This window comes from Megascapheus bottae, unplaced genomic scaffold (assembly GCF_031878675.1).
Source record: "Megascapheus bottae isolate mThoBot1 unplaced genomic scaffold, mThoBot2.hap1 H_1, whole genome shotgun sequence".
NCBI classification, from domain to species: Eukaryota; Metazoa; Chordata; class Mammalia; order Rodentia; family Geomyidae; genus Megascapheus; species Megascapheus bottae.
Window position 1 is genome coordinate 1,647,200 of NW_028327858.1, and position 143,680 is coordinate 1,790,879.

The 143,680-nt window shown below is 42.8% G+C and overlaps 3 protein-coding genes across 8 annotated transcripts; 2 read left to right on the forward strand and 1 right to left on the reverse strand.

Annotated features, from left to right (window-relative positions):
• The first annotated feature begins 18,880 nt into the window (after window positions 1–18,880).
• On the forward strand, window positions 18,881–70,425 carry LOC150038980 (serine/threonine-protein phosphatase 2A 56 kDa regulatory subunit alpha isoform). Of its 2 annotated transcripts, none has more exons than XM_090328100.1 (13): window positions 18,881–19,147; window positions 44,359–44,555; window positions 46,808–46,909; window positions 49,851–49,943; window positions 54,807–54,937; window positions 56,239–56,298; window positions 57,503–57,611; window positions 58,697–58,750; window positions 65,143–65,193; window positions 65,663–65,782; window positions 65,864–65,991; window positions 66,887–66,988; window positions 69,241–70,425. In XM_090328100.1, the coding sequence occupies exons 1-13, from the start codon at window positions 18,949–18,951 to the stop codon at window positions 69,371–69,373; spliced, it is 1,479 nt and encodes a 492-aa protein (XP_090184226.1). In that variant the 5' UTR covers window positions 18,881–18,948; the 3' UTR covers window positions 69,374–70,425. The 2 variants fall into 2 exon arrangements, with proteins under 2 accessions (XP_090184226.1, XP_090184227.1); XM_090328101.1 differs by lacking the exon at window positions 18,881–19,147 and adding an exon at window positions 31,646–31,737.
• Window positions 70,426–72,361: 1,936 nt separating this feature from the next.
• LOC150038981 (proton-activated chloride channel) lies at window positions 72,362–94,121 on the reverse strand. 4 transcript variants are annotated; one of them, XM_090328103.1, is made up of 8 exons: window positions 93,976–94,106; window positions 90,874–90,961; window positions 81,860–82,069; window positions 80,520–80,671; window positions 79,658–79,800; window positions 78,510–78,654; window positions 75,319–75,426; window positions 72,362–73,542 (listed from the first exon to the last, which is right to left on the reverse strand). In XM_090328103.1, the coding sequence occupies exons 1-8, from the start codon at window positions 94,009–94,011 to the stop codon at window positions 73,381–73,383; spliced, it is 1,044 nt and encodes a 347-aa protein (XP_090184229.1). In that variant the 5' UTR covers window positions 94,012–94,106; the 3' UTR covers window positions 72,362–73,380. The 4 variants fall into 4 exon arrangements, with proteins under 4 accessions (XP_090184229.1, XP_090184231.1, XP_090184230.1 ...); XM_090328105.1 differs by having other exon boundaries at window positions 72,635–73,542; window positions 94,021–94,121; XM_090328104.1 differs by lacking the exon at window positions 81,860–82,069 and having other exon boundaries at window positions 72,635–73,542.
• A 4,246-nt stretch (window positions 94,122–98,367) lies between these two features.
• Window positions 98,368–103,620, forward strand: LOC150038982 (neudesin). Of its 2 annotated transcripts, none has more exons than XM_090328173.1 (4): window positions 98,368–98,687; window positions 100,275–100,335; window positions 101,321–101,424; window positions 103,319–103,620. In XM_090328173.1, exons 1-4 carry the CDS (start codon window positions 98,511–98,513, stop codon window positions 103,475–103,477), a joined length of 501 nt encoding a protein of 166 aa, XP_090184299.1. In that variant the 5' UTR covers window positions 98,368–98,510; the 3' UTR covers window positions 103,478–103,620. The 2 variants fall into 2 exon arrangements, with proteins under 2 accessions (XP_090184299.1, XP_090184298.1); XM_090328172.1 differs by having other exon boundaries at window positions 98,388–98,687; window positions 103,315–103,620.
• The last annotated feature ends 40,060 nt before the right edge of the window (window positions 103,621–143,680 follow it).

Sequence of the window (143,680 nt, forward strand, 5' to 3'; positions counted from 1 at the left end):
TGGGGAAAAAAATGAAGTATGGAGATAATCCACCCCCCACATTCCCACACCCCCACCCTTTGGTAATACTGAGGATTAATCCAGGGCTTTGTGCTGCTAAGCAGGTACTCTACCACTTTGTTGTTTTGTTTTTGTTTTTTAAATTAAGGGCCTGAGTACTGTCCCCGAGCTTTTTTTGCTCAAGGCTAGCAGTCTACCTGTTGAGCCACAATTCTGTTTCTGGCATTTTGGTGTTTAATCAGAAATAAGAGTCTCTCTTCCTGCCAGGGCTGGCTTCAAATCATGATTCTCAGGTTTCAGCCTTCTAAGCAGCTAGGATTCCACCAGCATCCAGCTACATTGATTATTTTTAAGATAGAGTCTCACTTTATTTCCTAGGCCAACCTGTACAGTGATCTTTCTTTTGTGCTTTGCTATATCATAGGCATGCAACCAATGTACCAGGCCATTGGTTGGGAGATGGAATCTTCTAAACTGTTTTTTGTCCAGGCTGGCTTCAAACCAAGACCCCTAATGTCTGCCTTCCACAGAGTGTGTGCCTGGTGAAAAATGTTGTCAAATGTATACAACCAAGAAGTGCCACAGACTACCCGATTTTATGCTGAGTGATTTGCAAGCTGAAACCCCTGCCAAAGGATTCAGAATGTAATCCACATACATAATTTTAAACGTTTTAGTAGCCACATTAAAAAGTAAAAAGAGGGCCAGGAGTTTGGCCTAGTGGTAGGGTGCTTGCTTAGCATGCATGAAAACCTGGGTTCAATTCCTTGGTACCATATACATAGAAAAGTCAGAAGTGGTGCTGTGGCTCAAGTGACAGAGCTTTAGCCTTGAAGAAAAAGCCCAAGGACAGTGCTCAGGCCATGAGTTCAAGCCCCAGGACTGGAAAAAAAAAGTAAAAAGAATTGCCAAACTTCAATTTAAGGCCACATTCTGGAAAGGCCACAATACCTTTGAAATATTTTCATTCAATATGTAATCAACATAAAAAATGTTAATTATTTTACCTTTTGTGTGACATCTTCTAAATTCAGCATTTATTTTTAAATTTACAGCATATTTCAATTTCATATAATTTATAGTTGGGAGAAGATTGACATGCCAAATTTATTCTAAACATAATAAAAGTTTTCCAGTAACTGAGTTGAGTACCAAAAATAATTCTCTTCTTTTACATTTGCATTTATATTGTCAAATTTGGAATTTATTTAACTTTGGAGCAAAATTTTATCAGTTTCAAAATTCTAAGTAATTCACTACTTTTTATGCTATTCTGCATTAATGTTGAACTCAAGGTAGGTCGTGCAAAAACTGAATAGCAGGTACAAATACTTCAATATTAATAATGTGTCCATGGTAATTTTTAGTCTTTATAGCACATTTACATAACATTCTTGATTCATTGATAATCTCGTATTGTTGCCAAATTGTGTCATAATTTTCCCTCCATTTCCACATAAAATCTTATGGTTGTTAAGCCAGGTTATACAGACAAGTCTTTCCTTCCTTGGATGCTCAAATATAGCTCATTCATATGCAGTGTTGTATGCATGAGAAAACACAAATCCCATTTCTATCTTTGATTATTGAATATCTAGCAAGTATTCTTTTTATTTTTTTATGTTTTTTCCAGTCCTGGGCTTGAGCTCAGGGCCTAAGCACTGTCCTTGGACTTTCTCAAGGATAGAGCTCTACCACTTGAGCCTCAGCACCACTTCTGGCTTTTTTTCTGTGTATGTGGTACCGAGGAATTGAACCCAGATCTCTGTGCATGCTAGTCAAGCACTCTACCACTAAGCCAAACTCCCGGCCGTACTATACATCATTAAGTATAATCACCATGATCTCCAGAACTTATTCTGGAAAAATTATAAATGAAAATCTGTGCCTTTAATTAACGTCTCTGCATTCTCGCTCTTTTTTATGAGTTTAATTTTTATTAGATTCTTTGTGTGTCTAGCTTCACAGAGTGTAATGTCCTCCAAACTTATCCAGGTTGAAGAAAATGGGAGGATTTCCTTGTTTTTAAATCTGAATCAAATTTCTCTATGCATCACATTTTCTTTATCCATTCATCTACTACCATGTATCTAGAATGTTTTCATATCTTGGCAACAATGCTGCAATGAGTGGAGTCCAGATAGCTCTTCAAGACAGTGATTTCATTTCCTTTGGCTACATACCCAGAGTGGGATTGCTGGACCATATGGTAGTTCTACTTTAATTTTTTTTTTTCTGAGGAACTTCCAAACCATTTTCCCTAATGGCTATACCAAGCTTTCACTATTTGTAAAATATCTTTCAATTTTTTTCTTACTCTTTTCCAACAAAATTTCCATAACTAAAATAGTAATTTCTTGGACTATCTCTTCATTTAAAAATGTTTCTCACTTCTTGGCATAAAAATCCAAGTTATCTCATAGTCAACATGATAAGCTTAGATTCTGCTAAGAATGATTTTAAAATATTTGTTAGACACCTAATTTCAGACAACTAATGTTGATTTTCTCTTAACTCTTGAGAGGAAAGTTCTTGCCAAACCCACTATATTTTTGCTGAAAATGTGTCCTACTGTTATCCAGTTTGTCTTTAATTTAAAAAATTTTAAAAACAGTTCTTTTTTATTTTTCTCTGCTGCAGCAAATTGCAGTTGCCATTTGTCTTAGTCTGTTTTCTGCTACTGTAATAGAATGTCATAGACTATATAATTTATAAATTAAAGATATTTCTTCACGCTTGTGGAAGCTGGGAAATCTAAGAGCAAGAGACCAGTACCCACAGCACCATTTGCTTCACGGTGTAAACTTGTCCTCTTTCAGTCTTTTCTCTACTCTTCCAGGCCTAGTACTCTTCTACATTTCTATCGATTCTCTGCCTGTAGTAGCAGATCTTCATTTTGTCTTCTTGGTCATGGGGCTTGAACTCAGGGTCCAGGCACTGCCCCTGAGCTCTTTTGCTCAAGGATAGCATTCTACTGCTTTGAGCCACAACATCACTTCTGGTTTTCAAGTGGTTAATTGAAGTTAGAGTCTCATAAGGGGCCCAGTGGCTCACGTCTGTAACCCTGGTGACTCAGGAGGCTGAGATCTGAGATGTGCGGTTCAAAGCCAGCCTGGACACTAATGTCTGTAAGACTATTATCTCCAATTACCCACCAGAAAGCTAGAAGTGGGGCTGTGGCTCAAAAGCTCAGGGACTGCACCCAGGCGCAGAGTTCAAGTCCCACAACTGAACAAAAAGAAGGAGAAGGAGGAGGAGGAGGAGGAGGAGGAGGAGGAGGAGGAGGAGGAGGAGGAGAAGAGGAGGAGGAGGAGGAGAAGAAGAGGAGGAGGAGGAGGAAGGAGGAGAAGGAGGAGGAGGAGGAGGAGGAGGAAGAAGGAGGAGAAGAAGGAGAAGGAGAAGGAGAAGAAGAAGAAAAAGAGGAGCTTGGGAGTTTGGCCTAGTGATAGAGTACTTTCCTAGCATGCATGGAGCCTTGGGTTCGATTCCTCTGATAGAAAAAGTCGGAAGTGGTGCTGTTGCTCAAGTGGTAGAGTTCTAGCCTTAAGAAAACCCAAGGAGGGGCCGGGAGTTTGGCCTAGTGGTTAAAGTGCTTGCCTAGCATGCACGAAGACCCGGGTTCGATTCCTCAGTACCGCATACATAGAAAAAAGCTGGAAGTGGTGCTGTGGCTCAAGTGGTAGAGCTCTAGCCTTGAGAAAGTCCAAGGACAGTGCTCAGGCCCTGAGCTCAAGCCCAGGACTGACAAAAAAAAAAAAAAGCCCAAGGATAGTGCCCAAGTATTTCAAATAAAGTATTTTAATTTTATCACTAACTTTGACTTACATAGGTATCACTGTGACTTGCACATTAAGCATCCACAGAAGCACAATGTAGTTTACATTGGTGTGTAAAAACAAGTCAAGCAATTCATTAATGCCAACTAGATCAGGAACATGTCTGCATACTATAAATTATGCATACACTCAGCATATGAGTTGTAATACAACAAAAACATCTTTTCTACACTATATTCAATGGAAATGTTATTTACAGTGTTTTGAGTGTCCAATTAAATAAATTAAGTTTGTTTAAAATGAAATCAAATTTCAGCCCTTCAGTTATACCAGTAACAAGTCCACATACTCAATAACCACATTTGGTTAATGGTTAGTGTATTGGACCAAATTGCTGTAGAATGTCCATGTCAGAACTATCATTCAAATCCTGTCTAATTCTAAGTCCAGAATGCCTTCTCAAGGTCTCATTGGTCCTCAAACTAGGAGATGTTTTCATGGCCTACCACATTCAAGGTCTATGATCTGAGATGAAGACTGCCAATTCCCGTGTTTAATAACCAGGGTTCCAGATAAGTAGGAAGCTGGGAGGACAGACAAAGGAAGCAAATGAACCATAAAACACTTTTAACTGTCATGGTCTAGAGGTACATAGAGATCCAGGCTCAATAAAAAGAAAGATAGAGTAGGGAATAACATGAGGCCCTCTAAACAGGAAGCTTTGAGAAGCTGGGAACTAAATTCATACCTGTTTCATACTAAAAAGGCATGGTCTGCCTCCATGAAAATCTTACATGGAGCTTCTAGGAGACCAAGTTTCCAAAAGACTTCTAGCAAAGGAGTGATATGATTTTACTTAAGGCCACTGTCAGCAGTAAACTTCGGGACAGACTGTATAGGACAAAGAATGTGATTTCTAGTTTGGTTCTGAGATGTCTGTTATCCAAAATGATGTGAGACAAGTTGTGGGGAGCAGAAAAGGGGTAAAACAGGCAATGCTATTCCATCTTTTAGTTCCATGAGCTTCTTTCCTTACTCTGTAATTTGTCTGCATTTTGCCCCAATGCCCACCTCTTCTCCTTTGTTCTCTTCCTGTTTGTGCCTCTGAGGCTGTTTTCTACTTTCCGCATCACAAGTTGTACAGTTCCCTCCCACCTACAGAACTTTCCCTCTCCTTCCTGAACAAGCACCTTTAGGTACCAGTTCATTCATAAAATTATTCATTACTAAAACAACAAAAAGCCATTCAGAATGCACTTTCTCTGCCCCCTTCCCCCATGGCTTTGTACATGCTAAGCAAGCAATCTACCACTAGGCCATGCTCCAGGCTCCTCTTTTTTTTTTTTTTTTAATTATTATTATTTTTTTTTGCCAGTCCTGGGCCTTGAACTCAGTGTCTGAGCACTGTTGTTGGGCTTTCTCAAGGGTAGAGCTCTACCACTTGAACCACAGCACCATTTCCAGCTTTTTTCTATGTATGTGGTACCTAGGAATTGAACCCAGGTCTTCGTGTATGCTAGGCAAACACTCTACCACTAGGCTAAACTCCCAGCTCCCAGGTCCCTCTTTTTTTTCTTTCTTTTTTTCCTTTCTCTCTTTCTTCTCTTCTTTCTAAATCTTTATTGTAAAGGTGATGAACAGGAAGGTTACGGTTACATAAATAAGGGAATGAGTATATTTCCTTTTAAACAGTTGCCCCCAGTTTGATCTTTTTCAAGGACTGCTTTCAAGATTTTTTCACTGGGCACCAGTGGCTCAGGCCTGTAATGCCAGCTGCCTAGGAGTTAGAGACGTGAGGATCACAGTTTGAAGCCAGCCTGGGCAAAAAGTCCATGAGACTTTTGTGTATGTGTATGTGTGTGTGTGCTGGCCCAGGGACTTGAACTCTGGGCCTGAGTGCTATCCCCAAGCTTTTGTGCTCAAGGCTAGCTCTCTATCGTTTGAGCCACAACTCCACTTCCAGAGTTTTTGTTTTCTTTTCTTTTGTTTTGTTTATTTTTTAATGGTTCATTGGAGGTCAGAGTCTCAGCACAGGCTGACTTTGAACAGAGATCTTCAGATCTCAGCCTCCTAAGTAGTTAGGATTATAGGCATGAGCCACTGGCTACCTGTTCCATGAGACTCTTATTTCCAAGAAACCACCAAAAACTTAGAAACAGACTTTGGCTCAAGTGGTAGAGCATCAGCCTTGAGGGAGAATGGTCAAGGACAGCATCCATGCCCAGACCTTTTAGATTTAGTTATGAATGCCACAAGTGTACAATAAGGTCTCTGCATTCTGCCTGATTGGAACATGATTTTCCAGCCTTAGGGAGCTTGGGATCTTGCTTAGCTTACATCTTCCTAGAAGTTGGTTTTTTTTTTTCTTGTCTTGGTCTGATGAATTTTCCCCTTATGTAGCTTAGTATTCAGCCTGAAGATACAGCAGGCTCAAGATTTCTGGGGCTCTCTTTCTGCATACCTCCTTCTTCTCTTGTACTCTGCTCCACAATTCTAGCTATTTCAGCCTCCTCAGCCTCTGATATTTTCCTTTTCATGTCAGCAAGACTGTCATGCCAACTTAGATTCCCTGCCTTATAGTCTGGAAAGTTCCTCCAGGCAGAGAGCCAGGAATATTGTAGAGATCGCTACATGTATTCCTCTTCTTTCCGAGATCACGATCCTGTGTTGTGTTGTTGTCCAATGAAAACAATTGTTTTGTACATTTTGCCCAATTTTCTAGTTGTTTACTGGTGAGAGGGCAAATCCAGTGCCAGCTAATGTTCATGTCTGGAAGTGGAAGTTTCTTCATGGGCCTTGCTTTTTGTACTACTAAATTTGTTCTTCCTAAAGTTAATAAAAATATTTTTTCTGGACAAAGCCAACTGTCTTCTCTAACTTTTTCCCCCCTGCTACTATTCACAGCCTATTTTCTTCTCTACATTTCTTTTCCCCCAGGAATTGAAGGGATTGTACTTCCTTATTTTTGTTTAGCAACCCATCTGTTCTGGGGGTATTTCTCTGCAAATGCTACTTCAGTGTCACTTTTTCCTGTGGTGGGTTTCTTCCAGTAAATTGCTTGAGGCTCCTTCTCTTCTGCTATCCTGTTTATTTAGGGGGAGGTAGGAGGAGAGTCCTGTTCTGGCACATGAAATTGGCTGTCTGCTACTTGGATCAAATGCAGGTGGCAAAGGATTCTTTCCATATCAGATTTCCCTTTTTTATAAGAGCCTATATATTAAGCTAGGCACTCATGGCTCATGCCTTAATCTTAGCTACTCAGGCTGAGGTCTGAGGGTCCTACTTTGTAGCCAACCTGGGCAGGAAAGTCCACAAGACTTTCATCTCCAATTAACTATAAAAAGCCAGATGTGGAGCTATGGTTCCAGTGATAGAGAACTAGCCTGAGTACAAAAAGCTTAACCATACATAGGGCTTGTTTCAGCTCAAGCTCATCATTTCTAAAATATTCCACTTTCTTCACTTTAAAGTTTAAAATATATCTGTGTATGTTTGCTAGCATATTATTCCTCTACATATAATTAAAAGGAAATAAGTTCAACTACAGAGGACCAACATAATATATATCCAACCAAGGAACATTCAGTTAAATATATAAAACAAAAACAAAACAAAACAAATAAGGCATTGCAGATTCCACTGAAGCTTTCCATGTGTCTTTTTCCATTTGTATTCGCCTTCTTAATCTATAGGAATACATAGCTTTTTGAATTCAGTGTTTTTAATTTCTATTAACTATGTCTACACATGTTTGTGTTTGTTTTCATATACACTGATGTTTTCCACAAACCCCTCAATGATAATAACATATGCTCTTAATTCCATTTATCCTTCCATTCAGGATAATAGTTTTTCTGAACTTCTGTGTCTGGACACAGAAAACAAAACAGAGACGTTCACCAGAACTCTATCTACCAGGGGTCAAGGGTTCTCCTAGGGCCGTAGTTTCCTGAGGGAAGCAGGGGCCAGGGTAACTACTTGTCTGAATAGTCAGCCTTGGTCCTCTCAGAGGAAAGGCAATTCTGGCTACAGTAATGGTCTGGCATATGTTTCTGTTTACTGAGCTACAGAATGCTGGGGAGAACAAAATGGCTACAGGGAAGAACTAACTGTACAACTACCTCTGATGTTGCTAGCCACAACTACCATCACCAAATCTGTCTCACATGTCCATCATGAGTCAGGCACTGTGGTTAAGTATTTTTCTAACACATTAGCTCGGATTCCCAAAACAATCTTCAAAGTAAGCATTCCTGCCTCTGTTAAACAGATGAAGAAGCTAAGACTACAAAGACCTTAGCCACTTCTTCCTCCTGAGCACTTTCATCTAAAGAGTCCATAGACACGTTATTCCCAGCAAACCTTCTCTTTGCTTATCGTCTCTCCCCTCTTGATTGCTCCCAGTTGCAGCATTACACTTCAGAGTCAGCTCTGGTCAATCACCAGCTTGTTCCAAAGTCTTCACAATCTCCCCACTGTCTGAAAAATTAAAGTTTACAGGCCTCACCCTGGTATTCAAAGTCTTTTATTATAAGCACCTAACCTATGCTCCTGGTTTTAACTGCTATGATTCTCCCTTTGCCCAGCCAAATTAACCTAGTTGGTGTTCTTCAAATAGCTACACACATTCCCATCTCAGTTCTGGCTTATGATGGCTGGTGACTATTTCTCCTTTTTCTCCCACATTTCTACCTGCTGAAATTCTATGCTCTCTTCAAAGTTAATAAAAATGTCTAGCTTGGCCAGGAGTTTGGCCTAGTGGTAGAGTGCTTGCCTAGCATGCACGGAGACCCAGGTTCGATTCCTCAGTATCACATACATAGAAAAAAGCTGGAAGGGGTGCTGAGGCTCAAGTTGTAGAGCTCTAACCTTGAAAAAGTCCAAGGACAGTGCTCAGGCCCCATGACTAGCAAAAATATTCTAGATCTTTCCTGCCCTTCATTCTTCATTCCCCGAACCAAAATTACTTTCCTCATTTAACCTAATTGCATTTTTCTACACCCTTGTCTTCTTGAGTTATTAGGTGATTCTGTGCTCTTAACCTTTTCCCCCATGAAACCATAAACTCCAAGAGATTGTAAGGGGTCTCCTCATCTTTGTTTCACCAGCTCCTCCTAACACCAGAAGGAAACAATGCTATATTAAATCACTGAATCCAATGTAGAACGTCTGTCTTAAGACTGGTGCTTTCTGGGTGCTGGTGGCTCATACATGTAATCCTAGCTATTCAGGAGGTTGAGATCTGAGGATCAAGGTTCAAATACAGCCAGGAAAGGACAGTTTCATGAGACTCTTATTTCTGATTAGCCACCAAAACCCAAAAGGGGAATTACGGCTCCAGTGGTATCTTTGAGTGCTAGTCTGGAGGGAAAAAGTGAAGAGATAGCACCTAGGCCCTGAGTTCAAGCCCCCAATACCAACACACACACATATATTAGCCAAATAATTCATGTTGAAATATGATGTCCAGCATGTGCAAGGAATGGAAATGCAGTGGGTTTTTTTTGCCAGTACTGGGGCATGAATGCAGGGCTTGAGCACTGTCCTTGGGCTTTCTCAAGGCTAGAGTTCTACCACTTGAGCCACAGCACCGCTTCTGGTTTTTTCTATGTATGTGGTACCAAGGGATTGAAACCCAGCCAAACTTCCAGCCCTGCAAATGCATTTTATACAAGGTTGAGGTCACTCTCCACTCTAAATTCAATTTTCTTGATCAGGGAACCAGGAAAAGGCAATCAATATACTTGAGGGTGTTGAAGTGGGATTTAAGTTGATGGAGGGTGAGAGGCAGTCTTTACAAATTAAGAAACTGGAAACTTACATAAACCCTACCTGAAACAGTGAGCAAGTCCTCAGTCGATTAGTAGATTTTTGATTTTGCTATAATGGCATCATTAAATATTTTTGTAGTTTTAATTAATTAACTAATTTACTAGTAGGGGGGCTTGAAATCAGGATCTTGTGTTCTTACTCATCTTTTCCCAGCTTTTTGCTGGTTAATGGGAGATAAGAGTCCAATAGATTTTCCTGCCTTAGCTGACTTTGAACTATCCTCGTATCTTGGCTTCCTGAGGAACTAGATTTCAGGCACGAGCCAGCAGTGCTTGGCTTGTGATAGTTTTAGTGGCGAGATGGTTAGGAATTAAGAAGATAAGGTACATGAGTGAGTGAATGAATGGAGTAGCAGTATAAATGAGATGTGAGTGTGCTAGGGTGTGTGTGTATCCATAGTGGCCTCTCAGTGGTCACTGACCCACAACCACAGCTCACACGGTGGCCATTCTGCAGTGTGAGGTCTTTCCTGTACAGTGCAGCTGATCACATGGCACCACAGAACCTGGAGGCCCATGTTGGGCTACATGATTTCTGCACATTCATTTATGCCGTTTTCCTTAACGAGGAAAAGAAGCATGTGTTGTTTGTAAAATTTCCTTCTTTGCTCTGGCCTACTCCAGACCGTTAGCCCAATCTAGTCTTCTTCTTTCTCCAAATTAATATACAATATGTCATCACCTCTTTTTAAAAATAACTATCCAGCTCTGTAGCTTACATGACGTAAACAACAAAAAACAAAAACAAAACCCTCTATTCAGCACATCCAGCCCCGACTTTATCTCTGTTTCCCTTCTTCCTTCCCCATTCCCTAACATAAAATCAAACTGGCTCAACTTCCACCCTTCTTGTTTAAGTTTCTCAACTCACTTGATCATCCAACTCAAAACCTTGGCTTCATTTGTAACTCTTCTCCTTGATTTGCCATCTCCCCAACCTTGCAGTGCTGAGGAGCAAATCTAGGGCATTATATGTGCCAGTAAGTGCTCTATTAGTGAATTACATTTCCAGCCCTCCCACATCCAACCTTAACTTTCATTAGAATTCTTGGCTGTGTAGTTGCTCACATCTGTAATCCCAGCTACTCAGGAGGCAGAGATCAGGAGATGGCAGTTAGAGGCTAGGTCCGGTTAAAATGTTGATGACACCCTATCTCAATTAATAAAGGTAGTCATGGTGGTGTGCCTGTGCTCCCAGCTACTCAGGAGGAATAGAGGAGGAATAGGTAGGAGGATGGCAGTCTGAAGCCAGCGTGATCCATCTGAAAAATAAGAAAGGTTTAAAAAAAAAGCAGAGGTGGGCTGGGAACATGGTTTATATGAGAGAGCACCTGCCTGGCAAGGCATGCCCAAGTGTTGGGGTTGGAGACATGGCTGAATTGGTAGAGCACTAGCCAAAGAGTAAATGTGTCAGGTACCCAGTTCAAGTTTCTGTCTCAAACAAAAAGAAAGAAAAAAGAAAGGAAGGAAGGAAGGAAGCAAGCAAGCAAGCGAGGAAGGAAGGAAAGGAGGAAGAAAGAAAGGAAGGAAGAAAGGAAGGAAGGGAAGAAATGAATAGGAAAATGGTACTCTAAAACATATCAACAAACAATTCTCCAGTTTCTCTATAACATCTCTTGACTTCTATTCCCAAGACCAATTTTAGCTTAATCCATTCATCTTTTAAAAAGGGAAAAAAGCTACAGCTAAAAGATTTTATTTTTATTCTATTATTGTAATGTATAGAGGAGTTACAGTTATATTTGCCAGAAGTAGATGCATTACTTCTCACACATTGATACCACTTCTCATGTTCCCATTTCCCTCCCCCACCCCAAGATTTTATTTTTCAAATCTTCTACCTTAAAATGCTAAATTCCCCTGAGTAGCTTTGAATGTACTTCTTGAAATAGCTCCATGGTTGGGCATACACAGCTAAGCACCACTCATTCAACACCTTGCCACTTGGGTACCTGGAATAATAACCAACCAATCCCTTTGGCTTCTTCTTCACTCACCCAAAGTTCTTTTATCCTTTTGTCTCTGCTTTAAAACGAGGTTTTGCTGTGTAGCCCATGCTGGTGTCTCATTCTTCTACCTCCTCTTTCCCAGAGCTGGAATTAAGGATATATACCCTCATACCTTGGTTTCCCCTTCTTAAAAATTTTTTGGGGGTAGTACTGAGGTTTGAACACAGGGCCCAATAGACATGTCTACTACTTGAGCCATGCTCCCCAGCCTTTTTTTTTTTTAGTTACGTTTTGGATAGTCTCTTCTGTTTTTGCTCAGGGCCAGCGTTTGACTATGATTCTCGTATCTATACTTCCCATGTAGCTGAGATTATAGACATGTACTACTGGGCTCAGCCTTCGCTCAATATTCTTAAAATATTACTTTCAACCTGACATCTTCCATTCAAATATTCCTTAGTAGCTAACCACGAACCTCATGATTAGGTCTAGATTGTTGACAGATTCTAATCTGATGCCACCTTGTTCTCTGCTACTTCCACAAATTTGTTCCCCCTTTCCTACCAGTGGTTTTCCCAATGACTTTCCCTCTCATTTCCCACACTCTGCCCAGGATAAAAACTGGCTGCACCACAATGTTTACCTATGGGCTTTGCTCTTAATAAGATTCGTACACAGAAATGAAAGTTTCCGGGAAGATATTTTTTTAATGCTAAAAAAGAGAGACTTTCTGATTTGGATCAGTTGTTCCACGAGAAAAACCTTCTTGGTTTACCTGAAGTTGGATTTCAATGTGACTACCCTGTACTGATCAGCCTTTATGATTCTTTCCAATGTTCATATTCTATTGCTGTGCTGCATACATTTATAAACATATTACTTGAGTAAATGAATTAATAAAATTAGTGATCAATGAGGGAATATGAATAAGCCTCTATTTGCTCTGGAAAGACACAACTCAGAGCAGCAGTTTCAAATTTCTTCAGTTAAGTACCTACCAGTCATAGAATAAATGAATTCATAAATATGAATTCATAAATATAAAGTTTAATGATGGAAAATATATCTCTGGACACATATAAACTGATCTAATTGGTATATAAGAAGTGATACATGCCAGGTGCCTGTGGCTCACACCTGTAATTCTAGCTACTCAAGAGACTGCAATCTAAGAATGGAAGGTTCAAAGCCAGCTTGGGGGAAAGTCCAAGAGACTCTTATCTCTAATTAACCACAAAAAGCTGAAAATAGAGTTGTGGTTCAAATGGTAGAACACTCGCTGTGAGTACAAGAACTTAGGAACAGCACCCAGGCAGGCCCAGAGTTCAAGCCTCAGGACTGGTGAGAGAAAGGAAAGAAAAAAAGAGAAAGAAAGAGAGAGAAGAGGGGGAGGAGGAAGACAAAGAAAGGAGGGAGGGAGGGAGTGAAGGAAGGAAGGAAGGAAGGAAGGAAGGGAGGGAGGGAGGGAGGGAGGGAGGGAAAAGAAATTATGCAATTGGTTGCCACCAAGGGAGTCTGTTAGAACTAGATGTTGGGAAACAGGAATAGTAGTATAATTTTCCTTTTTACCTTTACTCATTTAAAACTTTAAGTAATACAAATGCATTTAAACAAAAAGAAATGAGACACTAAAATGAACATATCTTAGGACAAGTCAGATACTTGATTTAAATTCTAATATAGTGAAACAGTAAGAAGGAAAGATTTCAGCGAGATCTTATTTTTTAATATGAACTTGGAAAAATGCTGCAGATAAAACAAACACATTAGCTTGGTGTTCTATTGGAGCATAATTAGGGGATGACAGCTCTTAAGGAAGGAGAGTGTTGTCAAAATTTTATTCTGGAAACTTTTAGAGAATTGCAAAGTGATTTGGGAGCATTCTCTCTGATGCACCCTTTGAAACTATTAAAAGAGTCTAGGGCTGTGGCTCAGTCACAGAGTACTTGCCTAGCACAATTTGATCTCCTGCACTGTAAAACATTAAAGCAAAACATTAAAAAATCAACATTATTTCATCAGTCATTTTCCCCAGCAAATTAGGCATCATGAGCAAAAAAAAAAAAAAAAAAGAAAAGAAAAGAAAAACAAAACAAAACAAAAAAACAAGATGAGCAAGAAAACACATATGACTTTATGGACTTATGGGAGTCAAGTCACGTGAGTTCAAACCAAATGCTTTGCTAGTGCTGAAATTTTTGCCTCTGAACTATTTACCAAAGAGTTTTATCATGGGAAGGAGCAGGAGTTCTATGACATTGGAGTAGACGCTGGTCCCATTTCTGGGACACACACAGATTAGTTTTTATATGGAGTTTTCTGTAGATGGCTCTGTTCACTGCTTAGGATCCAGATAAACTAGTCAAAGTGGAGAATGAAAAGTAAATGTTTGATGAATACACATGTTATATAATTATCATTTTTCCCCCATGTGTGTGCTTCTACACATGTGTGCTGATAGTGAAACATGAACTCAGGGCCTGGATGCTGTCTTTTAGCTTTTTGTTCAGGCTGGTGCTCAATCAATTGAGCCATATCTCCCAGGAAAGTCTTGTGGATTTTCCTGCCTAGGCTGGCTTCGAACTGAGATCCTCAGATTTCAGCCTCCTGAGAGGCTAGGATTATAGACATGAGCCACTGGCCCTGGGTATCTATGTGGTTTTCATTTTCTTAAATTTTTCTATCTGGCATCATATTTAAAAACCCATACCAAATCTGTGAAGAATATTAAGGCTCTGACAGGGTGCATTATATCACAGGACCTACTACTAGTAAGTTATTTAAAGTTAGGCTTTTTGGTTTTTTGATTTGTTCTCCCCCTTAGATTCCAAGTATTTCGTGACTTTAAGTTTTGTCTCACTCTTTAAAACAAAACAATAAAAACCAGGGGCCGGGGAGTTTGGCCTAGTGGTAGAGTGCTTGCCTAGCATGCACGAAGACCTGGGTTCGATTCCTCGGTACCACATACATTGAAAAAAGCTGGAAGTGGTGCTGAGGCTCAAGTGGTAGAGTGCTAAGCCTTGAGAAAGTCCAAAGACAGTGCTCAGGCCCTGAGCCCAAGCCCAGGACTGGCAAAAAAAAAACCCACAAAAAACAAACAAAAAAACCCTCTTTTTAAAAGCTCTTTTGTTCAAACTTCTTCCACAGGAGACTATTTCAAGCAAAGCCCAGTTTTGCTGGTTCCAAGTCCGACAACAACTTATTTCCAACATCTACTTCCTATTGATTATATCTGGTATCTACCAGCTATCATGTTGCAGTATCAATTTGATTTTTATTATATTGGTTTACTGTTAATTATTTCTTATTTTTTTCTTTTTTTATTGTAATTAGTAAAAGGGTTACATGATATTTGCCAGATAGAAGGTGCATTAATTCACATACATTGATACCCTTTCACATGTCTTGGTACCCATTTCCCTCCCCACCCCCACACCCTATTTCTTATTTTTATAAATACTACTACTGCTGGCTTAGAGACACTATCTTTTGTTTTATGGACAGATCAGGGATAGAATCTTGGGCCCTGTGCATGTTCAGGAAGTGCTACCAGTAAACTACATCCCCAGCACTCCCCAACTACCCATTTTTTCTTTTTTTTCATATATTATTATTGTAATTAATAGAAGGGTTACATTATATTCACCAGATAGAAGGTGCATTACTTCACAAACATCACAAACATTGATACCCTTTCTCATGTCTTGGTCCCCATTTCCCTTCCCCCACCCCCGCCCCTCATCTTGTTTTCCTCCTTTCCCTATCCTATTTCAAATAACCAAATACACATATACACAATGTATCAGATAACCAGGAGAAATACTGTAACAATATGAAATAACCAAGGGACAGCAAAAAAGATGAGAGATCCTATTTTTAAATAATATTCAGGCTAGAGAATTGTATGTAAGCTTTCATAAGCAAAGTAATATGAGGAGCTGATTAAAGAGACTTGTAGATGATTTTTACCATAGGTTCTGATATTGCATGTCTCCACCCCCAATGAATTCCTATACAATGGATCCAATAGCCCTATTTTCAGAAACTGACATTGAAACCTAAATATTAAATTGTCCTATAATGAGTATCTACTCTGTGCAGAGGAGGGAGATTCAGAGGTTTAAAATAATCAAGTTCCTACTCTCTTAGTGTTTACAAACTTCTGGAGCAGAAAAGGCACAGTACCATCTCAGATAGATAGTACATGATGACAGGTCCTGTGAGTGATGTAGATAATGAATACAATAAGAATACAAAGAAGGGAAGCACCACTTATGGCCACATTATCCCCTCCAAGGTTCATATAAAACAGTTGAAGAGCACCAGAGGCTCAATCGTATTAATAGTAGCTAGTCAGGAAGCTGAGATCTGAGGATCATAGTTCAAAGTCAACCTGAGCAGACAAAATCTGAGAGATTACTTATCTCCATTTAACTAGCAGAAAGCCAGAACTGGAGGTGTGACTCAAGAAGTAGAATGCCAGCCTTGAGCAAAAGCTAAGCAAGAGTGCAAGAACCTGAGTTCAAGCTCTAGTATCAGCACAAAATGGAGGAAGATCTTGAGTTTTCAAGAGAAGATAGACTTCCATAGCTGGGGGAAGGAAGAAGTGAATTACTCCAAAACGGAACTCCAAAGATTAAATGCCAAGGAAACATAATTATTTTGGGGATTAGGATGTGCAATAGCAGTACTATGCCAAAGCTGGAAAAGAAACAAAAAGAATACACATGGTAAGATTTATATCTGGAAGACAGAGAGCCTTGAACTTGGAATCTTCTAGATGGTTCTTTGGACAGAAGACTTAAGAGTGATATTTAAAAAAATCCATCTTGGGGGCTGGGAGTTTGGCTTAGTGGTAGAGTGCTTGCCTAGCTTGCACGAAGACCCAGGTTTGATTCCTCTGTACCACATACATAGAAAAAAGCTGGAAGTGGTGCTGAAGTTCAAGTGGTAGAGCTCTAGCCTTGAGAAAGTCCAAGAACAGTGCTCAGGCCCTGAGCTCAAGCCCAGGACAGCCAAAAAAAAAAAAAAATCCATCTGATAGTGATTTTGAAAGAGCCATGAATTATGTTTGGTTATTGGTTGTGCCAATTGTATGGAAGGTTTGGGTTTGAACGTTTGTGAAGGTGGATTCAACTCTACTTGGAGCTCGGAATCAGGGAATGAGAAAAGGAAAGGTGTCCTACATGATATGCAGCTGAGGTTTCAATTCCTTGATTGGGAAGATTGTGTACCATTTTATCACGGGGTGAATCTGAATATGGAAATGCATTTGAGTATAAGTCTGGAATTCAGCTTTATATCCAAGTGTCTTTCATCGTCTACTCATACATATCAGGTCACTTTGCTTAAACATTTTGGCAGTTATTTTCATTCTGTTGAAAAGAGGTTGGGAGTTTGCAGAGTACTGTAGATCTGGGTCACCACTGGGGGAAAAAGAGACAGATTATTTGAGTATCATTATATGAAAAAGCTCTGAAGAAAAATGAAACTAAGATTAACAGTCCTTGTTCTTTTATGGTTAATAGGAGGTAACATTTTCATGGACTCTTTTGCCCCGGTTAACCTTGAACCGCAGTGTTCAGATCTCAGCCCCCTGAGTAGTGAGGATTAGAGCCACCAGTGTCTGTCTTGTTCTTTAAAATGTTTTCCCAAGGATCTGTGGGATCTCCAAGAAAGAGATCCTAAGAGAAAATGGCAAGACCCTAAGTCCCCAAGCACTTACAGTAGTGCTGAAGACGCTGACTGCGCTTGAGGTTGAAAATTACTGGGCTAAAATGGGGAAAAGAAAACTCTTTCAGGATTCGCAGAACCCTTTGAAGTAGATGCTAGATTACCTAAATCCTACGCAAGAGCAGCGCTGCAGCTTGCGAACTACTGCGCCAAAACCACCCTAGCTACAAATTCATTCCCCAACCACCAATTATGTGGTTTAGAGCCGGCTCGGTTCTAAGACCCGCCCAGAAGGCCAGCACGCTGCACTGATTGGACGAGCTCACTTCCTCGCCCACTCGGGAACTCCTTGGACTGTCAAGCCTGTCAATCACACAGCTCCTGGGCCCACTCGACCTTTGCTCCTCCTCTTTCCAGTGACGCAAGACTTTGACGTTCTTTCGCGCTCCGGCCCCCAAGGTCCCCGCCCGTCGCTTCATTTCCTCACTGGCAGAACAGGAAAAAGGAAAGGACGCTCTGTTTGGATGGCTGACCTAACCCCCTCTACTTTTCCACTCTTCTCACAGGCTGTCAGGAGGGCATTTATACCCTGAAGCTGCGCGCAGGCGTGCAAAAGGGGCTCTCCAGTGGAGGGGCGCTCTCCCTCCTGCCCGAAAGATTTCATGACACTCCTGTGACGCAGATGGCACTCCCCCCCCTCCGGCTCGCCAGCTTCACTTGTGATTGGCCGTGACCGAGGTCCGTCATAGAGCCACGCCCTCTCCTCGGCCTCGCCCCCCCTCCAGCCCCAGATACTTGATTGACTGCCTAGGAGGCCCCGCCTCACTCCATTTCTGCCGCTTCGCCCTACGATTGGCTCGGAGAACTGGCATGCTTTCCCGTCCCTCCGGAGTCTCGAGAGGCTGGCGGGACCCCGCGGAAGTTGTCAGTCAAACTCCTCCCCCCACCCCCCGCGAGGCCCTTCCCCCGGGCCGCGCGCCTTTGCGCGCGCGCACACGCACACACATTTCACCCCCCCTCCCCGCCCGGACCAACCACCTTCCCTAGTAGTAGCGGTCGCTCGCCGGGGGTTCTCCGTGGGCGGCCGGCGGGCGCCTGGGGGAGGAGGTTCGGCCCGCGCCGCGCGGCCCGGGGCGAGTGCGTGCGCGCCCAAGGTCGGGGCGGTGGTCCCGCGATGAGGAGGAGCCCGCGCTGACAGGGCAGAGAGAGGGGGCATCGCGGCGGGGGCTCCGTGGGACCCGCGATGGCAGCGCCCGGGAAGAAGGCTTCAGACTGGGCAGGCGGCGCTGGCAGCAGTCGCTGAGGTGCGGACCGGGCCGGCGGCTGACGGGAGCTGAGGGGACTGGACGCCCCCTGCGCGCTCGCCACCTCCGTTCGTCCCCAACTTCGGGCTCCCTTCCACCCGCGCTCCGCGCCCGGAGTCAACAACTTCTTCACCCCCTCCGCCCCCGCCCTTCCCTCCGCCAGCCCCGGGAGTGCGCCGCGCGGCGGGGACCGGGCGGCTCCGGTGTGGAGATGCGGCCGTGAGGCGTTGACGGGCGGCGAGGAGAAGCTCGGTGGCTCCGGGAAGCGGGAGGACGGCGCGGCCGGGGGCGCGGGCTGTGGTGGCCGCCGCTCCTCCGCCTCCTCCTCCCGCCGTCACCGCCGCCGTCTCCGCCGCCGCTGTCCGAGCCGCCGTGCAAGCCGCCGCCGGAGCTGCCGAGCGCCAGCGCCGCGGAGATGTCGTCGTCGTCGTTGCCGCCGCCGCCGGCGGTGGGGGCCGCCAGCGCCGCCGCCGCCATCTCGGCTTCGGAGAAAGTGGACGGCTTCACCCGGAAATCGGTGCGCAAGGCGCAGAGACAGAAGCGCTCGCAGGGCTCCTCGCAGTTCCGCAGCCAGGGCAGCCAGGCGGAGCTGCACCCCTTGCCCCAGCTCAAAGGTAGGTTCCCCGCCGGGGCGCGTCCGGGGCTCGGGGCTGCTGCTCAGCTGGGGATGCCGCGGGGTGTGAAGCGCGCCCCCCCTCCGTGTCCCGATCTCCCTCCCACCCCTCCGTTCAAACCCCTCGGCTGCACGGAGGCTCGCTCCTTCCTTCTCCCCCGCTCACCTGAGCTCTTCGCGTGCCCGTGGCCTCCACCCCTTGCCCACCTGCGCGCTGGCCGGGGGACCTGCGCTTCCGTGGACACTCTCGCGTCCCCGTCCACTTCTTCCACCCTCCTCCCCCGCTTCACCGAGTCTCTGGGACTGGTTTTGGCCACTCCTTGCTCTCGCCCTTTACTTTCCCCGTGATCAAGCTGGTCTTCACCCACTCTTCCCTCCGCTTCCGTCGATCGCTCCTAAGTGAGCGGATCGGGAATCCTCCCGCCAACAGCGGGCAAAAGTTAGCTGACCTTTAGGGGCCGCCTGGAAATAGAACCGGTTGTGGTACCTTATTTACTCCTGGGTCTTAACGATCGTCTTCGAAATTCTCTCTCAGAAGGAGGCACACTGTCCATGTGGAGAGGTATAAAGGAATAGATAGGTAGTGGTTGCGTCGCAGTGAAAAGGGGACTTCGTTCCCAGGGCAGCGATTACCAGGGACTTTGTAAGGTTTGTACAGTAATTCAGATTGGTATCCGTGCCTAATGCCTAGCAGGAGTGCTTGGCACTCCTTTTGGCGTTTTCTTACTTTTCCCACTAGGTCTAGAGGCTTTTTAGTAAGTTGGTTCTTGCCTGTTTGAGAATTGGTGGCTTTTCAGCTTAACAATTTTCAGTCTTTGCCTTTTGTGACATAGAAGTCGCTACGGAACAAGACGATTATGTTCCTAGACATTAAAATTTCTAGCCACAGAAGAAGCCTGATAGAAATCTACATCATCTGTTTTACAAGGCCAGGAAATGAAAGGTTCATATTAAACTAGATAAATGTTCAGCAGATTTTCCATTTCATTTGAAAAGGATCCAGCATCCCCTCCAAGGCTAATCTGGTTCTGATTTGCCTTTGGGCCTACAAATTCAGCCTTATTTTGGCAGGGACTCTAAAGAAAACCCCGGATCAAATCACACTTGACCTACAATAGCTTTGAAACCCTATTCAGACCCTACACTGCCCTGCCTCTTGGAGTGCTTCTAAATCAAGGGCATCTCAGAGCCAGAATCAAATTGGTTTTTAAGAAGAGGTTTGAAGATACGTTTAGTCTCTGCTAGTGCCCTTATTATTTGATTGTTTCTTAGCATGCTACAGTTTTAACATTTCCCCAGCCTAGTGCATGGCAATACCATTGCTAAGACTTCATATAATTCTAGAGTGATGTAATAGCAAATAAAGCATATTATCTTAGCTATTAGGATATCGAATTGCTATTAATAGATTTAAGTTTTTGCCCTTATTAGAGACATAATTACTTTTATTGCTTTTGATTTTTTAAATTGTCAAATTAATTTTGCCATTTGAAAGTGTGGTAGTAGCACTTTTTCCATATGTAATTTGCTTTTAGTAATATATCTGCTTTCTTATATTCATTTCACTTTTATTTAATAAAATATTTGAATATCAAACGTTATTAATCTCAAGCAGGTGATGCAACTTTAATACATTATAAAAGCCTGACCACCCCCCTCCCCATGCATCTAAGTATATGGTGCTTGGTTCAACCACTTGACAATGTATTTGGTCCTTAGTCAAGAAAAAATAAAATTAAAACTTTAGATTGATTTCTAGGTATTTTCATCAAAGCATAGAATACCACATGAGGAATTATTCAAGCCTTTTCTTGGATTACCTACTAATGGGTACTTTTACTCCATGTGCCAAAGTACTTGACAAGTGACCTTTAGAAATTCACTTGCTTTGTTTGGTAGTTGGCAGTGGTTTTTTTGGTTATTGTGATTTTTTTTTGTCTGTTTTTGGTGGTTACAGGCCTTGTATTTGCTAAGCAGATACTCTTAACATTTAGCCTTAACCTCCAGCCCTGGTTTTTCCTTTATTTTATACTAGGTTTCTCTTTTCTGTCTTGGCATAGGAGAACCACCTATGTTAGGTTTCCCAATAACAATAACAGGCACCAAGTGCAGCTTTTTGTAGAGGAAAATGGCCAGCATTGACCTTGAACCTCCACCCCCACAATCTGAGCCTCCCTCCCAAAGTACCCAAAGTTGACAGGCAGGAGCCACAGCCACTACTGGGCTTGGCACTGTTCTTGATACCACAGTGTTGTGTGTTTTTTCTGTCAGTAGTAGTTTTTTCCATTTGTGGCTTTAACAGAAAACAGTGGAAAGCCTTTAAATATGTGTACAGAAGAATTTTTCTTCCTGCTCAGCAGTATAATCATACTGTACAGTGATTCAGATATCCATGGGCATCTAAGAGCTTTCAAGTGTTTATACCAGCATGCTTAAGTTACATTTTGTCTACTTGGGTTGTAATTGAAAAGGTGCCAAATACTTTTCCTTAAAGTATACTATAAGTAAAGATTAACAAAACAGTCTAACTTTTTCATCTATGGGAAGTTTCTTTTTGCAAAATTGTTTAGTTACAAAAGTTTGACGGTGAAAATGTTCAAAATAAATTGTTATGGAAAATATTTAACAAACCTCTTAAAAAGTTTTTTTGTTGTTGTTGTTGAGAGAAATACTGTTATGTAAATTCCAAAGCTTCCAAACTGACTTATTGTGAAGTGTAATATTTGTCAATACTATCCTTTGTTATAATTATGTAAACCCCACTGAGAGCTAGATGCTAGAAAATAAAATGGGGGAATATTTAGCAGTTTTCATTGGAATTTACATTAACATAGAATTAATTTTACACCTTAAACTTTTCATTTGGTACTTATTAATTTGGAAATTTAACTTAAGAAAATCTCTGCCTATTTATAATAGAAGTGTTTTGTTTTTTTTTAACTCCGTTCAATGTGTTTTTTTAAATTTGGGGAAGAATTGGTTTGTTAAAGTAGCCTGCTGTCTTACACTTACATAGTGTTTGAGGATTTTGAAATTATTTTACTTTTTCCTTATGTTTAATTATCAAACAGTATTGCTCATAACCAGTGGAACTTTTACTCCTTTGTTACCTGTTTTTTGACTGTTGCTGGCTCAGTGTAGTTATACAAATATATTTTATTGGGTCATCCTAACTCATTTTATTGATGAGAAATTTGAGGCATAAACAGATTTAGTTTCAGTCTTGTGACAGTTTATCAGGATGGTGTTGCAACTGATATTAGGACTCAGTTCAGAAGATTTCAGTATTTTTGTTTTATGTAAATGTGAAAGCAGTGTGGTAGAAAAAAATGGGTTACTAAGGTTATTCTTGGGTCAAAGGTAAATTGAAGGCTTTTGGAGTCATTTTCCTTATCTGTGAAATGGGGATAATACCTTCTATCCCCTGGATTGAGAGGATTAGGTGAAATAATTTAAGTGCCTAAAAATAGGCAAAGAATGTTAGTTTCCATTCTCTTTGATATTTGAAAAAAATCTAGATTAAAATATTTTAAATGAAGGATTATTAATAGGATTATGTAAGTAGTAAATTTTCCTAATGCATTTAAAGCATGATTTTATTTATAACCAATTCTCATATGTGATTTAAGTGAAGTGAGGTAAAGCTGTAGCATTCTTTTTTGTGAGTATATCAAATGAAAATAGGGTAAAGATTTGAAGATACTAAAAGCTGTAGTAAGAGTATTTTTCTTTCTTTTTAAAAGTCAAAGAATAATCAGAATTGTCAAATAATCAGAATTGTATAAATACACATTTGTTATAGGGTACAGCCAAGAGGCAGCAGAGAACAATATGAAACTGGTTTTGAGATTGGGATAAAGTGAAGAACTTTCCAAGTATCATTGAGATACTTTGTTGCTCTACTCTTGAAAACTGGGTCTCAGTGAAAGTAGTGAGCCCTGAACAGTGTTGCTAACTGAAGTTATTTGCTTGGCTAAAGCAGTTTTCCTGAGGTATGTGGTCTTCCAAGTTAATTATGGAACAAGAGCACTGACATGATGTGAAGTTTCACAACTATCTTCACTTGTTGTAGGGGGACAGTACTATACTTTAACAACTCAAGATTATAGAAGAGTTGAAATTAATCTGAATGCATGAAATGTTTTTGTTGTTGTTGTTGTTGTTGTTGTTTTGCCAGTCCTGGGCTTGAGTTTAGGGCCTGAGCACTGTCCTTGGACTTTCTTCAAGGCTAGTGTTCTACCTTGAGCCACTGCATCACTTCTGGCTTTTTCTATATATGTGGTACCGAGGAATCGAACCTGGGTCTTCGTGCATGCTAGGCAGGCACTATACCACTAGGCCAAACTCCCAGCCAAATACATGAAATGTTTTTAAAGGGATATGACATTTTAGTCATTTCAGGATTATTTTCTTTTAGGACTGTTATATCCCTTCTTGGAGACCTATTTTTTTCCTACTTTTTTTATATATAAGAGAAATAGCTAAATATAGTATTTAGTGTACTCCTCACATGAAGGAAAAGCTTTCCTATGTAAGTTTAACAATCTTATAATTCCTGTTCGGGATCCCTGTCTTCTCTCACATTTTATTGCCTTTTTTTTTTTTTTGATTCTTGGATTATTTTTTGAGGTATCTACCTGAATGAAGTAACAGGTCAGGAAGAATGTATATGACAAGCTGGTCCAACTATTGGGGTAGAGTACCATCCTCTTAAGTAGTAGATTTAAGTTGCTTTCTTGCATCAGTGATGACTCACAATTGCTTTGAACTAGTTGTTTAACCCCTTTGAACTTCAGTTTAATCATTTTCACCTGCCAGAACATTTTTCTCGATTAAAAAAAAATCACAAAAATGAGTAAGTCTTTGTAGTTATTGCTCCCTTGAATTTCAAAGACATGTTTATCTACAAAATTGAAAAATAGTAAGTGTGCATTTTATTCTTTCAGTCTAGCTTTTACAATGATAAGGAGCTGGGGATAGACACTAATGTGTATTTTTATCTCTTTAGCACTCTAGCTCTCAGCCCTTACTATGTACTTGTCAAGCTTTAAAAAAATATTGATACCTGGGTCCCAGTCCCAGGACGTTCTAAATTAATTGGTGTAAGGTAGAATCCCTTGTTTTTAAAAGCTACCCTTGGGTGAAGCTATTGTGAAGTCAGGGTTGAGAATCACTGGTTTAGCATCATCTGTCTATTGATTTATTTCATTAATTGAGACTGTGTCCTTTTCTCTCCGATACTCATGGCTCATTACCCAGCCCATTAACATTTCCTGCCCTCACTTCACCTGATATTTACATTTCACTCACTTTGCTGCTCCCTATAGCTAATCAGCTGCTTTCCTTTAGGGCAGAATACATTAGATTCTGGACTTTTAGGTGTGATGATTCCATGCAGTAGATTTTGATGAATTATCAGAATTGAAGCCTAGCTATTACCCTTATGCCCAAGTAGCCAGTTTTCTATAGTAAAATTTTAGAGCTGAAACTGAGCAGGCCAGGCAGGTAAAATTGAGATGTATGGTAGAGGTTTGTCTGGTTTGAATCCTGTTATTCTGAATCATTCTGAATAACAGGTGATGACTCCACTTCAAAATGTAAAATTGATTTCTTTTGGACATTTTATTCTGCTTCTTGAAGATCTAGACTTAATATTACTACTGAATGTTTTGAATAAAAGGTATTAAACAAATGAACTTAACTGTGTATGGTCCTGCCTTATAATTATTTTGTATCAAGAAGTATTTTTCTCTAGAATGTTTTCATGTCTGTCATTTTACTGTGTATGTGTGTGTGTGTGTGTGTGTGTGCACGTGCACGTGCATGCGTGCACGTGCACGCATGTATGAGTGCACATGCTGGTACTGGGACTTGAACTCAGGGCCTGGGCACTGTCCCTTAGCTTTATTTGTTCAGGGATAATGCTCTACTATTTGTGTCACAGCTCCACTTCCAGCTTCTGATGGTTAATTGGAGATAAAAGTTTTATGGTGGTGTAAAAATCAATGTTAATAAAATATTTAATTAAAACAAAAGTTTTATGGACTTTCCTGCCTGGGCTAGCTTTGAACAGAGACTCTCAGATCTCAGCCTCCTGAGTAGCTAAGCTTACAGGAGCCACCTGTACCTTCATTTTGAGCACAGAGTTTTTCTGGAGGGAGAGAGAGGGAGACAGAGGTCGGGGGGAGAGTGTTTTGATAGTATTGGGGTTTGAACTCGGGGCCTTGTCCTTTTTTTTGGCCAGTCCTTAACTTGAGCTCAGGGCCTGAGCACTGTCCTTGGATTTTCTCAAGGCTAGAGTTCTACCACTTGAGCCTCAGCATCACTTCCAGCTTTTTTTCTATGTATGTGTTATCAAGGAATTGAACCCAGGTCTTCGTGCATGCTAGGCAAGCACTCTACCACTAGGCCCAACTCCCAGGGTAGCCTTGTCCTTTTTAGGAAGATGTTCTACCACTTGTCATTCTTCTAGCTCTTTTTTTTTTTTAAAATAGGGTCTTGCAGCTAGGGCACTCACAGCTCAAACCTATAATCCTAGTTACTTGGGAGGGTGAGAAGGAGAGGATCATCCAGAGCAGAAAAAGGTTGGCAGATCCTTTCTTAGCTCATAACTGGTGCAATGGCACATGCCAGGCTAGCCAGAGAAGAAAATCTTCAAGACTGTCCCCATAGAAGGGAAGCTGGACACAGGTGGTAGAGCCTGATTCCAGTAACCATGGCAAGCCTAAAGGAGGTGTACATCTAGGCAGGAACAAGATTCTGTAATAAAATTAACCAGAGTGTGTGGGGGGAGTAGTCTTTCAGGTGTGGCTCAGCAATTCCATACCAGCCTAGCAAACTGAAGCCCTAAGTTCAAACCCTAGAACTACCAAAAATAAAAATAAAGCCTTGCATTTTTGCTGTCTTAGACCACAGTGTAACCTACTGTGCTTCCTAAATAAATTAGATGACAGATCCATATTCGCATATTGAGCTTTTGATTGAGACAGAAGTTCTCATTAATTTTTTTGTTCAGGGTGGCCTTAAACAAATCTCCTAGTTTCTACTTCCTGAGTAGCTAGGATTGTATGACTATTATACCTGGCCCACAGCTCTTTATTGAAGGTAGGACAGTGATGTGCCAGGACCACTGTTATTCCGTGTTCCTATTTTTGTCTTTTGCCTTTCCGCTCACCACTTTGAGCAATATATGTATTTGTTTGGGATGAATGTTCAATTGTTATATAAGATGTTCTCTCTCCAGAAATGAGATGGTAAATTTTTTTCATGTGAAAGCAGGTGTCATGATTTGTTTTCTCAACTTCATTATCATACCAAATAGACTGTTCTGTGCATAATAACTGTGGTCCTGTAAACAAAAATCCCTGTTGTGATGAAGAAATTAGGTATTGTTGTTTTCTAGTCTCCCGTTTCCCCCTTCCTATTCATTGCATTTTTTTCCATTAGTGTTTGATGGTCTCCACAAAAAAAAAAAAAAAGTGATTCTTGATTCTCTTCTGTTATATTTTCTTTTTCTTTTAATCATGTTTGAAGTGGATTCAATTTCTGGGGTCTTAATACTTGGATAAGTGTAAATATAGATTTAAAACAAAGGAGTTTGCTATTGTATTTTGCCAATAACTATAATGAGTGGTATGAAACACTGATTTGTTGGTAGGAAAATGACTTGTGTGGAAAAGAAACCAGGTTTGTCTCTAGACATTGACTTGTGCATACTTAAAATCAAATAAATTGAAATAATTAGCTAATACTACTTCTTAAAATTTGAGGTACAGTCTATTTTTAAGGATATCCTTGAAGGAGATGAAAGGAACAGATTTAAAACATATAATTACTTTTGGTGCATTATTATGTAATAAGGAACCTAATTGCTGAAAGACTTACATGTCAGGCTGGGTTTATGCAAGGCAGACTACTTGTTCTAGCAGGATAATTGACTAATAAGCAGTTTTAAGACTGTTTTCTTATTTCTATCTTTCTGAACTCATTCTTAAAGGGATTTGTTTTTGTGGGCTTTTTGAGTGAATAAAGAATTTTAGATTTTGTAATTTTGATTCAGAGAAAAAAGAAGCTACTTTGTTTGCTACAGTAGGTTCCACATGGTGAAGTTCAGAGAACCTATTTCTGATTTGGGTGCTGAAGGCCAGAGATTTCTGGGGAACATACTCCTCCTACTGGAATGGCAGTGCAAGTTACACTTACCAGGTCATCCAGTTGAGCCTTCCAGCGCTAACTGGGACCTTAGGAGTCAGTCTCTTCAGACTCTGTGGGAACTGATCTATTCTTATTCTAAGAAAATCAGCGTTATAGTCATTTAATCAAGCAACCTGTAAAGTAGGGAGGAAAATGAGAGGTTTTAGCCTTCAGATACTCGCTCAGTTGAAAAACATAGACAGTGACTAAGCAGGTTATTGCCTGAATCAATAATTTTTAATGCTTGGGCAAGAATATAAAATCTCTAGGGAAGGGAAGGGGGGGAAACAAGATGATTGGGAGGGAGTGGGAGGAAGGAAACGGGGACCAAAACATGAGAAAGGATATCAATGTGTGAGAAGTAATGCACCTACTACCTGATGAATGTAACTGTAACCCCTCTATACATTACCCTGACAATAAAAGGGAAAAAAAAGAATATAAAATCTTAAATATAGCTTCAAAAATCATATATTTTATATTTTATATATTTTGTTAGTTTTGCTTTTGTTTCACACTAGTAAAGAATTCTAGACTTGCAGTTATTATCAGAAGTCAAAGATTATTTGAACTCATTGTTAGCTCTGTACCTCTAAACTGGTAAACGTGAACAGGATGAAATAAGTAAGCTATATATATATATTGTATAAAACCTCTGAGTTTGATAAACCAAACCAACTGGGTTTTTAAAACTTTTCTAAAGATAAATATCTGTTAATGTTATAGGAAGATATAACTCCTGGAGAAATATATAACTTTTTTTAAAAAAGCAAAACACAACTGCCATTTTCCTGTTAATTGACCAAAGGAAAAAGTTTGTCTGCTGTGAAGTTAGGTACTTGCTTTGTTCCAAAAATTTAGTGTTCCCCTCCCCAGGGGGTCATGCCTATAATCAGGAGTCTGAGATGTGACGAGTCTGTTCAAAACTAGCGGGGACAGGAGACTCAGTCCATGAAACTCTTATCTCCAGTTAATCATAAAATAAAGCTGGAAATGGCCTCCTGGCTTAATTGCTAAAGTGCTAGCCTTGAGTGAAAAGGACCTCAGGGATGGCACCCAGGCCCAGAGCAAGCCCCAGGAGTACCCCCTCTCCCCCACCCAAAAAAATAGGGCTAAAATCAAATGCTTAACTAAGTGCTAAAAATTAGATGCCTAAACTTAGGTGAACCATTGAAGAGATTAAAACGTTACTCATTAAAGTGAATAAAACAGTGAGTACTTCTTCTTTTGTAACTAAATGTATTAAATATTTATAGTTAGTGGGGAATATAAACTTCTGCACAGGCAGTTTCACTTAGTATGATGAGTATGTGGTATTCGGTTAGTGTGTGAAAGACAACCTAATTTTAGTATGAAAGGGAGAAATGAAGGTAAGAAAGCTTACTGGCAGAAACATTTCAAAAGATTGATAGACTAGTATTCAGATAGGTAAACTGAGGCGTAAAAGGCCAAGATAGATGGAGTCCAAAGTCCACATAAAGGGTGGTATGTACAGACCCATAGTGAGCACAGTATGCTTGGGGAATGTGCTGGCAAAGCAACGATGTGTGTGTGTACATACACGTACACAGATACATAGTTTAAGTATTTTGAAATCTAATACTCATTTCTTCTTACATAGCAGTTAGAAAGTTCTTTTATTTTAATATTTGTTGAATGAAATAATGATTTAACTCAAAATAGAATTTTATACTATGTACTAGTTAACAAATTTATAATGATTTATAACTGATCCATGATTGCTTATAACACCATAGTATTTCATAGACGAAGAAACTAAAACCAACGTAAGTTATTTATTTATTTTGCTAATCCTAGTGCTTGAACTCAGGGCTGACCACTATCCTTGGATTTCTCAAGGATAGACCTCTCACTTAAGCCTCAGCACCACTTCCAGCTTTTTCTATATATGTGGTACTGGGAACCCAGGTCTTTGTTCAGCACTCTACCACTAAGCCAAACTCCCCGCCCCTCTAAAACTTTTTAAAGCAGAAAATCTTTGTTCCTTAAATTCTTCTGCTACTACAAAGCTTCACGATCTTAGTCATCTTCCTTTAGTATTATCTTGCCTCTCTTTTTTTTTTTTTTTAAATTTTTTTTTTTTTTTTTTTTTTTTTTGCCAGTCCTGGGCTTGAGCTCAGGGCCTGAGCACTGTCCTTGGACTTCCTCAAGGCTAGAGCTCTACCACTTGAGCCTCAGCACCACTTCCAGCTTTTTTCTATGTATGTGGTACCGAGGAATCGAACCCGGGTCTTCGTGCATGCGAGGCAAGCACTCTACCACTAGGCCAAACTCCCGGCCCCTATCTTGCCTCTCTTAAAAGTACCTAAAAGTTTTTCTCAAGAAAATTTGAGAACACTTGCCTTAATGTCTTTTTTTTTTTTTTTGGGTAACAGTCTTTATTTGATCAATTTTTCCTAGTTTGAGAGAGGGAAATAAATTGGGGCAAGATATCTGAGACTTGTATACAAAAGTCAATTGGGCTAATTAGTCTATCACTTTATAGTACTGATTTTTATTCATCTTAAAAACTCCAGACAAGTTGAAATTAGACAATTCTATCATCACCGTAAGTAGCTTTTCAGATGTATTTGTGTTTCCAGTTAATGAACTAGATTTAACTTAGAATCCAAAATGGAACTAAAGTGGCAGATATAACAATGAAATACATCTCTGGTACATTTATTTCCCATAGGCGTATTTCCTTTGTAAGAAATTTTGTCATCCATGTAGGAAAGATAAAAATAACGCATCATTCTCCTAACTACCAGATAAATAAGAATTGCTTTTGATGTATCAATTTATTTTGATATTACTTAGTTGATCCTACACATTTGAGAACTGTGATTTTTCTTTTTTTAAGGTCTAAGTTGATGGTACTTGGACTCAGTTCCCAATGCTTTCACTCATTAGTTAGTGCTCTACCAAGTAAGCCACACCTCCAAACAACTTCCCACACTTCTTTTTGATCAGTTGTGGTGCTTGAACTCGGTCTGGCGTCTGTCCCTGAGCTCTTTTGCTCAAGGCTTGTGCTTTCCTACTTGAGCCACAGCTGTACTTCCAGTTTTTGAATGGTTAATTGGAGATGAAGGTCTCACAGGGACTTTTCTGCCCAGATTGGCTTCAAACCTTGATCCTAGGACTGCAGTTGTGAAGCATGGACACCCCCCCACCCTTTTTTTTAAGAGCTAGAGATGAGCTTTCCCCAGGGTTACGAATGTTTTGAGGTTGGAGGCATGAATCAGGTGATCGTGTGCAAGCCAATGACCGAAAAGATTGGATACTGAGTTCACATCCCGGTCTCGGACAAGAAAGAAAATAAAAAATGGAATGACTATTTAGAGTACAATAGTTGCGTGAGTCATAAGTAGGTCTTAAGTGTTCATAATTTTCTAAAATAAACTTATTTAAAGAACGTGTAGTGAGAAATGTCATATTCTTAAATACCCTGTTCTTTTATAATGACTTTAATTTTATAAAAACTTATGACTGTTAAAAATAGCTCAAAAGATTGTACAAAGGTAGAAAATGAATCTCCCTGTCTACAGGAAAATTCTCAAACTTTTAAGCATCCTCTCATTGGAGAAATCATGCAGTACACTGTATGTTAGCCTGTAATCTATTGCTTCCACATGACAGAATATCATAAATGGCACTTGAAAATATAGAATTTCTCCTGAGTATAATTTTTATTTCTGGAAATACTGAATTGACTAATTTGAAACCTTAGTTATACATTCCTTATATTAAAATAATGGGTTTTTTCTTTTTTTCTTTTTGCCATGTTGAGGATTGAATCACGAGAAAATATTTTTCTAAGAGTATTTAATTTTATGGTGGTTATTCATAAATCTTTTAGAAAATCCAATTAAAATAATTTACTATCTTTTCAAAATTGATACAATAGTTTTCATTAAATTCAGAATTTTTTGATTCCTTATGCCTCACTGCTCCGAAGCCTAACTATAATGGAGAGAATCAAGTTATCCTTGCAGCATAGGGCCTGCTGTAGGATTGAACGCCTTGTTAAGGAAGGTAATACTTTTATTCTCTAGATTAGATGGTGCTTCTTAAAAGTTATAGCAGGAATCAGTGTGAAGAAAATTTCACAACGATAAAACTGAAAATAATCATTGTTATGTTTACTTTTTCCTGAAAAGTCCCAAATGAGAATAAAGTTGTTTCTAAACTCTTGTTTTCTTAATGAATAGTAGTTTTTACATTTAAATGGAACTAAGGAAATGATACAAGTCTTCCATTTATTCTCTTAGGCAGGAGACTGGTTTCAGCATTTGGCCTACTAAGTTCCACATCCCAGGAATCTCTATAACATGCCCTATCCGCTCATCTTCATTCCTTGTTCTTGCTGTTTAATCAAAAAGTTTGTTCATACAAAAGGTAACATACAATTAATTTTTAAAATAAAAATTAACTCTTTGGATATATTTATATTTGGACAGTAAAGCATGGAAGTATTTATGCCTTGAAAGCTTTAGATAGTAATCTTGGGTTTTTCTTTGTACTAGGGCATTAACTGAGGATTTTGAACTCATAGCTAGTGTTGTACTACTTGAGCCATTTCTTCAGCTAGACTTTTTTCTGGTTAATTGAAGATAGGGTCTCACAAACTTTTCTGCTAGGAATGGAATTAAACTATGACCCTCTAGAGCTCAGCCTCCTAGATAGCTAAGATTACAGGTATGAGCCACTGGCCCCTGGCTCTGGGTAAGATATATATTAAAATATCAAACTGATAGTATGCATTGTGTTGGACTTTCCAAAAATGTGATCTCTACAATTTTTTTCTCACCATTTTATTCATAATGAGACCACAGAACCGTAATATGTCATATTTAGTCAAAATGCTGTGAGTCACTTGCTAATAAATATTTCCATTGTTACTTTACAACAGCCCTGTCTCTAAAGTTTCAAATAAAGGCTGATTTTAGAGTCTTAGTTATTAATGTTCTAGGGGCATTGCCAAAAAAAGCTACATGTCCTATATTCTGTGCCAGTTTCTTAAATTAGAATCTTGGATTGTATCCTTAGCGTGTCACTGTAGTGGTAGTGGTATTGCTAGGTTGCTATGATACAGTGCTTGTTCTATAATTTGTAGCATGAATCTTTCCTACATGAGATCTTACTTTAAGTTTCAAATGTGAGCAGAAGTAATTGGATATATGATCTATAAGACTATTGCTGTTACAAATGATTACACTTGCTTCTTTAGATATTTGTCTTTAAATGTAGAGAAGTAACAAAGACTTGATTGTTCCTCAGAAATTTATCACATTGATCTTATTGAAGATGACAAGAAGAAAAAAGTTTGTAATAGTATATTAATATTTAATCGTATTTCTACTTACTGAATGACATTATGGGCTGTATACTTGTGTATACATATATACATACACATGCATACATATACATATACATATACACATATATACATATACATGTATATGTAAACATGAGTGTGTATATATATTTATATTCATTTTAATTTATTTTTTGGTGCTGGTCCTGGGGCTTGAACTCAAGAACTGGGTATTACCCCTGAGCTTTTTTCCTCAAGCCTAGTGCTCTACCATTTGAGCCACACAGCTCCATTTCAGATTTTCTTGTGGTTAATTGGAGATAAAAGTTTCACAGACTTTCTTGCTCAGGCTGATTTTGAACCACACAGATCTCAGTGTTCTGAGTAGTTAGGATTATAGGCTTAAGCCACCACCAACAGCCAGCTATAGGCTATATTTTATGGTAAGACACATTTAAGATAGTACCAACAAAGCCATATAGGAAAAAATTCCAAAATATGTTACTATACTAAATTTTAAAAATCAGTGAACTTTTCTTACGAACAACCATATATAATGTTACTTTCTTCATTTTATGTGTTGGTTTTGAAGTTCTCTTTTACAGTTGTTTCAATGACTTTATCAGTCTAGTTTAGTATAAATGAAGTGCAACTCTAAAGATAAAACAAGAGGACTGTAAGTTTATCTTGAGGGCTATAAGTTTGTCTTCTGATCACATTTGTGATGGTCTGAAGTTTATGTGACTGTTGATCAGTATCATTACCATAATTGATCTTTAAACTTCTACTGTCCTTCAGTAATACCTTAGTTATTTGATTTGAAGAAGGTTTAGAAACTAGAGACCAGGACTGGACTACATTTTATAAATAGTCTTATTAAGATATAGGTTTTTTTTTTTTATCCCTCTTCTCTCATTTCTCCCAGTACTTATACTATTTTTCTTTATGCTTTTTATTTTCCATTCTTTGTTATTGTTGTTGTTTTGCCAGTTGGGTTTGAACTCAGGGCCTGGGCACTGTCCTCGGACACTTTTTGCTCAAGGCTAATGCTCTGCCACTTGAGCTACATTGCCACTTCCAGCTTTTTCTGTGTATGTGGTACCGAGGAATTGAGCCCAGGGCTTTGTGCATGCAAGGCAAGCACTGTACCATGAGGCTATGCCCCCAGCCCTTATTTTCCATTCTTTAGATTGTATAATCTCTGTTGATGTATCCTCAAATTTCTTAATGCTTTCTAATGCCATTCACATCTCCTGATGAAGTCCCTTTAGTGAGTTTTAAAAAAATTATAGTTTTCAACTCTTTCTATTGTAAATCCTGGTGTTTTCTATGGGGAGGAGGCATTCTAGAGTTTGAATTTGGGAGCTCATGCTTGCTAGGCAGGCACCCCACCCCTATCCCTATTGTCCTGGTTATTTATTTTTGTGCTGGTACTGAGGCTTGAACTCAAGACTTCTCCCTCTCACTTGGCTTTTTCACTCAAGTTTGGCATTTTCCACTTAAGCCACACCTCTTACTTTCAGCTTTTTGCTGGCTAATTGGAGATAAGAATCTTGGATTATTCTGCTCTGACTGGCTTCAAACATTGGTCCTCAGACCTCAGCCTTCTGAGTAGCTAAGCTAGCATTACCAGGGTGAGCTACCAGTGCCCTGCTTTCTCTAGTTATTTTTGTCATAGGGTCTGTTTTTGCGTAGGCCAAATCCTGATCCTTGATTTTGATGTTGAATCTTGAATCTTGACCCTTCTACTTATGTTTCCTCCATAGCTAGGATAGCACAAGCTGCTGTGGGGCTTTTTTATGAACTTTTTACCTGAGTTGGTGTTGAAGTATGATCCTTCTGGTCTGTTTCTTATGTAGCTCGGATTGCCAGTATAGGTCACCACCCCAGCAGTGTCCTTTATTTAATGTGACATTGTCACCATACCTTTCTTCACTTCTTCAATCATGGTTTCTTCTAGTTCTTTAAATGCAATGCATACTGATCTGTCCTTCCTCCCTTTCTCTTTCCCTCCCTCCCTCCCTTCCTTCTTTTCCCTTCTCTCACGTCTGTTCTTCCCTCCTTTCCTGTTTCCCTCTTCCCTTCCCTCCCTCTCATCTTATCTCCTCTCCTTCTTTCTGTTCTTCATTTCTTTTTTATTTTCTGTGGTCCTGGGAATTAAACCAAGGGTCCCATATGTACTAGGCAAGTACTCTTCCACTTGAACTATGCACCCCACCTCCCAGCCCAGCTCTTTTTTTTTTTTTTATTTTGTTTCTTAAATAGGGTCTTACTACCTTGCCTAGGCTGACCTTGAACTCATGTTCATCCTCTGTTGATTCTCCTACCTTTGTTTCCTGACTAGATAGAATTACAGGTGTGTGCCACCTTGCTGGATTGAAGTTACATTCTGTTAAATCCATATCTGGTTTCTCTTTGAAGTTGTTTCTTCCGTTTGTGTTTGGTTTTTCTTTTTCCCCTAGTGTATAGGCTATATGTTAAAGAAGGGAAGGAGGGGAAAGAGAAAGTAAGAGAAGAAAGGGTATTGAATTTCACTCTTTGGGGGGCTTATTATTGTTGTTTGTTTTTGTTGTTATTTACATGAAGTTCCCCCCCCACCACTGATGCTCTTCAGAGAGACACAACTATCTCCAGTCACCCTGGTGACAGTGTATATAATCATTTGTCTTTTCCTGACCATCCCAGCTATTAAGTTCCACTGTTTTCCAGAAGACTCTTGTTTCCAACAGTACTTTGGAGCACAGATTGTTCCTCCACTGGCTAATAATCCAGTTAAATTGAGGCTTTGAAGGTAGTTTTCAGGGTTATTATTTGATCCTTGTTCTGTCACTAGTAGAGCTCCTCCAATCTGTTCCTGTTACTCGATCTCCCCTGAAAACAAGTTGATTTTGGTTTAGTCTGGTATTCATGGAGCATAGAAATGCTCCCATTCTGTTTCACCATAAACTTAAGGACCCTTGCAGTCCTTAAGAGTACACTTGGACTAGAATGCTTTTGTACTGTGCAGATGAATATTTTCTCTGGGAAAAGATGTGGACTAACTTTAATGTAAGGGTAAGGGGCAGTAACCTGAAGTCTTTTTGGTTTGCCAGGGTGACCAAGGTCCCAGCATTTCAGGGTACTTTCCAGAGTGGTATCTCTGCCTATGGGTAGATAGGTTGAGTTGACCCATTATTTCTCTACTGCCCTTGGGCAGAGCTTTGTCTCATTAGCAGGTGGCTGTAGATAGTAAGAAATGCCAGTGTCCTGTTTCTTACTGTTACTGAGTTTAAGGTGGAAGGATTGCTGTGTTCTTAGTCCAACGCTTTTGAGTGGCGTCCCTTCCTGACTTTAGCCAAGGCAGAAGGATCTATCTTGGTTCAAATACCATTGGTACTGAATTTTCAGACATTCCTGATTAGATGTTCCCATAATCTTTAGGATTATTTCTAGAGACTTTAAATGGTTTTTATTTATATTTGTAGACTGTGGATGTACAACTCAGTGGTAGACCACTTGCATGATGCCATGGATTTGATCCTCAGCACTGCAAACTATATGTTAAGGGCGAGAGTGTAGACTAGTGGTAGAGTGCTTGGCTAGCATGCATGAAGCCTTGGTTCCACATTCACAGGAAAAGCCAGAAGTGCTCATGTGGTTCAAGTGGTAGAGTGCTAGCCTTGAGAACGCTCAAGGACAGTGTCCAGGCCTTGAGTTCAAGCCCCAGGACTGGCAAAAAAGAAAAAAGTATCACCTTAATATAGGCAAATAGAAAGTTTCATTCTGCGTGTATACTTCTTTTATCTTTAGTACTTAGGAAATCCAGCTGTTTTAGTAGTTTAGTAAGACTACTTGTTTGTTTTGTTTTGTTTTTCTGTTTTGGGGCTTGAACTCAGGGCCTAGGCACTGTCCCTGCGCTTTTTTCCTCAAGCCTAGCACTCCACCACTTTGAGCCACAGCACCACTTACACATTTTTGGTTAATTAGAGAAGAATCTCACGGACTTTCCCACCTGAGCTGGCTTTGAACCACAGTGCTCAGATCTGAAGCTGATGAGTAACTAGGATTACATGCATGAGCCACCAGTGCCCACCTGGGTTGCTTGTTCTTTTGGAATGTCTCCCTCCTGTGCTTTGTCTGTCTGAAACGTGCTGCTATATAGAGAGCTAGTGTGATTGTTTCTGTTTCTCTTCTGCATCATAATCTGGATTTCCAGCATCAAAAATAGCTGTTTTATGTATTGTATTCACTTTTTAGTCGTTTACAGTGGGAGGTTCATTGTGCTGGAAAAAGTCTTGTGTATATTTTTGTCATCTTTAGCCAGTTTCTATTCAATAATGTATGATATTTGATGGACAAACTCATATATACAGTTTATGCCCATTTACTTTGTCTTATTAGTGTCCTTTGAACTTTTTTTTTTTTTTTTTTTTTTGCCAGTCCTGGGCTTGAGCTCAGGGCCTGAGCACTGTCCTTGGACTTTCTCAAGGCTAGAGCTCTACCACTTGAGCCTCAGCACCACTTCTGGCTTTTTTTTCTCTGTATGTGGTACTGAGGAATTGAATCCGGGTCTTCGTGCATGCTAGGCAAGCACGCTACCACTAGGCCAAACTCCAGGCCCCCCTTTTTTTTTTAACCAGTCCTGGGCTTGAGCCCAGGGCCTGAGCACTGTCCTTGGACTTTCTCAAGGCTAGAGCTCTACCACTTGAGTCTCAGCACCTCTTCTGGCTTTTTTCCTATATATGTGATACCGAGGAATTGAACCCCAGTCTTCGTGCATGCTAGGCAAGCACTCTACTACTAGGCCAAACTCCCGGCCCTATTGATCATTTTTGTATTTTTACCTTTTTTCCCCCTGTAGATTGATTTTTATTATTTTTAGATGTTCTTTTAGGCATTCTAGTTACCAACTCTTTGTTGATTTTAAAACTAAATGTTTTATAGGTTTATTGTTCACATTTACCTTTTTATTTCTCTTGCAATTAATTTTTACATGTGACAGAAGGATATAATTCTATAGCCAGAGTATTGAATTTAAAAATTCCTTACTTACTTTTTCAAATACCAGCTCTGCATTTAGTATATAACTCTCATATATTAATGTTGTACAAGTGCACGTCAGCATGCTTCTGCATGCCTTATTCCCCTTACCCCCACTGGTCTTTTTCTATTCCTGTACCATTCCATGTAGTTTTAATTACTTAACATGTAAAATGACTTTTTCCTTCTACATCTTAAAAAATATCTACACTGTTCTTGGCTTTTTATTTTCCAGTTGAATTTTTTTTTTATTATTTGTCTATTTTTGTGGACCGTGAAGCTTGAACTCTGGGCCTGGGCACTGTCCCTGAGCTCTTTATTTATCTCAAGGGTAGCTTTCTACCACTTGAGCCATAACACCACGTTCAGCTTTTTCTGTGTATGTGGTATCGGGGAATCGAACTCAGGGCCTCATGCATGCTAGGCGAGCACTTTACCACTCAGCCACACATCTGGCCCTCCAGTTGAATTTTAAAGAATAACTGTTCTGATTTCATCAAAACATTGTATTAAGATTTTTTTTTTGCCAGTCCAGGGACTTGAACTCAGGGCTTGAGTACTACTGTTCTTGAGCTTTCTCAAGGCCAGCACTTTACCGCTTGAACCACATCAACATGTCTGGCTTTTTTCTAGGTATGTGGAATCGAACCCGGATCTTAGTGCATGCTAGGCAAGCACTCTACCACTAGGCCAAACTCCCAGCCCATGTACTAAAGAATTTGATCCAAATTGCATTCCTCACATAGACTCATTGTTTCTCATATTGGTTCTTATTATCCATAAATATGAAAAATTTTTGTTTTTATGCCTTTATTTCAGTAAAGATTTACAGTTTTCTTCATGACCTCTTGGATTGCTTATCCTTGAAATTTAGTCATAATATTTATGAGGAATATTAGGCTACATGCAGAGGTCACATGCGGAAGTTTGGTAGTCAACTACTGAACACACAAAGTGATTTAGGTAGGATTCATGGGAGGAACCAGTAGCTAGGCTTAGACATTATGTAGCAAAGATATACTGTTTGCTCTTTTTTTTTTTGCCAGTCCTAGAGCTTGAACTCAGGGCCTGAACACTGTCTTTGGCCTTTTCCTCAAGAACAGATACATTGTTCTTGCTGTGTCCTGAATCCACTAAACCCAAACGTTTATTCTTTCATGCCACTGAATCTTTAGAGTAATTTACTAAGCCACAGAAAGCATATATACCAGCACCAATCTGCTTATGATTAGGCTTCTAAGAAGAGCTACCTATAGAAACCACTTAATCAGGATATACTGCTTTATTTTAGTTTATACACTAGTTTAGTTTATATACTAGTTTATACTTGTTAGTTTATGTCTGATGACTATCTACCTTTGGACCTTTTGTAGGTGATTTTTTTTTATCTGAAAAGCTTTTAATCTTTTCAAATGGACATCTAAATTTCCACAGTGATGTACTAAATTATTAGAGTCATTTTTTCCTGTTTATTTGGTTTTCTTGTTACAGGCATTCTTTGAATATTTGTTGGTCCTTTTCATTAACATGTATGAATGAACAAAAGAAACGTTTTAGAAATTGGATGGGACTATTGACTATTTGGTTTTACTTAGAATAATTGTGTTTGGAACTAGTTAAAAATTGCAATGCATGAATCTTTCTCTGGGACTGTTCAATTTCTTTAAACCCCGCCCCCCCCCTTTTTTTTGGCATGAAGCATGAATGCATGACTCCCTCCTGGAATGGGCTGGTAGACTATGAGGCATAGGAGACTATTTAATTCCACTGTTTTAGCATGCCTTAATCATGTCCTTTGTTCACTAAATCATTCTTTTTTTTTTTTTTTTTTTATCAGTTGTGGGACTTGAACTCTGGGCCTGGGCACTTGACCCTGAGCTCTTCAGCTCAAGGCTACTGCCCTACCCCTTGAGCCACAGCCCCACTTCTGGCTTTCTGGTGATTAATTGGGGATAAGAGTCTCACGGACTTTAGTACCTGGGCTGGCTTTGAACTTCGATCCTCAGAGCTCAGCCTCCTTAGTAGTTAGGATTACAGGTATAAGCCACTGTGCTCAGCTAGATAGTTCTTAATCTTGAACTAATTGGAGTTCTGAGACCTTTGTAATTTCCTTTTTGTTTATTCTACTTTGTGACTTCTAAGGTTTGTCTTTTCCAGAAAATTGACTTTTCCAGAAAATGGTTAGAAATGTCTTACCTAAGGGCCTGGTTTTTTTTGTTTGTTTGTTTGTTTTTTGTTTTGCCAGTCCTGGGCTTCAGCTCAGGGCATGAGCACTGTCCTTGGGCTTTCTCAAAGTCAGAGCTCTACCACTTGAGCCACAGCACCACTTCTGGCTTTTTTCTATGTATGTGGGACTGAGGAATTGAACCTGGGTCTTTGTGCATGCTAGGCAAGCACTCTACCACTTGGCAGAACTCCCGGCCCCATAAGGGCCTGTTTTTATCTTTCTTTTTTCTTGTCTACTGTCATTCTAGAGGGATTGAGAAGAAATAAAATGGCCATTATTAATTAATATGCACTGTGAATCCCTTAAGTGGGATGAATTTAGAATACTGCATTTAGAATGCAGCCTGGGCTGGGCCTCAATGGAGAATGCCTATAATCCAGATCTGAGGATCAAAATTTGAAGCCAGCCCAGGCAGAATAGTTCCTGTGAGACTCTTAAATCTCCAATTAACCACTCAAAAACCAGAAGTGGAACTATGGCTCAAAGTGTTAGAGTGCTAGCCCTGAGCAAAAGAGCTTAGGGACAATGCGTAGGCCCCAAACCAGGTAGGTGTGGGGAGGAGAAAGCAGTCTGGCCTAGAATGCCACTTTTTTGGGGGGTGGGGAGGGGGGAGTTGATGGCTTGAGACGTGAACTCAGTGCCTGAGTGCTATTCCTGAGCTTTTTTGCTCAAGGCTCATATACTCTACTATTTGTGCCACAGCTCCACTTCTGGCTTTTTTTGGTGGTTACCTGGATATAAGAGTCTTGTGGACTTTTTTACGCAGTCCCACTCTGGTTTTGAACCACAGTCCTTGTATCTGAGTCTCTTGAGTAGCTATCATTATAGGTATGAACTTGTGGTGACTAGTTAGAATGCAGCTTGTAAAGAACTTTTACTGGGGCCAAGAGTTTGGCCTAGTGGTAGAGTGCTTGCCTAGCATGCACGAAGACCTGGGTTCAATTCCTCAGTACCACATACATAGAAAAGTCAGAAATGGTGCTGAGGCTCAAGTGGTAGAGCTCTAACCTTGAGAAAGTCCAAGGACAGTGCTCAGGCCCTGAGCTCAAGCCTATGACTGGCAAAAAAAAAAAAAAAAAAAAAAAAGAACTTTTACTATATAGGGAGTATTGCTGTTCTCCTTATATTCTAGGTTGTTGGAATCCAAGCTTCTTTATACATGTTTTATGACCATAGGCATACTGTTTTTCTTTTCTTTTCTTTTCTTTTCTTTTTTTATACTAGTTGTGAACCACTAGTAGGATCTTAGAATATAAGCCACATATAGCTTGAAGGTGTATCTTTTCCTCAATTATGAGGGGTGGAGGGACAGATATTAAAAACTAAAGAATTTAGGAGACCTAACAGGTACTTGGTGAGTTTTAAAAGATGTGTTAATCCTCCAAAGTTGAAATCCCTCATTTCCCCAGAGTTGTCTGACTTTCCCTCTATTAAACACTTTGTAGGGTTTTTTTTTTTTATGGTAGCATAACCTCTTTAGTGAGATCAAACAATAGTCATAATAAAATGGTAAGTAGCTAAATGTAATTAAAAAACATCTTCCAGCTAGGTTTAAAATTAATTATTTTGTAAAAGCCAAGAACATATGTTTTTCTTTTGAGATTATTCTTTAATTGTACCTTTCATGTAGCTTTCTTACTGGGATTTTGTAGAAGAGTGCTTTTAATAATAAGTCCTCAGCTCTAAGGGTGTTATTGAAGAAATGAATTGATATTGCAGGTCATTTTGTAATAGTCGTAAGCTTGTGATCATGTTTTCTAAGGCAACATAAAAATAAGAAATTTAAAATTGTTGAATGTGATACATTCAGTGGTTTGAACTGTTCTTTTGGTGGTGAGATCAAAATATACTCACAGGTTTGTGTGTCGGCATGAGGGTTTTTTCCTTGAGTTAAATGGAATTCACTGTGTCTTTAATATTCATATCATGTATGCATGTCACTTAAATATTTTAGACAAAATTAGTGTCCATTAAAAGTAGATGCCTATCATTTAAATTTGCAACTTATATGATTGGGTTATATTCCAACAAACGCATCTTAAGTCTGAAATACCTGTAAATAAAAAATACATTTGATATACCTAATACAGACATCATTGGCTGGCAACACAAACACCATGGGTATTAGTTGTTCAGCTTTGTGATCACAAAGCTGACTGGGAACTTTGACATTTTGCCGCTATTACCCAGCCTCCTTGAGAGGGTGTGTGCTCTGTATTTTAGGCCAAGAAAAGTCAGCATTCGAAGTAGTTTCTAGGGAATGCATACTGTTTTTTTCACTGCTTTCTTATTGTATGCAATACTCAGGGAATGTTGTTAAACAGTTACTCTGTCAACAGCCCCAACCCTAGTTGTTGTGTAATATATGGAGTTTTTTTTCCTGTGCACTTGTATATCTCAAAAGATGCTTTTATTTTCAAACTTTTAAGTAAAATTCTTATGACTGAGATAGTTAATTTTGCAGGGAGAATTCCAGGTGAAAAAGCTATGATTATATGAATAAAAATGAACATCATAATTGCATTGGAGATGGCAAGTAGATAATCAACACTGATTTAGTGAAAATGCTTACCTAAAAAAGGTGTATGGCTTTAGTGCAAGACATTGCCAGACAGAAACTTTGAATCTGTCAGACTTCATTTGCAATAATTCTTAGAATGGAAATGCTGATGAATGAAGTGATGAATGTAGATATTGTCAGTGTTCCATGTACTTCACAAATAGTTTTTGGATGTTCTTTTCCTCTCACATTGTTAGTTGTGTCTATAAAATATAACCACTATTATTATTTTCTTGTTGTTTTCTTTCATGCCTGTCCTGGAGCTGGAACACTATTTCTGAGCTTTTTTTGCTCAAGGCTAGTACTCTACACTTGAGCCCCACAGATTCACTCCCAGCTTTTGTGTTAATTGGAGATAAAAGTTTCATGGTCTTTTCTGCCCAGACTGGCTTTGTACTATAAACCTCAGATCTCAGATTCCTGAGTACCTAGGATTACGGGCATGAGCCATGGCACCAAGTTTAGACTGAAACTTTTTCAAATGACTTAAGAATATTTTCTGCCTTCTCATGAGAAAATCTGTGGTACTGTTTCAAAAAGGTACCTAAGAGTTTATAAATGTAAAATATTCCATATTTTTGATGAAAGTTTTTTCATTCTAGGATAACTACTATACAAATGTTTCTGACCGATATAAAACATGTTCCATGTCTCTTTTTTTTCTTTTGTTTTGGTCAGTTGTTGGGCTTGAACTCTGGACCTGGGTGTTGTCCCTGAGTTTTTCAGCTCAGGATGAAGGCTATCACTGTATGACTTGAGCCATAGCACCACTTCTGGTTTTCTGATGGTTAATTGGAGATAAGATTTTCACCAACTTTAGTGCCCCCGCTGGCTTTGAACCATGATCCTCAGTTCTCAGCCTCCTGAGTAGCTAGAATTCCAGTCATGAGCCACCAGCAGCTAGCTTCCATGTCTTAATCTTTATGTAAGCCAGTCAGTAAGTAGAAAATGTTGTAGCTTTCTCTTAAACTTTTGCAGTCTGGTCCACAGTTCATACCTGCTTTATCTGATCTACCAAAAAACTTAGTGCAAAGACTATTCTTAGATGAAGCAGTCACATATCTTCTAATCTGTGTGTGTGTGCATGTACATGTACATACATACACAGTAGGTAGCAGTACCTTTTGTATTTTGACAACATCTTAGGTGTTTTATATCTTAACTTGAAAGTGGAAAATCATCTTTCACACAATACTACCACAGAAACATGTACCTAAAAAATCCCTTTAGGTAAAAATAGATTAACACTAGTTATCATCTTTAGTGCCCTAGGAAAACTTACACTGGAAGGGACACTGAAACAAACAAAAACAACAAAAGCGGGTAAAGTTCCCAAGAATGTGGGAAGATGGGCATTTCAAACCAGAAGCACCATGCACTGTTCAGGGAACCACGTGGAGGGTGTAGTTTCCACAGAGTAAAGAGGCATGCCAAAAGGGTGAGAGTAGGCTGCTGCATTTGTATACAGAGGGGTTTGCATTTGATCCTCTTTAATTATTGAGGATAATCAATAAGTACATACTAAGTAAGATCATATTGACTTTTAATTTTAACAGGATTTTAGCTTTTTAAGTAATATGGAAGATAAGTCAGTAGTAGCAGTGGTTATGAGAGTGAGGAGGAAGACGCAGTGAGGATATCATTGCACTAGTCAATGCAAGGGGCTGAAGTGATGGTGGAAATGACAAGAAAGGAATAAGAGATCAATAATTTAAAATTGTGTGAGCAATGAGAATAATCCAATAAAAAAATCCCTAGCTGATAGGATTTGATGGATGACTTTATTGTAGGTTATTGAGAGATTTATATATGTGATTTTCTTTTGCAAAATTAATAAATATATAAAGGTAAATTCTGTTGGCTATTTCTAAGTTTTTTACTTTTTATTTTTTACAGATGCCACTTCAAATGAACAACAAGAGCTTTTCTGTCAGAAGTTGCAGCAGTGTTGTGTACTTTTTGATTTCATGGACTCTGTTTCAGACTTGAAGAGCAAAGAAATTAAAAGAGCAACATTGAATGAACTGGTTGAGTATGTTTCAACTAATCGTGGTGTAATTGTTGAATCAGCGTATTCTGATATAGTAAAAATGGTAAGCCTCTGGACATGTAGTCCTCAGATTTATATAAATTTAAAGTACGATCTGAGGTGTAATTATGAATTGACACTGATTTAAAATAAACATATAGTAATTAACAACAACAACAAAAAGAATTACCCATTTCACTGACACTGTTCTTTCTTAGAAGACATTCAGTAGCCATATAGGTAGGGGGCTATCATATTTTTTTAATTCACTAACATTTTTAAAATTTTATTTTATTGTAAAGGTTATGTACAGCGGGGTTTCAGTTACATAAATAAGGTAATGAGGAAATGTTTGTTGAACAGTGTTACCCTCTCTCTCATCTGCTCCCACTTTCCTTTCTCCCCAACTCCTCCCACCACATTGTAAAGTTCATTTTCAATATAGTGTCTTGCCATATTTTTTTAAAGCAACTTTATTTTCCCTTGTGTGCCAGTCCTGGGACCTGAACTTAGAACCTAGGTGCTATTCCTGAGCATTTTTTTTTTTTTTTTGCTCAAGATTAGTGCTCTGCCGCTTGAGCCACTCCTCTACTTCCATGACTGCCATATTGGGTAATGCAAATCATAAAGTTAGATGTTGAGAAATGTATAGGCTCAATATTTTTCAGAATGACAGATAGATGGTAAGGGTAAGTAGTCACTAAGAGAGAACCTGTGAAGGAGGAAGAGAAGACTGCTAAAGCTCTGGAGAGCTCCACATTTGTGTGGTGGGTAAAGGAGTCAGCTTTGAAAGGAATCCTATATGTTGAATGAAACTTGTTACACACAGGTAACTTTGTTGTTGCCTATAAAGTTAACTTTTATTGATAACAATCAGGAGGTGTTTTTCTCTTTTCAAATTCTGTTTATGGCCTTCTGCTTCACTTTGTGAAATTGAGAAGTTGATGTCCAAATTGCTGATCAATTTTACCTTAATACTGGCTTTGAGTTCTAACTAATATAATTCTAGGTTCATTACTTTGTATGAGTTAGGACCATAGTAATAGTATTAGCAATTACTTGCCTACCCCAGGTAACATTCCATAAGAATAGTTGGAAGCTTGTTTGTACTATCAAACATTTCTTGTCTTACTCTCAGTTCTTCATCTCTCAGACTAAAGGACTTGATTGGTCAGTCTGTTCATTTTTAAAGGAATTGTGTCTTGGAGCTATGAGTCATGGTTCACACCTGTAATCCTAGCTACTCAGAATCAGGAGGATACAATCTAAGTATCACTACTTAGAGCCAGCTGGGGCAGGAAAGTCTGTGGGACTCCAGTCTTCACTTGGTGGTTATCTCCAATTAACTACCAAAAAGCCAAAAGTAGAGCTATCACTGGAGTGGTAGAGTGGTAGCCTTGAGCAAAAAAGCTCAGGGACAGGCCCAAGACCTGCACGCATGCACACACACGCACACACACACACACACACACACACACAGAGGTGGATTGGGACTACAATCAATCTTTGCTGGAAAGAGAGGATGTATGTCACCTTAGTGCTGAGGCAAGTGGAGCAAGGATGACATTATAAATGACATTTCATTGAATCTAAGATGAAGAGTCTGTATATGTAAAAGTAGTGAAGGCATTCTACCTCCTTGTCTTCCATAGTGCAACTATGTATGTAGAATAGAGATACTTTTGGGTTTTTTTGTTTGTTTATAGATAGAGAATGTGATAGAGGAGGTGTGGAAAGATACAAAGAATCAAGTTAGAAATAGGTAATATTAAAATTTTTGCCCTTTGGGTGGGGAGTTTGGCCTAGTGGTAGAATGCTTGTTTAGCATGCACGAAGACCCAGATTCAATTCCTCAGTTCCACATACATAGAAAGTGGCATTGTGGCTCAAGTGGTAGAGCACTAGCCTTGGGAAAGCCCAAGGACAGTGCCCCCAGGCCCTGAGTTCAAGCCGGAGGACTGGCAAAAATAAAATAAAAATTTTGCCCTTTTTCTTCCCAAATTCTCCCTCTTTTCCCCTTCCCTCTGTCATATTAAAACTTGGAAAGAAAAACTGATGAATTAAGGAAGAAGGATCTGGAGGTAATCTGTGATATTCAGTAGTTTGAAGGCTAAAGAAGTGAGAATTACTGGATAGAGAAGAGAGAAACAAATGCCTGCCACTGTCATATCTTAATGAAATTGATAAGTGTTTGAGCTACATTTGTAACCACAATTTAACTTTTTTTCTTAAGTAAAACCTTAGACATTTTCTTTTCCATTGTTAAATTCATTTACTCAACAGAGAACACGAATCTAAATTTACTTTTCTTTACAGATCAGTGCTAACATCTTCCGTACTCTTCCTCCAAGTGATAACCCAGATTTTGACCCAGAAGAGGACGAACCCACGCTTGAGGCCTCTTGGCCTCACATACAAGTATGGAACTTAAGCATGTTCACACTGCAGCAGTCTCTTCATTATGAGTTTTTATGTATTTGACTTTTAATGTATTTTCTTTTTCTTTCTTTTTTTTTTTTTTTTTTTTTTTTTTGCTAGTCCCAAGCCTTTCTTAAAGCTAGGGCTCTCCCACTTGGAGCCACAGCACCACTCCTGGCTTTTTCTATGTATGTGGTACTGAGGTATTGAACCAGGGTCTTCGTGCATGCTAGGCAAGCACTCTACCACTAGGCCAAATTCCCAGCCCTTTTAATGTATTTTCTTAATATTTTATTTTCCCTAAATTGTTATTATTTTATTATGACAAAATACACTTATTAATTGGATACTTAAACCATTTTAAAGTGTATAATTCAGTGACTTTAAGTACATTCACAGTGCTATGCAACCATCATCACTGTTTGGTTCTAGGACTCTTTATCACTCCAAATGAAAATACCTTTGTAATTCTTCTAGGTCTATGACAGGAACTAATTTGCTTTCTGCCTCTCTAGATTTACTTTTCTATTCAGGGTATTTCAGATAAGTTGCAATTTGTGATCTTTCATGTCTGAGTTCCTTTACATATCTTCATTTTTTCAAGTTGATCCATGTTGTAGCATGAGTCAGTAATTCCTTTTCTTTTTCTTTTTATGTGTATGTGTGTGTGTGTGTGTGTGTGTGTGTGTGTGTGTGTGTGTGTGTGTGTATCACTTGTGGAACTTGAACTCTGAGCCTGGGCGCTGTCCCTGAGTTCTTCAGCTCAAGGTTACCACCCTTACCCCTTGGCCTGGGCATTGTCCTTGAACTCTTCAGCTCAAGGCTACTGCCCTATCCCTTGAGCCACACAGCCCCACTTCCAGTTTTCTGGTGGTTAATTAGAGATAAGAGTCTCTAGTTCTTTAGTGCCCAGGCTGGCTTTGATCTTCAGATCTCAGCCCCCTGAGTAGCTAGGGTTACAGCCGTGAGCCACCGTACCCAGTTTAATTCCTTTTCTTTTTATGAGTGAATACTCTTATATTTAATAGACATTCTGCAGTTTTTATTCATTTATTTGTTATTCAACATTTGACTTATTTCTACCTTTAATTGTGTAAATTAATAGTTTTTGTCAACTTTAAGTTGTTTAGGTCATTATTTAAATATTCTCTCTGTCCTATTTTCCTCTTTTCTGGGACTTCTGTTTATATGGAAATGACTATGACTGATGCTCTCCTATAGGTCTCTAGATGATCTCTACTCATTTTCATTGTTCTTGTTTCTTTCTGTACTTCAAGTTGGATCATTTCAGTTGACCTATCTTTACATCTACTTAATCTTTCTTTTGCCAAACCTCAATTGTTTTTTTTTTTTTTTTGCCAGTCCTGGGCTTGAGCGCAGGGCCTGAACACTGTCCTTGGACTTTCTCAAGGCTAGAGCTCTACCACTTGAGCCTCAGCACCACTTCTGGCTTTTTTCTATGTATGTGGTACCGAGGAATCGAACCCGGGTCTTCATGCATGCTAGGCAAGCACTTTAACCACTAGGCCAAACTCCCGGCCCCTTTTTTTCTTTTGTTTATTGTGGGGCTTGAACTCAGGACCTGGGCACTGTCCCTGAGCTTTTCTACTCAAGGCTAGCACTATACCACTTTAAGCCACAGGTCTACTTATGGTTCTCTGGTGGTTAATTGGAGATAAAGTTTCATGGATTTTCCTGCCCGGGCTGGCTTTGAACTATGATTCTCAGATCTCAGCTACTAAGTAGCTAGGATTACAGATGTGAGCCACCAGCACCCAGACTCCTTTGTTTTATAGGAGAGCAATTTCACTGAAGTGCTTACTCTACCACTCCATCTGTAGAACACGTCTTCTTGCTTGTTGGGTTTTAATTTTGTAAAAATTAAAACAAGAGAAAGAAATCTATATTCTATACAATTTAGGATACTTTAGGCAATAGTCTGCCACATTGTTTTTTAATTTATTCATTCTGTCTAGCACCTACACAAAATAGAAGAGTGGTGTTGGATTAGTGTATGCTGAAAGTAATATTAAGACTTACTAGCACATTAGAATTTACAGAATTAGAAAATCTGAAATAGTAAATTATTTTTATAGAACTATACACAAGTTTGGCTGCAATTTTGTGCCATAGTTGTTATAAAATTAGAGATACTATACTTAACCATGTAGAAGTTTTTAAAGCATGAAATTCTCATTAGCTGATTTGACTTTTTTTTTTTTTTTTTTTGGTGATGGGCCTTGAACTCTGGGCATGGGCTCTGTCCCTGAGCTTGTCAGCTCGGGGCTACTGCCCTATTCTTGAGTCACAGCACCACTCCCAGTTTTCTAGTGGTTAATTGGAGATAAGAGTCTTTTATGGTCTTTGGTGTGTGGGGGATGGGAGGGGGTTGCTGACTTTGAACCGCCATCAGTTCAAAGATCCTCAGATCTCAGTCTCCTGAGTTGTTGGGGACCCAGTGTGGGGTCAGAGTGACCTTGGACCTGCACAACTGAGTACACGAGGAAGTAAGCTGTTATGATGACTTTGGACTATGTCAGTCGCTTGTCATTTAACTTATTTGAGACTTGATTGCTGTTTTGTACAAATGTAACCCCTGGCAGTTTCCTGGTTTTAAGAAAAGTATTTTAAGATTGGAAGAAAGAAATAAACAGGGCTACAGGCTTAAGCTCACAGCCTTAGGCTATAGTCTTAGGCTCACCTTAGGCTGCAGTCTTGGGCTGCTGACTTGAGCTGTAGTCCCCCCCGACCCCATCTTTTTCTTGTCTTCTTCTTTCCCTACCCCCTAAGTCAGGAACCCCCATTCGCTGCCGGCTGGCTCTGGCACTGAGTAGCTAGGATAACAGGCATGAGCCACCATGCCCAGCTTGTATTATTATTTTTTTTAATAGCAAGTGTTTTAAAAGCACTATCTCAGCTTTTATTTGACTTTCTCTCATAGTTGGTGTATGAATTCTTCTTGAGATTTTTGGAGAGCCCTGATTTCCAGCCTAGCGTTGCAAAACGATACATTGATCAGAAATTTGTACAACAGGTAAGGAATTCTTGTTTTCCTTTAATTCATCTTAATAATAATCTGTTAACTTGGGATTAAAGTAGGCCTGACTTACAATTTTTTTTTTGTCACCAGTCATGGGGCTTCTTGAGCCACAGCCCCACTTCCAGTTTTCTAGTGATTAAGTGGTTAATTGGAAATTAAGAGTCTCGTGCCCGGGCTGGCTGTGAACTGCGATCCTCAGATCTCAGACTCATGAATACCTAGGGTTACAGGCGTGGGCTACCTTGCCTGGCTGACTTTCAAATTTTAAACATTACTTTGAAAGCATGTAATATTCTTGCCAGTTAGGGAAAAAAGTGAATTAGGCTTGAGAATTTGTAAATAATCAATTCATCCTAGCCAGTCCTAATTCTCATAGTTATTTTATAAAGGTTTAAAAAAAAAAAACTAGCCTTCCACACTATCCAACTGAGAAAAAAATTGGTATACCTATGTAATATAAGGATATTACTTTGGTTTTACATTTTTATGTCTGTGAACTTGCACATATTTTAACTTCAGACTTAGAACTGATAGACCAGGGGAAAAAACAGTAACCCACTGTTAGGGAGTGAGGGCCTTTGAGTCTTCTAGCCATCATGCATCAAGTACTGTTCCCTTTCCTTTCCTCTTACCACCTTTGGTATCCTAAACCACAGATAACAAAATCATTCAGAAAGGGAGGTCTAGTAAACATATGCAGCACTTCTTTTTGTAAACTGCTTACCACCTGCTCCTTTTAGAACCTATATACAAATTTTAATGTGTCATTTCTATTTTCAATTTTTTCAAAATTTAGCATCCTCATTTTAATAATTTATAATTGGCTAGCTCTGAACACTGTTGTGAGGCAGATAAACCATTTGCTCTTTTTTTTTTATGGGTCATGGGGCTTGAACTCTGGTCCTGGCGCTCTTCAGTTCAAAGCTACCACTTACCCCTGGAGCCACAGCCCCATTTCTCATTTTCTAGAGGTTAATTGGAGTTAAGAGTCTTATGGTCTTTAGTGCCTGGGCTGGCTTTGAACCTGGATCCTCAATCTCAGACTCCTAAGTTTTAGGATTACAGGCATGAGCCACCCCACCTGGCAAGCCATTTGGTCTTTTGAAATACTTTATCAATAGGTGTGATTGATTAGGCTTGATGCTGGGGCTAGGATTAAAGTCACAAGAACTTTCCTACATTTCTAAACCCTATGTGTGTCCCCTATAACAGTGTTTACAGATATGAGCTTTACATATTTAAAGCCCATTTTTGGTTACTTGTGTTAGGAATGGCTTGGGATGGTGGGATGTCACAGAAGAATAAGGACAGCAACTCTAAAAGGAACTCAGCAAGGCCAAGTTTACCTCTGCAGAAGGGTTGCCACCAGCCAAAAACCTAGCAAGCAAACACACAGAGCAGGCAGTCTGCCCTCTTTTTATCCCTAACTCAGGAGGCCCTGCCCTTCCTTTTGCATTGGCTAAGCTTGGGTTCACAATCTGCAGAAGGATATGACTTAACTGGATGTAACTAAAATTCAAGGAGCTTCTAACACACTATCTTAATTAAAATGCAGCAGGAAAAAGAGTGTAACTAAAATATGATTGACAAGGGACAAGTCACCTGGCCAAAGAAGGAACTTTTCAGAAAACAGTTCTTATAAGAGTTAACAGAAAGGAAACCAACTATGCTTTTCTCATATTTATCACTATCCTGGACTCATTTATTCTGAGATATTGTAGAATCCTGATGACGAACATTGTCAGCGAATCATTGAAGTAATTCTTCAGAAACTGTACAGAAACACTGGGCATGAGGGACAGTGAAATAGATACAATAATCCGGAGTGTGATCAGGGTAAACAGTCATGAGATTAGTCATTGCAAACCAGTGCATGCTTATTTCCTCCTGAGCCATCGTATGTGATAACTAAGGAGTTGTAGTGATGCCACGCTGAAGGTATTTCAAAGGATATCATATAGAAAGGAACCTTGCTTTTGTGTTTTCTCAGTCTTCAGTATGAGGTATTTAGGCTGCTAGATTTTTCTGAGGGTTTAATGTGAACAAGAAGAAAAGTGGCTTCTGTCATCTTCGGCTTCAAATGCTGGCATTATCTGAATAGTTATAGCCTCATCTTTAGATTTTAGCAGTTTGTGTGATTGCTTTTGCAGATACTTCTCTGAGGTATACCTGTTTTTGCTGTCATAAATTTATGTAAGAGAATTCTTAGATTTTGTATTTTGAAATGATTTGGTAGTTTTAAGACTTGCAAAAGCATAAGAAAATTAGTTAAATTTGGAAACCAACTGCATGATTTCAACTTTTATTCAGATGGGAGAATTTCAGAAGAAAGGAGCTAAGGTTTGTTTATTTATTTATTCATTTGTTTGTTTATTTTTGCCAGTCCTGGGGCTTGAACTCAGGGCCTGGGCATTGTCCTTGGACACTTTTTGCTCAAGGCTAGCCCTCTGCCACTTGAGCCACAGCACCACCTCTGGCTTTTTCCCGTATACATAGTACCAAGGAATCGAACCCAGGGCTTCGTGCATGCTAGGCGAGCACCCTACCACTAGCTACACTAAGTGTATGCTTTTGAATAGAACCAGACTGCCTTCACTTCCACAGCTAGCTTTTGGCACAGTCAGGAAAGGACGTGGACACACTCACCTTCTCTTTTAAAAATCTATTTTATCTAGGCACCCATGGCTCATGCTTGTAACCCTAGCCATTCAGGAAGCTGAGGAGGGTTAAAGCTAAGCTAGGCAGGAACGTCCATGAGAGTATTTTCAGTTTGGCACAAAACAAAAAACAAAACAAAAAAAAAGGAGGGAGCTGTGACTTGTGTGGTGGGACACTAACCTTAAGGAAAAACATTTAGGTATAGTACCCAGACCCTGAGTTCAAGACCCAGGCTCAGCACCAAAAAAGAAAGGCAGGAGGCAAGAGGCAGAGTGGATGGATTTTAGCCTTTTCTCTTTTATTGAAGACATACATAATAAACTACCCTTAAAAGCAGTTTGATATTAATATCATAGCCAAAATAAGAAACAGGTTCCTTGGCCACTAGTATTGCGTGTTTTACCAAATAAGTATTATGTACCTAGATTACTTATTTAATTACAATGTCAAAAAATAGTTCCCTTAAAGATCCATTTGCAGCCAGGTGCTGGTAGCTCATGCCTATAATCCTAACTGCTCATGAGGCCCGGATCTGAGGATCTCAGTTCAAAACTGGGCAGGAAAGTTGATGAGACTCTTCTCTCCAATTAATCACCGAAAAAGCCAGAACTGGGTTCCAGAACTACGGTTCCAGTGGTAGAGTGCTAGCCTTGAGTGAATTGAGCAATAGCCCAGGAACAGTGCTCTAGCCCTGGGTTCAAGTCCCAAGGCTAGAAAAACAACAAAAAAGATGTATTGAATATTTGTCCTTGAATTAAACATGACTTTAACAATTAAGAATCCCTTTTTATTAATGTGGAAGTATCTCTTAAATAAACTCAGTGTCAGAACATGAATTTGAGTGTAAGGTGAGTTTAGCCCTTTCTAGTTAGAATAATTTGAACAAAATATATCAGCTATATTATGGTAAATATTCATATTGTATAGCTATTTTTTGCCAGAGCCCTATGTCTTAACCTAGCCAGTTATAAGCATGGCACTTATGTTGGGGGTGTATAAATATGACTTCAAGTTGTCATTATCCTTGTTTCATCCATTTGGTTTCCAGGTACATGTGATGAGGTTTGGATCTTGCCCCTAGTTTATCAGTACCAAAGTTGAGAATGTAAAATCCTAAAACAATTTTAACTAAATATATTTACATAGGTATATTTAAAAATCATTATTTGATGATACAATCTAAAAGCTTAAGATTTTAAATCTCAACATTCTGGAGTCTAAGAGGATGGAGAATTTGAGGTCAATCTAGGCAACAGAACAAAAGCCCTGTCTAAATTAATACTGAAATCTTAATTCCATTAAGCTGTGTTTAATGGAATTTAAAAATCTGTGGTATGTCAGATCATCCTAGTTTTGAAGTATCTATGTTTTATATCTGTGCTGTGTGTCTCTACCAACAGGATATTGGGGCCTGGCACTTGCTAGGCAGGTGTTTTTTTTTTTTCACTTAAGCCATGCCCCCAGTAATTTTTGTTTTTTGGTGGGGTGTAGTGTTTCATAGTTTTGCCCCAGCTGGCCTAGGCTATAATCTTCTTATATGCTTCCCATGTGGCTTAAGATGACAAGCATGTACTACTACACACAGCTTTATTGATTGAGATGGAGACTGATGGACTTTTTGCTGAGGCTGAGCCTTGAATTGCTATCCTCCTGATTTCTGCCTCCAGGATAGCTGGGATCATAGGTATGAGCCACCACACGTAGTTTGTCATTTAAGAAAAATAAAATAGAGCCACGTGCCAGTGGCTCATGCCTGTAATCCTAGCTACTCAGGAGGCTAAGATCTGAGAATTGAGATTCAAAGTCATCCTAAGCATGGTCCATGAGATCTTATCTCCAATTAACCACCAGAAAACTTCAGGTCGTACTGTGGTTCAAAGTGGCAGAGCACTAGTCTTGAGCTGAAGAACTTAGGGACAGCTCCCAGGCCCTGAGTTCAAGCCCTACAACAGGTAGGTAGGTAGGTAGGTAGGTAATAGATAGATAGATAGATAGATAGATAGATAGATAGATAGAATCAGTGAAAATAATCCCTAAACTTTACCCCATTTATTTACTACAATAACTTCAATCTGGTATGGCAGAATCTTTTAAGAACATTTTTAAAGATTTCATGGATAATCTTGAAATCAGCATTAGAAAAAAAGGCATTTTAGCTCGATTATTTTTTAGAAGTAATTTCTCAGATTTTTCTTAAAGCTCCTGGAGCTTTTTGATAGTGAAGATCCCAGAGAACGTGACTTTCTGAAGACTGTGCTGCATCGAATTTATGGGAAATTTCTTGGATTAAGAGCATTCATCAGAAAACAGATTAACAACATTTTCCTCAGGTAAATATTATATACAGTTAACCCCTATATATACACATACACCTACTTTTTAATATCTGAATCTGAAAATTAAACGGAATATTTTAACTAAAAATTTTACCTATATTATGGATATCATTTGCTGCACCCTAGCTTTTATAAAATTGTTAATTGCTTCTTTACTAATAGTAGTGAGGACCATTTTTGATAGAATTCCAATTAAGAATTATTGAGGAAAAAAATTCATTTTGCCTGTTCTGGGGCTTGAACTCAGGCCCTGAGGACTGTCCTTTGGCCTTCTCGAGGCTAGCACTCTACCACTTGAGCCACAGCACCACTTCTGGCTTTTCTCTGTGTATGTGGTACTGAGGAATTGAATGTGGGTCTTCATGCATGCTAGGCAAGCACTCTACCACTAGGCCAAACTCCAGGCCTGAGAAAATTTTTTAGAGAAATGGTTTTCTGTTTCTTTTTGTCTTGGCTTTTTGGCTAAAAGATTTTCTTGTGTACGTGTTACTTAAACCCAACAGCTTATGGAAGTACTTTACAGGAAACTGCACCCAGAGCAGTGAGGGAGGGAGGGACACCCTGGCCAGCCAGCCCAGCCAGATCAACGCTGGCACAGTCAGATGACAGCTGTCCCAGCCAGATCACCCTCATAACCTTACTTTGGACTAGTTGAATTCATATCATTTGCTACGTTATATATGCTAATCTGTTAAAATATTTACTTCACATATGCAATTTCACATTTCAGGTTAATTGAAGACCTAGGAAATTAGGCTAGTGCTCCCATTCTACAACAGTGAGATGAGTGCTGGCAGGCTTCTCCAGGAAGTGTCCTCCTCCAGCCTTCAGCCATGTGTGACAGCCGCTTTGTCTTGCTTTATCATTTGAGTTTGTGGTTCCCTGCTTTAAAGGAGATCCTAAGCTTGGAGAGTGAGGCAGCAAATATCATGTGAGGTCTAGAGAAATTCTAAACAATTGAATTTTCTCTTGTATTTTCCTGTGAGTACAGGTTTCTTTGAGCTAACCTATCTTTCTTTTACATATACGTTACTAAATTAAATGCAGTATTTCAGGTGAGATTACATTCTGTTATCTTACAAAAGCAAGTTCTAGCAAAGGTATACATGACTTAATAGGAAATAACTGTTTTTAGATCACTATGAATTAACTGATTTTGAGCAAATAGCTTATAAAGAAAACCAACCTAAAGCTTGGGTGTTTCTTAATGCTGCCCTTTGGGTTGATTTTGCTTGTCTGTTTGATGCTGTTTTCTGACATTTGGTTTTCATTCCACCTCTCTGTTTTAAACTCAGGTTTATATATGAAACGGAACATTTCAATGGTGTTGCTGAACTTCTTGAAATACTAGGAAGGTAGGTCAGATTGAATTTTTTTTTAATTAGGGAACTTGGAACATTCTGTGTTCTAACATTTTAGTTAGTGTTTTAGAACTTAAACTTAGAGCACAACACAAAGCCTCGGGTTCAATCTCTAGCACCATAGACAGAGAGTCAGAGATGGATAGATAAATATCATAGATAGATAGATAGATAGATAGATAGATAGATAGATAGATAGATATAGAAGTCAGGCATAGTTTTTAAGTTATGAGTTTAAAGGGGTCAGCATATTAAAACCTTTCTTTACAAGATTTGTCAGAGCAGCCTTCCTGCTATGAAGCTCTGATACACTGATCTTGTTAAATTGCACATGAATTTCTGGTCTGTCATTGAGAAGAGACAAAATAAACTAGTGAGTATTTGATTAAGTTATATAAATACTTGTATGCATACAGATTCCTGACCCATCAGTGTTTTTTTTTTCAAGAATCGCTAATTACTTTGTAAAAAAAAAATTGTCTTTTTAAAGAAAAAATCATTTTGCCTTTCTTTTTTTTTTTTTTTTTTTTCATTTTGCCTTTCTTATTCACTACATAACACCTTTAGCTTGAGTGAATGGAAACCTTGACTGCTGCTTAAAAAATTCAGTCTCGGCCTGGGAGTTTGGCCTAGTGGTAGAGTGCTTGCCTAGCATGCATGAATACCCGGGTTCAATTCCTCGGTACCACATACATAGAAAAAAGCCGGAAATGGTACTGAGGCTCAAGTGGTAGAGTTCTAACCTTGAGAAAGTCCAAGGATAGTGCTCAGGTCCTGAGCTCAAGCCCAGGACTGGCAAAAAAAAAAAAAAAAAAAAAAAAAAAAAATTCAGTCTCCTTTAAATATTTAGGAAATAACTACAGAGAAAACTACTTTTTAATTTTAGATTATCCCACAAAGAAAAATTACCCATTTGAAAATTTTAACATACTGTGACATTGACTCTCCAGTGGCTTTAGGGAAGAAAAATAAGGCTGCAGTGCATAGACAGTCTATAGATCTGGAAGCAGACATTGCATTGTGGCAGCGGTTGGCTTTGGGGATCACTGCATGACTTAGAGGAGTAGAATTCACAGGCTAAGTCTATCTAAAGGAGTCTAAAGGTGAACTGTCACACAGCAGTCTGTATTGACAGACATGACATCTCATAGAAACAAAGTCAACTGCTTAACCTTCCCCTACCTTTCTTTCCCTCCAGTATTATCAATGGCTTTGCATTGCCACTGAAAGCAGAACATAAACAATTTCTAATGAAGGTTCTTATTCCTATGCATACTGCAAAAGGATTAGCTTTGTTTCATGCTCAGGTAAGTTTTGGAAACATTTCAGATAACATAATACTATTTCTACAATAGATTTTAGAGTATTTAAAATAGTTTTTACTAACTACTCTCCCCAAAAAATGTACCAACCATTTCTAGACCATGTATGTGCTAATAAATTGAAACTCAATGTTTTAGCAACAGTATACTGCAAATACTACTAGTCCAGAATTTTCCATGTAAAACTGTGAGAATCCATGAAAGTAGAGAGAATCAAGACAGTTTTAAATATAATTAAGCAATTAAGTTTTGCGCAAAGCAAAATTTCATTATAATTATTGGGTAATAAAGTGTTATATAAATTATTTTAAGTATTGTAAAGTATTATAGTATTTAGTTATATAAGAACACTGTACTCTAAGGTTAGAAAAGCTAATATAAAGGTGGGTACTAGTGGCTAACACCTGTAATCTTAACTACTCAAGAGATCTGATGATCAAAGTTTGAAGCCAGCCAGGACAGGAAAATCTGAGACTCTTATCTCCAACCAATATCAGAAAGCCAGTGGAGCTGTGACTCTAGTAATACAAGTGCTAACCTTGAGCAACAAAAGGTCAGGGACAGAATCTAGGCCTTGAGTTCAAGCTCTAGGACTGGCACACACATAAGATAAAATACAGAAAAAATAATTAATCTTACTTATATTCTGACTTATATTAATCTTAATTATGTCAGTGACATAATTAGCTATGAGAATACATTATTTGAATAAATTATACACCTAGAGAATGTTACTTCTAACCAATATAACCTAGGTAGAAAGATTTTGGTCTCTTAGTATTTAGAAGATAACACTCCGCATAGCATACCTGTAGAAACCTCTACTGAGAACTAATCATTAACTCGATATAGTTAACTTTACAGTGAGAAATTGCTACTAAAAATAACTTTTTTGAACCAGAAGTAACTTTCAGAATTAAAAAGTTGAATATACTCACATAATTGTGAATATATTCATCTTTTACATATCAAAATAAACTAGGGTTAAGATTTGTTAGCTAAATATTTTGAGTGCATCCCAAAATGTTACTTTGCCCAACAGTATTTATGAACTTTTCCTTACCTTCCAGCTGGCATACTGTGTTGTACAGTTCCTGGAGAAAGATACAACACTGACAGAACCAGTAAGTGCTCTATTGATGTTCTGTATTTTTATTTGGTCTGAATTAATAGCTAGCATTTCATTATAGCATTCTGTTGGCTTTTACCAGAGTATAACAATAATGTAACTTTTCTTTCGTGGGGGACAGGGGTAGGGTGGGGTGCTGGTCCTGGGCTTGAACTCAGGGCTGGGGCACTGTCTCTGAGCTGTGACAATCAGCCACCAAAAAACTTGAAATAGAGCTGTAGCTGAAGGGGTAAAGTGCTGGCTTTGAGTGAAAAAGCTAAGGGACAGCACCCAGGCCCTGAGTTCCAAAGCCCCAGTACTGGCACAAAACAAAACAAAACTATTTCCAATGTGAACCCCAAAACTACTTGTTTGAATTTTTTATTTTTAAAAATTGAATTTCTTGCCTGTTCTTAGTGATGTCTTATTAACAGGATTGAAAACATTTCCTTGCATTTGTGGTATCTTAGAATTAAAATGTTTACTCTATGAATCCTAGCAGTTTCATTGTTCGAGTCTATTTCTTTTTGTGTGTGTGTGCTAGTACTGGACCTTGAACTTAATGCCTAGGGCACTATCCCTGAGCTTTTTATACTCTACCACTTGAGACACATCTTCACTTCTTTTTCCTGGTTAGTTGAAGATAAATATCATGGACTTTCCTGCCATACCATGCTGGCTTTGAACCATAATCCTCAGATCTCAGTCTTCTGAGTAATAGCCAGTTTACAGGCATGCACCACAAGTGCCCATTTTGACCACAAAAATGAAGGTTCAAAATCAGAGAAAGTCGGGATAAGTGGGACTGCATTAAACTGCAGAGCTTCTGTATGGCAAAAGACTTAGCTAGCAAACTAACTAGAAAGCCTATAGAGTGGGAGAAGATCTTCACTAACCATACAACAGACAAAGCCCTCATATCTAAAATATATCAACAGCTCAAAAAATTGAATCTCTCCAAAACTAATAATCTCCAAAGAAATAACCATCCCATTAAGAGATGGGACAAAGACTTAAAGAGAGTCATCTCTGAAGAAGAAATAAGAATGGCCTACAGACACATGAAGAAATGCTCAACATCTCTGGCCATAAAAGAAATGCAAATCAAAACAACTCTAATATTCCACCTCACTCCAGGTAGAATGGCCAGGATCGAGAAAACTATTAACAACAGATGCTGGAGGGGATGTGGCCAGGAGGGATCACTACTACACTGATGGTGGGAGTGCAAACTCATTCAACCGCGATGGAAAGCAGTATGGCAGTTCCTCAAAAGACTAAACATAGAGCTCCCCTATGACCCAGCAATTCCACTACTTGGCATTTATTTACCCAATCGTCCAGATTCTACCTCACTTCAGTTAGAATGGCCATAATCAAGAAATCTAATGACAACAGATGCTGGCGGGGATGTGGCCAGGCGGGGTCACTACTACACTGTTGGTCACTACTACACTGTTGGTGGGAGTGCAAACTGGTTCAACCACTGTGGAAAGCAGTATGGCGGTTCCTCAAAATACTAAACATAGAGCTCCCCTATGACCGACCCAGCAATTCCACTACTTGGCATTTACCACTCGTCCAAAAACAAGGACATACTAAATACATTAGCACAATGATGTTCATTGCAGCACTATTTGCCATAGCAAAGATATGGAACCAACCCAGATGCCCCTCAGTTGATAAGTGGATCAACAAGATGTATTTATACACAATAGAATTCTATGCTGCTGTTAGAAAGAATGACATCAACTCATTTGAAAGGAAATGGAAAGACCTAGAAAAAAAATCATATTAAGTGAAATAAGCCAGACTCAAAAGAACACAGGCTCAATGGTTTCCCTCATTTGTCATAATCAGTAGAAGCCTTGGGCTCTCCTAGCAGAGATTTACAATAGAACAAAACCTAGATACATAAGGCCATATAGTATGACACTAAATGAAAGGATCCCCAGGATATAGAATCAAAAGCCACATAATGAGTGATTATTGTCCTTAATGTACTGTTATCTCTCATCTCTTTTGCTGTCCCTTGGTTATCTCATATTCTTATAGTATTTCACCTGATATCTGATATATTGGATATATACATATTTGGTTATTTGAAATCAGATAGGGGGTGGGGGGGAGGGAAATGGGGACCAAGACATGAGAAAGGGTATCAATGTGTGTGAAGTAATGCACTTTCTATCTGGTGAATATAATGTAACCCTTCTATTAATTACAATAAAAAATACATGAAAAAAAACAAAGGTTCACAGCCAGTTACTCACACTATAACCCTAGCTATTCAGATCTGCTGAGCTATTGAGATCTGAGGATTATGGTTCAAAGCCAGCCCAGCCAGCAAAGTTCTTGAGACTTTTCTCTAATAAACAACTGAGAAAAAGCTGGAAGTTGCAGTGTGGTTCAAGTGGTAGAGTACTAGCCTTGAATAAAAGAAGCTTAGGGACAGAGTTCAAACCTCAGGACTGGCAAAAGAAAAGGAAAGGAAAGGTTCAGGAAAGTAAAAAGATGACTAACTAGAGTTTCAAGAAATGAGGAAATGGGATAAATAGAATAGAATGGACACTAAAAATCTGAACCTTGGTAAAGGTTTGTTTTATTTTTGCCAATTCTAGGGCTTGAACTCAGGGCCTGAGCACTGTCCCTGAGCTAGCCTTGAGGTGACCCTCTACCACTTGAGTCACAGTACCACTTCTGGATTTTTCTGTGTATATGGTACCAAGGAATCGAACCTAGGGCTTTGTGCATGCTAGATGAGTACTTTACCACAAATCTACGCTCCTGGCCCAAGAGAATATTTTAGAAGTATTTTTGTTTGTTGCCAGTACTAGGGCTTGAACTCAGGGCCTGAGCACTGTCCTTGGGCTTTCTCAAGGTTAGCACTCTACCACTTGAGCCTCAACACCATTTCCAGTTTTTTCTATGTATGTGGTACAGACGAATCAAACCTAGGGTTTCATGCATGCTAGGTAAGTACTCTACAAAACTCCTGGCCTATAGGTTTTGTTGTTGTTGTTGTTGTTGTTGTTGTTGTTGTTTTGCCAGTCCTGGGCTTGAGTTCAGGGCCTGAGACTGTCCTTGGACTTTCCTCAAGGCTAGTGTTCTACCCTGAGCCACCGCACCACTTCTGGCTTTTTCTATGTATGTAGTACCAGGGAATCGAACCTGGGTCTTCGTGCATGCTAGGCAGGCACTCTACCACTAGGCCAAACTCCCAGCCCCAAGGTATTTTTAATCTGAATATTAAAAGAAGATAGTTCTTGAAAATTAGCAACAAACCCGAAAGATTATAACAAAATTTCAAAATATTTTGCTGTATCCCTGGGAATACTTGGGGGAAAAAATCAGATGGTAGCATTTCCTCTTTTGCTTGAACTTTTGTAAAGGAGCAGAAGTTATTTTTCCACCACCTGATTTTTTTTGCCAGTTGTGGGGCCTAAACTCGGGGGCTTTTCTCAGGGGCTCTACCACTTGAGCCACAGCACTACTTCAGCTTTTTTCTATGTATGTGGTACCAAGGGATTGAACCCAGGTCTTCGTGCATGCTAGGCAAGCACTCTACCACTAGGCCAAACTCCCAGCCCTCCACTACCTGATTTTTAAAGTTTTTTTTTTGGCCCCTTTCTCTTTCTGGCCCCGCTTGCTCCGGCCCTGCTCGCTCCGGCCCGGCTAGGCCCCCTTTCTAGCTCAGGCCCCGCTCGCTCCGGCCCCGCTCGCTCCGGCCCCGCTCGCTCCGGCCCGGCTAGGCCCCCTTGGCCCCGCTCGCTCCGGCCCTGCTCGCTCCGGCCCGGCTAGGCCCCCTTTCTAGCTCCGGCCCCGCTCGCTCCGGCCCCGCTCGCTCCCGTCCGGCTAGGCCCTCTTTCTAGCTCAGGCCCCGCTTGCTCCGGCCCCGCTCGCTCCGGCCCCGCTCGCTCCGGCCTGCTCGCTCCGGCCCCGCTCGCTCCGGCCTGCTCGCTCTAGCCCCGCTCGCTTCCGCCTGGCTCGCTCCAGCTTGCTCTTGGCCCCGCTCCCTCCGGCCCGGCCCTGCTCCTGGCCCCGCTCGCTCCGGCCGGGGTCGCTCCCGCACGATCCTGGCCCCGCTCGCTCCGGCCCTGGCCAGCTCTCGCTTACTCCTGGCTCTGCTCGCTCCGGCCCCTTCTCGCTCTGGCCCCGCTCGCTCCGGCCTTGCTGGCTCTGGCTCGGCTTGCTCCCGCACGCTCCGGTCCTGCTCGCTCCGGCCCCGCTCGCTCCGGCCACCACTCGGTTGGGCTCTGTTCACTTCAGCTCAGCTCGCTTCTTTCGCTCTCTGTCGCCGTCGCAGTCTTGTCTCTGCCACTTTTCCGGTTTGGTTGTGTCTCGTCTCTGCCACTTTTCCGGCTTGGTTGTGTATGTGGGATACCGAGGAATCGAACCCGGGTCTTTGTGCATGCTAGTCAAGCACTTTAACCGCTAGGCCAAACTCCCGGGCCCGATTTTTAAAGTTTTGAGAGATAATTAGAAGCTTAGTACTTAGGAAACCATAAACCCTATAGAATAGATTAACAGTACAAATCCAAGACAATTCTCCAAAAAATGTTAAGAAAAACATGTAACATAGTTCATGCCTCATGGATAGAAAACAAATAGGACTTCACTTAAGTAAACTTGAGGTAGATAAATTTGTTTCTTACTGAGAGGGATGATACCAGAGGTCTGGCCTAAATGAGCTGGGTAAATAGGAATAGGATGAGGACAGACATATGACAAAGGGTCCAAGTTAACAAATCAAAATATTTTTCAATTCATAAAGATTACTACTTATGCAGGCTTTTATCATTTCTATCATAGGCTGTTCCAATACCGTAATTATGACCTCACTGTTTGGTTTTAATCTGTAATTATCTCCTGACGTATTAATTTTCAGTGTTACAATTGTGTGAAAGCCACATGCATTCAGTAGAAAACATCATTCACTATTTGATCTTTCCCTAGACTAGCCATATGCAAAACAATACTGTGTCATCGTACTGGGCCGCAGGCAGCCATGTGATCACAGGGTAGACATATACTCTACAATTCAGTTTCTTAGCTACAATGGTTAGGTGGATAACATGCACTTTTTGTCAGTCATGGAGCTTGAACTGCAAGCCTAGGTGCTGTCTCTAAGCTCTTTTGCTCAAAGCAAGTGCTCTACCACTTTGAGCCACACAGTGCCACTTCCAGTTTTCTGGTGGCTAATTGGAGGTAAAAGTCTCATGTACTTTTCTGCCCAGGCTGGTTTCGAACCATGGTTCTCAGATCTTAGCCTCCTGAGTATCTAGGATTACAGGCCTGAGCTACCAGCACTTGGCTTACATGAACTTTTGACTTATTTATTGGCAAAATAGTATTCATATTAACAACTACTCAAATTTGTGTATGTAAAGTCAGGTGTGATAACCCATGCCTGTAATCCTAGATAGGCAGAGGCATAGGTAAAAATATCAGAGTCTAAGGCTATCTGGGGAAAGAGCAGACCCCATCTGAAAAAAGCTAAAGCAAAACAGACTTGGAGTTACTGCTCCAAGTGGTAGACTTGGACAAGTGCAAGTTGTAAATTGAAACCTGGGCACTACCAAAAGTGTAAATCCTGAGTGTGCGGGTGTGTGGGTATATATGTGAGTCTTTCACATTTATGGTACCATCATGTTTGAATAGCTGATAATTGGTCCTTCAGCCACCATCTCCCAACCCCTGCCAAAACCAAAGTAAAACAAAAACTAGTTCTTGGCTATTAGCAAGAATAAATTTTAGGGCTGGGAGTTTGGCCTAGTGGTTAAAGTGCTTGCCTAGCATGCACAAAGGCCCGGGTTCGATTACTTGGTACCACATACATAGAAAAAAAAAGCCGGAAGTGGTGCTGAGGCTCAAGTGGTAGAGCTCTAACCTTGAGAAAGTCCAAGGACAGTGCTCAGGCCCTGAGCTCAAGCCCAGGACTGTCAAAAAAAAAAAAAAAAAAAGAATAAATTTTAGAATGTTTCTAGTTCCAAAGATAACTTTTGTATTTTGAATCCTGGTACTGGGAGAGCCTGGGCACTATCCTTGAGCTTTTTAAAAAGCCCAAGGCTAGCTCTCTACTACTTGAGCCACACCTCCACTTGTAGTTTTTCCCCTTTTTTGGCAGGGGGAGAGGGGAGGAAGAGATGCAAGTCTCATGATCTTTCCTGCCAGAGCTGGCTTCAAAGCATGGTCCTCAGATCTCAGCTTCCTGAGTAGTTAGAATTACAAGTGTGAGCTACTGGCAGGCATCCAGCTAACTCAGGAGGTATTTGATTGAAATTATATTAAACTTATGGATTAGACACAAGAGAAATGTCTGTGTAACCATTCACTGTGAAAAGCATATTTTTCCATTTTCATCTGATTGTAACTGACAGTTAAAATACTAAAAAAATTTTTTTGCAGGTAATCAGAGGATTGCTGAAATTTTGGCCCAAAACATGCAGTCAGAAAGAGGTAGGTTTTGTTCACAAAAGTAGTGTTTCAGTAGAACCTTTCAATCACAAGGCTGGAATGCCCACTGCTTGAGGCTGGCTATATCACAGCTGCACGCTAGGAAACTACCACCTAGAGAGCTTTTTTTGTCTCAGTTCATATTTGGTGTGTGTGAGTGCTAGAGGTTTAATTCAGGACCTAGATACTCACTGTCCCTGACGTTTGGTGCTCAAGGCTAATACTCTTACTTGAGCCACATCTTCATTTCTGGCTTTTTGACGATTTACTAGAGATGAGTCTCAAAGACTTTCCTGCCATTGCTGGGTTTGAACCTAAGTCTCAGATCTCAGACTCTTGAGTAGCTACAGTTACCAGTGTAAGCCACTGGCATCTGTCTCCTCAGTTTATATTTTGTAGATAAACCTTACTTGTATAGTTTATAAATTAGCATCATAATTTGTCATATTGTCTTTTGAATTTTTTAACCTAGGTGATGTTTTTAGGAGAAATTGAAGAAATCTTAGATGTTATTGAACCAACACAGTTCAAAAAAATTGAAGAGCCACTTTTTAAGCAGATATCCAAGTGTGTCTCCAGCTCTCATTTTCAGGTATGTTTTTCAGTGACACTTTCCTCATTTTATACCATATTTTTCTCTTTGAATTTTGACATGTCTAATTGTCTTTTTTAGGTTGCAGAAAGAGCATTGTACTTTTGGAATAATGAATATATTCTTAGTTTGATTGAAGAAAACATTGATAAAATTCTGCCAATTATGTTTGCCAGTTTGTACAAAATTTCCAAAGAACACTGGAATCCGTAAGTATTTTTATGTTGGTTGCATTTTTCTTGTTGTTTTTCTAACCTTTGTGATATTTCATTTTCTATCTCATACATAATATCTTTATAGATTTGGAACTTAAACCGAAAGTTAACATCATTCTAGTTTTATTCTACACACAGAATATGTACATGCACACCCCAATTTTTTTTTTTTTTGCCAGTACTGGGTCTTGAACTCAGGGCCTTGAGCACTGGCCTTGGGCTTTCTCAAGGATAGAGCACGACCACTTGAGCCACAATACCACTTCCAGCTTTTTTTCTATGTATGTGGTACTGAGGAATCGAACCTGGGTCTTCGTGCATGCTAGGCAAGCACTCTACTACTAGGCCAAAGTCCTTACTCCCATACTCACATTTTTATGTGTTAGAAATGTATGTATGTATATGTACTATTTTAGTATATGGCTTAAATTTCAACTGAAAGTAGCAGATCTTCCAAAGGTTAACATTCTGTACCAGCTGTGTGGTCAAACCCTGTTGAGGGTTTGGCCATCTGTAGAGAATGCACAAACTACTGTAATACAAAATTGTGCTGACAGATCTATTTCCAGTCTAGTCTGTAGGTAACAATTGCAGGAGAGGCTAGAGGACTTAAGGGCACAGCATACGTGAAACATATTCTTCCTGCAGTCACATCTTTATCTCGATCCTGTTTCTCCTTTCCAGTATACTAGCGTGTTTTTCACCTTGTTTTAATATTACCTAGGATTTCAGATCTTAGATTATAACAGAAATGAAGCTAACCAGAATATTTTTTAGCTCAACTTTATGTATGATAAAGTCAAACAACATTTAACCCATTCTAGAACAGAAGCCATTGGAACCTCTTTTTTGGTATCAGTGACCCAGGATTGGCTCATTTTCATTTCAGAACCATTGTAGCACTGGTGTATAACGTGTTGAAAACGCTAATGGAGATGAATGGCAAGCTGTTTGATGACCTTACTAGTTCATACAAAGCTGAACGACAGAGGTATTTGATATTCTAAGTTATACATAAAATGAACATATTAAGTTAAACATGTATCTGTTCAAAAGGAATAGTCTCTTTAAGTTATAATGTTTATAATATACCTTAAGCATCACCCTGTGATTAGACTGTAAACATTGGTCATTTGTAAATGAAGTAGCCCCAGTAATTTTATAAATTTGTTAAGCAATAAAAGTAAGGTTCTAGCATAGTTGGTTCTACTATTAGTTAATGATTTTAATGTGGATCATAAATCCTGTTAATTTCATTCTGAGCCTAGATTTCATCAGTCCCATAGCATCTGCACTGTGAAATACAATTCATGCTAAATTCTAAAGATTATTTTGTATGAGTTAATTTTTCATATTTATGAAAACTTTCATACACATGGACTTCTAGAGTTTTACTGTTCACTGGCTCCTGCCTAAGAGCTCGACAGCTCCATCGCTGTGGATTATCAAGTAGAGTCCCATAGTTCTTCCATGGGATAAGGGCTCACATAAGGAAGACTGGGACAGCATGCTAGCAGCATGTTGTTTCTTGCCTGATGCATATTGGCATATTGTAGATGACAAATTGATTGGCAAATTTCTTGAGAATTTCATGGATTACTTTTTATTTTTATTGATTTATTTGGTTGTAGGGCTTGAACTCTGGGCCTGGGCACTATCCCTGAGCTCTTTAGCTCAAGGATACCACCCTTGAGCCACAGTGCCACTTCAGTTTTCTGGAGTTTTAATTGGAGATAACAGTCTCACCGACTTTGATGTCCGGGCTGGCTTTTAACCACAATCCTCAGATCTCAGCCTTCTGAGTAGCTAGGATTACAGGCATGAGCCACTGTGCCTGGCCATAAATTAGTATTTTTTAATTGTTGATTTAACATATTTCTTTCAGGTTTAAGGTGAGCAATAATGGCTACACTTGAGTCTACCTAGCATTTGAGAATAATAGCTACCATTTTCTTGTGTTACCATCTAATTTATAAAAGCTGATGTTATTTTTACTTCATTCCTAATCATGATTTATTTATGTTAGAAAAAATGAGCTGGCCCTTCTTCAAAGCCATGCTAGGTTACCAATAACTAATTCAAAGAATTCTTTTTTTATTTTTATTTATTTTTTTGCCAATCCTGGGGCTTGAACCCAGGGCCTGAGCACAGTCCTTGGGCTTTCTCAAGGATAGAGCTCTACCACTTGAGCCACAATACCACTTCCAGCTTTTTCTATGTATGTGGTACCAAAGAATTGAACCGGGTCTTCGTGCATGCTAGGCAAGCACTCTACCACTAGGTCAAACTCCCAGCCTCATTGTTTCTCTTTAAGAAGCAACATTCACTCAGGAAGCAAATAAGGACATGATGAGCTCTGGGAAGCAATGAGAAGAAAAGATGTCTAAAATCATATGAAATATACACACACACACACACACACTTTTATGTGGTAACAGCAGCTCTTGCCACTTGAGCCATTCCCCTATCCCTGTTGGGGTCTTGCTAACTATTGGCCTAGGCTGGTCTTGACTCACAGGTCTCCTGATCTTTGCTAGTGATTAGGATCACAGTATGAGCCACAATGCCTGGGTGAAACTTACACTTGTAAAATATTTCTATTTATTTTACATAAGTAAGAATGTTTCTGTATAAATTAGCAAGTCTTGAAAAGATTTGTCCTTTTAAATTATATGTAGTCCCCAAAATAGAAGCCTATCTGAAGTGTTCAGAAATGTGTTGAGAATAATCTAGTTCAGATTACTTAAAAATGTTTTCCTTAGAATTGAAGTTGGAACTGTAAACCAAAAAGCAATGAATAAACATTTTGGCTTTCATTGTGTTTGAGTTAATACTGAAGTTTTCATTTAACATATTAAAAGCAGGAGTTAGTAAGAAACAACCTAGTTAGACTCGGGGTAAAGACCGCATCTACAGGTGAGCTCCATAGTCTGTCTATGGCAGTGATCCAAACAACCACAGCTCCTGCATGAATGTAACGCAGATACTCATGTTTGAGTATCTGCCATGCAGTGGCCAAGGGAAAGCCAGCACTCACAGGGTACTGCATTCACAGTGTAGTGCAGAGATGCACATAGTTACACTTAGTGACAGGAAGAAATGAGATGCTCCAGACAACTGGACAGCACTTTAGAGACGGGATAAGTGAAATGTGAGTGGGTAATCTCCAGTAAACTGCCAAGTAGTGTCTTTCCTCAGCTTCTGAAATAAGTTCTGATGACAACAATCTTGGTTTATCTACAGAGAAAAAAAGAAGGAATTGGAACGTGAAGAATTATGGAAAAAATTAGAAGAGCTAAAGCTAAAGAAAGCTTTAGAAAAACAGAACAGTGCCTACAACATGCACAGTATTCTCAGCAATACAAGTGCCAACTAACAGCCTCCTGCCTCTGCTGGGTAGGCACAGTTTTGTACACTTTTTTGAAACATGTAAAAATTGCAAAACAAACATCAGTAACTAAAAGGCCAACTCGTTTTTTTTCTGGCAACTGTAAGTGATGGACTAAGCAGCCCTATACTATATCATGGCCACAGTATATTGTAACCTCTGTCTAATCATTGATTTATTGTGTCACTTGTGAAGTTCCACAAATGAATAGTATCATCTATGATATGAGTGAGATAATTACGGGAGTGGTAAGAATTATGACTTGAATTCTTTTTTGATTGTGTTGCACATAGATCAGTAGTCTGCTTTGTATATTTTTCCCCTTTTATAATGCGCTTTTCACATTGCTGCAGACCTTAGTTACATCCTAGGAAAAAAAGAATACTTCCTAAAAGAAAGCTAAGGTGCCATCCTTTCCCTTTGTCTCCCCAGGAACATAATGATGGGTTTCTCCCTGCCTCGGCCCCCCTCACTAAAGATCTTAACTGTACTCTGGAATTTGAGCTCACTCTTAAATCTCCAGGCTTTTAAAGCACAAACCATAAATAAAAGTTGGGAAAGTAAACCAAAATTCCTCAGGCTGTCCCTCATGAATATCCCCCTCAGCAGCAGCAGTGCCCCAGAGTGCACACAGGTTAGGAACTAGTGGCTGCCCAGCTGAATGCTGGGTTCGCTTCTCAATTCATTCCTCCTCTTCCTCCCTGAGGCTGGAGGCAGGGCCTTTCCAGTCCTCCCAATCTGCCTTCCCCAGGCCTCTTGACCCAGGGTGGAGGCTTTGAGTCCCACAATGTGGTGATGCCGAATGCTAGTTGTCACTGCCAGCTTTATTTAAAGGAAATGCAGACTTCTGTAGAGTTCTGAAAAAGCTGACTACATAGAGGCCTTGTATGTTTTTACCTAGTCAAGTATTTCTCACATCTTTTGTTATCAGAGTACCATTCCAATCTCTTACCATGCAGTTGTGTGGAAACTGTTTTATAATGAAAGATCTTCACCGGGGGAATTGAGCAGCATTTAATAAAGTCTATGTTTGTATTTTGCCTTATGTCATTTTTGTTTTTTTCAGCTCTTAAGCTTAAGCACCCAGAAACCTGCTCCCCTTTAACATATGTACATAAGCATATTTATAGAAAATGAAGACATTATGGGATAGAGTATAATTAAAAATAGGAATTAGAGTTGTAGCATTTATTGAACTGTATCTGTTTTTAACACAATGTTGTGAGAATGTTTTCACAAAATTCTAAGTTCTAGGATATACTTCCTTTTTCCTTCATGTTCCTCTATATTCGGAGGGCAGGTTTAACTTGAAAGCTAATTTTAAATTAAACTGGCCAGGAACATAAACATTTATAAACTACAATAAGTAAAAGCATTTTTTTATGAAGAACAGGGAGAATGTAGCAGATGTGGCCATCATGTTTCTGGCTGCAGATGTTTATTTAAAATTAGCACATGCTCTGCAAGGTACCCCTGGGTCACTTTGCTCTTCTCTATGGCCCTGAACTGTTCAGTACTGATTTTACCATTCCCAAGCAGCAGGCCCCACAGAGCCAACCTGTCAAAGTCGTCTACACTAATCCCAGACTAGTCAGCACTGCTGATGTCTGGGACCAGCGCACAGTTACAAGAGTGACCCTACTACATAGGAGACTGAAAGCAAGGTCTTAAAAGTCTATTTGTAGAAGGTTTGGGAGATTTATTTTACTGAGCAGCCAGAATGAATTTTGACAACTTAGAGCTGTGAGTAAATTTGTTTTTCTTAGAATAAACAGTATTACTCAACTTAGTACTTAGAAGGTCTCTCTAAGAGACCTTGCCACAATTTAGGAAATATTGTTTTTGTATGTTCACTGAAGCTATTTAGTGATTTTTTTTTTCCAGAGGGAATCAAACCCAGACTCATGCATGCTAAGCTTGCACTTTTTCTTTCTTTTTTTTATTTGCCAGTCATGGGGCTTGAACTTAGGGCCTAAGCACTGTCCTGGGACCTTTTTCAAGGCTCTAGTGCTCTACCACTTGAGCCACAGCACCACTTCCAGCTTTTTTCTATGTATGTGGTATGGAGAAATTAAACCTGGGCCTTCCTTTGTGCATGCTAGGCAAGCACTCTACCACTAGGCCAAATTCCCGGCCCTACACTTTTGTTTTAATCATTGAACTACATCCCTAGTCCCTGGAAATACTTTTTTTTTTATTAAAGAATTTATTAACATTGCTTTTTACATCATATTTCAAATGACATGTTTAACAAACTGGAAATACTTTAAAAAAAAAAAATCACACAGGGCCGGGAGTTTGGCCTAGTGGTTAAAGTGCTTGTTTAGCATGCACGAAAACCCGGGTTCAATTCCTTGGTACCACATACATACATAAAAGCCGGAAGTGGTGCTGAGGCTCAAGTGGTAGAGCTCTAGCCTTGAGAAAGTCCAAGGATAGCGCTCAGGCCCTGAGCTCAAGCCCAGGACTGGCAAAAAAAAAAAAAAAAAAAAAATCAACACTGTGGTTTTATTTTTTATTTTGCCAGTCCTGGGGCTTATACTCAGGGTCTGAACACTGTCCTTGGACTTTCTCAAGGCTAGAGCTCTACCACTTGAGTCACAGCACCACTTCCAGCTTTTTCTCTCTATATATGGTATGGAGGAATTGAACCCGGATCTTTGTGCATGCTAAGCAAGCATTCTACCACTAGGCCAAACTCCTGGCCCCTTAATGTCAGTTTTTAGAGTTGGCTTTGAATTTGAGACTGCAGAGCAACCTAGGCTAAAATTGGAATTCCCACACTTTTTTAGGAACAGAAAGATAGCAGGGAACATATCTTTATGCAAGTTCACTTAGTAACTATTTCTTGCTGATAAGTTCAATAGGAGATTTAAAAAATGTCCAACTGAGTTGCTGTATTTGGAAGATCTTAAAAGTTGATCGTGAATCCCAGAAACACTAAGATGCCCTTTTTGGATGCAACAAGCATGTGAATAATTTAAAACAGGAAATAATTTTTATTACCAACCTTCAGCTCTCTAGGTGGGTGCGCTGGGACATTATGTTAACCAGATTCTTCTCTGGGGATGGTATGTTCATCATCCTGGTGTGAACTGACACACCCAGCTTACCTTCCCTGGAGGCAAGGATGACAAGTGTCATGTCCATCTGTGTTGAACTCTGACCACCATTTGTTTATGGAGATCACGACATGATAATATTGATGCCCATTGGCTTAGCAGATATTCATACTGGCATACCCATTCCTTTTCTATCAACTCAACTTTTATTTACCTGTTAATGAAATCAAAATACACTGAATAGGCACCTACTATATACATACATCTGTATTCGTGATTTTGGGTGTTATAATCACTAAACTTACGGACACTGAACAGAGATCCTAGCCAGAGAACTAGGTAGCTACTTAGTCCACAAGAAATGCAATCACCAGTTTCAAATAACTGTTAAAGTCTCATTTACTATTTAACAAGTTAGAGAGCTTGTCAGAGCCTGGGCAGCACTGAGAGATTGTGCCCAAGTTTTTAAGGGTTTTGCCTTTCTTTGTTGTATATGGTGTAGTGTCCACCCACACATCTCAACAGTTAGGATTTTTAGTAAGAACTACACTTCCATCTCTCCACTTTAAAAACTTCAAGGAAAAGCCGAAAGCAGAAGTGGAGTCCTAACTGTCCCCCACTGGAGCCTAACTATACAGTGAACCAAATAAGGAAGAAAGGCCTGTCTTCCACAAACCCTGCTCAAGACATCAGACAGCTCTGTAAAACATTCATTCATAATTTAAATACTTAAATAGCTTCCAGGTTATCCATTGGATCTTTTCCATTAGGCTTGAAACAGTCCCTTCCTGCTAGAAGTTCCAGTCTGATAGGCTGTTCCTTCCATAAGGCCCCTCCCTTCAAGTGAGTACAGGGTTGCTGGTGGCTCCATGATCCACACAGGCATGAGGAGGACTTGTATTACAGTAGCAGTCTGTAGGGATCCACGTGACTTCAGCTTATGTGATTCGTAGGTTGGCCTCTTCTTTTAAGGTATCGCTTTCTAATTTTGATCATCCACTTCACACTCAGTTTGGCAAACTCTGCTGCTTTAAATAATGCCAGGAAGGCTCCACAGAGAAGTGCAATTGTGTTCCAAGGATTAGCTGTGATTATCTGTGAAACAGAAGCAAACAGGGTTACTGGGTTGCTTTAATCTTAATTCTTTTCTAGCTTTTTGCTGGTTAACTAGAAGTCTCATGGACTTTCCTGCTTGGCTTCAAACCACAATACTAAGACCTCAGCCCCTTGAGTAACTAGGAGCACAGGCATAGCCACCCACACATAGCTTAATCTTAATTCTTAAATCACACACTATTATTACTGTCCTTCCTAGACTAAGGGACTAAACAAAAAACACCAGGGTTCTAAAACTCATACTTCAAACCACATTTAATGTTCACAGCTCGTCAGAGGAAAAAAAACTAACCCCTATATAATAAAGTGACTAATGAAAAAAAATTTTTTTCAAAAAATCTGTAAAAATAAGACTCACAGCTATAATCCTAGGACCAAGGTTCAAAAGTAGCCCAAGCAGAAAACTGAGACTCTGTCTCCAAAAAAAAAAAACAACCAAAAGCTAGGCTGGAGGCATCATTCAACTGGTAGAGTTGACAAAAAAAAAGCCAAGTGAGAGTACAACCTCAGTGTGTAAGCTCCAATACCTGCACACAGCACACACAAATCCAATATTGAACTTAAATATTTGTGACCTAATCCAATGATAAGTAACTCTGATTTAAGTAAACTTTCCCCAAACTATACCCAGTCCACATGAAGGTTGGTTCCTCTTTTCTCCCATCTCACTTTGTCTCCTCACAAACTCACCCCATGAGCTCCTCCAGGCATCTGCTCACTGCCCTGCCTGGGGTACTGTCCTCCTGTGTGGATGTCCTAATCCTCGAAGCTCAGTGTTCCCCTGACCACTCAGACAGAAACCGTCTTGGTATTAGTCATTTCAACATTAGACTGCTCCTCAAAGGAGGAGCATGTGTTAAGGCAGAAGAATTCTACTAGATTTCTGGATTCCCAAGGTAAAAGTGAGGATATCTGTAAAGCCCTGTTCTAGTGGGGTGACCTGAGTAGTATGAGCCTCTGTGTTCACATATGAAAAATGGCTGTTACCACCCCCTATCACTCAGGATCACTCAGAACACACCTAGAAGAGGGGGCTCTGTCTACATGGCCATAATAGACTAAATTCAGTATCTTACCACACTTGACACACTTCAACTACAATCCTTCCACTACACGTATCCCTCAGCACAGACTTATCATCATAACAGCATTGTTACATCCATTTCACAAACTCCTTCCTCGGAGTTGAAGCGTAAAGGTTTGAGCTTTGAAACTTCTGGCTGGAAGTCCTGAACATGTAAAGACCTTTCATGATCATGTAAATGCCAGTTGTTAGATCTGAAACAGGCTTGGGGGGATAGTGTGCCAATAATGTTCCTTGAGCAAAGCTGCTCTATTTCTCCTTCCAGTCTCAGAAGGTAGCATTACTTGATGACAAGTATTTGTACTTTTCTGTTCCTGTTTACCACCCACCGAGAACCACTGAAGAATGACTTTTACTGAAAATCTATATAACTAAATCTATATAAATGCTTTCTACTTCTAAATAACTACTCTGTGCTAAGCACTACTAGATCCCAGATAAAGGATAAACCCAGTGATATCTTTGCCTTCCCAAAACAGTACTCTAATGATGAAGATCACTCTAGTGGGGAGAAATAAACACAAATTACATGTAACATGCAATGCCATAAATGCCAAGTGTTTTATGCTTTAAGAGAGGATGAGGAGAGCCAGTTAAAACTTATCCTGCAAGGATTGGTCAAAAGGCATCACAATAGGGAATTTGCTCTACAACTCTTAAATCATACTCACATCTTGGACTTTCTGTATGAAAGGATCTTTCCACTCGAAGACCACAAAGAACAGCTGAATGCTTTTCTCAGCAGCTGGCCTCTGGTCATTGTAGTTAACCACACTGGTCTGGAGGCAGAGGAGAGAAAGTTACCACCTCTGGATCCTCCCTTGACTGGGGCCCAGAAAGGAGACAACAAGAAAAGATCTTAGACCTCAGCTCTCTGGATCCAGTCTTTCAGAAAAAAGGCAAAACTTTTTTTGTGGATCATGGGGCTTGAACTCTGGGTCTAGGCACTGTACCTGAGATTTTCAGCTCAAGGCTACTGCCCTATCCTTAGGCCTGGGCATTGTCCCTAAGCTCTTCAGCTCAAGACTACTGCCCTACTCTTGAGCCACAGCCCTACCTCCCAGTTTTTAGTGTTTAATTGGAGATAAGTGTCTCACGGACTTTTGGACTTTGGTACCCGCGCTGGGCTGGCTTTGTACTGCGATCCTCAGATCTCCACCTCCTGAGTAGCTAGGATTACAGGTATGAGCCATGCACCCGGCTAAGGTAAAATTCTTCTACACAAAATCTTAAATAGAGAGCCAAGGCTTTACCATGGTTTCCCTAGTTCTTTGAGGAATCAGAATTGGTGGTTTCAGATTGTCACCAAAATCTATCATCTGGTGCTCACATTATTTGTACTCACAAGTCGAAGTAAACTGCCATGTCAGACTCACAAACGCAATAAGATATCCCAAATTTCAAAGTTAGAGCTAAGAGTTCCAATCTTTCAGATCTACTGGGATAAAGCACAGCCTCAAATCCACACAGCAAGACATTCCTTTAAGTATTTGGTGGGCCTGCAGAGTGATATCTGGATATCAAGTACTGTGTGGCATAATGGAAAGCAGAAATTGTCCAGAGGCAGCTGGGTTTGCCCAGCTCAGACATGTAGGCACACTACCTGATCCTAGCCTCAACCTTGCCACCTGGCAAGTGGCATAAAATGTCTGCCTCACTGCAACATAGTCAGGATCAAATGAAATAACCTATTGCGAGAGCATGGTGTCAAGACATTGTTCACAAGAGTTTAGGGATGCTGCCAAAAGACTTTCAATTTAGATAATAAAAGGCATTAAAAAAAATTCTTATTCATGGGCCAGGAGTTTGGCCTAGTGGTAGAGTGCTTGCCTAGCATGCACAAAGACCTGGGTTCAATTCCTTGGTACCACATACATAGAAAAAAAGCCGGAAGTGGTTCTGTGGCTCAAGTGGTAGAGCTCTAGCCTTGAGAAAGACCAAGGACAGTGTTCAGGCCCTAAGTTCAAGCCCAGACTGGCAAAAAAAAAAATTCATTCATGGGCTGGGAATGTGGCTTAGCAGTAGAGTACCTGCCCAGTATGCATGAAGCTCTGGGTTCAGTTCCTCAGTACCACATAAACAGAAAAGGCTGCAAGTGCCAGTGTGGCTCAAGTGGCAGAGTGTTAGTCTTGAGCAAAAGAAGCCTCAAGACTGACCACCTCCCCCCCCCAAAATTCTCATTCAGCCAGGTGCCAGTGGCTCAGCCTGTAATCCAAGCCACTCTGGAGACTAAGATCTGGGAATCATGACTCCAAGCCATGCAGGACAGGAAAGTCCATGAGACCCTTATCTCCAATTAACCACCAAAAGCCAAAGTGGACCTGGGGCTCAAGTGATAGCCTTGAACACAAAAGGTCAGAGAGAGCTCCCAGGCCTTGAATTCAAGCCCCAGGGCCAATATGAAGAAGAGGAAGGGGAAGGGGAAGAAGGAGGAGAAGGAAGAGGAAAAGAAGAAGAAGAAACAATCCTCATTTATAGGCTCACTGAGGTTTTCACCTCTAGTTTTAGATGACAGTGCCAACAGGAGAGCTGGGGCCATCCCTCATTGTGTGGTGAAGAAACACCTCCCTGGGGCCAGAAGAGATCCTGAGGTAGAGTGTAAAGTGAAAGTCCCAATGACAGGTAATTTATCAAATAAAGAATGTTTTTTAAGGACCTACTGCCAGGAGTTTTCACTTAAGTCAGGGGAAATAGCTTCTTCCTTCAATAGTATATAAGCCAGGAGACAAAAGGAGTTTCAAGACTGACCCATAACAGTCTCCAACCCCATCAGTGCATTCACTTCTGGAGTAGACCCTTCCATCCCAATCTAGACCTATCCTACAGCTGGCCCTCAGAGGAGCCCACATGGACCCTCCAAGGAGGAACAGAGGCCAAGATCCTTGGTGTAACACACAATCAGCCTCTCTGGGTGGATAGGAGGGCAGAGAACCACAGCTAGGTAGAAACCTAAGGCAACCAGGGTCATTACTCCTGTTTTGACAACCACCACTTGCTCAAATCTCCTTTATCCCCACCAGCAGGCCTTGTGCCACAGTCCCCTCCTGGGGAGAACCACAGCCAGAAAGTCCCTTCTACACCTCCTGGTCCCATCGTCAGCAACCTCCTGGCTCCAGCCCTAACATACCTCCTGACTGGACCCCAGCATACCTCTTAGTGACCCCAACATACATCCTGTTGACCCTAGCATACCTGCTGACTCTAGGATAGTGGGCTGAAAGCTTTTGGATCAGACTTTGATAATAAAAAAATACCCAGTTTAAATTTATAATTTTATGACTGATAGAACATATAGTCAACAGAATATTAAAAGGGAAAGTAAAGTGACAAGTGATATAATGCCAGCTTAACAAACAGGCTGAGCAAGCTGAAGGTCCTGTGTTCAAACCCTAGTACTACCAGGAAAGAGACAGGAGAGGGAGAGGAGAGAGGGAGTAGAGGAGACAGGAAGGAAAGGAGAATGAAAGAAAAGTATACACCAAAAGAATACTAGTGTCCTCCTGCTGCATGCCAGTGAATCATCACGCAGGACTGCAATACCACTGTCTGGTCTCCTGCGAATACATTGGCTCTACAGCCACAAGCCACACAGCACTGCTGGTCTGGGTGATGAGGTCAAGTCACTGTGAACTCCACACACGCAGTCTGTGAGAACTAGACACCTAGAAGGAAAATGCCACCAGAAGAGCACTCTTCCCAGACATATGAAGCCCTCACCAAGTTCTTCTCCCCTCCTGAAGGATTACTCGCCCTTGAGGACCGAGGACCTAATGGAAGGACTCTTACTGCAAAACTTCCCTCCACTTCACACAAACTTGAGGAAAAGTACCAGTTGTTCTAAAGCAAACCCAGGGCCACTCACCTCTTGCCGAAATTCTACTGCCTCCCGTCCATCCTCCTCCTTGGTCTCCACCAGTGACATCTTGACCCAGGTGCGGAAGCCCCCAGAGAACTTCCAGCTGGAGTAGGCACTCTCACAGGCCTGCATGAAGCCTGCCCTGTCTTGGCTTGGAGGGCAGGAAGAAGAAAGGTCCAGGTAAATCTAGGCCTGACAGCAGGGGCCAAAAACAACTAAATGCAAATTCCCTTGTCTCAAGCTAGTTTTCTTGCTGGCACAACAAGAATGCCATCTATTCCCTGCATCCTCTCCAAATTCAGTTGCCTTTGTGGGGCTGATCATTAGTCAAGAGCAAAAGCAAAACCCCACCCTGTCTGGTCTCCCTGCCCCTGTCACTGAGACTGGTCTTTGCTTCCTGTGTGGAGGAGTCCCAGAGCTCAGTGGAACCTGGTAGGGATACACAGAAGATGCTAGGATGCTTTCTAGCCTGGCACAGTGGTTCACACCTGGAATCCTAGCTACTCAAGAGGCTAAGATCTGAGGAACGCAGTTCAAAGCCAGCCAGGGCACTAAAGTCCATGAGACGCTTATCCCCAATTTACCACCAGAAAACTCAAAGTGGCGCTGTGACTCAGGGGGTAGGGCGGTAGCCTTGAGCTGAAGAGCTCAGGGACAACGCCCATGCCCATAGTTTCAAGTCCCACAACCAAAAAAAGACGATGCTCTCTTTCTAATAAGCACTGTGGGCTCCAGTGATGGCATCACCCACAGCAGGGTATGGAACAGACAGGAACTTTATGATGGCCAGGGACAGATATCACCATAAGTAAAGACCAGAGCAGCTGATGGGACCTGCACTGTCATATACAAACACCCTGAGCCCTCAGTAAGGTGCAAGTGGCTGGGGAGACAAGGCTCCGTGGACCAGACCAAGTGATCTGTCCTGAGCAGTGCCGCAGGCATGGAGCACAAACACGCTCCACAGCAGGTGTGCTTAACTGCCGTGACTTTAATGGACCCAGCTCATGCCAGCCTTCCTCCCCTAGGCCAGTGAGCCATCAGCCCCACTGCTTCCCAGCCCCCGGGCCTAAGTCATTAGCGTGGAGATAAGCAAGGCTGGAAAAATGTCAAAATACAACACAGCAGAATCACTGTGAGCTCTGGAAGGCCACCTCTGCAGGAACTCCTGGAAAGAGGAGAAGAGGAGGTAATCGATAGCACTGAAGTCCTCATTGCTCTGATTCAGACGGAACTGGAGGAAGACTAGCTCCCGCTTCTTTACTTCCCGGGGGCCCCGGACAATCAGGGCAGATTTCTGTAGGGACACAAAGGCCAGAGTCTCAGTCCCAGAAATCTAGTGGTTCCTCAACCCTTGCCAAGGACACAGAGGCTTCAGGCTCTAAAAGCACAAGCACAGACTAGTGCCTACAGCAGTCTCCAGTGACTACTGCCAGACCCTCCTGCCCAAGGATGCAGGTGAGCCAACTTGCTCAGCCCTTGGTAAATCTTGGCACAGTGCTTAAAGCCAAGCTGGGTGTGATGCATCCTCCGCCACTCTATAACTGATGGAAGCTTAGTTTTGAGAAGGGCCTTGCTAATTTTGCCCAGGATAGCGTACAGCCAAGATCTTCCTATCTCTACTTCCTGAGTTTTCCTGTATGTAGTCACTTCACTTTTCACATCTTTTACACTTAAATACTTAAAGCCCTCTCTGGTTCTCCTTTATCTGAAGCTAAATTCAGGCACAAAGCCACTATATACACCTGCTCCTGACTCTAACGCAGTCAAGGAAGGGACTCAAGTCATTATATCACAAAGCCCCACCCCTCTGCGCTGCCACTTTGCACCAAAGGGTCTCATGCCACCTTCAACAAGCCCTGACATCAGTCAGCTGAGGACAAGACCTCACTGACCTTTCTGAGCCAGCCATGGCACAGTGGACATCTGCCCAGTGACTGAGTACTCATGACAACAGTAAGCAGAAGAGAATAGGGACACATGGGCCCAGACCCAGCTGAAGAAGATGGGCATTACCATGGTCTGGTTGGAGAAGGGGTGCGTGTAATTGATCCTCTGAGTAGTGCAGTTGATGTCGCTGGGCTGGCCAGGACTGGTCAGTGGGGGAATGACTTCATAATGGTGCTTACAGCTGATCAGTTGGGCCTGACCAGGGTACAGGGCAATACCTGAGATGCAAACAGAAAAGCAAATGTCAGAAATCAATCTTTGCCACACCTGAAACTACCACACACCTCCTAATAATCTAGATTCCAGACACTCTTACTGATTGCCAAGAAGGGAGGAAAAATGACTTGGAGGGCACTTTTATTGACATCAGTACCCCTCAGCAAGCCCCACCTGGCCTGGAACACAGACTCCTGTACCCACAGAGAAGCACTCTGCCACCTCTTACAGCACTGAGTCCAGTGTGGACTTGCTGGTGGGGGGTATGGAGAGATTGTCTCTGAGCTGTGGAAATACTAGAACTCATTCTGTCTCCTGTACCCATTCTGCCGGGAGCTCCAAGTATATGGGTCATAACCTGAGGGTCCTGGCCTCTGTCAACCCAACCACCTGAGATGAGGATTCATTCTGACCTCATAGGCCAAAGTGCTTGAGCAGCACCAGCATCAGACCAGCAGAGTTCAGGGTATGAGGCACCCACAGAGAGACAGAGCAGACATACAGAAAGGACAAATGGGAGAGAAAGACCAGTGGACAAGCTGGGACCATCACACTGTGCTACGCTGTCAGGGAGGCTCAGGCAGAGGGAGTCCGGACTCAAACTCTAATTTATGAGCAGGCCATCCTGAGGGTCACTAGAGCAGCCTGTGAACAGAGCAGGTGACTCTTACCATACAGGCAGGGCCTGGGCCATGGGGCAGAGCTTGGGCCACAGCCAGGGGGTCCACTATGGCAGAGGCAACCTCCCACTCAGGTGTCTGGACACACAAATGGGGCAAGAAAGAGCCAAAAGTGTCCTGCAGAGCTGCTAATTCCTTTGAATGGCTCTTCTTGATTCACACTTTTCCTCTTTGGTCTCTGGCTTCATCTAGGCTACTCTCCTTTCTCCAGAAGTATCTCCCTCACTCTCATCCCTGTTCCTGCTCTTGCTGCTTACTGCTCCTTCCCCTCCTCATACAAATACTGCCTACCTCATGCTTTTCAAAGCCTAGTTTCAATGCATCTTTCTTCCTGGCCCTCCTACCCAACCCAATGCTACCAGAACCCCCTAAACTCCACACACGTTTTATGGGGACTGATGATGGCCCCAAGTGTAGGTATGAGCACCCAGCATGGTGCTGGCAGCTTGGGGCAGACATGCCAGCTGAGGCCCCAACTGTGAGCCCGACACCTGGTCCAGCAGGCTCTACCTGGTGCATCATAGCGATCCACCTCCTTGTAAGACACGGACATGACAGGGTGCTTGAGCTTTTCACGAAAGTCTGTGATGGTCTGGTAGACCAGGAAGACTGCTACAGCCATGAGCAGCAGGTAGATGAAGATGAGCAGGACAGAGAAGACGTTCTTCAGGCAGGCCTTGCTGAAGCGGATGCTGCTAGAGGCAGACTCACTGTCCAGACCTGGCAACAAGATACCAGACTGTGACCTTGAGCTCAGAGGCAGGGAGTAGCCAAAGACAGCCAGCAGCCTCCAGGTCCTCACCTGTCTTATCAGACCTCCATGCACCAGGCCTTCCACCACATCCGAATCACAGCGCAAAGAACCTGGAGACATTCACTGCCCACCCACCCACTGTCCAGGTGCTGGGCTGAAGAGTGTCTATGGTGTTTCCCCTCTACAGAGATAGGCAGTTATAACCCAACATGTGAGTTGACCCCAACCTGCATCCTCCCTTCCCCAACCCTCGCCAAGGAGCAGAGCTTCTTATTCTTATGTGTTCTAGCAAGGCTTAGAGACAGATGCCCGTTCTGGACACTATCCCCACAGCTAATGCCCAACTCATCCTTCAGGTTTCACTTAAAGAGACAAGTTCCCAAGAGAGCCTTCTCCAATGAGAACTTTCTCAGAGTATCTTTCCTCCTGGTCCCTATACTTCATCCCATGGCAGTCCTCCAGGGGTATTACTTTATCATCCCTCTAGATTACAAGTTCCATGAGGGTAAGGGCAAGGCCAGTCTCATTTATAACTGAACTTTAGGCTTCACTGTGCCTGAACATAGCAGGTTTGTGTACTTACATGGTATCTGATTAAACACATTTAATGTCATTCTTACAACAGGTCTGCCCCCATCTCACAAACTACCCCAAAGCTAGGATGCTTTTATGGTCTATACAATGTCATTCCATCTCAAGTTCCTATGTTGAAGCCCAATAACCTACAATGTGATTGTAGTAGAGACTAGGCCTTAGAGAAGCTAATGTGAGTTCATGAAATGAGGCTCTGACCCAAGAGGACTAGTGTCATCAGAAGAAGAAAAAGACACCAGAATGTATGTACATAGAGAAAAGGCCATATGAGACAATGAGACAGTGGCCCTCCACCTAAATATTAAAATTCTAGTTGTTAATAATTTAATGATAAAAAAGATCTGAGCTGTGTACTAGTAATTCATACCTGTAATCTTAACTACTTGGGAGGCAGAGCTCAGAAGACTGCAAGTCAAGGTCGATCCAGATAAAAAGTGTGCAAGATTCCATCTCAACAGAAAAAGTTGGGTTTGATCACAGTCAAATTCCTGCCATCCTGGCTACTACAGGAAGTATAAATATGAGAACACGGGTCTGACTGGCTTGAAATAAAAGCCAGTCCCTATCTCAGTTAAGGGGGTAGAGGGGGGAGACTGGAGATATGGCTCAAAAGACAGAGTAGCTACCTACCAAGTGTGATACCCTGAATTCAAACTGAAAATAAAACTGAGGGCCGAGAGCGTGGACTAGCAGTAGAGCACTCACCTAGCATGCACAAAGCCCTGGGTTCGATTCCTCTGTACCACATACACAGAAAAAGCCAGAAGTGGCTCTGTGACTCAAGTGGCAGAGCACTAGCCTTGAGCAAAAAGTATCCAAGGACAGTGCCCAGGACCTGAGTTCAAGCCCCAGGACTAGAGAGAGATGGGGGGGATATGGATTGACATAATGTAAGTTATACCGAGTAGAGAAGTATGGGGCATTTTTAAAGGCAATCTAAATATTATACCCAAACAAAATACTGTAACATGAACAATGAATGACATCTATGACAGTCAGGTAAATCTGTCCTGAAATGTGCTGCCTTTGTGATGACTTTGGAAGGAAAACAGGTAACATTGCACCCCACATATTCTTAGAATTTCTGGAAGCAACAATTTAGGATGTGATCAAAAGCTTCCTTATAACAACATCACGGGTTTGTCTGGACCCTGACCAAGTGACGCCTCTGCTATACTCCTGAAGCCAAGTTTCTTCTGGGACCTCAGGCAGACATAAGACAGACATAAAAGCTGTGAAATTACTTACAAACCACGTTTCCTGCAGAGAATATCCAGTTCTGAAACTAGATACCATCGTGTTTTGCCATTTAAGAAGCCACTGAAAACATTCACAAACAAGTTTGGATATGGTTATGTTTTTATGTGGATATTTGTTGTCATTTCTCTTGAATATCAATCCAAGAGTGGAATTCTGGCTATAATTATTTGGATCCTAAATGGGTTGAAGACTTGCCCCCTAGCATGACTCTATTTGAAGATGGTGGGAAGCTTGGGAGGTGGATATAGTTGGAGAGTTTCTGGTCCTTGGAGGTGTACACATGAAAGAGAGTACAGGACCCCAGGCCCTTCCTTCTCCCATTCTTTGTTTCCTCATCATCAGATAAATAGGCTTCTTTTGCCACCAGTTCCTGCCTTAAGGTCTGGCCTGAGCCCAGGCTCAAAAGCAACTGGAACAACTGGTTATGGATTAAGTACACCAAAATATTCAGCCAAATTCACCATTTTCTCTGTATGAGCTGTTTCTTCTCAGAGACTGCCAGATCATTTTCCACAGCTGCTGCACCATTCTGAAGTCCCACCAACCCTATCTGGGAGTTCAGATATCTACATCCTCCCCAACTCATCACTGTCCATCTTTTTTATTACAGTTTTCTTAGTGCATGTTGAACTGCTACTATCTTTCTGAAGCTTACACTTCCATTTCCTTGATGACTAATGGCCTTGAGTATCTTCTGGTTACTTTTATATCTCCTTTAAGAGCAGTGTTTATTCAGATGCTTGGCTATGTTTAATTTTTACTGAATTGTAAGAGTTCCTTATATTTTCTAAACACAAATCCCTTAACACATACATGGTTTACAAATAGTTTCTCCTTTCCTGAAGGCTGTCTTTTTCATTTCCTTGATAGTGTCCTTTAATGTACAAAGATTTAAAAAAAATTTTTTTTGGCCAGTCTGGGCTTGAGCTCAAGGCCTGAGCACTGTCCTGGGACTTTCTCAAGGCCAGAGCTCTACCACTTGAGCTTCAGCACCACTTCCAGCTTTTTTCTGTGTATGTGGTAATGAGGAATTGAACCCGGGTCTTCATGCATGCCAGGCAAGCACTCTATCAGTAGGCCAAACTCCTGGCTCCAAGATTTTAACTATTAAAACATGAAATTTATTACTTTTCTTTTTTGGTTTGCTTATCTTAGTCTATTTTGACTGTTATATATAGTTGTTCCCATGGAGATTGTTGGTAAAAACCTTATTAGCCAAGCTTTTCCCTCAATTTAATTAACAGTTTCAATATAGTAAACTGCTTATCAACTAGCATGTCTGGTATCATTTCTCCTTGAAAAGAAGACAAACTGGTTGTGCACCTTTTGACAGAGATGAAAATAACAGCCAGAAGCATTTAGCACATTGTGATATGGTATTATTTACCTCAGAAAAATCAAGCTGGGTTATCAATCCTTAACTTGTCTGAGTACTTACTTACCTTGACTCTCTGCTGCAGAATGCTCAGCACAGGTATCTCTGTCCTGTCCTACCACCTCTAGATCCTCCACTCAATTCCTTCAGCTCCCAGGCTTTTTATCTCTTCCCCCTCTCCCCCAGCTTGCCACCCTACCTGCTCTCCCTCCACCTGTCTGTATGGTCTGCCCCAGGATCACTCCCATTTGCTCAATCTACCCCCACTGCTCTTCAGTCTTGCGGCTCTGCCAGTCTCTGGGTCCCTCCACATAAGTATGTCATCAGTAAAACAACACATAAGCTCCACCTGCTCTGTAGTCTCCCCTCAGCCGCCTTTCCGCTGACCTAGCCTCTAAATGGAAGGTGCTTCCTTCTGCCTTCTCCCTTCTCCCACATCAAAAGAGCAGCCATATCCATCTTCCTAAAATTCTTACCTGCCTCCTTTTCTGCTCCCCAACTCTCATACCCTCTCTAAACTGACCCAAGTCTGTCTCTGCTTGTTAATGGTTCCATGGTACCACCCACTGTCTCTCAAGGGTCCTGTTTTTATTCCCACCTCTAGACAGTCACTGGGGGAGGCCATCTTTCCTCCTCATCAATCCCTTTTCTTTTCTTTGTCCGTTGTGGGGCTTGAACTCAGGGCCTGGGCACTGTCCCTGAGCTCTTTTGCTTAAAGCTATCACTCTACCACTTTGATCCACAGCACCAATTCCAGTTTTCTGACGGTTAATTGGAGATCCAAGCCTCACAGACTTTCCTTCCAGGGCTGGTTTTAAACTGTGATCTCAGCCTCCTGAGTAGCTATGAGCCACCAGTGTCTGGCTAGCCTCTTCTTTATCATCTATATGCCACCATCCTTTCACATCAATCTTCACCAGCCTCTTCCCTCATTTCTGAAATGTCTGGTTCAACCACGTTTGTCCTTCATCCACCCTAGTTGGCTCAGCTATCTCCCTACTCCATACTCCAGCTTCCCCCTCTCAGGTACAACATGCCTGGGGGACCTACACTGGGCACTGGAGATAGAACATGGAGGGGGAAAAAAAGGCAACCCAGTCCCTCTAGAATTGAGGAACAGGTGAAGGGTTGACAGCAATTAAAGAATTATACTCAGTGGCCAAATGCTACTGGCTCACACTGATAAGCCTAGCTACTCAGGATGCTGAAATCTGAAGACTGCAGTTTGAAGCCAGCCCAAAAAGAAAACATGAGACACTTTTCTCCAAGTACCCAGCAAAAAGCCAAGAAAGGGCTCAACCAGCCCTGTGAGAAAAAGCTAGGAGATAGCACCCAGGCCCTGAGCTCAAGATCCAATACCAGCACAAATACATGAATAAATGAATCATACTCAGTACTGCAACCTCTCAACTGTGCTCCAGGCGACAAAAGAAAACATGAGATCCAGGAGCTCAGAAGAAAGAATAGGTTCTTTGGGCACTCTGTCCTCTCTCTCAGCATGTCCTTACTTACTGTAAGTAGACCGTGACTCACTTACCTCTTGGACTTAGCACATGGAATAACAGATAAAGGACTCTAAGTGTACGTTCGAGAGCAAGGAGGCTCAGGAGAGGCAGACTCTCATCCAGGAGCAACAGTCAGTACAGACCCCTGAACACTGAGAGGCAGCAATGGAAACAAGTTCCAGCCCTGCAACTCATTAGCACTAAGATGTCACAGGTGCTTCAGGTTCTCCCGCTGAACCAGGATTAACCATCTCCCTCCCAGAGTGGCTGTGAAGGTGATGGGACAAAATGTATATATAACAGCATCCTCAAGCCAGGTGCTTGTCAGTGGCTCAGGCCTGGAATCCTAGCTATTTAAGAGGGTAAGATCTGAGGATCATAGTTGGAAGTCGACCCAGGAAGGAAAATCTGTGAGACTCTTATCTCTAACTACCAAAAAGCCTGAAATGGAGCTGTGTCTCAAGTGGTAGAGTAGTAACTTTGAGCAGAAAAAGCTAAAGAGGACAGTATCCAGACCCTGAGTTCAAGCCTCAGAACTGGCATTTTACTCATTTATCAGAAAGAATATTATGTCTTTTGGAGGGAAATGGATATACCTAGAACAAACCATGCTAAGTGAAGTAAGCAGGAGCAGAGAGACAAACAGCACATGTTTTCTTTCATATGTGGAAATAAGATTTAAAATACAACAATGTATAACATATAGAGGGTTCAATGCATTTATACACAAACCAACTGACTAAAGGATGGTATACTACGGGGAGAACCCAAAGACATGACTAAACAACTGAAGTACTGTTTATCAAAAAGAATAGCAGGATGTAGAAACACATCTAGGGGGAAAGCACAGGAGTGGAAGAAGAAGGGTGAGCAAATGCAGTCGTGATATTGAATGTACACTAAGTAAAAAAGAACTATGTAACCTGTAGGTAAGGACAGGATGGGGAAAATAGGGGAAAACAAAGGAAGGGATGACAATGACCAAGAAGCACTGTACTCATAACCTGACTTATGAAATTATAAACCCTTTGTACAACTACTTAATAATAATATAAAAAAGACATCTTCCAAAATGGTGGCTGCTATCATCATTATCATTTTTTTCTTATTTGAAGTCTCAGAGGCAATAAATAACCATCAAAAACTGTATTATATGTGGGCCAAGTCACCACTGAGACTAGACAACAATATTTTGAGACTTGGGTTTTAGGTAGCCTAGAAGGAGACAACTTATCTAAAGGGTTGAAAGTTTCTGCACAACATAAGCAAGTAATCACAATGGAGAGACAACCTACAGAAGGGCTGAAAAAGTATTTGCAAGCTATACATACAAGACAAAGATTTCAATAGTAAAAAAAATCTGATTATAACAACTCAATAGCAAAAAAAATCAGATTATAAAGATTCAAACAGAATTTCTCCAAAGGAAAACCTACAAATGGCTACCAGACATATGAAAAGGAACTCAGTACCAGCCTCCAGAGAAATGCAAATCAGAACCATGATGCATGGCTCACCCAGTTAGAATGATTACAGTCAAAAAGACAAGAAATAATCATAGCAAGATGTGAAGAAAATGAAACTCATGCATACACTGTTGGTAGGAATGTAAATTAGTACAACCATTACAAAGAAGCAAAAGGTGGTCGCTTAAAAAACTAAAAACAGGGGCTGCTGGGAGTTTGGCCTAGTGTTGGAATGCTTGCCTAGCATGCAGGAAGACCCAGGTTCAATTCCATGGTAACACATACACAGAAAAAATCTGGAAATGGTACTGTGGCTCAAGTGATGGAGCTCTAGTCTTGAGAAAGCCCTAGTGCTCAGGCCCTGAGCTCAAGCCCGAGGATAGGCAAAAAAAAAGAAAGAAAGAAAATCAGGGCCCAGGAGCGTAGCCTACTGGTAGAGTGCTCACTTAGCATGCACAAAGCCATGGGTTCAATTCCACAGTACCACATACTTGGAAAAAGCTGGATGTGGTGCTGGGGCTCAAGTGGCAGAGCATTATCCTTGAGTAAAAAGTATCCAAGGACAGTGCCCAAGCCCTGAGTTCAAGCCCCAGGACTGGCAAAAAGATTAAAAATTAAAAATAGAGGACTGGGAAGGTGGCTTAGTGGTAGAGTGCTTGACTTACATGCAAGAAGCCCTAGGTTCAATTCCTCAGTGTCACATACAGACATAGCCGAGTGACACTGTGGTTCCAGTAGTAACACACTATCTTTGAGTAAAAGAAGCTCAGGGAGCCAGGCCCTGGTGGCTCATATCTGTAATCCTAGTTACTCAGGAGGCTGAGATCTGAGGATAGCAGTTCAAAGCCAGTCAGGGCATAAAAGTCCATGAGACTCTTTAATTAACCACTAGAAAACTAGAAGTGGTGTTGTGGCTCAAGTGGTAGAGTTCAGAGAAAGTGCCCAAGCCCAGAGTTCAATCTCCATGACCAGCCAAAAAAAAAAAAAAGAAGACTGAGGCTTCACCTAACTCATTCACCTAATAATTCCCTATTTACTGAATGCACAGGTAGGATGAACAACTAGGTTTGATCCCATGGGGCTTCACCATAGTGAAGTAACAAGACAGGAAGGCACAGTACCTTTCCGTCAACAACAGCTGTAAAGGAATGTGCTGCCTAACTACAGACATTGTTAGAAGGTAGACAGTCAGAGAAGGTTTTATACAAAAAAAAATGATCAGCTGACAGCTGAAGAACTTCTATGATTAACAAGATGAATAAAGAGCATTCCAAGCAAAGAATAAAACAAAATGTGGCTCAGAGCCAGTGGTTCATACCTGTAATCCTAGCCACTCAGCTACCTAGAATGCAGAGCTAATCATCTAGGCAACTAGGATACCTACATCTGAGTTCACAGGAAATCTTGGGGATAGAGATGTGATCGCAAGTGATGTAAAGCTGACTTAGGCAGGGAGACAGACCTAGGTGAGATCACCTACTAAAGAGAGAAGAAACCAGCCAGGTGCGGCTGCTCACGTCTGTAATCCTAGCTACTCAGGAGGCTGAGATCTGAGGATCAGAGTTCAAAGCCAGCCCAGGCACTAAAGACCATGAGACTCTTCAATTAACCACTAGAAAACCAGAAGTGGCATTGCAGCTCAAGGGGTAGGGTGGTAGCCTTGAGCTGAAGAGCTCAAGGACAGCACTGAGGCCCACAGTTCAAGCCCCATAACTGAGAGAGAGACAGAGAGAAAGACAGACAGAGCGAGAAAGACAGAGAGAACCTACAGCAGATATTTTATATCCAAGAGGGTAATTGCAAAGGAGTCTAAAAACAGCGGCTTGAGAAGTGGTACTTCATGGAAACTAAGGAAGCGTGTGTGTCTAGAGGAAGTAGTCAACTGTGTGAAACATAGCCACAGGTCATAACTGAAAGGCTGAGACTATAAGATGACACAGGACAGGCCCTTGCTTCTTTCAGCTAGGCAGCAGTACTGGAGAAGACTATTATCAGGAAGCTGTGGCCTATGAGGACTTTTCTCAAAGGGCTGTAGTAACTGCTTGGGTGATCAGAGGCCTACTTGCTAGCATTTTCTTAGGGAGGAAGAATAGAGACCCAAAGCATTTGCCATTGTTTCCTAAGGCCTTACCTTAGGGACTTGCCTCAAAAAAAGCAAACCCTTAGCTGAGCAGCCGTGGCTCACACCTGAAATCCTGACTACTCAGGAGATGGAGAGCTGAGGATCATAATTCAAAGCCAACCTGGGTAGAAAAGCCCATAGTCTCTTATTTCTAATTAATCACAAAAAGCAGAGCTACAGCTCCAGTGGTAAAGTACTAGCCTTGAGTACAAAAGTTCAGGGACAGTGCCCAGGCCCAGAGTTCAACCTCCAAGACAGTCAAAAGTAGGGGCAAACCTCAGCCCTAAGACCTCTGTCCCATGACTGATTAAATATGTATGGCTTTAGAACTGGGTCAGTACCCGAGATCCTATACAGGATGCAAAGTGAAAGAGGCCCTTCTACTCCCACAGCTAGCATTGGGCATGGATGATAGCGCTCCCAACTCCCCAGCTCCAAATCCACTTACCTGGTAAGGCACTTGGACCTTGGACTTTGTCTGTCTCCTTGTCTGCCTGCTCTGAATTCTCAATCACTTGTTCCAACTCCTCACTCAGCTAAAAGGAGAAGCAAAGCAGGTAGATCAGCTACACCAAGTTTGCTTTTCTAGGCTAAAATAAAAAAAGCAGAAGCTGATACTCAACTGTCATTAAAAAATTACATATTATATACACACATATATATATGATGTAGTATATGATGTAGTATATAGATCAAGACAACAGAGCCTTGAAATTCAAAGAACTTCCTTCCTTAGATAGGCCTGCTTATAACAAAGTGTCTCTCAGCTAGCTTCTGGTAGACAGCAGTCCTTGCAGTTCCTTGTCTTGTGGATGCATCTGATTTCAGATCTCTGCCTTTATCTTCACAAGGCATTCTTCCTGTGTCTATGTTCATTGCACAGTCATCTTTTTAGGGGTATGAGTTGTGCTGGAGAGGGGGCTATCATACTCAGGACAACGTTGTCAAACTTAGTACACTTGAAGTAATCCTATTTCTTAGTATGAGAATTACACTTCAATGTGTCATTTTAGGACACACAATCCAACCCATTACACCTCCCACGACCACAGAGCCAACAAAAGACAAAGCTGAGTCAACTCCAAGTTGGTCTAGTTTCAAAGCCTATGGTCTTAACCACTTCCTAAAGGAAGAGAAAATGGCTTAATCTGCTGAGAGAGAAAAGGGAAGAGCGAAGCCCACATCGGCACTGCTAGGGACTCTGGCCAAAGTCTATTTACTTGTTCCCACTTGTTCTAGGAATGGCCAAATGAAGCGGGAAGGGTATCCAGGCAACCTCAACATCACTACATCCATACTCTCAACTGTCTACTGGGGAAGTCGTGCCACTGAAAAATGCAGAGAGAACAGAATGATAATCAATAATCTCCACAGGACTAGGAAGGAGGGCAGAGGAGGTCACAGTTTGAAGGATGAGCTGTCCATGAACTGAAAGGGAAGGAAGAGAGGGAAGATTCTCAAGTGTTTATTTAGGCTCAAGTGTCATTGCTTACAGTTTCAAAGCATTTGAACTAAAGCTCACTCCCAGAAAACTTGAGCTAAAGACAGTTGGGGGGCAGGGGGAGAAGCTAGGCCTGGTGGCTCACACCTGTAATCCTAGCTACACAGGAGGCTGAGTTCTGAAAATCAGTTCAAAGCCAGCCCTGGCAGGAAAATCCATAAGAATCTTACCTCCAATTAACCACCAAAAAGCCAGAGGTAGAGCTGTGGCTCAACTGGTAGAGTGTACAAACATCTCTTGTAGAGCTGTGGGTATGGCTCAGTGCTATCAAGCCACCTGGCAAGTGCAAAGCCTTCAGTTCAAATCCCAGTATTGTCTTTTAAACAAATAGTAATACTAATACTATAGCCAGACAAAACCTGACTCTTTAGTACAAAAGAGAAGACATTCAAATGGAAGAGGGCTGGGAGGCTGGAGAAGGCATCATAAGAGACAGGCCACTGGTGGGAAACACACAAAGAGGGCCTCCAAGGTCTTCCTGGCCAAGGAGAGAAAAGGATGTTATCCTGAAGAGACCAAAGTTCTTTGAGTCAATCCCCTGACCCAGGTGGTAACACTGTCACAGCCAGTTCTTTTCCTACTAGCAGCGTCGAGGCCATCTCCTTACCTGCCCTGGCCAGATTATCAATATGCTCAAATCTCCCCTCAGCAGACACCAAACACAGAGCAACCTCCACTCTAGAAATGATCCAGGCCAGAAAGATACAAGGCGATCCCTAAGCAGTATTCCTGGCACTGCAGAACAAGTTTCTGAAGAAAGCAAAAGAGGGGTCCTTCCAGTGCCTTCTACTATGAGAATGACTCCTAGGAGCAACTGATACTGCCTGTCACTTTAACCCTGCAATATTTTAATAAATATTTCATGATCTCTACTAGATAAGGAGATGCTGCAAGCTATGTGTGAGAAAGACATAGCCCTATTAAGCTAGGGCCCTCAAAGCTCCCTAAGATGCAGGATTGCCACTATCCTGTTATACCCTAAACAGTCACAAGCTCACCCCAGTTCTGAGCTAGGCACTTTCTGTGGATGCCGAACTCAGGATCTCACACTTGCTAGGCAAGCACTCACTCTTTATCAGACCCTACCAGTTACTTACGGGTGAATTTCCAGGGTGACAAGAGCCTACGTGAGTGGGGAGCTAACCATGATAATGAAAGGCAAGATGCAGAGCAGTGCAGAACTCGGAAGGCCTGTTGGGAAGTTTGGGCCACTCTGGACAGACAGGACAACAAGTCTGCAAAGCAGGAGAACTCAGGATCCCAAGCATCCCAGGGAGATGTGGAAACATAGTATCACCCTCGGGTGGCTTGGAGCTGACTCAGGGACACAGACCGCAAGTGTGAGGATGGGGAACTGCCTGATGAAGACAAATGGAAGGGGGCGGCGGTGGAGGAGGACTGAAGAGGAAAATTACCCGTGCTTAGGGAGGGGGAGGTGTAGCAGAGGGAGGGGAAGTGGGGGGGAAGGGAGGTGCAGTTTTACTAACCAGAGGAGCCAGGGGGAGACTACTCTGAAGTGAACGGCGGGAGGCCCACAGACAAGACAAAGAACCAACTGGAAAGCGATGGTTACAGACTCGCAGGGAAAGGGACCGAGAAGCACGAGGCGCCACTACGCCGGTCAGAGCACTTTTTTTTTTTCAAAGTTAACAGGCCACCAAGGCAAGAGGCAATAAAGGGAGGAAGGAGGGAAGGAGGGAAAGAGAAACACGGGGGGGGGGGGGGGGTCCCGGTCTGGAAGCGGCCCGCGGAAGCCGCGCGGCCCGGGCTGGCGGGGGTGCGGCCCGCGCTGCCACCCGTTGCTAAGCGCCGCGCCCGCCCCGCGCCGCCCACCCGGCCGGGCGCCGTCAATCATTCACCTGCCGGCCACGCCTCCCGGGCTCCATCCCTGAATCAACCCTCGCCGACGCCCCCCGCCCCAGCCCCCGCTGACTTCCATCCGCACCCGAGACCCTCCACGGACGCACTCACCATCACCCGCCCACCCCGCCCGGGACCCCGGCCCTGCACCTCACAGGTCTGTCCCCAGACTTTCCCACTCCCTCCTACCTCCTGGTAGGATGTGGAGAGTTCCTGCCGGATCATGGTACTGACCAGAGCTAAGCCGCACCTGAGCCCTCTACGGCCCCGGAAGCGCCTCAGGCGCCCCGCGGGGATTTGCCGGCTCCACTGAGCGAGACTGGCTTCGAGCGGCGTCGGGGAGACCAGGCGTGGCGGCGCTCTGCGCATGCACCGCGTCTGCCGCCACCGCCGGGGCCGCCAAAGGCACGTTGGGAAATGTAGTTCTGGCCTTCCGGGGCCGAGCCACTGCTGCTCTTATTTCTTCTTGCATGTCTCTAAGTCTCTCACTTCCTCCCTCTGTTGAAGCGAAAAGAACGGACAAAACGAACGCAAAGTGGAAAAAGGGGGCCGAGTCAGCTGGATAGCAGAGCTTTAATCCATAACTACAAGAGGAAGTTTAGCCTTACTGTGAATAATAGAAATACAGAGATAAATGTCTAGAAAGCACTTTATTTATATATAAAAAAAAGTACTGACATGCACGTGATGTCCTCAATCATGCAACAGGAACATCTTTTCCCCTATTTTACAAGAAACTGAGATGCCTTGTTTCCAGAGGGATAGGAGAACAGCGGTGATCAAGGGAAGATGATTTCATCCAGTAATAGACTTCTAGGGTCTATATTCTTTCCTTTATTTCTAAGACAGACACTTGGAATCAGGAAGCCTAAATTCTTAACCCGGCTCTGCCTCTCATCTGTACACCTTACAGCACTCGGAGCCTTCTTCTCTTTGCCTGGGACCAACTGTTAAACCCTGCCTTGCCTCATGGAGCCTGTAAGAGCCAAAAGGTATTGGACAAGAGAATACACCTGGCCTGTGCATCCACAGAAGAGACCTCTGTCCCTGCATGTGGCAGAGTGGTGGACCTTAGGATGGTATCCTCCTCCTCGCACTGTTCCAGGTGGCCACTATTGGCCGCTTGGAGATGGGGCAGATAGTTTCAAAGTAGCCCTAGGACTTCTTCATTTCGAACTTCTAGCCTACAGAATCTGGACAGAATCCATTTCTTCGGTTTCAAGCCCCCCATTCCTTCTACACAGTGGCCCTGGGAGATCAATACAATCTCCCAAGTGTATGTGACCAGCCTCTAGCTCTCCCTGGAGACCCAGGCACCCATGTCTACTTGCCTGTTAGTTCTCTGCTGGATGTTAGTTCATCTGACATCAGCAAAGCACAGGTACTGAAAACGTGAAACCTGAGGCCAAGTGGCTCGTTCCCAGTCTTGACTCCGCCACTTTGTTATCTTGGGAGATTTATTCAGTCTTCCTGGGTCTTAGTTACCTCATTTGTATCACAGGAACATTATCAGTTACTGGTAGAGCTCTGGAGGATTGAGTTATTACATGTGAAGTATTGCTGGGCACCAGTGGCTCACACTTGTAATCCTAGCTAGGATGTCAGGAGACTGACATCTGAGGATTGAGGTTCAAAGACAGCCTGCACAGAAAGTCCATGAGATTTTCATCCTCAGTTAACCACCAAAAAGCCCAGACCCTGAATTCAAGCCCCATGACCAGCACACACAAACACACACACACAGGCTCCATCTGATATATGAGAGTAGTGAGCTAGTGTTAGTAGCTGTTGTTGTTGTTAGATTCAAAGATCAATGAGGCCATCTTCTTACTCAAGTCTGCTCCACTGAAGTTCCTTTCATTAAATGGAACTCCAGTCTCCCTTTTGCTCTGGATCATACTCAGAATCCTCTTAAATCCCCCCTGCCTTTCACACATTCAAATCAGCAAATCCTGTTGACTGTACTTTTAAAATTGCATTCAAAATGTAATTCAGAGATGGTTTTACCATCTCTCTCACCACCTTTGTGATAAAACACTAGCATTTCTTTCTTTCTTTTCTTTCTTTCTTTTTTTTTTTTTTTTTTTTTTTTTGCCAGTCCTGGGCTTGGGCTCAGGGCCTGAGCACTTGGGTTTTCTCAAGGCTAGGGCTTTACTGCTTTAGCCACCGGACCACTCCTGGCTTTTTTCTATGTATGTGGTACTGAAGAATGAAACCTGGGTCTTCGCACATGCTAGGCAAGCTCTCTACCACTAGGCCAAACTCCCTGCCCAAACCACTGGCATTTCTCATTCATTATTTTCTCAGCTGCACTCTACTCTAACCTTAGTGTCCTAGTCACTTTCCTCTTTCACAGGAAACCTGAAACTTGTGAAAGTCAGATCACATCACTCCTCAAACTCTTCTAAAGCCCAAATTCCCAAGATTTTATAGGGCCTCTCCCCCAGTCCCCACTTCTAGCACCTTTACTTTTTTTTTTTTTTGGTCAGTTGTGGGACTTGAACTCTGGGCCTGGGTGCTGTCCCTGAGCTCTTCAACTCAAGGCTACTGCCCTACCCCTTGAGCCATAGTGCCACTTCCAGTTTTCTGGTGATTAATTGGAGTTAAGAGTCTCATGGACTTTTAGCGCCCAGGCTGGCTTTGAACCGAGATCCTCAGAGCTCAGCCTCCTGAGTAGCTAGGATTACAGGTGTGAGCCACCATGCTGGGCTCCTAGCACTCATACCACTCACTCGTTTAGCTCCAAGATGTTGAACGCTTTCCAGGCAGCTCCCTGTGCCTTGAATGCTCTCCCTCTAGACATCCATGTGACTCACTCCTTTCTCACCTCCTTCAGGTCCTCCCCATACCCTGTTAAAGCAGAGACTTCCATTGCTTTTCTCCCTTTTCTACCTTATTTCCTCCCTAGCACATACCACTTTCTGATCAAGTCATTGATTTTCAGTCCCTCCACTGAAATGGAGCTGCATTATTTATTTTCTGCAGTAGCCCAGTGCCTCTGACAGTACTTAGTCATCTGACGAACATCAAGGGAAGACTACTGCAGAGAGAGAGAGAGAGAGAGAGAGAGAGAGAGAGAGAGAGAGAGAGAGAGAGAGAGAGAGAGAGAATGGAGAGAATGAAATAGAGTGTGTGTGTGTGTGTGTGAAAGCACCTGGACTTGAGCTCAGGGCCTCAGTAGCTTGCACTCTTTGTTTCTGTTTTTATCAGGGTAATGTATAGAGGGGTTATAGCCTGATAGTAGGTGCATTACTTCTCACACATTGATACCCCTTCTCATGGTGATTTACACTCTTGAATGGCCTTTTTTGCTCAAGGCTTGCACTCTACCTCTTGAGCCATATCTCCATTTCCAGTTTTGGTTTGGTTTTTTAATATCACAGAGACACAAGGACTGTTATTTAATTCACATAAAGGAGCTGAAAACAGAGCCAGGCATTGCAAGTTCTTGTGGGGTCTCCTTTGCTAGTTCTCCCAACCACTCCATGTCAGAGGGCTCAAAGAACTCTGTCCGTGGTCCTTACCTCCTCCCTGCCTGCATGCCTTTCCCTCACAACTTGCCGCGCCTGTGATTTTAAGTACAACATATGCATCCATGAGTCTAAAATTTATACATACGGATTGGAACCTTCCTTCAACTTCAGTTAGATGTCTAGTATGTATATAAAGCTAAGCCAGCCCCCAACTGTCCTTGATCTCTCCCTCCAAAACCTGTGCCGCCTAACTCTCTCTCTCTTGGCTCAACAAATGGCAACACCTTCTAATTGCTCAGGCTAAAAATCTTGGGGTCATCCATGACTCCTCTCTGTCCTTCATATCCATTTGTCTCCTTGGTCAATAGATCCAGTTGGTTACATCTTCAACACATATCTACAATCTACCTACTTCTCACTACTGTGTCTACAAGCCCGGTCCCAGCCCCCATCCTCTCCTGTGTGGATTATTACAATACCTTTCCTGCTTCCAGAGATACTTGGTTTAACATTTCAATTCCGTTTCATTCGCTTCCAGTCAAAGTCAAAGTCTCAAGAGAATAAAATAAACTGTGGGGCAACAGAAGAACTACCCTCTCCCTGTCCCCTTACCCTCTTACCTCCTGATCTGCCTGACCTCATCTCTTACGGCTCTTCCCTCCAACCTCCCTCCCTCACATTTGTATACAGACTTGTATACAAATATTACCTTTTCAATAAAGTCTTTCCCAGTGCACCCGATTAAAATGGCAATCTCCATACTCCCTTTATTTTTCACCCTGCCTTTACTTTTCACCTTAGTCTTCATCCCTATCTAACATACTATTTACATATCTTTCTTTGAATCTGTCTCCCCATAGAACCCCATAGAATGTAGACTCGAGCATGGACCTGGGCCTATCTTGCTCAGCTTTGTCTCCAGAGAGACCTTGGTACATGGAATTTCTCCAAAATGTTTTTTTCTGAATAAGTCAGTGACCTTAGCTTTTGCACAAATGTTAACTATTATTATTCTTTCAAGGCACTCTGTCCTTTGCCTTACCTACCATGACGCCTGTCATTCTTTGCCAACTTTCGGTTGGTGGGTTGAAGGAGTGAGCCAGGCTTAGTGTCCTGCTTCCGACATTCCAGCCAGTGGGCGCCGGAGGCCGGGCGTGTGGGGGCACCGCTGGGGTGGGGAGGAGGCGGGGACGGCGTCCCGCCCTCGGGGCGGCCCGGGTGGCTCTGCGTCGCGGGCCCCGAGCGCTCTCCATGGCGGGCCCCGCGCCGGGGTGGCCGCTGTGGCCGCTGGCCGCGCTGGGCCTGGTTGCGGCTCTGGTTCCGGGGCTGCTCGCAGCCGGGGCCGGGCAGGCGCCGCGTCCCGCCGAGCGGGGACCCCCAGTGCGGCTCTTCACGGAGGAGGAGCTGGCTCGCTACGGCGGGGAGGAGGTAGGCGGGCGCGGCGCGGGCCTGGGCCGGGGGATCCGGCCCGCGGAGGGGGGGCCTCCGGGAGTGCCCGGGCGAGCCGGGCCTGGGGCCGGGGCCCGCGCGCCTCGCCGCCGGCCGCCCTTCCGGAGCCCTGGCTCAGCGCCCGCCCGGGCCGTCCGGACTGGGCCTTCTCCGCAGGCCGAGGCCGGTGTCCGGGCGCGCAGGGGAGTTCTCGAGACGGGGCGCCCGCCTGGGAACCCCCCCTCCCCACGGCCTGGGCGGGGGACGGCGGGCTGGGCCGGAGGATCCGCGCTCTCTGCCTTTCCTTTGTTTCCCCCGCACCCCAGGCCTCTTCCGCAGCCCCCTCCTCAAATCCGTGCAGTGCGCACGGTCGGGAAACTAGACGTGACCTTGTCAGGGGAGTGCGGATGAGGGCCCGCCAAGTTAGCACAGGTTCCAGGAAGCATCTTTTGGATCCAAACTCCCGAACCACTTTCAAGCTCCTGGTCTGGGTGGCCCAGGCTGTTCACAAACTTCCACCCCCACCGCCACCCGCAGCATGCCTCTGGAAAGAGAGGTGACATCTCAGAGAAACTGAGGCCTGAGAAGTCATGCGGCGGTGACGTATTTTCTTAGGGGAGTCTCTCATCATGAAAACATTTGGCCTTAAGTTCTCCAAAAGGAAGACTCACAAGAGCAGCACAGGAAGAAGGTTGAGCACTGGCTGACTCCCAACTCCACCTGGTCTGCAAGCCTCCTGGCTGATCACACACACACACACACACCACACACATACTGCTCATGAACCTCCCCTCCATGAGATGCCCATCTCAGATGTCCCAGAACTGTGCCAGGTTGTCCTAGCCTAAACCCGTCTGGATGGACGTTAGTAGAATCCCTATCATCTGTTTTGTGGTGTGGTGGTGTTTCTAAAGTAACATTGTACACCCACTAATGTAGCCAAAGTGGATCATAACTGCTAGTCAAACTGGGCACAGTATTGCTTGCATTTTTCTGGTACCGGACAGAGTTTAATAGTTTTTTTTTTTTGAAGGTCAAACTGAGAAACCGTTAAATGTGATTAAGTTGTTTATATACTTCAGCCCAGAAATTCCATGTATTGAAATAGGCCGCAGGGAAATACTTCATCCAATTAAAAAAACAATTTTCAGGAGATGTAATGCTGCCATTTATAGTTCCAAAGATGGGAAGCACCCAACTATTCAACATAGTACACAGAAGATGTACAGTATTACTCATAAGATGGGTCCTATATGACTATTTGAGAAATAAGCCAGAGATCACTTACCCTGCCTACATAGTATATATCTCCACTGACAACGAGGAAATCTGGATTAACTTGAATCTTTATCTGCATAAAGTGATTTCAGCACTAAATAAATAAGCAAATAAATAAATGTAAAGGATTGCTGTATTCATGTTCTGACATTTCATGATTTTTTTAAGCTTTACCAGTGGGCATGACAAGCTGAGACCAGGCCTTTATCCTCCGCTGTTGCATAGCCCATAATGGGAAAGTATCACTAACTCAAACTGGGGGGAATGTGCCTTTCACCTCTTCTTCACAGCTTTTCTCCTGCTTTCTAGGAAGATCAGCCCATCTACTTGGCAGTAAAGGGAGTGGTGTTTGATGTCACTTCCGGAAGAGGTAAGTAGCTTGTCATTTTGAATCATCATTTCGGCCAAACTCTGGAGCCAGAGAAGGTCCCTGGAAGTGTGAGGAAAGGGAGGGAATGTTAAAGAAATGCCTTTTTTCCATTTTAAATGACCAAATTAACTTCATTTTTGTTAATATTCTATTTCAACAGATTATTTTTTTCTATTACTGCTTCCCTTCTACTCAAAGGCCTTCCATGGCTTTAGAATTAAACTTGAACCCGATGATTCCTCTCATTGAGCAATCAAACAGTGTTCCTTAGCAATGAGCTGGCATCATAGAGCATTATAGAATATTTTAAATTAAATAATTTCTCTGATTTAAGTACACGTAATATGTACAGGTAGGTTTTTTGGTTTTGGTTTTGTTTTTTTCCAGTAGTAGGGCTTGGACTCAGGGCCTGGGCACTGTTCCTAAGGTCTTTTCTCAAAGATAGTACTCTACCACTTTGAGCCATAGTGCTACTTGCAATTTTCTGCTGGTTAATTGGAGGTAAGAGTCTCAGAGACTTTCATGCCTGGACTGGTTTTGAACTGTGATCTTCAGATCTCAGATCTTAGCTAGGATTACAGACATGAGTCACCAACTTCTAGCCTTGTGCTGGCAGTTTTTAATGGTTCACCTTTTGTTTGATTCAAAAACATTAGTGAGTGAAAATAGATGTTTTTCTTGTTTGCATTTAATTTTTAAAGGGACTGTTTTTATTTTGTATTCTCTAAAAAATATATCTCAGCTACCCTGTGACTTATTCTATATTTGAATTGGAGGACCTCAGGCTGGCAATGTTGTCATTTCGTGTGTGTGTGTGTGTGTGTGTGTGTGTGTGTGTGTGTGTGTGTGTGTGCGCACGCGTGCTCGCATATGCATGCACTCATCTACAGGGGCTTGGGGTCTTTCTCAGAATTGAGTCGGACCTAGGGGGCCTGTGTGTATTCTCTGTGTGTACACTCACACTCTTCCTTCACCTTCACTGCAGAGTTTTATGGGCGAGGAGCCCCCTACAATGCGTTGACCGGGAAGGACTCCACCAGAGGAGTGGCCAAAATGTCCCTGGATCCTGCAGACCTAACCCATGATACTGTGAGCCAAATGATGACCTTTGGTCAAAATGCTCCATGCGCTCAGCTGTGGCTTCTTGTTTCTTGGCTTGTTTTTTAACTTCTAGACAATAACAAAGCTTCTTAGTTGACTTATGTGCCCTCGAGTCCAATAGATGGTCCATCTGTATCATGCCTACTCAGAAACCTTCCTCAGTGCCTCAGGGTCACATTCAAATTCCTGTGGACTTAGGATCCAACTCTGTTCTTCAGTTTGGTCCTAAGCATTTTATGGTCTACCCTTACCACTACCCAGGCCACTATTGGTAGCTCAGACAAACAGATCAGTATAACACCTTCCTCTCCCTCTATCCTCTTGTTTATTTATTTATTTATTTATTTGGTTGGTTGGTTGGGTTTTTTTGTTGTTGTTGTTGGCCTGAACTCTGGTCCTGGGCGTTGACCCTGAGTTCTTCAGCTCAAGGCTACTGCCTTACCCCTTGAGCCACAGCACCACTTCCGGTTTGAGATTAGAGTCTCATGGATTTTGGTGCCTGGTCTGGCTTTGAAACGTAATCCTCAGATCTCAGCCTCTTGTGTAACTAGAATTACAGGTGTGAGCAAGCCACCGCGCCTGGCTTATCCTCCTATGAAGGAAATATTACTTAAAAAGTAATCCCGCTGGGCACGGTGGCTCATGCCTGTAATCCTAGCTACACAGGAGGCTGAGATCTGAGGATCAAAGTTCAAAGCCAGCCCACGCACCAAAGAACCTGAGATTCTTTATATCTCCAATTTACCTCTAGAAAATGGGAAGTGGGGCTTGGCTTGAGAGTAGGGTGGTAGCCTTGAGCTGAAGAGCTCAGGGACAGCACCCAGGATGAGTTCAAGCCTCATGACCCACAAAAAAAAAAAAAGTAATCTCCACAGTAAGGGCTAGCATTTGCAGTTTGTGCTCCTCATCACATTGGCAACAAGATAAATAAACCTTAAGGCACAAAATTATAGAAGTAAGAAAATAATAATGTCCCTGAGATAATTATTTTGGAGGTTTCATGATTGACCCCATGATTTTTTTGTGGGGAGAGGGGAGAGACAATGATGGGAGTATTTGGCTGAGAAAGACTGTCATGTGCAGGAAGTAAAAGGAAAAAGGGGTCTAGTGTCCCCCAGCTGTTTTTGAGTGTGTGACCCTAACAGCCAGGATCTAAGGACCTTCCTCTCAGCTCTGCCTCTTAAACGTTCCACCAACTCCCAATAGTGCTACACTAAAGATCTCCAGCTACGTTTTAACGTACAAGCCTTTAGAAAAGGGACATTCTCATCTGGGTTCAGGGGACTCACACCTGTAATCCTAACTACCCAGGAGTCTGAGAGCTCAGAATCGAGGATCAAGGTTCAAGGCCAGCCCAGGCAGGAAAGTTCCTGAGACGCTTACCTCCAATGAACTACCAAAAAGCCAAAAAAAGAGCTGTGGGCTCAAGTGGTAGAGCTCCAGCCTTGAACACAAAAGCTCAGGGATAGCACCTAGGCCTTAAATTCAAGCCCTCAATAGTAGCACACAAAAAAATAATTTTTAAAGGGACAGTCTAGATCTAAATTATATCAGGAAGTGTACATACATCTATAATAGGAGTCAGAGAGTGGCAGGAATCAAGCAGGAGGTACAGACTGCAGCAGAGGGTACCCCAACTCCATCCCAGGATGGGGTCTTCAATTCCTGCATCAGCAACAAATGAAACCACTGCTCTGCCATGTCATCCCCTCCACCAGTACTCTCTTTAAAGTGTATGGTCCATGACTTGGCTGGTGACGATATTTTTTTTTCTTCTCCTGCATTCAATGTGGAGAGGGTAAGGCGGGATGGGGAAAGATCAGTGCCAAATATGTTCATTCATCTTTACCTCTTGTTTCTGGGGCCTTTCTTCTCCAGACAGGGCTCTCAGCCAAGGAGCTGGAATCCCTGGATGACATCTTTACCAATGTATACAAAGCCAAATACCCCATCGTTGGCTACACGGCCCGGAGAATTCTCAATGAGGATGGCAGTCCCAACCTGGACTTCAAGCCTGAAGACCAGCCCCATTTTGATATAAAGGACGAGTTCTGATGGTCTATCTACAATGAGAGACTCTTGAAAGGGTGAGGTAGGGGCACAGACACTAATTCTCCTGCCAAATAGGCTTTTAGAAGCCTCTCAGTCACCCAGATCTGAATAAAGCAGACATTAAATCTGGAAGAGTGACTGCTTTTTATTTTCCTGGGCCCAGGGTGCTGGCTGCCAGTGTGTCTCTACCCACCCAGCAACAAAGGCAATCACAGAAGCTCCTGTGGAAAGCCTCCTGCGTGTCACCATTGCGAGCGAGGCAATAGAATAGGGAGTGACCTTCATTTATTTATATTCTTCTCTACTTGCCAGATTTTCTGCCCTGTCCACATGTACTTTATAATAAAAGACAAAAACAAACTTCCTATTGTTACCAAGGGAGAATTTGTCCCTATATGCCACTCCTTGGGGACTGGTCACACCACTTGTGTTTCCTTGTCCCCTTGCCTATGAAGAAGCAGAGCAGTAGGAGCCAGGCAACCAACCTTGCAGGAATGGTGTGGGACCAGCTGTAAGGGTAGATGATGGAAAAGTCACTGAGTGACAGCCAGGAAGTGGCTGCAGCCTGTGGGCAGCAGGAAGCAATAAGGAGGCTGGAGTCCAGCATGACAGAGCCTGGCCCAGGCATTCCAAGGATGGCAACACAAGCTTCTGCCAGACTGAGGTCCAATTCTAAAAGGAAAGTCCTTTTGGCAGGAAAGGGGGGCATTTTCTTCTAGGCAGTAAAAAGTTTTGGTGGTGCTACTACACTCAGAGGCCAGAGACGTTGCTAAGTATCTCATCATACAAGTGGTTCCCAGGCTGATCTGGGACTGGTACCACTGGCACAGTCTCCTAAAGAGCCAAAGCCTGCTGCTTAGGTACCCTGACTACCACATTTGTTTATGTTTCTGTTGCTATCAAGTCTCATACCCCTTTTTTTTTATGTCAGTCATGGGGCTTGAACTCAGGGTCTGGGCACTATCCCTAAGCTCTTTTACTCAAGACTAGGACTCTACCACTTTGAGCCACAGTTTCACTTCTGTCTTTTTCTATGTTTGTGGTACCAAAAAAATCGACCCCAGGTCTTTGTGCATGCCAGGCAAGCACCCTAGCATAAGGCCAACCTCCTGGCCCCTGTTTTTTTAATACCCAACCTAGGCATACCTCTGCCAGGACAACTTCCTCCCTTCTGTGATTCCCTATAGCCTTTATGTACCTATGTATTGTTGTAGTTGTTCTTAAATGTTTTTATAAAAGTGGTATATGGAGGGGTCACAGTCAGGCAAAGAATACATTTCTATTTGGACCATGTCACTTCTTCCTTCCAGACACGAATGCCTTTGTAAGCAAACCATTGCAGGCCAGAGAATTATAACATTTATTAGGAAGGGAGCCATCTTGCCCGAGAGAGAGGGGGGTGGGGAATGGCATCTGTATGCACCTAGGTATGTAGGAGGTAGTGGCGGGAAGCCAGGTGGAAGGAGACCTGGTAGGCCCACCTGCTCCAGGGCAGGGTGGAGTTCTGGGAAATGCAGTGGGGGGAGGCTGAGGACCCGAAGTGGGTGAATATAACTAACAGTCTTACTAAAGGCTACCAAACTTCCCAGGTGGCTTAGGACTTGGCTAGTGTTGGTGCTAAAGTCCTCCATCCCAGGGAGCACCCTGAACCACCCAAAGAATTAAACAACAAAAGCAGCTGAATCCAAGCACCCTCCCAGCTGAATGGCTGTGGGCACCTAGGCTGGCCTGGGATGAAGGAAGGTGCTGTGATTACTTATGCAGGAGAAAAGGCTGACTGGAAGCCTATAGGCGAGCAGAGGGAATTGGTTCTTTTATCAGTCTCTATACAAGTTCAGCTTCAGAATCTGACCAGAAGCTTAGTGGCTGGTTTACAACAGGTGCTCCGTGTGTTGTGGTGGTGTTGATAATGGTTAACTTCTGCCCCAGATCTAACCCTCCAACCCTTTCCTGAGTTACAGCCCCCCTTTAACATGCCCTTCCTTAGGGAAAGCATGTTTCTCTGCACCCCACAATGCCAGTCATTTCCTACTCCTCTTTGTGCTCTGGAGATCTGCTGCAGCACAGATTCTCATCCTGAGCAGATGATCTGGACCTAGACCCCCTGTCCTGACAGGGAAAGGGAGAAAACAAGGCCCTGGGATCTGACACCCTTGAAAACCCTTTTAAACAGGGCCAGCAACTATTGAATGTCTGGTGGAGGTGATCAATGCAGCTGATTGGCCTGTAAAAGAGCAAAGTAGTGGATCTGCTCACCAATCTAGGTCTCTAAAGGCAAGAATTATGCAGAACTCATTGGGCCTAGACTAACCGTATCTTACATCTCCTTCATAAACCCTTTCCTTGGGTTTTCTGAACCCTTCCACTGCTTTCAGGAGGCAAACTCAAGGGTCTACAGTGACCTCCTGTGATGGCTTTTAAAGCTCGGTCATAAAAAGCCTATGCTGCTGGATAGTCTCATAAGGGATCAAAACTAGATACCTATGCTCAGAGTCCATATGCCCTGAGAGGCAGTGTGTGTCATGGCTGCAGACTGTGAGGACTAGAGCCCGTGCAGGGCCCAGGGAATAAAGCAGGGCTCTCTGAAGGATGGTGGCTTTAAATGTACAGGCTCACTCAGGCCTGGAAGCACACTGCTTTACTGCAAAGACGAGTGCAGGCTGGCGCAACGCTGGTGGAGAAAGTGCTGACTGGTAGAAGTTGGCCCTGTAAGCTCTGTCCAGAACATCAAATATAATTCTTCCCTGCAGCATTATTTAATACCATGTTGTATCAGTCATCTTTTATGATCCATTTCACAGCCTAAGAACCCAGTCAATTTCTCAGTACCTGATTCTGCTTTCTTCCTGGTCTCTTCAGCCAAGCAGAACTGCTCAAACCATTCTGAAGTATTTGCAAACTGACAGGTGAAGTGAGTTAGCCTCCTTGGAGGCAAACCTTTGGCTAATGGGACCTGGAAAGACAAATCCTTCTTATATTTCAGGGGTTATTCTTAGAGAGGCTTAGGTGATCTTGAGCCTTGTGTTCATCAGCTTTCTGTCACTATGATAAAATACCTGTAATGACCAACTTGAAAGGATGAAAGATTTGTTTTGTTCCTGGTTTCAGAGATCTCCAATCCTGACTGGTTGGTTCTATTACCTTTGAGCTTGTGGTAAAGCAGAGCATCATGGTAGAAAATGTGTGGAGAGTAAAGCTGTTTACTTCAAGGCCTCCAGAAAGCAAAGAGACACAAGAAGGATGTGGGGTCTACAGCGCATGCTCCCAATGACCTAACTTCCTTCCGCTTTGCCCCACCCCTCAAAGGCTCCACCACTTCTCATCCTGGAGACCAAGACTTTAACACATGGGCTTTCAGGGGACATTCAAACTACAGCAAGCTCAATTGCTCACATGGCATCAACCAGATTACATGGCCTGGGATTGGCTGGTTATCCTGCCGGGTCTCATGTTTCTCAGTCCTGGTGTCCTGAATCAGCTCACAATGAAGGTACCTGCACAGAAGCCCCCATCCTACTTTCTACTTTGAAGGAGAACCCAGGTTAAGACACAAAGTTTATTTCCCCTGATACCCACATGATCTTACTATGTCAAACTCAAATCAGTGATAGCATTTGATCTGTTTAGAGCACTTCACAAATTTCTAATTCCATGTACACTGACTATGCATCCAATTGCCTCCAGGAGTTAACAGTGTACATCAGTCATTCATTGAGCTCAGAGATTCTATGTCCCAGTAACTTAGAGGATGCAAGGGATGATGTGTTTGTCCCTGATGTCTGGAGTCTCAGCAGGAATGATGAAGGCTCTCTCACTTGCTTATTCACATTGCTGACAGGAAGTGTTATTGCTGGCTGGAAGTGTTATTGCTGGCTGGAAGTGTTATTGCTGGCTGGAAGTATTATTTCCCTCCAGGAGCAACTTCTTGCATCATGGTATCTGAGCTGTTCCTCTTCTTATAATCCAGACTCTGAAGCCAAGCAGCACAGGAACCAAAAGCAGTCAGGGGTAAGGGACATGGAACTACTTGGTAAAAATGCCTGATCCTCTCTTCTATTATCTCACAAGAGACTGTACCTTGTTATTTTCAAATCTACGGTGTTAAGGCTGATTGCTGGCTTGTAGTAGGTATATATGTGGCAATCAAATTGCCTTGGGCACAGAGACAGGTTTTAGACTCAGACTGACCTGTGAGAGCAAATTTACCCATTCCACTGGGCTGGTGCCAGGGTTAGGCACAACCTGTGCTGAAAAGATTCCTGTTTCCTGGTGGGTGCTTAATTCCTTCCCATTCTGCCTCCATTCTAGCCCTACATTCTTGGCTGATGGGCATCTCAGGCTTCCTTCTGGGTCCTCCCTACCCCCTAACAGGGTACAAGACCTAGTTTTTGCCAGCTTTCCTCGGCCCCTCTAGGCCCTGCTTATGCTTCTACCAGTACAGTTCACCTCTAGGTTGATTTGGGGATACAGGGTTTCTGCAAGCTGAGGTGCAGTGAGTTCTGGGACTATGGAAAGAAGAAGGCATAGGCTGGGAGGAGGGCAGAGGGAGTAACTCAAGGGTAAAGCAGAGTAGTTGTGACTACAAATGAATAAGCTGGGCTATAGAGCAATCCAGCTGTTTGTTTCCCATCCACCCTCTTGCCTGGACACCTGAGGCAGACTTGGACCTGAGGGCCCTAGCTCAGCTCTCCTGATGGAAGGGAGGTATCCTCTGGCAGCCTCAGGGTCTTAGGCTTCCCTGTTGCTCTTTGGATTCCCCCAGAGGACAGTGGAAAAACCTGTCCCTCTTCTCTCCCAGAAATGGTGTGGGCTGAAATCTTGCAGCCCAATAGCCTAATAGCAGCTGGGTCTGGTGCCATAGCTTGCTAATCCTTAGTTCTCTCCTGTTCTCATTTCTCCCAGAGTTGGGCCTATGCTCCATAGGTAAAGTGACTGTTCTAGAAGGTACCATCCTTAGCATCTTCCTTTGGTCCATGCACATTGTTGCCTATGCTTAGAATGTCTTACTCACATTGCCTGCAATTCTTCTCTGGGATTATACAGTACCTCACCAAGGAGGCTCTCAAAGCCCCTTCCTGTCCAAAGGGGCACACAATATGTGGTCCACCCCTGTGGAAGCACAGACCCTGCTTGCTGCAGCTGTGTTTTACTTTGCCTACCTCTTCACTGGGCTGGGATGTGACACCTTGTTCTCAGCTGTATGCCAACCACCTAGCACAATGCGCAGCATCTTTGATGTTTGACCACATGAATGAAAGGAAACATGAACCCTCCATAAGTGAATGAATGAGTGAATTCTGAATAGGTCATTCACTGCTCCCTCGCCTTGGACACCCCCTCCCTTTTCTCTCCTGCCCCTGTTCTCTGGCAGCGCCTGTGTGGACATTGCTTCCAGGATCTTTCCTGGACCAACTTTCACCTCAGCGTTTCCATAGCCTCATCATCTGGAGAGTGTATAAAAATAGCAAGTGGTTCCCCTGGCAACCACCACAGCAAATGGAAACCAGCATGGGCAGCCTAGGGGTGCCTTGAGCAGGGAGCAAACAAACATCACCCTCACTGGTCACTCCCTGATCTTGGCTGCTCAGGCACCATCTGAGCTGCCTCTCCTTGGCCTCGCTGCTCCCTGGAGACAACCTTCCCTAAATCCCAAAGGTGGCGGGGGACCAGGATGAAATATCTATCTTGTCACTCCAAACCACTTAACCCTGCTAGCCTGGGTTGTCACTCTTATCTCCTTCCTTTGGGGTCACTGAGTCCTTTCTGACTGCCTCAATCTGTCCAGTGTCTTCCGTGAGTGATCGGAAGGACTCCAAGAGATGCCAACAGGACATGAATCCTTGCAGCCAAGGGTCTAATATTGGGGATGCCCCATGTGCCACTGTGCTGAGCTTGCCCACATCCCATGATAGTTTGGGTCTCTGTGCAGGTCTGCAGTTCCCTGGTTCTGGGCCCTCCCTGCTCCTCAGCAGAACACAAGACCTAGGTCTTGACAGCCTCCCTCAGTTTCCCTGCTTATGCCATCATCAGTGCAGCTCCCTCTAGGATGATTTAGGGGTGTGAAAGTCCATGGATAATGAGCTGTAAGTTGGGGGCAAGAGGTGTAACTCAAGGGTGAAGCAGGGTGGATTAAAGACTATGGGAAGGAAGCCAGGCTCAAGTACCAATGGAGGAAGGGAAAAGGCAGCAGAAATCCAAGGATTTGGAGACAGATTGGGCCCCTGAGGTATCAGGAAGCTCAGCCCCAGATGGATACAGGGTAGGTGTGGTTCTTTTGGAGCTGATCTGTCTTTCTCTTTCTATTCTGCCCCCTCTCACCCACATCGCCTAGCATGCTGAGCAGCATCTTCTCAGCTGTGGTTGCCTCCACCTAGGAGCTCACGCTTGTGCCATCTGGACCCTGCCCCTAGCCTCAGCTTCCCACTCACCCAGTTCCCACAGCTGCTTTGGTGATGATGAGCACAAGAGTGGCATGGGCCACGGGCTGGTTTTTGGCAATTTCAAGGCAGCACCAACAGTTTGTGGAGGACCATGTGTGTCTCATGGAGAATAAATGACTTGCCCGGGGAGACACACTTCTGGTAATTGGAAGGTACTCGAGCAGGGATTCCAGTGAAAGTCTTCCTTCATCCTGTGCCTTTTCCATGTAGTCTCATTATTCCTTAAGATTATTAAGTTGTGGGGAGCCACATTCTAAGACCCTTGGAAAAAAGATGTAGCTATTGACCAATAATGAATTCTAAGTTCTTAAGCAAAGATTCTTTAGGTTCTTTGGGAAAAAAATGACATCCTCTTCCTCTTCTACTTCCTCCTCTTCCTCTTCCACATCTTCCTCCTCATCTTCCTCCTCCTCATTTTCCTCCTCTTCCTCCTCCTCTTCCTCCATCTCTTCTTCCTCTTTGTGTGTGTACATGTGCGTGTATGTGTGCGTGCATGCATGCGTGTGTGTGTGTGTGTGTGCATGCGTGTGTGTGCGTGCATGTGTGTGTGCTGGAATTGAGGCTTGAACTTAGGGTTTGGGGACTGTTCCTTAGCTTTTTTTGTTCAGGTCTAACACTGTACCACTTGAGCCACATCCCTACTTCCAACTTTTAGCTGGTTAACTGGAGAGAAGAGTAATCCTCAGATCTCAGTCTCCTGAGTAGCTAAGGATTATAGGAGTAAGCTTTTAGAGCCTGGCTTCTTTAGATCTTTTGAAGAAAGGCTTTTTTTCTTCTGCTATTTAAAAAACTACATAGTTTAATTGATATGCAACCAATATTTATTGTGCTGTATTCACAAAATTGTGCAGTTTACAAGATGGATGATGTCAAGTTTGTTGACATTGTATTCTTTGCTTTTCATAATGCACTAATGACACCCCAGCTTATATACTCATCCAGCACTGGGGCTGGGTTAAAAACAAGGGCAGTAAAAGTAGAGACCAGTCTTGCTCTTAAAGGCCCCCAGGGGAAAAAAAAAGGCCCCAGAAAGGAGAACAGGGAGTTCAGGAGCTGGTGACATGTGGGGACCCTTGTCAAAGTGTACACAGCTGGGCAAGCTGGGGAGGGAGGCTGCTGAATACTGTTAGGATTTCCTGAGTGCCCCATGCCTTCCCTTACCTCGCACCCCCACACTGGTTACCTGGGACAACTGCACCCTCTGGTGGCTGATGTTGGGTGGCTGCAGCTGTTTCGTAAAGCCCAGAGGATTATGCTCCTCTCAAGAACTTCTATTTTTGGCTCTCAGTTATTTCCACAGTGAAATGCTAATAGGAGTGGCCAGGTGGTTCCCTAAAGAACATAAAAGCAGAACTGCTGAGCCCCTTGTTCTCCATCTCTCTGTTCCCATGGGGTCAGACCTGCTAATTGTTCTCCAACATAGGCTTCTGCTCCATACAGGGTGGTTTTTTTTTGCGGGGGGGGGGGGGGTGTCATGAGCCTTGAATTCAGCCTGGGTGCTGTCCCTGAGCTCAGCTCAAGGCTACCATCCTTCCATACAGTTTTACTAAAGGATTCCAGGGCCAGCGACTGGATACAGCTTTGCTGAGTAGACTGTGGCCTCAGAGGGAAGGTTATGTTCACACAGAATGACGTGTTGGAAAGAACATGGGATCTTGGATGTTCCCCTACATCAGCAGCTAAGTAGCAATGAGATAATACCTACAATAATAGCTACATTGATTCAGTATTTACTCCATGCTGGACATTTGCTCAAGAGCTTTACATATGACTGTTGACTTTGATCCTTACCATAATCCCCTCTTCCCCCACTCCCATTTTATGGACGGAGAAATCAAAGCACAGAGAATTATCTTTACTAAGTTAAATGTGTGGCAGAGGCAGAACTTGAGCTCATATTCTGGGGGATTGCACTAGAGTATATTGAACTGTAGGAGCCAATGTGTCCAGAAGTGTGTGTGTGTGTGTGTGTGTGTGTGTGTGTGTGTGTGTGTGTGTGTGTGTGTGTGTGATATTCTTTGAGTGATTGTGATATTGTGAAATCACCTTGGGAATATGGGGTTCCACTTGCTCCCCACCAACTACAAGGAGGGGAGAAGCCTGGATTAGGATCCTGGTCCCCATAGGTACAAGGACTACATACCAGAAAGAACAGAACTCAGACCACTCTCCTGCCTCAGTGTTGACATGGTTTGTAGGAAAGGAGAGCAATTGCCGTCCATTCTATGCTCCCGAGTTACTTATGCTGCATACACCCCAACTTCATAGCTCTAGCATCTGCTGATTTTTCCCAACTTCTCTAAAACTATTTTATGCATTTTTCCCATAATGCTAGGGATCAACACATTCTACCACTGAGCTAGGGGCCCCTTTCTGCTTCTAGTCTGTTTTTAAAGATTAATATGACAGATACCAGAGACCTCCTGTGTGCTGGACCTGAGCCTGCTGTCTCTAAAGAGGAGACAGGCAATCCACAAACCACAGGACCCAACTGTAGCACATGCTCTAAAAGACAACAGTAATGGAGGACAGTAGGGGCCTGCTCATACAGTGGGCTGGAGTTAATCAGAGGATATTTTCACTTGTACCTCCTATTAGTAAATGGCTCCCAAGTGTGTTCCGTGTTCCGAGTCTCTGCTGGTGTCCCCTGCAGGTCAGGGAATGGCATTTTCTTTCTGAATGTTCGATGTCTCTCTGGAGACAGAGGATCCTGAGCTTCCTTTTCAAAAGAAGTTTACAGCCAGTGTCTGTCTAGGGATGGGATGGAATTGAAGGGTTTGTCCTCATGTCTGTACCTGGAAGATGGCTGTAGATGATCTAAAGTGCTGTATTTCCTTGGCATCAGGCCACAAAATCTTTCTCTGCCATATTCCTTTCTCCTCACATTCACTAGTTTCTCATCTTTCTTGAAATGACAAGGGGAGAGACAGAAGAAGCAGGTGGGCCATTGTGCAGGATCCTAACCACTCACCCCACTTCTGTATTCTCTTTTTGTCTAGCTTTTCTGGTTTTATTCTAGGTGAAAATTCCATTTCTTTTTTGTTTTGTCAGTTGTGGAACTTAAACTCAGAGCCTGGGCATTATCCCTGAGATCTTTTTGCTCAAAGTTAGTACTCTACCACTTTGAGCTAGTACTCTACCACTTTGAGCTACAGATCCACTTCTGGTTTTCTGGCAGTTCATTGGAGACATTTGTCTTCCCTTCTGTGGCTAGCTTTGAACTCTGATCCTCTGATCTCAGCTTCCTGAGTAGCTAGCCTTTCAGATGTGAGCCACTGGCATCCAGCTTCATTCTGGGTTTTATTTGCTTGTTTTGATCATCTTTACATTTTAAAAAGGAAGTGGATCCGTGGTTCAAGTGGCAAAGCATTAGCCATAAGTGAAAGAGCTAAACAAGGGCACAAAGTCCAGAGTTCAAGGCCAAGCACTGGCACTAAAAATAATACAAAAATAAACAAAGCTTTAGAGAAGAATAGTTGCTATGGAAACGTGTATACATTTATACAACTGTCGTTTGATGAATTTGGGCATATGCATATATCTGTCATACACTTCACCATCAAGGAACTAAAAATTTCCCTGTATTGTTCTGTGCTTTTTTTTTTTTTTTTGCCAGTCTTGCCTGGGCTTGGGCTCGGGGCCTGAGCACTGTCCTTGGACTTTCTTAAAGCTAGAGCTCTACCACTTGAGCTACAGCACCACTTCTGGCTTTTTTTTTCTATGTATGTGGTACTGAGAAATCAAACCCGGGTCTTCGTGCATGCTAGGCAAACACTCTACCACTAGGCCAAACTCCCAGCCCTGTTTTGTGCTTTTTTATATAGTGAGAGTTAGCTGTTGTTTTAAAGGGTGAGTCACTCTACTGCTGACCATAGGCACTGTGCAGAACAGCAGATCACTACAACTTATTTATTTTGCATCACAAAACCTTTCTACCCACTGAGCCAATTTCTCCATTTCTCCCTCTCCCCAGTCCCTGGCAGCCAACATTCTGTTCTTAGCTTCTACATGTTCAATTGCTTCATATTCACACAAGTAGCATCGTGTAATGTTTATCTTTGTGTGTCTGGCTTATTCCACTTTAACATAAAATCCTCAGCATGTTGTTTCTATTGGCAAGATTTCCTTCTTTTTTTTAAAAAAAAGATTGAATAATATTCCATTGTATGCATATACTACATTTTCTTTATCCATTCATCAGTTGATGAACATTTGGGTTGTTTCCATATCTTGACTGCTGTGAATAAGGAAAAAAAATACAGTTTCTCAATCCAAAGCAAACAAGGAAACATTGTGTAAAATATCTGTTGACAGAAAAGGGAGGGGAGAGAATCAACACTGGCAGGAGTTGTATACACACCAGGCTTCTGAGGGAAGCACACTCTGCATACCTCTCCTTGCAAAAGGGGTATATATCAGCTCAGAGATCTGCCCCGCAGACCCCACCAGTGTCCTCCATAGCTGATGCTGTTCCACGAGTGACAGTCTGAAAGGACCACTATAAACTCTCTCTGTGTTTGTCTGACTATTTCGGTACCATTTCAAAACTCTTCCATCCACTCATCTGATTCTCAAGAATTGGGAGCCTGTATGTCACCCAGCCAGGTAGATCCTAGGTACAGTACATTGTAGATCCTAGGTACAGTACATTATAGCCACATGAAGAAGTTCTGCAGTCTTTCCTTTGGGAAAGCATCCTAACAGCATCCTAACAGCTGAGCATTGTGCCAGAGGACATTTGAGCCATTGTCCTCGGGGGCTGTGAAGGATGTGAAAAAGCTACTTCACAGGCTACATCTCCCCTCCCCCAGAGTGTGACACGCTGTGATTACAGAATTGCTAACTACTAAAGCATTGCTCCTAAAAGGAAATAGAGGTTAGGTTCCTGCCAGCCTCTGGACACAACCCGAAAGAGCAGCAAGTACTGATTTGGAGGCTAAACAAGTAGATGAACTTGTAAGTATGGATTCCACAAATACTGGGCATGGCTGGACATTCCACAAATACTGGACATTATAGGAGTTCTGTTTCCCCGAGGATGTGCTTGGTATCAGGACAACTGTCCGTATTGGTTAGAGGGCTCAGCGGACAGTGCAGAAGAGGTCCTGAGCATGCAAAGGGGAGCAGCCCATAGGGTCAGGAGAGCTGAGGCATTGCTGTGGGTTTGGGGCTGGAACATTTTCTTTTTCCTCATCACTCAAATCACTTCTGACTGTATTGTGAAGGGAAAGTTTGTCCTCATCCTGTGTCACAAGCTCCATGCTTTACCCACATATTCAAGGGGGGCAGTGAGGAATGGGGGGGCCCAGAGTTAAACCACTCTGCCAAGCACCCCCACACTAACAAGACTTTCCTTAGGCCTCAGGGCACCAGGCTGTGAGGTACTGAGACTGTGGATACTCAGGAATCTCCAAGGCAGAATCAGGACAGGAGAACAGAACAGGAAATAGGAAGTGAGGTATTATGGTTTGAATGTTTTGTGTCTCTTTCTCCCACCTTCCTTTCTTTTCTTCTTTTCTATAGCACTAGAGTTTGAACTCAGGGCCTTAAAACTGTTAAGGAAGTTCTCTACCATTTGAGCCACATCTCCGTCCTTCTTGGTTTAGGGTGGGTATTTATTTATTGCTGCTGTTAGAGCTTGAACTCAGGGCCTGGCACTGTCATTCGGCTTGCTTGCTTACAGCTGGTGCTCTGTGACATGAACCTTGCCTTCAGTCCAGCATTTTGCTTGTTAATTGGCTTCACCTAGCTTGATTCTACCTTCAGGCCAGTAGGCCATTCATCAGCCTGCTGCTGGGCAGAGTGGAGAATCTGCAATTGCTATATGAGATTTATCTTTTGGACTGGCTGCTCCTCCTCCTCCTCCACCACCACCACTACTACTTCTTCTTCTTCTTCTTCTTCTTCTTCTTCTTCTTCTTCTTCTTCTTCCTCCTCCTCCTCCTCCTCCTCCTCCTCTTCCTTCCCCTCTTCCCTCCTCCCCTCCTCCCTTCTCTTCTCTCTCTAGTGCTCAGAGCTTCTAGAGACTTTTCAGTAATGGAATGTGTGCCCTGGAAACCTGGATGGCTCATGGGAAAAAGCTGGGCTTTTGGGTGAACATAACGTTGAACTATTCAGCCTGCTACATAAGTCCTTTTATTTCTTTTTTTCTTTCTTTTTTTCTTTCTTTCTTTCTTTCTTTCTTTCTTTCTTTCTTTCTTTCTGTCTTTCTTTCTTTCTTCTAGTCCTGGGGCTTGAACTCAGGGCCTGAGCACTGTCCTTGGACTTTCCTCAAGGCTAGCACACACCACTGGAGTCATAACCCTACTTCCAGCTTTTCTATGTATGTAGTACCAAGCAATCAAATCCTGGTCTTTGTACATGCTAGACAAGCATTCTACCACAAGGCCAAACTCCTGGCCCATGAGTTCTTTTATTTCTACCCTGTTAATGCAGGCTAATCTATCTGCTCTGGCCTAGGACAGGTATATGATCTGGCCCTCTTCCTTGGTAGAGTGGAAGAGGAAACTGAACAAGTATGGCTCAGGCCCAGGACAGTGAGCTGAGCTTGAGGAAGGACAACCTTCCAAACCACAGAAGCTCACATTCCTAGTGGGCTGGAGAATAACCCAAGAGATGGAAAAGAAGCAGGTGGCAGGTCAGGAACTAAAGGTGGCATTTAGGTACTGGAGGAATGCAAAAGAACATGTTTGCAGATCCCAGAATGGAACCTCAGACACAGAGTTCCTTCCTAGGCTATTCCTCTGCCTGTCACACCAAGCCTTCACCTGTCTACCTAAGAGGATCTGTCAGCCTCTTATTGAGGACCCCAGGGTTGGTGAACAGTGTATCCCAGGCTGTAGCCTGGCAGTGTGGGCTGAGTGTGGCAGGGGCTGGTCTCTCCCTGACCCTGTGGGCGGCCCTCTCCTACAGATATAGACCGTCAGGTCCTGGAAGCCAATCAGGAGGTCATAACTCCTAAGCCAAGCTCTAGCTGAGGTGGGGTGGGGGCTGGTGCCAGAAAAGAGGACTTGGGGACTGGACAGATTGGGGTCCCGTCACCACTTCCTAGCTGTGTGACTTTGGACAACATATGTAAGTAACAGGCCTCTCAGGGCCACAACTTCATTTCTAGCGAGGAAACTAGTACCTTCTTTGAATGATTGCTCTGAGTGTGTCAGATCGTGAGCATTAAGGGTTTTCTAGCAGTTCAAGCACAGACACTGGAACCAAACAAGCTCTTTAGTGGCTGTGGGACCTTGGGCAAGTCATGCTTGTTATTTCCAGGTAGAATTTTCTCATCCACAACTTTTTTTTTTCCTGACATTTCCATGGGGCCGCTGGAGGAAGAAAAAGTAAAAGAGGACATAGCAGGAATTAAATTGTGCCCACTACCTCTTTGTCAGCTCAAGGCAGCCCCTTGGGACAGGGTTGGTGGCTCTGTGGTCATCCTGGGAGAGGACTGGGTTTGCCCTCTTGTCTAAGAAGCCCCATTAGTCACTCTAGGAAGATGAGCTCTGGGCTGCCCTCACTCTGGGAGCACTTGCACGAGCCAGGCCAGCTTAGATGAATCACCTCCCATACCCTGTGGTTTTCTAGCTGGCAACAGAAGGCCTTGTGTGCTGCTTTTGTGAATAGTGTTTCTTTCCATTCCATGAGTCAGAAAACAGCAGTTAGTCAGTCATGTGATTCCCCACATCTTCTGCCAAAGGACTTTGCGAAGGATTTTGCTTGAAAACCCTCGAAGGATGGGGAGGGCAGCAGCTGTGATTGCCAGAAAGGCTGAGCTGAGAGGACTCCTGAAAACACCAGGGGAAAAACATCTGGGGCTCTAGTCTCAAGACTGACCTGTGAAAGAAGCTGGGTGGAGCATGGCTAGAGGGGAGTGGAAAGGAATTTCCACCCCTTAGAAAAATTGGGTGATTATGTTATCTAGTTACAAATGTAAAGCATTTTTATACAAAACTTCTGGCCAATGTAAGACACCATACTAAAAAGGATATAGCTCTTATGTGCCACCACCAAACATCATTTTAATCCTGGAGACATTTTCCTGGTATCTTCCAGGCTGTGGTCACTGTCTTGGTCTGGTCCTACTGCTCCCCTAGGCCTAAAACATGGGCTCCAGGCCATGGGGAGATGGATCATTCCTGGGCCTCCAGGTCCAGGTGGCCAACTGTGGCCCCATAACAAGGCGTACAGCCAGCAGCTTCCTCAGTGTGCAGCCTTCCTCCTCTGCCCCATCACAGGCAATGTGGCCTGGTCAGTAGGAAGTCTCATACACATTTCCTTGAGCAACATATCATCTGTGAAGCTACCATAAAATAAGGATTGTGAAACCAGAGAGATAAAGTGTTTGGCTAGATGGCTCTTTCTCTCTTTTGAACTGGACCCACAGTGAGAAATGTATGCTAATGTATACGACAGTCACATACAACTAAACTAAAATGGAAGTCTCAGATTGGAGGAGTGCCAGTTAAATAACAAATATTCTGTCTGAGCAGCACAAATAGGTGAAATAGCTTCAGGTGGGATCTGCTTTCTAGGTCTCAATTTAGCTTATCAGCATGCTAGCTGCTGTGCTCAAGAAGTTTGTCAGAATATGCACCAGGCCCTGGGTTCAAACTTGAGAGAGAGAGAGAGAGAGAGAGAGAGAGAGAGAGAGAGAGAGAGAGAGAGAGAGAGAGAGAGAGAGAGAGAGGAGGGAGAGGGAAAGGGAGACAGAGAGGGAGAGACAGGGAGACAGACACAAAAATGTTATCAACCTACCTGCCCCAACTGACGGGTGATAATGGGTATAAAGCACAGAGCAACTTCTTTTAAGCAGTATTTTGGGGTGATGAGTTTTAAAACTCCAGAGCTGTTGGTCACATGGCAACAAAGATACCTCCCCGCCCCCCCCCCAACATATACACACTTTCACACACATGCATGCATGGGCGCTCACACACACACCAAAGCATCACACAGACATCAAAGCTGGAATTCAAGACAAAGGAATCAAAGTGGAAAGGAGCCCTCAGGATAAAGAGCATTCAGTAAGTTGTTTTCTTTGTTTTTTGTTTCTGTCAGGTCCTGGGGCTTGAACTCAACCGGACGCTCTGAGTCTCTTGGTGCTCAAGGCTAGCACTCTACCACCTGAGCCACAACTTCACCACTTCTGGTTAGAGTCTCACAGACTTTCCTTCCTGGGCTGGCTTCAAATCTCAATCCTCAGATCTCAGCCTCTTGAGTATCTAGGATTACAAATGTGAACTACCAGTGGCTGGCTCTGGAAGTTTAATATTAAAAACCATCTTCATCCACATCATGCTTTCCCAAGGCACAGGCTTTTGCAGCCCATCTTCATGCAATGAGCTAACAATTTTTTTTGCCAGTCCTGGGGCTTGAACTCAGGGCCTGGGCAATGTCTTGGAGTTTCTTTCTTTCTTTCTTTCTTTCTTTCTTTCTTTCTTTCTTTCTTTCTTTTTTTCTTCCTTCCTTCCTTCCTTCCTTCCTTCTTTCCTTCTTTTCTTTCTTTCCTTTCTTTCTTTCTTTCTTTCTTTTTTCCTTCCTTCTTTCCTTCCTTCCTTCCTTCCTTTATTTTTGCCAGTCCTGGGCTTGAGCTTAGGGCATGAGCACTGTCTTTGGACTTTCTCAAGGCCAGAGCTCTACCACTTGAGCCTCAGCACCACTTTCGGGTTTTTTCTATGTATGTGGTACCAAGGAACCACTAGACCAAACTCCTGGCCCCTGTCTTGGAGCTTTCTTAAGCCAACACTCTACCCTTGAACCTTAGTACTACTTTCAGCTATTTCTGTTTATGTGGCTACTGAGGAATAGAACTCAGGGCTTTGTGAATGCTAAGCAAGCACTCTACCACTAGGCCACACTCCCGGCCCCAGCTCACTACTTTTCACCATGTTTTCCACTGGTGAAGACCATTGACTGTTGTCTGAGTCCTCACAGGTAGCTGAGGTGACAGCACTATGATTGGGTCAATGGATGAGTAAGGTCTGAGGCCGAGCTGCCCATCCAGAGTCTGCATTCAGCTCTTCCCCAAGAGCTGCAAGGCCCAGTGTCGTAGATCCCTCTGAATGACAGTCAAGATTCTGGGTCTGTCATATTTAGGCAAGTCAGAAGCTTCCTTCCAAAGGCTGTCCACAGAGGGAAGCCCAGCCGCAGTAGCATTCCCGTCCTCAGGCAAGGCACATGTGAATGGATGAGTGAAGAAGGGAGCAGCTACGTTCTCCTCTCCTTCCTGGCTCCTATTGCCTAAGCAAAGACTGGGTTTCTCCGGCCTAGCCTAATTGGTTCTCTACTGTCAGGTTAATCTTTTCCATAGTGCTCTGAAAAATGTTCGTACAATGATTTCTCTAACATACAAGCTACATACCTCCTGTTTGTCACCCCTGTGTAACCCAATGCACTTCACATTCCTTTCCAGGAAAGCTGAAGTCCTTAAACCTCTCTGCTTTTTGTTAGTGCTGCTCCCTTTGCCCAGCCTGGCCCGTTGTGAGGAGCTGCGAGCTTCATGGAGACTCTGCCCCTTTGTGCAGAGCTCTGAGTGTTTTCCCATCCTCCTCCCAGGTAACAGCTGAAAGATTTGATGGCTATCCTGAGTTTGGCCACTAGAGGACACTAGAGTGTAGCAAAGGGTTTGATTTAGGTGGTGTGTGGACAGCCTTCTTTACAGACACCTTCACCCCTTTGTCCTGGAATGTTGCATAGCCCCTTGTGAGCCTTTTGGCCTCTGCCACTTTTTCTTCATTCTCTACTCACAGAGACAGTCCAACTATCTTGTTTCTGAGTGGTTCCTGGGCCTTGAACTCAGGACCTGCGTGCTGTCCCTGAGGGTTTCCTTTTTCTTTTGCTCACAGCTCCACTTCCAGATTTTTGGTGGTTAATTGGAGATAAGAGTCTCCATGTACTTTCCTGCCTGGGTTGGCTTTGAACCTCTATCCTCAGATCTCAGCCTCCTAAGCATCTAGATTTATAAGCATGCGCCACTGGCTCCTGGCTCCAACTATCTTTCTTAACCATTAATCAATCACCTTTCTTCTTCTCCAGCCTACTCTACTTTCCCCCCCACCAAAAAAAACCATTCCATGGCTTCTTATTATTTGCATATTAACCCCACATTTCCCATTTTGAGTCTCTTCCTTCACCAGTGTTGCTACTTCAATAGGAATTTTTTGCTTGTGTTTCATTATCGTTATTAACTTGGCTTAGTTATGCATATTAGAGGGGCTCAGAGTGATAGTTTCACACACATATGAACAAACCCAATTCAGCTTTCTTTTCTTTTTCATGTCTCACAGCCCTTCTCAAACTCTATCACTTGCCTCCTCTATATTCACAACAACTGTTGTAGCTTCCATGTATGAGAGAAGGTTCCATATCCGTCTTTCTTCATAAAATAGCATTGTTGTACACCATGCTGTAATTTTTGCTTTGGTCTCTGTATGCATGTGTATGCATATTAGCAAGCACACATGCATGCATATGTTTTGTGATTGTGATCAGGACATAGATATAAAATTGAAATTGTTCTGGTTTGGCCTGTTTTGAGATGAGGAGCATTTGTTTTTTCCAGTCTCCATTCTGACAGTACTATGAAGAGATTTCACTTTGCCTTTCCTCACTCATCCCACCACCACCACTTCTTTTTTTTTTTTTTTTTTTTTTTTGCCAGTCCTCAGGCTTGGACTCAAAGTTTGGTTACTATCCCTGAGCCTCTTTGTATTCAAGGCTAGCACTCTACCACTTGAGCCACAACACACTTCCGGCTTTTTCTGTGTATGTGGTACCAAGGAATTGAACCCAGGCTTCGTGCATGCTAGACTAGCACTCTACCACATCCCTGGCCTACTTCCACCTTTGATCCTGCTCCAGGAGGCCTTCCCCATTGCCTACCTCGCTCTCTCTGATGTGGCTCTCATTGCCCTCAGAGGCCAGAAGCTCTTTCAGAAGACATGAAATTTCCTGCTTGTAACAAGTAACTACAAATGGAATGGCTTAAAGCTACAGAAAGGGAAGCCTGGCTCCTGCTCTCTTTCTCTTTCTCATGGCTGTTAGTATTCTATGCACTCTCTCCATGTCATTCTGGCTTCACAGGACCTTCAAAGTGTCTGTGTAATTAAATCTCTTTCTCATTCACATTTCTTTTCTTTTCTTTTGTGCTTGGAAACTTGGAGTTCCATGCTTTCTGGTCAGGTCCTTGGCCACTGAGCTAAATCCCAACGCCTTTGCGTCACTCTTTTTTGTAGATTTCTTTTTTTTTTGCCAGTCGTGGGCTTGAGCTCAGGGTCTGAGCACTGTCCTTGGACTTTCTCAAGGTTAGAACTCTACCACTTGTCCCTCAGCACCACCATTTCTGGCTTTTTTCTATGTATGTGGTACCGAGGAATCGAACCCGGGTCCTCGTGCATGCTAGGCAAGCACTCTACCACTAGGCCAAACTCCTGGCCGTTTGCGTCACTCTTGTAAGTATATTTATTATTGGGCTTGGGGCCCAGTTAGCTAATCAAGGTTAACTTCCTTATATTAGGATTCGTAACTCAATTACATCTATAAAGATTTTCCCCTGTGAAATAATGGAACAGTCACAGATTCTGAGTGTTGGTGACATGGACTCATGTGAGCTTCCATTCAACCCACTAGTTTCCCTCATGAGGCTTCTAAGACCCTCGGATCCATCCTCGGCAACCCCAGGACCTTTACAGAATCAAGTAGGGCTTCTTAAGTCTCCCAGATCATCAAAATCACAACTGTGAGAATAGGACCTGGAAAATATCTTAGCTTGGGCCCCAGTGGCAATGTAGGTGAGGAGGTCTGAGTCAGGGCTGGCTGTTAATGAGGAGTGAAGGGTTCTACTTTGGGAACAAACAGCTCAGTGGCCTCAAGTGTTGACAGAGCACAAGTTATGGTCACCTTGGCTTGGGAATTTACTCTGAGTTGTCCTCATTCCAGGACCTGGGTGATCAAGCATCCCCCTTCTGGCCTCTATGGCAAAGAGGAAAACAACGAGTTGAGTTCCCAGCTAACCTTTGATTCCAGTTCAGTGACACACATCACATCTGCTAACTTCTATGACACATTGCATGAAGGGAAATACAATCCAATGCTGTGTGCTTGTAGCTCCATTTTTTTTTTCCAGAAAGTGACACGTTTGGGGTACATATAAGCAGACAGCTCTGGAGGAAGATTCTAATGGTGTCATTTTGCAGAGTCATCTCATCTTTGGCTTGAGTCTCCTCACTAATCAAGAACTGTTAAGAAATAAAATTTTAGCTGGGCACAGTGGCTTACACCTGTAATCCTAGCTACTCAGGAGGCTGAGATCTGAGGATCAATGTTCAAAGCCAGCTCAGGCACTAAAGAACATGATACTCTTATCTCCGATTAATCACTAAAAAACGGGAAGTGGGGCTTTGGCTCAGGGGTAGGGCAGTAGCCTTGAGCTGCAGAGCTCAAGGCCCAGAGTTCAAGCCCCATCACACACACACACACACACACACACACACACAAAAAGGAGGGCCAGGAGTTTGGCCTAGTCGTAGAGTGCTTGCCTACCATGCACAGATCCAGGTTTGATTCCTCAGTACCACATACATACAAAAAAGCCGGAAGTGGTGCTGTGGCTCAAGAGGTAGAGCTCTAGCCTTGAGAAAGTCCAAGGGAAGTGCTCAGGCCCTGAGCTCAAGCCCCACAACTGGCCAAAAAAAAAAAGGAAAGAAATAAAATTTCAACAAATGTAGTTTAAAAGTTGAATTGACTTTTATTAGTGATTTGTGAATGGGGCAGAAAACTTCTCCAAACAGAAAGGTATGGCAGATCAGGGTTTTCTTTTCAAGACACATGAACAGGAACAAAGAAATCAAATAAAAACAAAGAAATTGCTAAATATCCAGTTAACTTTCTTGTAAGGGTCAAAGCAGAAGGGACTTCTTATACCAGTTCAGCTGGATCCTTTCTGTTTCTTTTTGTTTTCATATCACTACTAAAGTTTGGACCTCATGCTCTTGCTTAGTTTTTCTTTTCTTTTCTTTTTTTTTGCCTAACACTTTGAGGCATAGCTCTACTTCCAGCTTTCTGGTAGTTAATTGGAGGTAAGAATCTCTTAGATGGGGGGTGTGGGGGGGGAGGGAAATGGGTACCAAGACATGTGAAAGGGTATCAATGTATGTGAATTAATGCACCTTCTATCTGGCAAATATCATGTAACCCTTTTACTAATTACAATAAAAAAAATGAATCGGCCAAAAAAATAAATAAATAAAATGAAATAAAAACATTAAAAAAAAAGAAGAAGAAGAAAAGAATCTCTTAGATTTGTCTGCCTTGCTGTTTTTGAACTGAGATCCTCAGATCCTCTGGAGTAGCTAGAATTCCAGGCATGAGCCACTGGGCATCTGGCCAGCTAGGCTCTTTCTGGTTGGCAACTGTGAATCTCCAGTTGTTATGAAAAACTGGTCTGTTTGCAGAAAGTTTCCTTTTAACTATGTAGCACTTAACAATGTGAGTCCCTTTTGGTTTGGTCTTTTGGGGCCTAGTGTAGATCAGTTCAAAACAGTGACCTCCTAACAGCAACACAGATTGTTGCAGTGAGTTTGAGGGATGAGCTTTGACAACCTGCAGATTTTGTATGTGAGTGCTCTTACAGCATCTGCTCACGCTGATTTACTCACACTCAGAACAATCTAATGGGAAAGGGTATTGGTATGGTCCACAGAATTGAATTCCTGGCAAGCAAAGGTAGTCTAGACAGCTGAGGACTCAGAGCCACTCCCTCAGGATTAGGACATTCATGTGAATCTTGGCATCATGTTCTAGCTGTGCATCCTCTCAATTCAAACAGTGGAAAAGAATAGATGAGTGCACAACTCCAGAAAGTAATGGGCTGGGGAGCAGAAAGGAGAAGATAAGCAACTGCAGCCTGGTAGTCTATCTGTACAGTCTGTCAGGAGAAACGAGGATCTCATGGAAGATGGGTGAAGGAATCTGTAGTTGTAAGTTGTATGTTTGGCCCTTTAACCTGGGAGGGACTATACTAACTCTAGCTAGTGTCAAAATTGGCTAAATTGTATAACACTATTGGTGTACCCAGAAAACTGGAGAATTGTGTGGCATAAAAATGGTATTAGTATTCCTCCCACCAATTGGTATTAGTGTTCTGTAAGTTGAGGAGGCATTTCCCCCTTCTCTATCCTGTGTATTTATTTGTAAAACCTGGCAACCTGACTTGACAATGCTACAATGCTACTTTTATTTATTATGGGGCTTAGATGAAATTTACCTCCAATGAAAGTTTTCACTGTCAAATAGATTCAGGGCATGGTGGCTCATGCCTATAATCCTGGCTACTCAGGAGGCTGAGATTTGAGGATCAAGGTTCAAAGCCAGCCTGGGCACAAAAGAACCTGAGACTCTTATCTCCAATTAACCTCTAGAAAATGGGAAGTGGGGCTTGGCTTAAGGGTAGGGCGGTAGCTGGAGCTGAAAAAAAAAAAAATCAGGGTTTTTTTTCTTTTCTTTTCTTTTTGGCCAGTCCTAGGGCTTAAACTCAGGGCCTGGGCACTGCCCTTGGGCTTTCTCAAGGCTAACACTCTACCACTTTAGCCACAGCGCCAGTTTTGGCTTTTTCCTGTGTATGTGGTACTGAGGAATCAAACCCAGGGCTTTGTGCATACTAGGCAAGCACTCTACCACTAGGCCATGATCCAGGCCCTGGATTCGGGTTTTGAAAGTTATGGTTCACTCTTGATTTTTTTTCTCTTCACATTAAAAAAATCTAAGGTGCAATGCATGTTTATTTAATTCTTCTTATATTTTAGAGAGTCCCTGTGGTGACCTCAGTAGGCACTGCTGCAGACAATGGGAACAAAAGGACGTGAAAAAGTTGACTCTTCTACTCTCTGAGGAGGTCCTTCTGTTTGCTGAGGAAGATGGGCCATCACCACGTCCACACGCGTGGGGCAGCATGAAGGGTAAGGATGGAGTTGACACTACATAGATAATGGCAGCACAGTGAAGAATGGTTAGAGCAAGTGAGCCTAATCAGCAATCGACACTGACCAGACCCTTGGGCCAATGCTGAGCAGAGCAAGGCAACTGAAAGACACTGGTTCTCTCCTACTTCCTTTCCGTAGAAGTTCAATAATAAAAGTAAGTACTAGAGTAACTGCTCCCTGTTGGGTTGACTTGAAAATATGATCTAGATGATCTATGTCTGTATGGCTTCTTCAAGATGTTACTTAAGGATCCAGCCCCAGATACCTGGCTTGGGTTAGAGGAGTGGGCACTGTGTAGCAGATTTGATAGTGTGCTCCAGGCTCCTTCTGGGACTGGTGACAGGAGCATGGCAGAGAGAAGTCAAGAGAATCTGAAGGAGGAGGAATGTTCAAAGGGCAAGACGTTCTCAACTTTATTAACTGCCAAATAAACAACTTAGCTCCAAGGAGAGATGAATAACTAGGAGGAAGCCCAGGTTAGGAAGGGCAGGTCATGTTCTAATGCCCAAGGAAACAACGAGTGCAAAATGAGATTTCTCGGACTCTCCCTTTCCCACTGTTTAAAACATCATTAAAGGAAATGATTTCCTTTCCAGAAGAGTCTCTCTTCTGAGAACTGGGCGTGGTTTTGAGGGAGAACTGTGGTCCTGCCACACCCACTGTGGACTGGGTCACCTGCAGGTGGAGAGGGAGCTACAGATGAGAATCAAAGGCTCTTCAGATGCATGGTGGGGCCCAGCCATTGACATCAGTTCAGCCTTTGAGCTTGGTCACACTGACTTAGGAAGTCTCTATCATGTGACCAGACCTTTAGGGACTCAGCAGCCATGGGGGCTGTGGACATGAGGTAGCCCAACAAATGTCTGTAGCCCATGGATTAGTGAGCCAACCACAGGCGTGCAGAAAACAAGAACATTATTTTCTCCTGCTCCTACTGGGAGCCAGAAATAGAAGTCTGCCCTTTGTCCTTGAGGAGCTGAGGCAATTGCTCCATGTTGGTGTCAGTGACCACAGGCCCCTTTGTTCCTCTCTCCCACATACTCTTCCCCCTCCTTCCTTGTGCCTCTGACCCTCAGCCCAAATCCCATGCAGACTGAGGGCAGTGGCATTTGATGAAGGGCTTGAGCCCCCCAGTACTTCCAAAGACTGGTGAACAGTACTGATCTTCATTTCCTGTGAGGTACTCTCAAACCTGTCTTCATTCCATCTAGTGTTTAAAGAATGCTCATTCTGGGCTGGGAGTTTAGCCTAGTGGTAGAGTGCTTGCCCAGCATGCACATAGTCCTGGGTTCGATTCCTCGGTACCACATACATAGAAAAAAGCTGGAAATGGTGCTGAGGCTCAAGTGGTAGAGCTCTAGCCTTGAGAAAGTCCAAGGACAATGCTCAGGTCCTGAGCTCAAGCCCAGGACTGGCAAAAAAAAAAATGCTCATTCTGCTAGGTGCTGGTGGCTCATGCTTGCAATCCAAGCTACACAAGAGTCTGAGATCTGAGGATTGTAGTTAGAGGTCATCCTGGGAGGGAAGGCCCATGAGAGTCTTACTTCTAATAAACCACTCAGAAAGAGCCAGAAGTGGTGCAGTGGCTCAAGTGGTAGCCTTAAGCAAAAGAAGCTCAGGGACAGTGCTCATGCCCCAAGATCAAGCTCCAGAACCCATAAAAAAGAAAAAAAAAGAAAAAAGAAAGAAAAATAGAATGCTCATTCCATCCATGGAACAAAGGTCAGTATAGAAAATGGGCCCTGATCTGATGGCTCTATAGCCTGGGTGCATGATATGGTTTCCCTTGGTGAAGCCTGGACTCATGTCAAGGCTTTTCCTTCTACGGTCATCACATTTTGGAGGATGGTTTTCTACTTTATGGATTTAAAAACCTGTACTGGATAGACACTTCTGAGGTATCATGCCTCATGTAATGCAAATACCAGGAAGCTGATCTAACCTCCTTAGCTAATGGAGGGAGTTATTATACTCACTCTTCAGCACCCTTTCCCTGGTATAGGATTTTACCCAGAAAGCCTGGCTGTTGTCAGAGGGTGCTTGGCCAGTGCACCCCTGGAAGAGAATAATGAGAGCTGGGATGGATCTGCTACATGTCTGGGTGGCCCAAGCACATCACCAAGACCTGCTGTGTCTCCTTGTCCCCACTACGTTGAACCTGTGGGCTGACCCGGAAAACGGCTTGCTCTGTTTCTTTCTATGTCTGAGTGGTTGAAGCCTCTTGGTTCCAGTTCTTGTAGAATAATGGTTACTGTGGTTTGAATGTGTTCCCTAAAAGTTCACATGCTGGAGACCTAATTCTTAAATTCCCATGTTAACAGTATCTAGAGGTGAGGCCTGGGGAGGTAATAAGGAGGAGATGCTGTCAGGAGGACTGGAAGAAAAAGAAGAAATTGAATTAACAAGGTTGCTCTGCCTCACTGCATGACTTCACCTTGTTATGATGCAGCAATAGGGCCCTCATCAGATACCCTGAAGACGCTGGTGCATGCTCTTTTCAGCTTCCAGATCTGTGAGCCAAAGACATTTTTTTCTTCTTCATAAAGCACTCTGTCTTGGATATTTTGTTACTAAAAACAGACCAAGATAAGGGCTGGGTTATCATAGCCTCTCATTAGTGTTTCGTAGATAGGGTACTTACTCATGTTTAGACAGTAACAAGAACTTCCTTTCACCTTCCAGGTGGCCCAGTGATGTATGGTCAGGACCATAGCCAATCTGTGCACAGTGCTAGGTATGGTGCTAAGCATGTCATTGGCACTATCTCATTTAATTCCTGGAATGATCTGATGAGATAAGTACTATTTTTGCCCCTTTAATGTGCATAAGGAGACAGGCTTGAGAGGCTTAGCCAAGATCATATTAGGTGGTTCCAGAAACTAGTTGTGAATACATACATGTACTCCTCAAGGACTAGAACTTCGCCTGCCCATCTGCGCTCATCAGTTACTTCTCCAGCCCAATAGCCACACACACCACAGGTGCCCCAATACATTCACTCACTGACAGATGTAGAGGACCCACAAAGAGGGGTAACCAGTGGGAGTTTCAGGCCACAGGGAAGTGATTCCATAGAGGCAGCAGACTGTGGCAGGATGACTCAGCTGCCCACTGTCAGATAGACGTCAGCACTCACAATGTGGCCCTTCCCTTTTTCCCTAGAACAATAACAAATCCTGGCTCTGTAATTCTGTTGCCATGGGGACTAGAAAACATTTGATAACTTGGAGCCTCTAGACAGGTGGGCTTGAGCAGATCTGGATCAAAACAACCCTTTTCTGCTTCTTCACCCAGAATCCTGGGCATCTCAGCTGTTTGGAGAAGGTTAGGTAAATAGTCACCGGGAACCATGCTACCATCAGAATTGAATGATCTTTTCCAAGCCAGGAAGTCTGGGTCAATCACAGGCCTATTCTAGTGGCATCTAGCCTAAAGTGCTGCTGAGAAGGAATGGTATTTCTTGCAAGATACAGGAGTTTAACAAACCTATCTATCTCATGTTGTTCTCATTTGTAACCCATTAGGGTTTGTCCTAAGCACTATGGAGAATAAGAAGGAAGAGAGCAACACTTCCAGGTTTAGAGAGCTTCTGGTCTGCTGGGGGAAGGTCACATAAGAAAACTCCTGTCAAGTCCTGATCTTTGTGTACATGAGAGAACTTAGGAAGGGATGTGAGCTGTATGTAACAAATCAGAATTCTCTGTTCTCAACCATCCCGCAGTGTGGTACCTTGCTTATTTGTGCATGTGGACAAGTTGCAGACTAGTTGGGTGACAGCTAGACCATAGGCAAGGTTCTTTTCATGGGTGCAGAAACCTTGGTCTTTTCTGTCTGATGCCTTTAAGTTATAGTTGTGCGTGTGTGTGTGTGTGTGTGTGTGTGTGTGTGTGTGTGTGCCAATCCTGGGGCTTGAACTCAGGGCCTGGACACTAGCTCTGAGCTATGTTTTTCCCAAGCTTAGCACTCTATTGTTTGAGTTACTGCTCCACTTCTGACTTTTTAGACATTCACTAGATTTAAGAGTCTCACAAACTTTTCTGCTGGGGCTGGCTTTGAATAGTGATCCTCAGATAGAGTAGCTAGGATTAATAGGCCCGAGTCACCAGTGGCCAGCTTGATTCTCGTCTTTGTTGATACTTTCTCATACCTCTTGGTAAGGCAGTTGGCTTTTGTTATTGATTAACAAACAATAATTGTATATTTTCAGGATGCAATGTAATAATCCAGTGCAAGAAACATAGTGGAATGGTCAACAACAGACAAGGTTGGCATCAGTGTCCAACCTCTCCTAAGATTAGACAGATCCACATTCAAACTTATCTCCTCCCTCTCCCTGCCACAAATATCCCCTCTTCTCTAAAAGATGACATTATTCCAGTCTTAAAGCATTCTCAGTGGCCAGACTGTTGCTGATGTCTGAGGAAGCTCAGGTAACAATTTTTGACACGAGGCCAGCCTCATTTCCCTTCCCTGGCCAGCTTGTAGTAGACAAGTGTGGCTGCCTCCCGAATATTCTTTTAGTTTCTTTCACAATTTTTCCCCAAGTATTTTAACCTACTTTCCAAGCTTTGGTGACCTGAGGAAATTGTTTCCCTCATTCTCAATGTTATGACTGCAGTGAGTTACTGTGACCCAAGAATGTCTTCTACAGGCATCTATCTACTCTTCCCTGTCACTGCCCCAGGGCTGTGGGAAACCAATTTCAATCTCCCCACTGGTCTGTTTTTGGCTCTGCTTCCTCCCAGCCTCCTCTACTCCTGGTTAGAATTCACTTCCTAAGACACAGATCTGGTTACCGTGCTCCTCAGAAACTCACCCTCCTTCCTGCTGAACTTCTTCACTTGAGAGCAGAACAAAGCTTCTAATTCTGGATCCCAGTAGTCTTTTCTAGTGCTTACTCTTGTGTGATCTCTGTCTGTCTGTCTGTCTGTCTGTCTGTCTGTCTCTCTCTCTCTCTCTCTCTCACACACACACACACACACACACACACACACACACACACACACACACACCATATGGCTCAGGGTATATCAGTTTGCTATTTTCTGACCAGGCCCTACCTTATTCTGGCATTTTTCCCTTTCTCACAGGGGCTCCAACACACAAAGGATGTCTTCCCCTTTCCAGGTCATATAGAGCCCATCACTCCCCCCTTCTACATTCCTACATGATTCTAGCATTTTCTACTCAAGCACAGTTTCCTGTTTCCCACATCGCCGTTGGCCTGCAAGTGCTGACTTGACTCATTCCTCTTTGTGTCTAATGTCTAGCCCTAAGGAAGGGCTCTGCCAGTACTCTTTGAACCCTGGATCCACCCTCCAAGCCCTTCTTACATCACACCTCTTCTTAACTGGCATTCAGCATCTGCCTCAGCTTCCCCCAACCCCTCTCATGTAAAAGAACCACCCAGTGCCTCTCACAAGAGTCTCCAGTCCTTTCTGGGGACAGACTGCAAGCTCTGTAGGCCTGTGCTCATACCGAGATCACCAGGCTTTTCTCCCTCCCAGATGCAGTCTCTTGCCCATCTGTTCGACTTGCAGATTCATCTCCATTCTCTGAGGTAGTAAGTACCTCCCATGGTGGCCTCTAGGTACTTCCCAGATGCACTGAGTCACAGTGGGTCTGCTGTACCTTTCTGTAGCCTTCTCCTGTGAACACCAATGATGCATCGCCATCAGTCAGTGCTGTTAACCTATGCTGTTTCCTGGGGCTAGGGGAGTCTGACACATTTATTTCCATCATTTGATGTTTTAGCTATCTCTGAAAGTATGTACTGTGAACTAAATGGTGCTTTTCTCTACAAGTAACTCCTGTGACAGGAGCCACCAGGCATCTTGGGAACTTTTTGAGTGGAGGGTTGTCTCGGCTTGGTTCTCTGATTAGTGGTATTCCCTTGGCTCTGGGACCCAGACATGGCTGGAAATATCTTTGGTCCTCTCGTTTCTCCAACTCACGTTATCATTTTATCATCCACCTTCCTGGAGATGAGGGTGAAGAGCCTCATTCTGCCCCTTATCCTTTCCTAACACCATCCCTCCCACCCCAACTACCCACACGCACACACAATCCCCCAGGCCTCCTCACCAGTCCTTCTCATTGCAGTCTCTCAGCATTTACCACATAGCCTCTGGCTAGCCATCCCTCTGGTCCAACACCTTCTCCAGGCACACTGCAGGCTTTATGACTTTACTCATGCAATTCCCATGTCCTGGAATCCTTCCCCTTCTTTTTTCCACTGAGCCAAATCCTTCCACCCCGCAGGGATGGTTCTGTGCCTCAGCTCTATGGATTCTATGACACAGACACAACTCTGAGCCACATCACAGTTCTGTTGCAATCGGAAAGCACTGCATCATTCAGGATTTACTGATTCTATGCCTTAAAAAATGTGTATGTAAAATATGATGTAAACAAAAGCCATATAATGAATGATTGTTGTTCTTAAGGTACTATGTTATCTCTCATCACTTTTGCTGTCCCTTGGTTATCTCATATTGTTACACTATCTCACTTTGTTACCTGATATATCGGTTATATTTGTATTTGGTTATTTGAAGTTGGATAGGGAACGGGGAAAACAAGATGAGGGGTGGGGGGGGAAGGGAAATGGGGACCAAGACATGTGAAAGGGTATCAATGTATGTGAATTAATGCACCTTCTATCTGGCAAATGTCATGTAACCCTTCTATTAATTACAATAAAAATATATGAAAAAAATGTGTATGTAGGGGACAAAAACATGAGAAGGTGTATCAATGTGTGTGAAGTAATGCACCTTCTATCTGGCTAATGTAACCCCTCTATTAATTACAATAAAAATATATATATGAAAAAATTTGTATAGCTGGGTGCTGATGGATCATGCCTGTAATTCCAACTGCTCAGGAGGCTGAGATCCAGGGATTGCAGTTCAAACCCAACCCGGGCAGGAAAATCTGTGGACTCTTATCTTCAGTCAGAAGTGGAACTATAGCTCAAGTGGTAGAGAGCTCCCTTTGAGCAAAAGAAGCTCAGCGGTAGTTCCCAGGTCCTGAATTCAAGCTCCAGGACTGGCACCAAAAAAAAAAAAGTATCGATGTATTTTCTTTCCCCTCCTGAGTTATAAACATCTTAAGGGTAGGTGAGTGTCAGTTTCCATGACCTGAGCAAGGCGGTCATCATTCCCTTGAAAGGAGGAACACATCTTCCTCTGGCTACACAGCAGCTGTCTATAGCAGGGGATAATATTCACTGGACACTGGGTTCTGAGTCCATTCCTGTAGGGTCTGGAAAGCCCTGGTACCTGAACACGTGACAGCTTTGGAATGAGGGTTTCAGTAAACTGGTTAGGGCAGGGGCGTCTGGAGGATCTAAGTGGCAAAGCCATTTCCTTAGGTCAAGCTTCGGGTCAGAAACTGGTGCCCATCATTTGGACAATCCACAGGCATATGCATGAGCAGGCTGGGCCCCGTGCCTCTGGGGCTGGGGGCGGGCAGTACACTATGAGTTCAGGGTGTAGGAAAGCGGTTCCTGTTAGTCTTTCTCAATGCCTAGGGCTCCTTTTCCTCTTTTATCTCCTCACTTCCTTTCTGGGTTCTGCTCTTTATGCCCTACAGCTCCTGCTATCTCCTTCCTGCCACACTCCCTATCCCCCCACCCCATTCCTCTGATCTGTACCTTCTCCTTCATCAAACTTCTTAATTACAAGGTGCAAGCTCACTAGAATCCTCTATCTGCATCATCTCAGGCTGCTTTCTTCCCTTAATCTGGCTGGAAAATTAGATTTCCCAGAGGTCACTCTGGATAATAATAATGGAGCTGATGAATGTTGGGTGCCCTCGAGTCCATGTTCCTCAGGCCATCAATTTATCTAACCATCCCTTAGCTTACAACTTCCTCTGGAAACACGGGAGGGACAGCACATGTGCCTGACATTAGGGAACTTGTGGTGCAGCAGAGGATGTGGGCATGTAAGTATGCTACACACACACACACACACACACACACACACACACACTCGTGCGTGCACACACATGGGCATTCTGGGCTTTGATACATCTGTAATTCTAGCTACTCAGGAGGCTGAGATATGAGAAGCATGACTGGCAGCCAGGCTGGGTAGGAAAGTCGGTGAGAATCTTTTCTCCAATTAACCATGAAAAACCAGAAGTAGAGGTGTGACTCAAGTGCCAACAGAGTGTCAGACAGAGAAAAAGTGAGCTAGAGTCTCAGACTTCAAGCCCCAATACTGGCAAAACACAACAATAATGATGACAAATGGTACAACAACAGGGAAAAGTACAGTGTTGTAGGCACAAAAGAGGATATCCTGGGCTAGATGTCTGTGAAGGCATCCCAGGGACCCCAACGTTCCAGGGGAGGCTGGAAGAAGTCAGTACTGGGCTAGAGGCTTGAGAAATACTATTCTATGTAGAGAGAAGCCAGAAAGAACAGAAGGCTTTGGGGAAGCACACAGATTAGTGGCGTGGTGATGAGGGATGATGGATGAGGCAGGAGAGGGAAAGGGTTTCCTGTAGTCCGCCAGGCCAAGAAGGAGCTGGGCTTAATCCTAACACCCAGAGGGGACTTTTAAAGGGTTTTCACCAGAAAATGATGTTCAGACCTGGAGTGGCTAATGTTGGAGCTGCTCTTTTCTACTGGTGTGATGGGAAAACTTCTGAAGGATACTTGGCACCTGACCAAATTCACATCCAACAATTAGCCCGAAGAAGCAAGTTCTAGAGCCCTGCTCAAGTCCCCCAGGAAGCAAGGGTGGAGCGTGTCATCCCCCACCTGCAGTGGGGGCCTGTGCTAGGGCACTGTGCGTCATGATCAAAGAAAGGAGTGGACGAGTTGGGCCTCAAAGGTTTCAACTGACAGCAACTTGATATTACTTAAGCCTAAGGGGACATTGGTTGTGAGGAACACAGGCCAAGGAGACAGCACGGAGAGAATCTTTAGGACTCTGATCAGATGTCAGGGGCAACCTCAAAATGTCTCCCCTCTTCTGCCTTCCTCTACTCCCCCTCTCCCCCCTTTCTTGGTATGTCAGTCTTCTTTGGTCTCTTTCTGACTGCTGACAGAACCTGCTTACCCTGTTTACTCTGCCTGCTGGTAAGTTATAACGTGGCTCCGGAATATCTCCAGTTTTTGTGGTTTTGTTTTTTTGCCAGTCCTGGGGCTTGAACTCAGGGACTCTACACTGTCCTTAGGCACATTGCGCTCAAGATCAGCATACGGCCAATGGAGCCACAGCACCACTTCCAGCCTTTTCTGTTTATGTGGTAGCTAGGAATCGAACCGAGGCTTTCGGGCATGCAAGACCAGCACTCTACCACTAGGCCACACTCCCGGTCCCCATGTCTCCAGTTTTAAGTTCCAGGAGAGACAGACTCGGGGCCCCAGAGTACTTAGTACAAGATACTAAGGCCAGGGTTTTCTTATACACAAAGGGCTGTAGTCATCAAATAAGAACTATATGATAGACAGGCACTTCTAAAGTTTCTTAGACATTTATGGTCTCCACTCCCTGACCCCCCCCTTACCATTACATAGAACTGTAGTACCTTGAAGGAGGGAACAAACAAACAGAGGTCTACAACTCAAACAATTTTAATAACAATGGCTAATGATTTTGAGTACTTTGTGTCCAGATGATTCACATGCAGTTTTTCATTTGATTCTTGTATCCTGTGCAAATAGATGAAATTGTTTTCAATTTACAGATAAAATGTTAACAAAATAAAAACATGCTTAGCGAAAGACATTTACCCACATTTATTTATTTATTTATTTATTTATTTATTTATTTTTTTGCCAGTCCTGGGCTTGAGCTCAGGGCCTGAGCACTGTCCTTGGACTTTTCTCAAGGCTAGAGCTCTACCACTGGAGCCTCAGCACCACTTCCAGCTTTTTTTTCTATATGTGGTACCGAGGAATCGAACCCGGGTCTTCATGCATGCTAGGCAAGCACTTTAACCACTAGGCCAAACTCCCGGCCCTGTACCCACATTTATTTGAGCAAAGAACACCTCATAAATTAGGCAGCACTCAGAACTAGAAGTTCAGAAAGCTCAGTTTTAGTTGCTGAATAGAGAAGCCAAGTAAAGAGATTCCTTGATTGGCCACAGATAAGCATTCGCCTTATTGAGTATAATCTGGTAGTAAGTCACCAGTTAGAGGTTAGTGATGGGTTTTGATTGATTAAGCCTCTAGTTTTACTGTTTTATTGTCCATATTGGGCTTTCATTTGATTAAGTAGGAACCCAAAACATGGAGCCATCTAAATTTAATGGCCTCCAAATTTTAAAAAGAGAATCCTAGCTACTCAGAAGGCTGAGATCTGAGGATCAAAGTTCAAAGCCAGGCGAGGCTTTGAACCTGAGACTCTTATCTCCAATTAACTCTTAGAAAATGGGAAGTGGGGCTTGGTTCCAGGGTAGTGTGGTAGCCTTGAGCTAAAGGGCTCAGGGACAGCACTCCAGCTAAGTTCAAGCTCCATGACCCACAGAGAGAGAGAGAGAGAGAGAGAGAGAGAGAGAGAGAGAGAGAGAGAGAGAGAGAGAGAGAGAGAGAGAGAGAGAGAGAGAGAGAGAGAGAGAGGATGTTTGTTTGTTTGTGCCAGTACTGGGACTCGAACTCCAGGCCCTAGGTACTGTCCCTGAGTTTTTTTTACTCAAGTCTGGTTGGTGTGCTACCACTTGAGCCACAGCTCCACTTCCAGCATTTTGCTGGTTAATTGGAGATAAGAATCTCCAGACTATCCTGCCTGGTCTGGCTTTGAACCAGGAGCCTCAGATCTCAGTTTCTTGAGTAGCTAGGATTATAGTCATGAGCCCCTGGTGCCTACTTTTTTTTTTCTTTTGCCAGTCCTGGGGACTGAACTCAAGGCATGGGGCCTGTCCTTGGGCTTTCTTAAGGCTGGCATCTACCACCTGAGCCACAGCATCACTTCTGGATTTTTCTGTGTGTGTGGTACTGAGGCATCCAACTCAGGGCTTCATGCATGCTAGGCAAGAACTGTACCAATAGGCCATGCTCCCAGCCCTAAAAATGCTTTTAATAACAGCAATGAAGGCACAGAGAATTCCGATGGATCTTTTCTGGATGTAACATCCATCTTAAAACAGAGGCAGAGAACAGAGAAAACACAATTCTCTTATTGTTATATGCTGGTTTCACAAGTTTTGTGTGTATATATGTGTGTGCGTGTGTGTTGTTGTTGTTGGTTTGTTTAACATTTCAGCCTTTAGATTTGGGAGCCCTAGTTTGTAACACCTGCTCATTTCTGATGGGTAAATATCCCTGCAGCGGGACACTTAACCTACTAACCCCCAGGATCACAAGCAAGAAGGCTCCATCGATACTACTTTTCACCTCACTTGGGTGACTTAAGGTCTGTGTTCAGGAGCTGTTTGATTCGAGCAGCAGTCTTCAGTGGGATCTATGCATATCACCTCAGAACTTGATAGACAGGTAACTCTTCTGGTTCCACCTCCCACTCACTGAATTGGACACCTTGGGGATTCAGCAGGGAGCAGTGATCTGTGCTTTCACAAGCACTTCAGTTGCTTGTGAAAACACAGTCTCATACTCTCTAACCAGTGAAGAAATGTGCCCTTTCACAAGTCCAGCTAGCCCCAAGCAACATTCTATGACTGGGGGAATGGGACTAACTTCCTGCCCTGTAGCAAGTGGGTAAATTGTGGTCTAAAAAGTGAGGGTACAACAGGGTACTGGTGGTTCACACCTATAATCCTAGCTAATCAGGAGGCTGAGATCTGAGGATTGCGATGCAAAGCCAGGTAGGGCAGCAAAGTCCATGTGACTCATAACTACAATTAACTACCAGAAAAGCAGAAGCGGAGCTGTGGCTTGAAATGGCAGAGCTCTAGCTCTTGAGCGAAAGAGCTCAGGGATAATACCCAGGATCACAACTGATCCTTCCCACCAAAAAAGTGATGGGACATAAGTTGGCGGGTGAGTGAAGCTGGTTAAGCATTCCATTTGAGCAGTCACCATTCCAGCTTTGGTCCAAAGCAAATGTGTAGGGGGTCTGGGGTGGAGTCCCCGCAAAAAGGAGAACTGTATGATAGATAGGTCTCCTACTACAATCATGCAATAATATGGAAAGCTAAGCTCTGCCTCCAGGCAAGCAAATGGACAGAAGCAGAGGGAGGCTAGCCCTGAGTGTCTGTCACTGGCCCCCTCTGAGGAGAGGAAATGAGGAAAGAAGTACACACAAAGGGAGCAGCACCTGGCCTTGGGCCCTGCAGGCTGATCCAGACTGTTTCAGAACCTGAAGCAGGTCCCAAGACTGATGCAAGAAAGGCCTGACACCACCCATCTCTAGGCCTCAGAGTCTCAGCCCAGAAGAACTGAAGGCAGCCCCAGAGCCCAGATCTGCCAAGGTCTCAGGAAGATGTATTTGCTGTCTGGTTGTCTTGACAACTTTTCCCGACCCCAATCCAGGCTTACTATTAACCAAAGACAAACAAAGAGCCAAGCATCAGGAGTGATGCAACTTCCCGTGGGTCCTGGGAGCCCACGAAACACCTGGCAATGAGCAAGAGTTAGTGTGATGTCACCCAGAGAAATGCTTGCTCACAGGCAAGGGTGATCATGTGGTTTGGCCCGGGTGCCCTGCTCGCATAGGAGAGAGGTTCCCCTGAGCTCAGAGTTTCTGACAGAGAACCAAAACACAAACAGAAAGTGGCCTGTCACTATGAGCTCTGTCACTTGTGACATGACTCTTTTCCTCCTCCAAGTTTTCATTTGAGAGTGAAGATTCCCAGCAAACATGACTTTACAGAACCAGGTCATGCTGGGTTTTAAGTTTGCTTGATGCTTTGGCTGGAACTGATTTTAGGCAAGTCGTTCAAACTCTGTGCCTCAGTCATCCACTTATAACACAGAGGTCCAAATTTCCAGCTCACAAGATTGTTACTGTTCATTTGACCCCTACTTGGTCTGAAACCATAGATCCTTCTCAGAGCAGGATTGAGCCCCTAAATATGGGGAAAGACCCCAGACTGTAGGCTTCCTTCTGGTCTCAGGACATACGTGTGTGTGTTTGTGTTTGTGTGTGTGTGTGTGTTTGGGGAGGAGTGTTAGACATATTCCTTTGCTATTATTGGCCTCACAAGTGACTTTGAATGCAGGAATGGGGTCCCAGCAGAGAGTTCCCAGAACTTTGATTCTGGCCACCTTTCCAGGGTAAGAAGGTTCCCAGGACTCAGAGCAGAGCAACAGGCCTGATTACAGATTGGAGCAGAGTGCTGCTGCAGAGGGGTAGAGGGAGAGAAGTTTAGTCTTGAGCAGTAACTTACCTTCCCCTGCCCCGCCCTCCCACCCTGGGGTATGTTTCTCATCCCTATGCCTCGCCTCTGGGGTCCTCAACAAAAGGCTGTCAAGACTCCTAAATATCTCTTTCAATTTTCCATTTAATTTTTTTTATTATAAAGGTGACGTACGGAGGGGTTAAAGTTATATAAGTCAGATAAAGAACCCATTTCTGGACCGGGAGTTTGACCTAGTGGTAGAGTGCTTAGCATGCACAAAGACCCGGGTTTAATTCCTCCGTACCACATACATAGAAAAGGCCAGAATTGAAGTCAGGCATGGTAGCTCATGCCTGTAATCCTAGCTATTCAAAAGGCTGAGATCTGAGGACTGAGGTTCAAAGCCAGCCCAAGCACAAAAGGACTTGAGAATCTTGTCCCCAGTTAACCTCTAGAAATGGGAAGTGAGGCTTGGCTCAAGGGGTAGGGCAGTAGCCTTGAGCTGAAGAGCTCAGGGACAACACTCAGGCCAAGTTCAAGCCCCATGACCAACCAAAAAAAAAAAAAGAAAGAAAGAAAAGAAAAGAAAAGAAAAGAAAAAGTAAAAAAGTAAAAGCCAGAACTGTTACTGTGGCTCAAGTGATAGAGCACTAGTCTTGAGGAAAGCCCAAGGACAGTGCGCAGGCCCTGAGTTCAAGCCCCAGGACTGGGGAAAAAAAAAGAATCCATTTCTTCTTAGACAATGACACCCCTCTCCTCCATCTCTCCTAGTTTTTTTTCCTCCCATTCCAACCCATAATTTGTATAGTTCATTTTTCACATAGTGTCTAGAGAGTATGACTACTACATTTCTTCCCCCTTTGTCTCTCCATTTCTGTGCCCCTTTTACCTTCGCAAGCATAGATAAATGAACAAACATTTCCATTTCCTAGGGTTCATGTCAACAAATATTATTTTCTATGCAGAGAGGCACATAGGCATTGTGACTTTGTGTTTCTCTCCTCAGAGTATCCTCCTCTGGTCTCACTGTGTGTAAATGCCCAGAGTTTTGTAGACTTTATCATGTCCTGGTGTATTTTCCATCTAGTTTCCCCATATGAGAGAAAACATGAACCCTTTGTCCCTGAGCTTGGCTACCCCACTTAACATGATTTATTCTAGATCCACTTGATTTTTATTCATTTTTTTAAGAAATATAAAACAAACTTCAGAACATAGTAAGTTTTATTTATTAAAGATTTACTACCTGTAAGTTAACAGAGATCTCTATGTTTAAAAAAAATACTACTTTTAGTAATCTAAGACTCTTCTTTAGGTTTCTCCTCTGAGGCCTGGACCTTGTTACATTTATGTTCTAAGCAAGCCTTCCCATCACTAAAACCTTCTTTCCTTCCTATTACTGCACATAAACCCAACAGGGATATGAAATATGCAGGAAGAAAGAAGGGTGGATTTTTGGAATTGAGATCTAGACTGCTCTCTACTAGCTGTGTGACTTCAAGTGGGTGAACTATGTGGCATTAGGTTTCATTTTCCTTATCTCTAAATGGAAACTGGAACTGCTGCCTCCTGTATGAATTAGAAGAGCCTCCCACAGTCTACCTGTAGAGAGAGTCCTTACTAAAGGTCTTTAGTATTATGTAAGTTCTTATCTAAATACTATTGAATAATTCTGGTGTCTACTACTTCCATGAAGTTTCCTAGATTATTCCAACTGTGTCAAGGTCAGTTAATTACTCATCATCTTTAGTTAGGGAGTCATGATTTTATTTGGTGGTGCAATAAGCCCGACTAAAAACTACTTTTTCCAGACTTTTTTTTTTTTTTTGCAAGTAGGGTGTTCCTGGATCACAAGTATGGCCAATGAGATGAAGATAGAACTGCTAGGAGGGGAGTTCTTAGAAATTCCTTGGAAATAGGCAGACAACTGGCAAGGCCCTCACCTGTTGTTTTGTTTGGTTTTGTTTGATCATGGGCCCTAGCTACTGTCTCTGAGGTTTTCTGCTCAAGATTAGCACTCTCCCACTTTGAGCCACAGCTCCACTTATGGTTTTTTGGTGATTAATTGGAGATAAGTTTCATGGACTTTTCTCCCTGAGCTGGCTTTGAACCATAATCCTCAGATCTCAGCTCCCTTGCCCCCTGATTAGCTAGGGTTACAGGCATGAGCCACCAGCACCTAGCTAAACTCTGTGTGTGTGTGTGTGTGTGTGTGTGTGTGTGTGTGTGTGTGTGTGTGTGTGTGTGTGTGTGTGTGTGTGTTTTCTTGTTGATACTAGGGGTCAAACACAAGATGTTATACTTGCTAGGCAAATATTTTGCCTCTGAATTACATCCCAGCCCCCCCCTTTTTTTTAACTTAAGTCATCTAGAAATGATTTAAAGTATATTGAAAGATGTATGTATTGTAGCCATTTTATATAAAGGATTTTGAGTATTCTTCAGGGGTACTGGAATTAATCCCACTTTGATACTAAGAGACACCTATAATTTAATACACAGATGGATGAATATGATTAAATAAGGAGCAGGAACAACTTTTCCTTACCACAGCATTTCTACTAGTGTTAGAAAGAATGTAGAAACAGAACAGCCCCATTTGGCAAACACAATAATAACTGTTTTAAGCAAGTGTCATCAATGAAACAGTTGGGGTGGAAATAAGATGAGAAGAGGATGTTTGCATAATCTCAAAGAATCTTCCCCTACATTCCATAAGGTACTTAATAACTGCAAAGAGGAAAAGAGTGACCTGACCGTGGAATGACTTGACACCCATTACCCTAACCAAGTGATCAGAGTCATTAAGTCATTCATCATATCCACCTCATGTGCTACTTGCTCTGAGGCACTGAGAAAGACATGACATAAACTTCTGATTTTCTAGTAGAAAAAAACTAAAAGCTCAACTTGAAAAAAAAATACCAGTTAAACCCATATGACAGACATTCAATGCCCAATACCATTCAGAAGTATAAAGCTCTTCAAAGAGTAAGTTGAGAAACTGTCCCAGACTAGGAGAGACTAAGGAAACACAGCAATAAAATTCTCTGTGTGATCCGGATGGGTTCCTGAGGCAGATAAGGATGTAAGCAGGGCAAGTGATGGAATTCAGTGAGGACTGTGGTCTATGTTAATTTCCTGGTGTTGATGACTGCACTAATAAATTTGTAAGATGTAGATGTTTGGGGGAAGCTGGTGAGAATATCTGGGAATTATCTGTACTGTTTTTACAGTATTTGTGTAGGTCTAAAATCATCTTGAAAAACAAAAGAAAAACCTTTCCCCTTCTGTCCAACTTCCCCAGTCATTCACAGCTGTGCATGTAGTCAGCGACTTCACACAGTCTTCAGCTCTTATCTGTTTACTCATCTGTCTTTCCCAGGCTCTGAGTTCTAGGACAGAGACTATGCCTCTTTATCTTTGGGGGAACATCTCACAAATCTATTTGGCTAGAAAGTGGTGTTCTATCTCTTCAAAAGACCCCGGATTGTTCCCACTTCATCATCACTCACTGTAAAAAGCATGACTGTTGGGCTGGGAGTTTGGCCTCATGGTAGAGTGTTTGCCTAGCATGCAAACTCAGGTTCAATTCCTCAGTACCACATACATAGAAAAAGCTGGAGGGGCCGGGAGTTCGGCCTAGTGGTAGAGTGCTTGCCTAGCATGCACGAAGACCCAGGTTCGATTCCTTGGTACCACATACTTAGAAAAAGCCAGAAGTGGTGCTGAGGCTCAAGTGGTAGAGCTCTAGCCTTGGGAAAGTCCAAGGACAGTGCTCAGGCCCTGAGCTCAAGCCCAGGACTGGCAAAAAAAAAAAAAAAAAAAAAAAAAAAAAAGCTGGATATGGTGCTGTGGCTCAAGTGGTAGAGTTCTAGCCTAGAGAAAGCCCAAGGACAGTGCCCAGGCCCTGAATTCAAGCCCCAGGACTGGCAAAAAGAAAAAAGTATGACTGTTTACTGTTTGTTTCTTGCCAAAATCCTATGGTTTATCACTGAAAATTCTCTCTTATTGGACAGCAAGTCTACTAACAAGATCACAGTGTTGATTGGTTGGTTCCCTCAGAGTCAGTGAGGGAGAATTTGTTCACATTACTCTCCTAGTTCCTCGTGATTTTGTTGATAGTTTGTGTATTTGGCCTGCAAAAGTTATGCCTTCAGTTTCACCTGAAACTCTCCCTATGTGCACATCTGTCTTCAAATTCCCCTTTTATAAAGACACCAGCCACACTGGACTAGAGACCACTCTACTTCATTTTAAACTCAATTCCCTCTGTAAAGGCTCTGTACTAAAGGTTAGTCCTTCAATCTATAAAGCTTAGGGGAACACACCACTCAACCATAATAGTCCTATTGCCTCATTTCATTTTACTTAGAACCCTTATAACCACTTAAAATCACCTCATTTGTTTATGCACACTTCCGGTGTCATCATACTACAGCCTAAGTTACACAGGCGTACAATTGACGCAGCCTGAATGCTTGGTCAAAGTGAGCACTAGCCTCTATATTAATAGCATGG

Coding starts and splice junctions, on each gene's coding strand:
- LOC150038981 (XM_090328103.1), bottom strand. CDS start 94,011: ATGATCCGGCAGGAACTCTCCACATCCTACCAGGAG. Junction 79,801..80,519: donor CCTTCTCCAACCAGACCATG/GTAATGCCCATC, acceptor GTGTCCCTACAG/AAATCTGCCCTGATTGTCCG. Junction 75,427..78,509: donor CAGTAGAATTTCGGCAAGAG/GTGAGTGGCCCT, acceptor CTCTGCCTCCAG/ACCAGTGTGGTTAACTACAA.
- LOC150038982 (XM_090328172.1), top strand. CDS start 98,511: ATGGCGGGCCCCGCGCCGGGGTGGCCGCTGTGGCCGCTGGCCGCGCTG. Junction 98,688..100,274: donor CTCGCTACGGCGGGGAGGAG/GTAGGCGGGCGC, acceptor CCTGCTTTCTAG/GAAGATCAGCCCATCTACTT. Junction 100,336..101,320: donor TGATGTCACTTCCGGAAGAG/GTAAGTAGCTTG, acceptor CCTTCACTGCAG/AGTTTTATGGGCGAGGAGCC.
- LOC150038980 (XM_090328100.1), top strand. CDS start 18,949: ATGTCGTCGTCGTCGTTGCCGCCGCCGCCGGCGGTGGGGGCCGCCAGC. Junction 44,556..46,807: donor ATTCTGATATAGTAAAAATG/GTAAGCCTCTGG, acceptor TTTTCTTTACAG/ATCAGTGCTAACATCTTCCG. Junction 57,612..58,696: donor TAGCTTTGTTTCATGCTCAG/GTAAGTTTTGGA, acceptor CTTACCTTCCAG/CTGGCATACTGTGTTGTACA.